Raw genomic sequence first — 144,179 nt, 5'->3', positions numbered from 1 at the left:
TCATGAAGGCATGCATGCCACCACGCAGGTGCTTACTAGGTCGATGTAGAGGCCGCTCGTCGCCACGCAGGTGCCTGCCCAGCTGGTTGAGCTGGCAGCTGCATGGGGACGGCGGTGGGGCCTTGGCAGACGCGGGCCTGGCCGTGGCCCCATAGGTGTCTTCGGCAAGGGCCTTGTCGGGGCCCCGGCAAGGGTGTTGCCGTGGCATCGTTGTCTTCCCCGGCTAGCGTCTTGCCAGGGGTCTCGTGGATTTCCTCGGCTAGGATCCCGCCGAGGATCGTCGTCTTCTAGTCCCCATCTGATCTTGTGTGTTTATGATCTTGACGAAGATCTGCATGCCACTACAGAGGCGCCTCCCGAGCCTTGGTTCCAATGTAGTTGGTTGGTGGTGTTGGAACCCGCGGGCTCAAGGGTGGCCTGCTACGCTGGCGTCGGGCAAGTTGCCCCGGCAAGGCTCTTGCCGGGGCCGCAGAGGCCGCCCCGGCAAGGGTCTTGTCGGGGGAGTCCACCTTGCCCCTTTGCTCTTTTGCGTTTCTTGGTCTTGGCGCTGCCTCTGGTCGCCTTGCGCTCCGGCCCCTCTCTTCTGCCCTGCTTAGTGTGGCCGTGGGCGCGGCTCCGACTGCCCGTGCACAAGTAAAGCGGTAAAAAAGGAGTGCCCCTACTTTTGTACATCGATAGGAGCCCCCGGGCCTGGGCCACACATAAGCGCGACACGTTGTTGGGCCAGGCCCAGAACGGTGCGCGGGCAGGCGGGGCGGATTTTTACCGCGGTAACTTCTCATCCGCTGTGCTTCCCCACGACCTGCGTTGAACGCGCGACATGGAGGGTCGTGCGTGACGTGGGGGTCATGCGTGGGGCGGTTCCCGCACGCATGCGTCACATCGAAGTTAATGGGAAAGAGGCGGCCCGCGCCTTCCCTGTAAAAAGGAATAATCGCGGGCGCGCTGCTCATTTACCCGTCGTGCTTCCTCCAATCTCGGAACCGCCGTCCCCTTCTTCCTCCCTCTCAAGCTCTTGCCTTTGCTCACCACCGCCGCGCCTTCGTCGTCCTTCCACCTTCGCTCTCGCAGCCGCCATGGCACCCAAAACCAGTAAAAGCAAGGGAGTGGCCAAGGACGCCAGGGCGGAGGAGTCGCCGGAGAGCGAGTTTGCGGTGCGGCGGACGCAGTCCGCCTACTTCCCCATGATGGTCGATGCGGTCCATCTCTGGGACTACTTCAAGCACCTGTGGGGATGCAAGACGGGGGGGAGACGATGGGGCACCCGGCCACGCGCGTCATCCCTGCTGCTTTCGCCAAAGCCGGCCAGAATCGGTACCCATTCTTCGTCGACTACTTCTCCTGCGGTCTCTGCCCTCCCTTCTCTGATTTCTTCAACGATATCATGCACACCTACGACTTTCACCTTCTGGATTTTACCCCAAATGCAGTGGCGTGCATGGCTCTTTCTGCGAGGGCTTTGCCGGAGTACTTCCCAACACGGCGCTCTCCCGCCACTACTTTTATCCTCGAATCCAAAAGGGAGGCGCCATCTCTGGTTGCGTCACCTGGATCCCAAGGTCCAAGGGGACTAGGGGTGGGCGTTCGGTTCCCCCGAACCGAACGGTTCGGTGCTTCGGTGTTTCACTTTTCTCGGTTCCTAGAAAACATCAACCGATCGGTCTCTAGCTATAAAATAAACCGAGCCTTCGGTGCACCGATTGATCGGTTCGGTATTCGGTTTTGCACCGAATACACCGAACAGCTGGGGCCTGGCTGCATGGGCACTACTGCGCTAGGCTGGTTTGGGCTGGCCAGATGGTATAGCTACTTGTACTTGTTTGTCTCTGTTGGGCTAAGAGCTTTGGTTTGTGTGGCCTACATAACAACACGTTTATGCTCAAAGAATAAAAAAAGATGTCAGGATCTGAGCGAGACCGCAGGCAGCAGCAAACACCACCTAGGTTCACTATAAAAAATGAAAGCAGACCTGCATCCACTACATGTGGGCGAGAATCAGGGACCAGCCGACCAGCCTACGTCACTATTTGCCACTCATCTCATCAAGGCGCCATCAATTCAATTGATTTTCGTTTCGCTGGCAGCACAGAGCCAGAGTGTACGAACAGAAATTAATGTCTGGAGGACGCGTGATTAGCTACCAAAACTGCTTGAATTAGTAGTGGGCCTCGGTGCTTCGGTCAATTCGGTGCAGCGAGCGCGCAGACCGAAATCACCGAAGTAAATTCGGTTTCTCAAAATCACTAACCGAGTATAGTACCGAATAAATCAGTTTCGGTTCATTTGGCTTCGAGTCAGGTTAATTCGGTTCGGTCGTTCGGTTTTCGGGTTATATGCCCACCCCTAAAGGGGACATACCCGGAGGGCGCTTAGAAGGAGAGGTGGGAGGAGTGGTGGGGCCGGTGGTGCTGGATCAAGGAGGAGGACCCGCAGGAATTCTACCAGGTTCGCCAGGCACCGCCGGTTCACAGAAACGACTGGGGCGATGTCGACGCTGACGATGCGAAGCTCACGGTCGCCACCACCAGGATTCTTCGCCTCACCGAGGCGGGGCTCACCCTTGAGAGGATCAAAGTGGATTTCATCCGCCGCCGAATCGCTCCGCTGCACAACAAGGGGAGGCCGGCCTGGCTCTTCACGAATGCGGCCGACATCATGAGGCTTTGCCTCGGCCTAGACCACAACCTCACGGTGATGGGGCACGCCCACTTCTGCCAGCGGCTCTTCCAGCTCGACGTGAACTGTGACAGCAAGGTCGTGCGGTCCGGCAAGGTCGCCAAGGGGCCCTTGTTTGGGTTGCCGGCGGGGGTGGTCCCGCAGAGCAACAACTCGCGCCAAAACGACATCATCGCCATGATGCCGGAGTTCAACGCGCACGGCCTCGTCCCAAATTGGGCCGAGCCGCCGGCGGATCAAGTGCAGGAGTTCTTTTATACCTTGGAGGAGAAGTACATTCGCGACGAGCCGCTGCTCGTCCAGGACACCACCCAGGCGGAGCTGGACTACATCGCCGCCAGGGCGGCGGAGGCGGAGCTCGCCAAGGAGGCCGACAGCACCGGCGGCATGGAGGACAAGGCCGCGACGGCCGCGGAGGAAAAGGACCTCGCCCAGTGGGCGGAGTCCGCTGGGGAGGCCAGCAGCGCCGGCACCGGGGCCCCTCTCATTGAGGATGTGGTCGACGAGCCATCACCGGAGGAGGTCGAGGCTGTCGACCCTCCAGCCACGGGGAGAGGGCGAGTCCTGCGGCGGGCCAGCTCCGGCGAGCCGGTCCGGCCCGGCAGGGCTGCGCAACCGCAGCAGACCCAGGAGGGGTCTGTGCGCCAGACAAGGGCCGTGGCGGCGAGGAAGTTGGTTAAGGCCGCGGTGGCGAAGAAGAAAGCAACTGCCTCTTCTTCGTCCAAGCGTGTTCAGACTCCACCTTCTTCCCCTCCTCCGGTAGACGTCGACGCGGAGGTCGTCTTCGACTTCGGGTCCCTCAGCCCAAGGAGGAAGAGGAAGGCAGCAGAAGAGGAGGTGGAGGATGAGTGAGCGTCTTGTTCCTTTTTTGTCATCTCCGTCTCCTCAGTCTGTGCCGCTTATCTTGACTTGTTTTCATCTTTGTAGGGACGCGGAGACGCTGGCCCAAAGGGTGAAGAGGGCCCGGGCCTCGGCGGACGGCCAGCCCCCGGCAGGCGCTTCTGGTACCCCGCTGGTGGTGTTGAGCAGTCCGGATAGTAGCCCCCGGCACAGCCCCCGGCGTAAGCTCATCACTCGCCCCTTTTCAACGTGTGTTGGGGGTACGATCCCTTGGTGCTGACCTTGCCATGATTGGAGGAGGAGGACAGCAGCAGGAGGAGCCATTGAGGGCTACCCCCAACACGCCTCCCCCATCGACCACGCCACCTCGAGGGGCGTCCCCGGCAAGGGTGCCAAGCACCGAGCCCATGCACACGAAGGAGGAGGCAAACTTGGGAGCTGGTGGCTACGCCTCGACGCCAGGCGTTGGTGGGGAGGGGGCCACTTCTTCCCAGCCCGGCACGGGTAAGTCACTTGCCTTCCGTCCCTGCTCCTTCTTTTCTTCTTTGAATCTTGGTCTTGGCTTTGCCTCATCCCCTTCTTGGTACCCAGATCCTCCATCGGCGGACCGGGAGGAAATAGACACCGTCATCGAGGATGTCGCCAAGGCCGCTATGGCGGAGGCCGAGAAGATCGCCGCCGAGGAGGTCGCCAAGGGGTCTGCTGAGGATGCCGCCAAGGGGTCTGCCGAGGAGCCTGGCAAAGCTGCTGCCGAGGAGGCCGGCCAGGGGCCTGCCGGGGAGGCCGGCAAGGCCGCTGCCAAGGAGGAGGTGGTTGACGACCAACCTTTCTCCTCCGCTGCCTCTGGCTCGGGTAGGTACCTAAGGGTAGGGGTGGGCATATAACCCGAAAACCGAACGACCGAACCGAATTAACCTGACCCGAAGCCGAATGAACCGAAACCGATTTATTCGGTACTATACTCGGTTAGTGATTTTGAGAAACCGAATTTACTTTGGTGATTTCGGTCTGCGTGCTCGCTGCACCGAATTGACCGAAGCACCGAGGCCCACTACTAACTCGAGCAGTTTTGGTAGCTAATCACGTGTCCTCCACACATTAATTTCCGTTCGTACACTCTGGCTCTGTGCTGCCAGCGAAACGAAAATCAATTGAATTGATGGCGCCTTGATGAGATGAGTGGCAAATAGTGACGTAGGCTGGCCGGCTGGTCCCTCATTCTCGCCCACGTGTAGTGGATGCAGGTCTGCTTTCATTTTTTATAGTGAACCTAGGTGGTGTTTGCTGCTGCCTGCGGTCTCGCTCAGATCCTGACATCTTTTTTTATTCTTTGAGCATAAACGTGTTGTTATGTAGGCCACACAAACCAAAGCTCTTAGCCCAACCGAGACAAACAAGTACTAGCAGCTATACCATCTGGCCAGCCCAAACCAGCCTAGCGCAGTAGTGCCCACGCGGCCAGGCCCCAGCTGTTCGGTGTATTCGGTGCAAAATCGAATACTGAACCGATCAATCGGTGCACCGAAGGCTCGGTTTTGTTTATAGCTAGAGACCGATCGGTTGGTGTTTTCTAGGAACCGAGAAAAGTGAAACACCGAAGCACCGAACTGTTCGGTTCGGGGGAACCGAACGCCCACCCCTACCTGAGGGTGAGCGATGACCTGTTTGTCCACCTCAAGGGACGACGAGCACCGGGGCGCCTGTCGAGGGGGAGGTGTTTGATGAAGAAGTGCTTGCCGCCGCCGGGCTTGAGGTTGTTGACGAGCCGAGTGCCGGTGGCGGCGGTTCTCAGGAAGAGCGGCTCCTCCAGGCCATGAGTGCCAACTTCCAGAAGCTCCAGGCGCTTCACCGTGCCCGCCTGGACAAGGGCAAGTCCGGGATGGTAGTGGTGGACAAGGCGGAGGTGGACCTTGAGAAGCGCGTCGCCGAGGCGCAGGCTTGGTTCCGCCAGGCCCACAAAGACCTAAAGGCCGCCCAGGACGCGCTGGCCGAGCGCCAGCTGGAGCTTGTCATGAAGCAGGCCGACATCAAGAAGGCTCAGGAACTGGCGAAGCAGGAGGCCGCCCAGGCCGAGGCTGCTCGGCACCAGCAGCAGGCCACGCTAAACTCCCAGGAGGAGGACCTTGCCGCGCGCGAGGAGAAGCTCACTGCGACAATCCGCGGCAAGGACGAGGAGGTCGAGAGGCTTGTCCTGCAGCGGACCTAGGAGCTGGAGCAGAAGCACGAGGAGGCGCTCAATGCCCAGACTCAGGTCCACGCCGGTAAGGTGAAGGAGTTGGAGGTGGAGCGGGATGAGCTGAAGGACCAGGTCCTGAAGCTGTCCAAGGAGAAGGACATGCTCAACGGCGCTCTGGTTGAGGCGCAGGGTGCAGTCCTCGGTAAGGCTGGGCAGCTTTCCGAGGCCAACAACTCCATCAAAGACCTCAAGCTGAAGCTGGAGGGTCTTGAGGGGACGCTGTTGGAGGCCAAAACCCAGGAGGAGGCCCTGACCAAGGATCTGGAGGCCGAGAAGCAGCTGCGGAGGAATGACGCCGCCACCCACAAGGAATACATGGAGGGCGAAAACCGCTGGCTCAGCTGCCTCGCCGTCGTTGCAGACTAGGCCACCACGCATCTGGCTACCATGGGGATGTCGGATGTGAGGTACGCCCCGGAGCCGAACTTGAGTCCCAACTGTAACCTGACCCTGTTCTTCGAGAAGGTTGTTGGTGCCCTGGAGCGGCTCCACTCCAACCGGGCGGCCTCCCTGGCCGATGAGGCCCGGAGGCTTTGTCGGGGTGCCATGACCAAGGTTCTCACCAAGGTGGCGCACTGGAATCCCGACCTCGACTTCGATGCCGCGCTGGAGAGCTTGCCGGAGGATGCGGACCTCGCGGCGCTCAAGGAGCGTATCAAGCCCATCATCAGCCGCATCGATGGAATCGAGAGGGTGGAGGGCCAGCGCCGGGATTAGGCACCCCGTTTCTCATTGCCGCTACAGGTTCATGACCAAGACAATTTCTATCTTTAGTTAGAACCGCGGCAACAACTGATGTAATATAACTCTGCAGTACTTTTGATATGATGCATGTTATCTTCATGTTTGATCTTCCCTTATGTGTTCACCCTACGTTAATCGGGTAGGCTTGCCGGCGCGTAAACCCAGGCCGCGGCGCCTTGAGGACGGATCCCCAATGGCCTGCCGGGTGTGCTTGCTGCCAGGCGAGCCACCTTACCGCCCTCAACGCGGCCGCTCGAACTGTCGAGCTTGACTCGAGTCAGAATCAAGAGTGTTGCCAATCGCGGAAGGCTACCCTGCCGTTCTCGATGCGGCCGCTTGAGCTGTTGAGCGGACTTGAAACAGAGCAAGGGCGTTGCCAATAGCGAAAGGGCCCCTTTGCATGCAGGTTTTCCATACATAGGGAAGGACCTTCGAGGACAATAGCCTTATATATAAAGAGAAATTGCTTAAAGTTTCACGTGACTTAGCTTTTCTGTCGTTGCACGGGCGTCCACCGCATCTGCAGATGGTGCCATTAGGCTTGGTCGTCTTCTTCCTTGGAACGACGGCCACCGATCGGACCAGATTTTCACAACTGCGCCCCCTACCTGGCGCGCCAAAGATGTCGGGGGAAATCGACACCTATGGAACCACTGGGATCCCTTCTACCGTTGGCGGGCGCGGGGTTGTGCAAAGAGCAGGTCTGACACGAAGCACACGGATCGTTTACCCAGGTTCGGGCCGCGGAGATGGGTAATACCCTAGTCCTGCTTTGGTGGATGTATTTGAGTGTTCTTGTGTTCTTGAGCTAGCTACGGGGTGTGACTTGCCCAAAAGATCCGAATCCTCCTCCTGGTCGCCTCGGGCCACCTTTTATAGACCAAAGGGGTTGCCACAGTGGCACACAGGAGGTGGAAAGGTGTACAGTGGATGAGTCTATCATATGGCACTGTCGGACAAACGCATTTAATGCGCTAACGACGTGCCCCTGTCGCTTTATCGGGGACGGCAAGGAAGCACGTCCCAGCTGTCGCCGCCTCGCCTGGCTTCGACACACGTCCGAGCTGACGAGGCGTCATGGGGCCACGTCGGCTGGCTGCTGGGCTGGCGCGGTGGTGGAGCCTTCATGAAGGCATGCATGCCACCACGCAGGTGCTTGCTGGGTCGGTGTAGAGGCCTCTCGTCGCCACGCAGGTGCCTGCCCAGCTGGTTGAGCTGGCAGCTACATGGGGACGGCGGTGGAGCCTTGGCAGACGCGGGCCTGGCCATGGCCCCATAGCTGTCTTCGGCAAGGGCCTTGCCGGGGCCCCAGCAAGGGTCTTGCCGGGGCATCGTTGTCTTCCCCGGCAAGCGTCTTGCCGGGGGTCTCGTGGATTTCCTCGGCTAGGATCCCGCCGAGGATCGTCGTCTTCTGGTCCCCATCTGATCTTGTGTGTTTATGATCTTGACGAAGATCTGCATGCCACCACAGAGGTGCCTCCCGAGCCTTGGTTCCAATGTAGTTGGTTGGTGGTGTTGGAACCCGTGGGCTCAAGGGTGGCCTGCTTTGCTGGCGTCGAGCAAGTTGCCCCGGCAAGGCTCTTGCCGGGGCCGCGGAGGTCGCCCCGGCAAGGGTCTTGTCGGGGGAGTCCACCTTGCCCCTTTGCTCTTTTGCGTTTCTTGGTCTTGGCGCTGCCTCTGGTCGCCTTGCGCTCCGGCCCCTCTCTTCTGCCCTGCTTAGTGTGGCCGTGGGCGCGGCTCCGACTGCCCGTGCACAAGTAAAGGGGTAAAAAAGGAGTGCCCCTACTTTTGTACACCGACAGGAATCAACAATATAAGGTCTAAATTTATCACAAGCAAACACCACTGCTAAGAATTCTTTTTCAGTAGTAGCATAATTTCTTTGAGCACTGTCTAGAGTTTTACTAGCATAATGAATAACATTCAATTTCTTATCAACTCTTTGTCCTAGAACAGCAGCAACAGCATAATCACTAGCATCACACATAATTTCAAAAGGCAAGTTCCAATCAGGTGGTTGAACAATAGGTGCAGATATTAAGGCTTTCTTGAGTGTTTCAAAGGCTTCAAGACGATCATCATCAAAAACAAAAGGAATATCCTTTTGCAAAATATTAGTAAGAGGCCTAGAAATTTTAGAAAAGTCTTTGATAAATATCCTATAGAAACCAACATGACCTAGGAAACTACGAATACCTTTGATGTCCTTAGGACATGGCATTTTCTCAATTGCATCAACCTTAGCTTGGTCCACTTCAATACCTCTTTCAGAAATTTTATGACCCAAGACAATGCCTTCATTGACCATAAAGTGGCACTTCTCCCAATTCAAGACAAGATTTGTTTGTTCACATCTCTGCAAAACTCGCTCAAGATTGCTTAAACAATCATCAAAAGACTTCCCATAAATAGAAAAATCATCCATGAAAATCTCAACAATCTTTTCACAAAAGTCAGAGAAGATAGCAGTCATACATCTTTGAAAGGTAGCAGGTGCATTACATAAACCAAAAGGCATATGTCTATAAGCATAAGTTCCAAAGGGACAAGTAAAAGTAGTCTTTTCTTGATCAGGTTGAGAAACACGTATTTGTGAAAATCCAGAGTATCCATCTAGGAAGCAAAAGTGTGTGTGCTTAGATAATCTTTCAAGCATTTGATCAATAAAAGGCAAAGGGTAACGATATTTTCTAGTTGCTTTGTTTAATTTTCTGTAATCAATTACCATTTTATAGCCTGTAACAATTCTTTGTGGAATAAGTTCATTCTTATCATTAGGAACAACAGTAATACCTCCTTTCTCAGAGACACAATGAACAAGACTTACCCATCTACTGTCAGCTATAGGATAGATTATACCTTCTTCCAGAAGTTTTAAGATCTCCGTCCTTACCACTTCCTTTGGATTCAACCAACGTTGGTGATCAACAACGGGTTTAGCATCAGGTTCCATAGTAATTTTGTGCTGAGATAAAGTGGGACTAATGCCCTTTAGATCATCAAGAGTATATCCAATTGCAGCCCAGTGCTTCCTTAGAACTTTCAATAATCTTTCTTCTTCATGTTCTGAAAGGTTAGCACTAATAATAACAGGATATATTTTCTTTTCATCAAGATAAGCATATTTCAAAGTTTCTGGCAATTGTTTTAATTCAAACACTGGATCACCTTTAGGTGGAGGAGGACCTCCTAGAGTCTCAATAGGCAAATTGTGTTTAAGCAGAGGACGTTGTTCAAAGAAAACCTTATCTATTTCATTTCTTCCATGCATATGTAAATCATTTTCATGGTCTAGCAAATATTGTTCTAAGGGATCAGTAGGTGGAATAGCAATAGAAGCAAGACCAATTAATTCATCCTTACTAGGCAATTCTTTTTCATGATGATTTCTACTAAACTTGGAAAAATTAAACTCATGAGACTCGTCACCAAAGCTAACACCAATAGTTTGTTTCTTACAATCTATCTTAGCATTAACTGTATTCAAGAAAGGTCTACCAAAGATAATGGGACAAAAGTCATCTTGTGGGGAACCAAGAACAAGAAAATCAGTAGGGTATTTAATTTTCCCACACAAGACTTCAACATCTCTAATAATTCCAACTAGTGATATGGTGTCTCTATTAGCAAGTTTAATATTAACATCTATTTCTTCTATCTCAGCAGGTACTATGTCTTTCATAATTTCTTCATATAAAGTGTAAGGAATAGCACTCACACTAGCACCCATGTCACGTAAACCATGATAATAGTGATCTCCTATTTTAACTGAAATAACAGGCATGCCAACAACAGGTCTATGTTTATCTCTTTTATCGGGTTTAGCAATTCTAGCAGCTTCTTCACAGAAGTAAATAACATGCCCATCCATATCTTCTTCCAAGAGATCTTTAACCATAGCAATACTAGGTTCTACTTTAATTTTTTCATCAGGTTTAGGTGTTCTAATATAGCTTTTGTTAACCACAGTTGAAACTTTAGCATGTTCCTTAATCCTAATAGGAAAAGGTGGTTTCTCAATATAAGCAGAAGGAAACTGGATCAACATTATAAAGTATAGTTTCTTCTTTAACCGGTACTGGTTCTTTAATTTCTTCTTTAATAGGTGGGTGATATTTACACCACTTCTCCTTAGGGAGTTCAACATGAGTAGCAAATGATTCACAAAAGGAGGCTACTATCTCAGAGTCAAGTCCATATTTAGTGCTAAACTTTTGAAAAGCATCAGTATCCATAAAAGATTTAACACAATCATACTTAAGTTTAATACCTGACTCTTTACCTTCGTCGAGTTCCCAATCTTCAGAGTTGCGTTTAATTCTTTCCAAAAGATCCCACCGGAATTCAATAGTCTTCTTCATAAATGAACCAGCACAACTTGTTTAGTCGTCTTTTTCAAACTATGTTTCATTCATATGATAGAATTTTAATATGGGTTTAAATAAATTGGATCTTGGTGGAGGCTTCCCGGATAAATACTTACTTTCTTTTATCCATATTGCTCCATAGATAGCAAGTATCAAGCATGGTTTGATCATTACGAGAAAGCCGAGCATAAAAATTCTGGATAGTAATTTCTCTTGAGAGCTCATGATTGGGGCATGAACATAACATTGACTTAAGCCTCCCCCAAGCTAGAGCGATACTTTCTCCTTCACGAGGCCAAAAATTATATATATAATTCCGATCACGATGAACTAGATGCATAGGATAATTTTTTTGGTGGAACTCCAATTTCAAACGATTCCAATTCCATGATCCAATACCATCACATAACCTATACCATGCCAATGCTTTTCCCTTGAAAGATAAAGGGAAAACCTTTTTCATCACTTCATCCCTAGGTAAACCTGCAAGCTTAAACAATTCACAAATTTGTTCCACATATATCAAGTGCATATCACGATGTTCGGTTCCATCTCCTGCATAAGGATTAGCTAGCAGTTGTTCTATCATACCCGAAGGAATTTCATATTCAATATTTTCAGTAGGTGCAGTAGGTTGAGGCGTAGCTAATTGTGGTTCCGGGCGAGGTGAAGATACCCCGAACAAACCCCTCAAAGGATTGTTTTCCATAGTAACAAGTGACAATAAATTTCAGCACACTATATAAATGTTTCCTTACCAAATTCCACTTACCAAAGGCGCTTCACTCCCGGAAACGGCGCCAGAAAATAGCCTTGATGACCCACAAGTATAGGGGATCAATTTTAGCTCTTTTCGATAAGTAAGAGTGTCGAACCCAACAAGGAGCAGAAGGAAATGACAAGTAGTTTTCAGTAAGGTAATGTCTGCAAGTGCTGAAATTGTAAGTAGCGGAGTAGTTTGATAGCAAGATAATTTGTAACGAGCAAGTAATGATAATAGTAACAAAAGTGCAGCAAGGTAGCCCAATCCTTTTGAGGCAAAGGATAGGCCAAAACGGTCTCTTATGATAAGCAAAGCATTCTTGAGGGTACACGGGAATTTCATCTAGTCACTTTCATCATGTTGGTTTGATTTGTGTTCGCTACTTTGATAATTTGATATGTTGGTGGATCGGTGCTTAGGTGCTGTTCTTACTTGAACAAACCTCCTACTTATGATTAACCCTCCCGAAAGCATCCGCAACTATGAGAAAAGTATTAAGAATAAATTATAACCATAGCATTAAACTTTTGGATCCAATCGGTCCCTTACGAAATAGCGCATAAACTGGGGTTTAAGCTTCTATCACTCTCGCAACCCACCATCTAATTGCTACTCCACAATGCATTCCCTTAGGCCCAAACATGGTGAGTGTCATGTAGTCGACGTTCACATGACACCACTAAGGGAATAACAACATACATACTATCAAAATATCGAACACATATCAAGTTCACATGATTACTTGCAACATGATTTCTCCTGTGACCTCAAGAACAAAAGTAACTACTCACAAATGATAAACATTCTCATGATCAGAGGAGTATTAAATAGCATAATGGATCTGAACATATAATCTTCCCCCAAATAAACCATATAGTGATCAACTACAAGATGTAATCAACACTACTAGTCACCCACAAGCACCACTCTATAGTTCCGTTAACAAGATTGAACACAAGAGATGAACTAGGGTTTGAGAGGAGATGGTGTTGTTGAAGATGTTGACGGAGATTTCCCTCCCCAAGATGGGAGAGTTGTTGGTGATGATGATGACGATGATTTCCCCCTCGGGGAGGGAAGTTCCCCCCGGCGGAATCGCTCCACCGGAGGGCAAAAGTGCTCCTGCCCAAGTTCCGCCTCGAGATGGCGGCGCTCCGTCCCGAAAGTCCCCTCCTTATTTTTTTCTAGGTCAAAATGACTTATATACCAGAAGATGGGCACCGGAGGTGGGCCGAGGAGGCCACAACCCACCAGGGCGCGCCTGGGGGGCCTGGCGCGCCCAGGTGGGTTGTGCCCACCTGGTGGCACCCCTCTGGTGTTTATTGGCTCCAATATTTCTTAAATAATCCATAAAAATCTCCGTGAAGTTTCAATTCATTTGGAGTTGTGCAGAATAGGTGGCCTGGCGTAGCTTTTCCAGGTCCAGATATCCAGCTGCCAGAATTCTCCCTCTTGGTGTTCCTTGTAAATTATGAGAGAAAAGGCATTAGAATTACTCCAAAAAGAATTATTATGGATAAAACATTATAAATAACAGTAAGGAAACATGATGCAAAATGGGCGTATCACTGGACAACGGTCAAGAACATCCTGAAATACCTGAAAAGGACTACGGATATGTTTCTCGTTTACGGGGGTGACAAAGAGCTCGTCGTAAATGGTTACGTCGATTCTAGCTTTGACACTGATCTGGATGACTCTAAGTCGCAAACCGGGTACGTATTTATATTGAATGGTGGAGCTGTCAGTTGGTGCAGTTCCAAGCAGAGCGTCGTGGCGGGATCTACATGTGAAGCGGAGTACATAGCTTCTTCGGAAGCAGCAAATGAAGGAGTCTGGGTGAAGGCGTATTTATATTGAAAGTGGGACCAATAAGCTAGAGTAGCTCCATGCAGAGCATTGTAAACATAGAAATTTGCAAAATACATACGGATCTGAATGTGGCAGACCCGCTGACTAAAACTTCTCTCACAAGCAAAACATGATCACACCTAGTACTCTTTGGGTGTTAATCACATAGAGATGTGAACTAGATTATTGACTCTAGTAAATCCTTCGGGTGTTGGTCACATGGCGATGTGAACTATGGGTATTAATCACATAAAGATGTGAACTGTTGGTGTTAAATCACATGGCGATGTGAACTAGATTATTGACTCTAGTGCAAGTAGGAGACTGAAGGAAATTTGGCCTAGAGGCAATAATAAAAGTTGTTATTTTATATTTCCTTATATCATGATAAATGTTCATTATTCATGCTAGAATAGTATTAACCGGAAACTTGATACATGTGTGGATACATAGACAAAAACACCATGTCCCTAGTAAGCCTCTACTAGACTAGCTCATTAATCATAGATGGTTAAGTTTCCTAACCATAGGCATGTGTTGTCATTTGATAAACAGGATCACATCATTAGGAGAATGATGTGATGGAAAAGACCCATGCGTTAGCTTAGCATAATGATCGAGTTTGTTGCTATTGCTTTCTTCATGTCAAATACATATTCCTTCGACTATGAGATTATGCAACTCCCGGATACCGGAGGAATACCTCGTGTGCTATCAAACGTCACAACGTAACTGGGTGATCATAAAGATGCTCTACAGGTATCTTCGAGGGTGTTTGTTGAGTTGGCATAGATCAAGATTAGGATTTGTCACTCTGAGTATCGGAGAGGTATCTCTGGGCCCTCTCGGTAATACACATCATAAGCTTGCAAGCAAATGACTAAGGAGTTAGTCGCGAGGTTGATGTATTATTGAACGAGTAAAGAGACTTGCCGGTAATGAGATTGCACTTGGTATGAAGATACCGACGGTCGAATCTCGGGCAAGTAACATACCGATAGACAAAGGGAATTACGTATGTTGTCATAACAGTTTGACCGATAAAGATCTTCGTAGCATATGTAGGAGCCAATATGGGCATCCAGGTTCCGCTATTGGTTATTGACCGGAGAGGTGTCTAGGTCATGTCTATATAGTTCTTGAACCCGTAGAGTCCGCACGCTTAACGTTTGTTGACGATTTTGTATTATGAGTTATGTGATTTGGTGACCGAATGTTGTTCGGAGTCCCAGATGAGATCACAGACATGATGAGGAGTCTCTAAATGGTCGAGAGGTAAAGATTCATATATAGGACGATGATATTCGGGCACCGAAGTGTTATGGGGGTACCGGGTACATATCGGGTCACCGGAATGGGTTCCGGACACCCCCCGGCAACTATATGGGCCTAATGGGCCAAGAGGGGAAACCCAGCAGCCAGCAGGGGTTGCTGCGCCCCCCATATGCCGCTCCTTAGGAGGAAGGAAAGGGGGAAGAGAGAAGGAAGGGGAGGGCAATGCTAGAACACACACCAACAATTGTTAGCCGTGTGCGGCGCCCCCCTCCACAGTTTACGCCTCCGGTCATATTCACGTAGTGCTTAGGCGAAGCCCTATGCGGATCACTTCACCATCACCGTCACCACGTCGTCGTGCTGACGGAACTCTCCCTTGACACTTTGCTGGATCAAGAGTTCAAGGGACGTCATCAAGCTGAACGTGTGCAGAACTCGCAGGTGCCGTAAGTTTGGTGCTTGATCGGTCGGAACGAGAAGAAGTTCGACTACAACAACCGCGTTGTCAAACGCTTCTGCTTTCGGTCAACGAGGGTACTGAAGGAAATATGCCCTAGAGGCAATAACAAAGTTGTTATTTAGATTTCCTTATATAATGATAAATGTTTATTATTCATGCTAGAATTGTATTAACCAGAAACTTGATGCATGTGTGAATACATAGACAAGACAGAGTGTCCCTAGTATGCCTCTACTTGACTAGCTCGTTAATCAAAGATGGTTAAGTTTCCTAACCATAGACATGTGTTGTCATTTGATGAACGGGATCACATCATTAGGAGAATGGTGTGATGGACAAGACCCATCCGTTAGCTTAGCATAATGATCGTTAAGTTTAATTGCTATTGCTTTCTTCATGACTTATACATATTCCTTTGACTATGAGATTATGCAACTCCCGAATACCGGAGGAACACCTTGTGTGCTATCAAACGTCAAAACATAACTGGGTGATTATAAAGATGCTCTATAGGTGTCTCCGAAGGTGTTTGTTGGGTTGGCATAGATCGAGATTAGGATTTGTCACTCCGAGTATCGGAGAGGTATCTCTAGGCCCTCTCGGTAATGCACATTACTATAAGCCTTGCAAGCAATGTGACTAATGAGTTAGTTGCGGGATGACGCATTACGGAACGAGTAAAGAGACTTGCTGGTAATGAGATTGAACTAGGTATGATGATGCCGACGATCGAATCTCGGGCAAGTAACATACCGATGACAAAGGGAATGACGTATGTTGTTTTTGCGGTTTGACAGATAAATATCTTCGTAGAATATGTAGGAACCAATATGAGCATCCAGGTTCCGTTGTTGGTTATTGATCGGAGATGTGTCTCGGTCATGTCTACATAGTTCTCGAACCCGTAGGGTCCGCACGCTTAACGTTCAATGACGATTTGTATTATGAGTTATGTGTTTTGGTGACCGAAGATTGTTCGGAGTCCCGGATGAGATCACGGACATGACGAGGAGTCTCGAAATAGTCGAGAGGTAAAGGTTGATATATTGGACAATAGTATTTGGACACCGGAATGGTTTTGGGACGTTTCGGATATTTATCAGAGTACCGAGGGGTTACCGGAACCCCCGGGGGAAAGTAATGGGCCTACATGGGCCATAGGGGAGAGGGGAGGCAACCCACAAGGGGTGGCCGCGCCCCCCTTCCATAGGGAGTCCGAATTGGACTAGGGGAGAGGGCGCGCCCCCTTTCCTTCTCCTCTTCCCTCTCCTTCCCCCTTTTCCCCCTCCATGAGAAGGAATAAGACGGGGGGGCGAATCCTACTAGGACTGGGAGTCCTAGTAGGACTCCCCCCTCTTGGCGCGCCTCCTGGGGCCGGCCTCCTTCCTCTCCCTCCTTTATATACGTGGGCAAGGCACCCCTTGGAGACACATCAATTGTTCCAAGCCGTGTGCGGTGTCTCCCTCCACGGTTTACTCCTCCCTCGACCCTCTACTGGATCAAGAGTTCGAGGGACGTCATCGAGCTGAACGTGTGCTGAACTCGGAGGTGTCGTACGTTCGGTACTTGATCTGTTGGATGACGAAGACGTTCGACTACATCAACCTCGTTAACCTAACGCTTCCGCTTGGGTACGTGGACACACTCTCCCCCTCTCGTTGCTATGCATCTCCTAGATAGATCTTGCGTGATCGTAGGAATTTTTTTCAAATTGCATGCTACGTTCCCCAACAGGTACGTGGACACACTCTCCCCCTCTCGTCGCTATGCATCTCCTAGATAGATCTTGCGTGAGCGTAGGATCTTTTTTGAAATTGCATGCTACGTTCCCCAACAGGGATGGGAACCTCCGACACCCTTTAGAAGGAATTGCGGCACCAGCAGGCGGCATTGCGTCGGAGCCAGATGAACCGACATGGATTTCTCTCCCACACCCAAAATGCCACTACCTGCCCGATCCGAAGCCTTCCAACCATCCTGCCACCCACTAACATGCTCCACCATGGTCTTGACGTCACCCACGTCGTCTCATTGAGATCACCATTGCGAGGCCTTGAGAATGGAGAGAGGGAGTGCCAGGAAGCGGGGACGGCAGCATCGGAGCCGCGCGGGAGGGAACCACCTCCACCACCATCGCGTGGGAGGCCAGTGCCTCCAGCAACGTCGCGGTAGCCAGCCAGACGCGGCAGCAGAGGCATACCAGGCCTCCTGGGCCCGACCAGTCCCAGATCAGGCCCGCAGAGCCTCCGCCGCCACGCTGCAGCACACGGCCGCCAGCGCCGCCACCACCCACCAGCCCTACGCATCGCCTCCACCTCCAGGAAGCCACACCACCGATATGTCCCGCCGCCGGTCTGCCCAGACCTAGATGGGTCCCAGATCTGGGCTGAGCGGGCGCAGCCGCGCTGCAGATCCCCCGCGTCCGCGGCTAGTCACCCTGCCGTCGCGTGGGAGCGCCCCTCGAATCTGTGTCGCCCCGCGCTGGAGCATCTTCGAGAGGGGAAACGGCCGGGGGCCACCAGCGCCGCCCGGGCCTGACCCAGCAATGGCGGCGGGAGAGGGGGATTGGGGGAGGAGGGGCCGCGACCGCGGTTGGTCGCCCGCGGCACGAGAGGAGAAGAGGGGAAGGGTACTCACCTAGCTCAATGCTCGCGAAAGGGATTTATCTCCACTCGGTCCTCTAGTTGAAGAAGTAAAGAAGTTGCTGATTTTCGTCCAGGAATCTAAAGTGTGGTGGACAAAGTGTTTGGCTAATAGTGTTGGCCATGGATTAGCTAATAAGGTTATGGTGATGAGTTTTGGGAAACACGGCTCCATTTACATTCGGATTACATTTGGGATGCAATGAACTCGGATCTCACCAAGGAACTTGAATAAAAAAGCAACAATTACAATTAATATTTTTTTTCATGAGATGACCTTTTTCAGGCTGAACAGTAAACATGCTCCACTTTATTAACAATGTCAATGTTCATCGGGATTGTGTCGCCTGTGATTGACTGGGCGAAGCCTTATTGTGTCGTGCCCTAGCGAGCGCGAGCGCCAACGCCGATTTCTGGGGCCTGATGCGTTGAAGAGGAGCTCTCCGTGCTCTACATACAACGCGAGCTGGCCAGCCCATTAGGGTAGGTATTTACTCGTTGTACGTTCGCTCGGCCCCGGTTTTCTCTCTGGTTTTTTCCTTTTCGTGCTTCTTTTGTTTTTTGCTCTGTTCGTTTTTTTCCATCAGTTTTCTTCGGGTTTTTTGCTTTTCTCAGTTTTCACTCATTTTTTCTTTTAGTTTTTTCCTAGTTTTCTTTGGGTTTTCTCAGTTTTCACTAGTTTTTGCATTTTCTTTGTTTTCTTTAGTTTTTTCTTATTTTTTTATTTCCATTGATTTTCTTCATTTCTCTTTATTTTTTACTCATTTTCTTTTGGTTCTTTCTTTTTATAAGTTTTTATGTATAGTTTTTTATCGTTTTTAGATTGACTGACATTGTTTTCTTTTCTATGTGTTTTTCTATCATTTTTCCTTAGTTTCCTTTATACATTTTTCATGCACATGTGAAAAAATTATTTTAATACACGTTAATCATTTTAAGGCACAGAATTAACATGTTTCAAAACAAAGGTGTTTGATCTCTACATTTTTTTGTATACATGAAGAACATTTTTAATACATGATTAGCTCTTTTACATATAATGACTAACATTTCATTCGAATAATTGTTTGATGTCCACTTTTTTATAAACATTTTATTTTTTTCAAATACATTTGAAACATTTATTTGATATATGCTTAACACTTCCCAAATAATGATTCATTGTTGTAATATCACATGCATTTTTTTAAACGCGTGAACATTTTTTATAATGTTTTGTATGGCATCAACATTTTTCGTATACATTTGAAATATTTATTATATATAGGTTTAACCTTTTGAAAAATATATGATTTTTTTATAATGTCACATACACTTTTCGAAACACGCGAACATTTGTAATTTATATGCGATGCAATATTTTTTTGAATTAAGCTAACAATTGTTTTAACATTTTTTAAAGTTCAAGGTTATTTTAGGTTTTTAAATATATGTATTTACAGTATTTTCGAAAATAGGAATAAGAAAACGAACAAAGGAAAGACTGACGCCCAGAACTCGAAGTTACATGGACCGGACCATTAGCGACGACCTGACGCGAGCGGTTGCTCCAACTGGATGATGTGGTGTTTGAGGACGAAGATGCACCGGCAGATGAGAACCTCCGATGGATGATTCTGGTCAGAGTCCACATGGATAAGACGTTCAGCAACTATTGTTTTTTCCGCGCCATGCGTGCGGCATGGGATTTGGCTAGACCCATGAAGATCAAAACCTTGGAGGATAATCTCTTCATCATGCAATTTGATTGCCTGGGTGACTGGGAAAGAGTGACGCAGGGAGGCCCGTGGCACTTCAAGGGCAACCTGGTGATCATAGCCACTTATGATGGATTCACCAAGCCATCCACAATTGAGCTCTTCAAGTTCGAGATCTGGGCTTGGATTATTGATCTCCCAGTGGCCTACCATGGCAAGGTTAAAGCTCTCGCATCTAAGGTCGGGGAGTTTGTGGATGTTGAACCTTCTTCCTTCGATTTTGAGGGAAATTTTTACAGGGTTAGGATCCGTTTGGATGTTCGCAATCCTCTGAAAAAGGCTACCTCTCTCATCCGTGGTGGTGAGCGAGAGATCTTTGCAGTCCACTATGAGAGGCTCCCGGATTGGTGTTAGGTGTGCGGTATGATGGGCCATCAGTTTAAGGAGCATAGCGATGGGGTGCATCCTCCGTCTGCACTGACATACAAAAATTTACGTGCACCGGCGGCTACCAGCTGGGCTACTAGGCGCAGGAACAACAAGCAGCAGCAACAACCAAAGTCAGGGGACACATCTGAAGCTGGAAGGGGCCATCCAAAGGAGAATGTTACTGATGAGACTATGCTTGATGAATCTGACGGGAGCTGCAAAGGCCATCAGCTGCGGTGGTCATGGAAACCCCAAAGGAAGCATCGGGTTTGGAGATGGTGCCGGTGGAGAAAGGTGCTACAGGCGGGGCTTTGGTCCCTCTCAGCCCCCCGCCAAAGCAGGACCCAAAAAGATCAAGAACTACTCTGTCGCCTGACAAGAACAATCTGAATGGTGGTAAGAAAACACATGGTGGCAAAAACAGTAATGATGCGCGTTTGGCGGCCTCCTCAGGGGAGGACAGGGGAGGACCGCCGTGCGCAATGAATCTCCTAAGATGGAATTGTCGCGGGATTGGCAACGCCCAGACAATTCAAGAGCTACGCGAAATCGCGATAAAGTTTGCCCCAAAAGTACTCTGTATTGTCAAAACCCAGATTAGTGGTAGTAGAGCAGAAAATCTTAAGAGTACTTTAGGTTATGACAATTCTTTTGCTGTTGATTCTTCTGGTAGGAGTGGAGGTTTAGTAATGTTTTGGAATAATGAAATAAAGATTGAGAATTTGAGTTATTCTAAGTATCATATGGATGTGAAAATCAGTTCGCTCGGAGGCGAGCCATGGAGACTTTCTTGCTTCTATGGAGAGGCTCAAACGCACCTGCGTCATCACACATGGACCACAATGAAAAATCTGTCCAGCCTCCATGATATACCCTGGCTATGTTTGGGGGATTTTAACGAGGTTTTGCGACAAGATGAGCATGATGGCATTGGCACTCATAGTCAATCCCAGATACAGGGTTTTAGAGATGCAGTGGATGTTTGTGATCTCTTAGATCTTGGCTTCACTGGAAGGAAATGGACGTACGAGAAAAAGGTGTCAGGAGGCTCCTTTACACGGGTGCGCCTGGATAGGGCACTCGGGACAGCTGAGTGGTGTTCGTAATTCCTTAACACGATAGTTGAGCACCTCATTGCCGCAACTTCAGATCATTCACCTATACCCGTACAGCTTGCACCCAGGCAACCAGGAGCGAAGAGTGACAAAAGATTCCGATATGAAGTGATGTGGGACACTCATGCTGAGTTAAAGCCCACAAGAGCGGAACCTTCAAATATCTCAACGATCGAGTTTGGGATAAGGTCAAAGGATGGAAGAGCAAATGCCTATCTGCAGGCGGTAAGGAGGTGCTCATTAAATCGGTAGCCCAGGCGATCCCTGTGTACTCTATGTCATGCTTTAAACTCCCGAGAGGCTTATGTGATCATATAAAGGCAATTATCCGGAAGTTTTGGTGAGGATGCAAACAAGGTGAGCGTAATGTTGGGGAACGTAGTAATTTCAAAAAAATTCCTACGCACACGCAAGATCATGGTGATGCATAGCAACGAGAGGGGAGAGTGTTGTCCACGTACCCTCGTAGACCGACAGCGGAAGCGTTATCACAACGCGGTTGATGTAGTCGTACGTCTTCACGATCCGACCGATCAAGTACCGAATGCACGGAACCTCCGAGTTCTACACACGTTCAGCTCGATGACGTCCCTCGAACTCTGATCCAGCCAAGTGTTGAGGGAGAGTTTCGTCAGCACGACGGCGTGGTGACGATGATGATGTTCTACCGACGCAGGGCTTCGCCTAAGCTCCGCAATGATATTATCGAGGTGTAATTTGGTGGAGGGGGGCACCGCACACGGCTAAAAGATCTCAAGGATCAATTGTTGTGTCTCTGGGGTACCCCCCTGCCCCCGTATATAAAGGAGCAAGGGAGGAGGAGGCCGGCCCTAGGAGGGGGCGCACCAAGTGTGGAGTCCTACTAGGACTCCCTAGTCCTAGTAGGATTCCACCTCCCATATGGAATAGGAAAAGAGGAAGGGAAAAAGAGAAGGAAGGAAGGGGGCGCCCCCCTTCCCTAGTCCAATTCGGACCAGACCAAGGGGAGGGGTGCGGCCACCCTTGAGGCCCTTTTTCTTCTTTCCCGTATGGCCCAATAAGGCCCAATACGTATTCCCGTAACTCTCCGGTACTCCGAAAAATACCCGAATCACTCGGAACCGTTCCGAAGTCCGAATATAGTCGTCCAATATATCGATCTTTACGTCTCGACCATTTCGAGACTCCTAGTCATGTCCCCGATCTCATCCGGGACTCCGAACTCCTTCGGTACATCAACATACATAAACTCATAATAAAACTATCATCGTAACTTTAAGCGTGCGGACCCTACGGGTTCGAGAACTATGTAGACATGACCGAGACACGTCTCCGGTCAATAACCAATAGCGGGACCTGGATGCCCATATTGGCTCCCACATATTCTACGAAGATCTTTATCGGTCAGACCGCATAACAACATACGTTGTTCCCTTTGTCATCAGTATGTTACTTGCCCGAGATTCGATCGTCGGTATCTCGATACCTAGTTCAATCTCGTTACCGGCAAGTCTCTTTACTCGTTCCGTAACACATCATCCCGCAACTAACTTATTAGTCACAATGCTTGCAAGGCTTATAGTGATGTGCATTACCGAGTGGGCCCAGAGATACCTCTCCGACAATCGGAGTGACAAATCCTAATCTCGAAATACGCCAACCCAACAAGTACCTTTGGAGACACCTGTAGAGCACCTTTATAATCACCCATTTACGTTGTGACGTTTGGTAGCACACAAAGTGTTCCTCCGGTAAACGGGAGTTGCATAATCTCATAGTCAGAGGAACATGTATAAGTCATGAAGAAAGCAATAGCAACATACTAAACGATCGGGTGCTAAGCTAACGGAATGGGTCAAGTCAATCACGTCATTCTCCTAATGAGGTGATCTTGTTAATCAAATGACAACTTATGTCTATGGATAGGAAACATAACCATCTTTGATTAACGAGCTAGTCAAGTAGAGGCATACTAGTGACACTCTGTTTGTCTATGTATTCACACATGTATTATGTTTCCGGTTAATACAATTCTAGCATGAATAATAAACATTTATCATGATATAAGGAAATAAATAATAACTTTATTATTGCCTCTAGGGCATATTTCCTTCGGTCTCCCACTTGCACTAGAGTCAATAATCTAGTTCACATCGCCATGTGATTTAACATCAATAATTCACATCACCATGTGATTAACACCCATAGTTCACATCTCTATGTGACTAACACTCAAAGGGTTTACTAGAGTCAATAATCTAGTTCACATCGCTATGTGATTAACACCCAAAGAGTACTAAGGTGTGATCATGTTTTGATTGTGAGATAATTTTAGCCAACGGGTCTGTCACATTCAGATCCGTAAGTATTTTGCAAATCTCTATGTCTACAATGCTCTGCACGGAGCTACTCTAGCTAATTGCTCCCACTTTCAATATGTATCTAGACCGAGACTTTAGAGTCATCTAGATTAGTGTCAAAACTTGCATCGACGTAACCCTTTACGACGAACCTTTTGTCACTTCCATAGTCGAGAAACATTTCCTTATTCCACTAAGGATAATTTTGACCGCTGTCCAGTGATCTACTCCTAGATCACTATTGTACTCCCTTGCCAAAATCAGTGTAGGGTATACAATAGATTTGGTACACAGCATGGCATACTTTATAGAACCTATGGCCAAGGCATAGGGAATGACTTTCATTCTCTTTCTATCTTCTGCCGTGGTCGGGCTTTGAGTCTTACTCAATTTCATACCTTCTAACACAGGCAAGAACTCTTTCTTTGACTGTTGTATTTTGAACTACTTCAAAATCTTGTTAAGGTATGTACTCATTGAAAAAACTTATCAAGCGTCTTGATCTATCTCTATAGATCTTGATGCTCAATATGTAAGCAGCTTCACCGAGGTCTTTCTTTGAAAAACTCCTTTCAAACACTCCTTTATGCTTTGCAGAATAATTTTACATTATTTCCGATCAACAATATGTCATTCATATATACTTATCAGAAATGCTGTAGTGCTCCCACTCACTTTCTTGTAAATACAGGCTTCACCGCAAGTCTGTATAAAACTATATCCTTTGATCAACTTATCAAAGTGTATATTCCAACTCCGAGATGCTTGCACCAGTCCATAGATGGATCGCTGGAGCTTGCATATTTTGTGAGCACCTTTAGGATTGACAAAACCTTCTGGTTGCATCATATACAACTCTTCTTTAATAAATCCATTAAGGAATGCAGTTTTGTTTATCCATTTGCCAGATTTCATAAAATGCGGCAATTGCTAACATGATTCGGACAGACTTAAGCATAGATACGAGTGAGAAACTCTCATCGTAGTCAACACCTTGAACTTGTCGAAAACCTTTTTGCGACAATTCTAGCTTTGTAGACAGTAACACTACTATAACTGTTTGTCTTCCTCTTGAAGATCCATTTAATCTCAATGGCTCGCCGATCATTGGGCAAGTCAACTAAAGTCCATACTTTGTTCTTCATACATGGATCTCATCTCAGATTTCATGGCCTCAAGCCATTTCCCGGAATCTGGGCTCATCATCGCTTCCTCATAGTTCGTAGGTTCGTCATGGTCAAATAACATGACCTCCAGAACAGGATTACCGTACCACTCTGGTGTGGATCTCACTCTGGTTTACCTACGAGGTTTGGTAGTAACTTGATCTGAAGTTACATGATCATCATCATTAACTTCCTCACTAATTGGTGTAGGAGTCACAGGAACAGATTTCTGTGATGAACTACTTTCCAATAAGGGAGCAGGTACAGTTACCTCATCAAGTTCTACTTTCCTCCCACTCACTTCTTTCGAGAGAAACTCCTTCTCTAGAAAGGATCCATACTAAGCAACGACTGTCTTGCCTTCGGATCTGTGATAGAAGGTGTACCCAACTGTCTCCTTTGGGTATCCTATGAAGACACATTTCTCTGATTTGGGTTTGAGCTTATCAGGATGAAACTTTTTCACATAAGCATCACAACCCCAAACTTTAAGAAACGACAACTTTGGTTTCTTACCAAACCACAGTTCATAAGGCTTCGTCTCAACGGATTTTGATGGTGCCCTATTTAACGTGAATGTAGTTGTCTCTAATGCATAACCCCAAAACGATAGTGGTAAATTGGTAAGAGACATCATAGATTGCACTATCCAATAAAGTACGGTTATGACGTTCGGACACACCATTACACTATGGTGTTCCAGGTGGCGTGAGTAGTGAAACTATTTCACATTGTTTTAACTGAAGGCCAAACTCGTAACTCAAATATTCTCCTCCACGATCAGATCGTAGGAATTTTATTTTCTTGTTACGATGATTTTCAACTTCACTCTGAAATTCTTTGAACTTTTCAAATGTTTCAGACTTATGTTTCATTAAGTAGATATACCCATATCTGCTCAAATCATCTGTGAAGGTGAGAAAATAACGATATCCGCCACGAGCCTCAATATTCATCGGACCACACACATCTGTATGTATGATTTCCAACAAATCTGTTGCTCTCTCCATAGTTCCGGAGAACGGCGTTTTAGTCATCTTGCCCATGAGGCACGGTTCGCAAGCATCAAGTGATTCATAATCAAGTGATTCCAAAATCCCATCAGTATGGAGTTTCTTCATGCGCTTTACACCAATATGACCTAAACGGCAGTGCCACAAATAAGTTGCACTATCATTATTAACTTTGCATCTTTTGGCTTCATTATTATGAATATGTGTATCACTACGATCGAGATCCAACAAACCATTTTCGTTGGTGTGTATGACCATAGAAGGTTTTTTATTCATGTAAACAGAACAATAATTGTTCTCTAACTTAAATGAATAACCGTATTGCAATAAACATGATCAAATCATATTCATGCTCAACGCAAACACCAAATAACACTTATTTAGTTTCAACACTAATCCCGAAAGTATAGGGAGTGTGCGATGATGATCATATCAATCTTGGAACTACTTCCAACACACATCGTCACCTCGCCTTTTACTAGTCTCTGTTTATTCTGCAACTCCCATTTTCAAGTTACTACTCTTTAGCAACTGAACCAGTATCAAATACTGAGGGGTTGCTATAAACACTAGTAAGTACACATCAATAACATGTATATCCAATATACTTTTGTTCACTTTGCCATCCTTCTTATCCACCAAATACTTGGGGCAGTTTCGCCTCCAGTGACCAGTCCCTTTGCAGTAGAAGCACTTAGTCTCAGGCTTAGGTACAGACTTGGGCTTCTTCACTTGAGTAGCAACTTGCTTGCCGTTCTTTTTGAAGTTCCCCTTCTTCCCTTTGCCCTTTTCTTGAAACTAGTGGTCTCGTCAACCATCAACACTTGATGTTTTTCTTGATTTCTACCTTCGTCGATTTCAGCATCACGAAGAGCTCGGGAATTACTTTCGTCATCCCTTGCATACTATAGTTCATCACGAAGTTCTACTAACTTGGTGATGGTGACTAGAGAATTCTGTCAATCACTATTTTATCTGGAAGATTAACTCCCACTTGATTCAAGCGATTGTAGTACCCAGACAATCTGAGCACATGCTCACTAGTTGAGCGATTCTCCTCCATCTTTTAGCTATAGAACTTGTTGGAGATTTCATATCTCTCAACTCGGGTATTTGCTTGAAATATTAACTTCAACTCCTGGAACATCTCATATGGTCCATGACGTTCAAAACGTCTTTGAAGTCCCGATTCTAAGCCGTTAAGCATGGTGCACTAAACTATCAAGTAGTCATCATATTGAGCTAGCCAAACGTTCATAACGTCTGGATCTGCTCCTGCAATAGGTCTGTCACCTAGCGGTGCATCAAGGACATAATTTTTCTGTGCAGCAATGAGGATAATCCTCAGATCACGGATCCAATCCGCATCTTTGCTACTAACATCTTTCAACATAATTTTTCTCTAGGAACAAAAAATAAACACAGGGAAGCAACAACGCGAGCTATTGATCTACAACATAATTTGCAAAATACTATCAGGACTAAGTTCATGATAAATTTAAGTTCAATTAATCATATTACTTAAGAACTCCCACTTAGATAGACATCTCTCTAATCATCTAAGTGATTACGTGATCCAAAGCAACTAAACCATGTCCGATTAACACGTGAGATGGAGTAGTTTCAATGGTGAACATCACTATGTTGATCATATCTACTATATGATTCATGCTCGACCTTTCGGTCTCTGTGTTCCGAGGCCATATCTGTATATGCTAGGCTCGTCAAGTTTAACCTGAGTATTCCGCGTGTGCAACTGTTTTGCACCCGTTGTATTTGAACGTAGAGCCTATCACACCCGATTAACACGTGGTGTCTCAGCACGAAGAACTTTTGCAACGGTGCATACTCAGGGAGAACACTTTTATCTTGAAATTTTAGTGAGAGATCATCTTATAATGCTACCGTCAATCAAAGCAAGATAAGATGCATAAAGGATTAACATCACATGCAATCAATATAAGTGATATGATATGGCCATCATCATCTTGTGCTTGTGATCTCCATCTCCGAAGCACCGTGCTTGTGATCTCCATCTCCGAAGCACCGTCATGATCACCATCGTCACCGGCGCGACACCTTGATCTCCATCGTAGCATCGTTCTCGTCTCGCCAACTTATTGCTTTTACGACTATCGCTACCGCTTAGTGATAAAGTAAAACTATTACATGGCGATTGCATCTCATACAATAAAGCGACAACCATATGGCTCCTGCCAGTTGCCGATAACTCGGTTACAAAACATGATCATCTCATACAACACATTATATCACATCATGTCTTGACCATATCACATCACAACATGCCCTGCAAAAACAAGTTAGACGTCCTCTACTTTGTTGTTGCAATTTTTACGTGGCTGCTACGGGCTTAGCAAGAACCGTTCTTACCTACGCATCAAAACCACAACGATAGTTTGTCAAGTTGGTGCTGTTTTAACCTTCGCAAGGACCGGGCGTAGCCACACTCGGTTCAACTAAAGTGAGAGAGACAGACACCCGCCAGTCACCTTTAAGCAACGAGTGCTCCGAACGGTGAAACCAGTCTCGCGTAAGCATACGCGTAATGTCGGTCCGGGCCGCTTCATCTCACAATACCGCTGAACCAAAGTATGACATGCTGGTAAGCAGTATGACTTATATCGCCCACAACTCACTTGTGTTCTACTCGTGCATAGCATCAACGCATAAAACCAGGCTCGGATGCCACTGTTGGGGAACGTAGTAATTTCAAAAAAATTCCTACGCACACGCAAGATCATGGTGATGCATAGCAACGAGAGGGGAGAGTGTTGTCCACGTACCCTCGTAGACCGACAGCGGAAGCGTTATCACAACGCGGTTGATGTAGTCGTACGTCTTCACGATCCGACCGATCAAGTACCGAACGCACGGCACCTCCGAGTTCTACACACATTCAGCTCGATGACGTCCCTCGAACTCCGATCCAGCCGAGTGTTGAGGGAGAGTTTCGTCAGCACGACGGCGTGGTGACGATGATGATGTTCTACCGACGCAGGGCTTCGCCTAAGCTCCGCAATGATATTATCGAGGTGTAATTTGGTGGAGGGGGGCACCGCACACGGCTAAAAGATCTCAAGGATCAATTGTTGTGTCTCTGGGGTACCCCCTGCCCCCGTATATAAAGGAGAAAGGGAGGAGGAGGCCGGCCCTAGGAGGGGGCGCACCAAGTGTGGAGTCCTACTAGGACTCCCTAGTCCTAGTAGGATTCCACCTCCCATATGGAATAGGAAAAGAGGAAGGGAAAAAGAGAAGGAAGGAAGGGGGCGCCCCCCTTCCCTAGTCCAATTCGGACCAGACCAAGGGGAGGGGTGCGGCCACCCTTGAGGCCCTTTTTCTTCTTTCCCGTATGGCCTAATAAGGCCCCAATACGTATTCCCGTAACTCTCCGGTACTCCGAAAAATATCCGAATCACTCGGAACCTTTCCGAAGTCCGAATATAGTCGTCCAATATATCGATCTTTATGTCTCGACCATTTCGAGACTCCTCGTCATGTCCCCGATCTCATCCGGGACTCCGAACTCCTTCGGTACATCAACATACATAAACTCATAATAAAACTATCATCGTAACTTTAAGCGTGCGGACCCTACGGGTTCGAGAACTATGTAGACATGACCGAGACACGTCTCCGGTCAATAACCAATAGCGGGACCTGGATGCCCATATTGGCTCCCACATATTCTACGAAGATCTTTATCGGTCAGACCGCATAACAACATACGTTGTTCCCTTTGTCATCAGTATGTTACTTGCCCGAGATTCGATCGTCGGTATCTCGATACCTAGTTCAATCTCGTTACCGGCAAGTCTCTTTACTCGTTCCGTAACACATCATCCCGCAACTAACTTATTAGTCACAATGCTTGCAAGGCTTATAGTGATGTGCATTACCGAGTGGGCCCAGAGATACCTCTCCGACAATCGGAGTGACAAATCCTAATCTCGAAATACGCCAACCCAACAAGTACCTTTGGAGAGCACCTTTATAATCACCCATTTACGTTGTGACGTTTGGTAGCACACAAAGTGTTCCTCCGGTAAACGGGAGTTGCATAATCTCATAGTCAGAGGAACATGTATAAGTCATGAAGAAAGCAATAGCAACATACTAAACGATCGGGTGCTAAGCTAACGGAATGGGTCAAGTCAATCACGTCATTCTCCTAATGAGGTGATCTCGTTAATCAAATGACAACTTATGTCTATGGCTAGGAAACATAACCATCTTTGATTAACGAGCTAGTCAAGTAGAGGCATACTAGTGACACTCTGTTTGTCTATGTATTCACACATGTATTATGTTTCCGGTTAATACAATTCTAGCATGAATAATAAACATTTATCATGATATAAGGAAATAAGTAATAACTTTATTATTGCCTCTAGGGCACATTTCCTTCACGTAAGCCAGCTTGGGTCTCTTGGGATGTGATGGTTAGACCAAAACACTTGGGAGGGCTCGGTTTCAGAGACTTGGAGATTTTTAATCTTGCGTTATTGGCGCGCCAGGCGTGGAGAATTTTTCAGGAACCTACCTCATTGAGTGCCAGAATCCTCAAAGCGAGTTATTTCCCTGAGACAACATTACTAGAGGCTCAACTGGGGCCCCGTCCCTCCCAGATTTGGCGAGCGATAATTGAAGAAAGAGATGTGATGAAACAGGGAATTATAAGGCGGATCGGTAATGGCCAGACTACAGATATTTGGGCGGACAATTGGATCCCTAAAGAACACACGCCAAGGCCTATAATGTCTCTAGTCAGTAATCCACCAAGGAAAGTGGCGGAGCTATTACAGCCAACCACAGGTGCATGGAACGAGGACTTGGTCCGGTCATTTTGATGCGGATGCATCTTGAAAAACCGGTCTGCACAAGTAATATTGAGGATTTCTGGGCGTGGTACCCGGACAAAAAAGGAAGATTTGCTGTGAGTTCAGCATACCATTTTTTGGTGAGTACTAAGCTGCAACGAGAAGAGTCGCTGGAGGGCCGGCCGGGGGCCTCGTCGGGGCAGGAGGAAGGAAGGGCTTGGTCTGCTTTGTGGAAGCTATCAATACCTTCAAAAATCAGGATCTTTCTATGGAGATTGGCACGTCATTCGCTGCCTTCGGACGTTTTGCATCATAGAAACATGGCGACACATAACACGTGTCCTTTGTGTGACTGCCAGGACTCATGGCGTCATGCCTTGCTCTCATGTACAATGTCTAGATGTGTGTGGGCACTTTCAGGTGAGAGCTTGGTAACGAGGATGACAGAGTTGGAAGAACCGAGCGCCAAAAGGTGGATATTTGAGCTACAAAGCAGGCTGAATCAACCTGAGTTCATGAAGATGGCTGAGACGACGTGGGCTATTTGGTACGCACGTAGAAAAGTTGTGTATGAATCAATCTTCCAACCCCCGCAACATACCATAAACTTTGTGGATAATTTCCTAGCAGACTTAAACCTGCTCCCGAGCGGGTCTCCCAGGGGGGCGAGCGCTACGGCCACGGCCCAGGCCCAACGATGGATTGCTCCAGAAGATAGTGCTTTCAAGGTAAATGTGGATGGGGCCATAGCGAGGAACATGCGCGGTGGAGCAGTGCCAACGTTATGTCGAGACCAGCATGGTCACTACCTTGGTTCCTCTACGATGGTTTATGGCGGCATCGTCGATCCAACGATCTTAGAAACTTTTGCTGTCAGAGAAGGGATAGCACTTGCAGAAGATCTTCAAGCTCAGGCCGTGGTTATTGCCTCCGACTGCCAAGGCGTAGTCAAGGATATCAATCAGGGGATGTTTTGTTCGAATGCAGCTATCACACATGAAATATTAGCTCGTAGTTCTAGTTTTTCTTCTTGCAAGTTTTTATTTGAGCGTAGAAACTTCAATTTTGAGGCACACAATCTCGCAAAGTATGCATGTAATCTTCCCTTAGGTAGGCATGTTTGGTTGCGCAATCCTCATGACCCAACTATTGTACCTATGGACCTTACTTTGATTCAATAAAGGTTACAAGATTACTCAAAAAAAGGCGAGGTATAGTCGTGCCGCCGCTCGACACGACAGGTATACCTCGCTTACTGCAAGAGCAGCTCTCGTCTCGCCTCAAGCTTTTTCTTGCTTGCGTGCCGCCGCTCGACACGACAGGTATACCTCGCTTACTGCAAGAGCAGCTCTCGTCTCGCCTCAAGCTTTTTCTTGCTTGCTCAGTAGTGGACTGGCCTTTTGCCATTCTTTTTTTCCTTTTCCTTATTTTTTCTTTCTCTTCTTCTGTTTATTAATAGGTTTTCTTTATTATAAGTTTTTCTTCATTTTTCATCTATTTTCTTCATTTCTTTCATGGTTTCCACTGTGTTCTCTTTTTTCTTAAATTTCTTATTTCTTTCTCGGTTTTTTGTTTTTCTTTCTTTGTTTCTCTTCCTTTTTATTTGGTTCATCCTTGGACTTCATCGACATTCTTCATTTTTTTCTATGTTGCTTTCTGGTTTTTCTGTTTCCACTCTTCTGCGTTGGATTTTTTGGGGTTTTAATTCTTTTTTGGTTTTTATTGCTTGCTTCTTATTTTAAAAATATATGATTGTCATTTGTTGAAACATCTATATTTTTTATTTCTACCTTTTCCATATACATTGTACATATTTTTTTATATTTAATAGCTTCTAATACATATTTAACATTTTTCATATATAATATTAACACTTTTCAATACATGGCCAACATTTTCTAATACAACATGATTCTTTTTACGGGAAATAAACATTTCTTCAGATATAATGTACTTTTTTGTATATATCAAGAATACTTTTATATTCACACCTTTTTTGTATACAGAACTAGCATTTTCAAATGTATGTTTTATAACCAGGAACATTTGTACTTTTATTGAATGTATGTTATACATTTTTCGTATATATTATAAACATTTTTAATATACTTTTTAAATACATGATCAACATTTTTTGATACACCTTCTATATATTTTTCGTATATATGAGAAACATTTCCTTTATACACATTTAACATTTCCTTTATACACATTTCCGGTTTTGGGAACCTTCTAGTTGGTTTCCTGGACGGTTTCTACTGGTGTTGGGACCAAGGTTCCTGAACTGATTTTTCTACTTCTCTTAATTATCTTTATTTTTTATTTTTCTCACCTTTTTTCCTTTTCTTTTGTTTTCTTCTTTATTTTCTTTCATTTTTTCTTTTGTTTTCTTTTCTTCTTTATTTTCTTTCATTTTTCCTTTTCAAGTTGATTTCTGTTCTCAACAAATTTTCTGCAATTTAAAAATATTTGTATTTCATAAACTTTGCTCATTTTTCCAGATTTTATTTCTGTTTTCATATTTTGTTCAGAATTTTGAAAAATGTTTTACTATTCCAAAATTTGTTCACTTCATTGCCAGAAATGTTCATTAATTCAGAAAAGTCTAAAATTTCTTAAGTTTGCATTTCTTAGTTTTGTACACAAATTCAAAAAATGTTCACAGATTTCAGAAAATGTTCCTGTTTTCAAAAATTGTTCTCAGATTCAAAAAGTGTCCGCATTTCCAATAAAACGTTCCTATTTTCTAAATTTATTCACAAATTAAGAAAATCCACTTTTTCGTATTTTGTTTTCAAATTGAAAAAAAAGTTATCGGGTACTCCCTCCGTCCGGAAATACTTGTCGCATAAATGGATGAAAATGGATGTATCTAGAATTAAAATACATCTAGATACATTTATTTCAATGACAAGTATTTCCGGACGGAGGGAGTATTTCATAAAATTTCGCGTTTTGAAAAAACTATTGACAATTTAAGAAAGTGTGCATTTTTTTGCCAATTTTGTTCTTCTTTTTAAAAAATGTTCACATTTTGGAAAAGTTGTTTGTCATTTCGAAAAATGTTCTTGGTTTAAGTTTTTTCCCTTTTACAAAAATCTTTCAGATTCTCAAAAGATGTTCGAGTCTTTAAAAGTTTGTTAGCAAATTTTGAAAGTTCAGCTTTTTTTAGGGATATGTTTGGCTTTGTAAATACATTTAATTTTGTAAAAAATAAACCACGTTTGAAATTTAAAAAAACTTCACTTTCTTTTGCCGCCTATAGTTTATATTAACTGAGCTAGCATTTTTGGACAAGCAGGTAGATGAACACAGTGAATAAAAAGGGGCGCCCAGAATCAAACCCTGGTCTCTTGGACGTACGCCGACGCAGCTAACCACTCCGCCTACGTCCAGTTACCTTTTAGTAGTAGGATAGCCTACTAGAGGAAACTGGAGCCGGTCTTCTCCGTTTTTCTTTGTTTTTTCATTCTATTTTCTTTCATTTTTTCTTCTCCGACATTTTGAATCTTTTCTTGTTCTTCTTCTCCGGTTTTGTTTCTTTTTCTTCTCTGTTTCTTTCTCTTTTTCACTCTACATTCTTATATACATAATCAACTTTTTTTCAAATACTTGTTCAAAATTTTTCCAATACTTGCTCAACCTTTTCGTTTACTTGTTCAACATTTTTTATATACATGATCAACATTACTTTGTAAATAGTTGTTCAGAAAATTTCAAGTACTTGTTCAACATTTTTCATATACATGATCAACATTTTTTAGATACTTGTTCAACATATAAACATGATCAATATTTTTGTTCAAATACTTGTTCAACATTTTTCAAATACATGATCAACATTTTTCAAATACTTGTTCAACATATCTTATATACATGGTCAACATTTTTTGAATACTTGTTCAACATTTTTGAAATGCTAGTTAACATTTTCCTAATGCTTGATTAACATATTTATATACATGATCAAGAAATTTCATCATTTTTTAAATACATGGTCAACATTTTTTAATACACTTTCAACATTTTTTCAAAGCATGATTAACATTTTTCTAAATTTTATGCGACATAAATTTTTGTAATATATATGTTTAGGATATTCAGAAGTATAAATAAAATAAAAAATGGAATGGAAAAAATAAATTTAAACAGAAAGGAAAAGGAGCCAGTGTACCTACCACGAACTGGGCCGGCCCATACTGTCATGCGCTTCAGCGAGTCAGATGACTCGAGGCAAATCCTAAATGGTGCCTGTTGCGCCCGTTTCTTCGCTGCGCGCAAACGGGCGCATACCCCCACGCCGCGCTGGACCGGCCCATTCCTTCTTTTTTTTTCTGTTAAAACTGCATCAAATCAAAAAATGGTGAGTGTGATGGTTCAAACGTGGGACGTCTCGTCTGCGAGAGCAACGCACTTACCACTTGGCAACGAACCACTTTGGTGTCTATAAGCCTCTTCCCCTGCTTTTACTATTTCTCCAGGTCGTGACATTTTCTTCTCCTTCTTTTTCCTATTATTTTTTTTTCACTTTACTTTTCTTATTCCTTTTACTTTTTTTGTAAATGTGCGATTTTTTTTGCAATTTTGATGAACCTTTTCGAATTCAACAAACTTTTTATCAAAATCGATGAACTCTTTTTTCAAATTCAATGATTTTTTCTCAAAATCAACAAACACTTTTCAAAATCGATGAACTCTTTTTCAAAATTGATGGACTTTTTTTCCAAGTTGATGAACTATTTCAAGATCGATGAACTCTTTTCAAATTGATGAACTATTTCTCAAAGCCGATGAACTATTTTTTTTTCAAAATCGATGAACTTTTTTCAAAATCGACGAACCTTTTTCAAAAACCGATGAACTTTTTTCAAAACCGTGAATTTTTTTTCAAAATCGCAAACTTTTTTACAAAGTCGATGAACTTTTTTCAAAATTGTGAACTTCTTTCAAAGTCGATGAACTTTTTTGAAATCGATGAACTTTTTTCAAAATCGATGAACTGTTTCTCAAAACTGATGAACTATTTTTTCAAAAGCGATGAACTTTTTTCAAAATCGACGAACCTTTTTCCAAAACCAATGAACTTTTTTCAAAACCATGAACTTTTTTTTCAAAACCGTGAACTACTTTTTTTCAAAATCGTGAACTTTTTTTCAAAGTCGATGAACGTTTTCCAAAATCGTGAACTTTTTTCAAAGTCGATGAACTTTTTTCGAAATCGATGAACATTTTTCAAAAATTGATGAACTTTTTTTAAAACCGTGAACTTTTTTTCAAAATTGATGAAATTTTACGTAACACGGTCTTTTTTAAAAACCAATGAACTTTTCTGTAATTCATGACATTTTTTCCCAACTGTTTTCAAATAATTTAAAAATCAAAGCGCTACAATAAATGTTTACATGTGTACTAATAAATTGCCCGGCGACAGATGTACTTTAAATATTCACCCTGCCTTGTGGTCAGTTGTGCGCCAACTTGTAACGCCCACGATGCGGCTATATCTCCCACGTGTCAAGGCACGACTTAGAGGCATAACCGCATTGTGGTTTTGTCGCAAGAAGGGTCATCTTCACACAATCCCATGTAATGAACAAGAATGGGATAAAGAGTTGCCTTACATTCGCCACTTCACACAGTACATAAATAAATCATACATCAATCAGAGTACACACATAGGTCCGACTACGGAACCAAAAGAAAAGAAGACAACCCCAAAATCTAGATCCCCGATCGTCCCAACTGGGCTCCACTATTGCTCAACAGGAAACGAAACATAGTAACGACCAAGGTCCTCGTCGAACTCCCACTTGAGCTCGGTTGCATCACCTGCACTGGTATCGTTGGCACCTGCAACTGTTTGGAAGTATCTGGTGAGTCACGAGGACTCAGCAATCTCACACCCGCGAGATCAAGACTATTTAAGCTTATGGGTAGGAGAAGGTAGTGAGGTGGAGCTGCAGCAAGCACAAAGCATAAATGGTGGCTAACATACGCAAATAAGAGCGAGAAGAGGAGCAACGCAACGGTCGTCAACTAGTAATGATCAAGAAGTGATCCTGAACTCCTACTTACGTCAAACATAACCCAAAAACCGTGTTCACTTCCCGGACTCCGCGGAAAAGAGACCATCACGGCTACACACGCGGTTGATGCGTTTTAATTAAGTCAAGTGTCAAGTTCTCTATAACCGGACATTAACAAATTCCCATCTGCCACATAACCGCGGGCACGGCTTTCGAAAGATAATACCGTGCAGGGGTGTCCCAACTTAGCCCATTATAAGCTCTCACGGTCAACGAAGGATATTCCTTCTCCCGGGAAGACCCGATCAGTCTCGGAATCCCGGTTTACAAGACATTTCGACAATGGTAAAACAAGACCAGCAAAGCCGCCCGAATGTGCCGACAAATCCTGATAGGAGCTGCACATATCTCGTTTTCAGGGCACACCGGCTTGTCCAAACTTCTGGTAGGCCAGCCCAGAGTTGCCCCTGGTGGCCACCGGTGGCTGACGGGTTGGACCAACACTCGAAGGAGCACTGCCCCGGGGGGTAAAATAAAGATGACCCTTGAGTCTGCAGAACCCAAGGGAAAAAGGCTTAGGTGGCAAATGTTAAAACCAAGGTTGGCCCTTGCTGGAGGAGTTTTATTCAAAGCGAACTGTCAAGGGGGTCCCATAAATCACCCAACCGCGTAAGGAAAGCAAAATCAAGGAACATAACACCGGTATGACGGAAAATAGGGCAGCAAGAGTGGAACAAAACACCAGGCATAAGGCCGAGCCTTCCACCCTTTACCAAGTATATAGATGCATTAATTAAATAAGAGATATTGTGATATCCCAACATATCCATGTTCCAACATGGAACAATCTTCATCTTCACCTGCAACTAGCAACGCTATAAGAGGGGCTGAGCAAAAGCGGTAACATAGCAAAACAACGGTTTGCTAGGAAAGGTGGGTTAGAGGCTTGACATGGCAATAGGGGAGGCATGATATAGCAAGTGGTAGGTAGCGCGGTATAGCAATAGAGCGAACAACTAGCAAGCAAAGATAGAAGTGATTTCGAGGGTATGGTCATCTTGCCTGAAATCCCGCAAGGAAGAAGAACGAGTCCATGAAGAAGACAAACGGACGTAGTCGAACGAATCCTCACAACTCCGGAATGAAACTGAAGCTAATGAGAGAAGCAAACCGGAAAGAAGCAAACAACATAGTAAACAACCATCACATAAACATGGCATGATGCACAAACAAGTATGATGCATGTCCGTTTTAATGAGCATGGCATGGCAAAGTGCAACAAACAATACTACAAATTAAGTGGAGCTCAATTTGCAACGAGTTGCATATTGACGAAACACCACATTCGAGTTATTTAGTTCGCTCTCGTTTAAGCTACCCAACAATATTAAATGTTATTAAACATGGCAAAAGGGTGAAGCATAAGTAAACTAACTATTTAGGCAAGTTTAAATGAGGCCGGAACAACAAACAACAATTCCGGAAAATCCTCATGTCCATATTTTAGATTTGGTACTGCTCTGCCTAAAACCATATTTTATTGTTGTTAAATAGGAAAATAAAGTGCACCAAGTTAATCTATGCATTTTTCTACCCCATTTACATATAAAGTTTATTTAAAATGGAGCTACGGTTATTTAGTTATGAAATAAATCATTTTAGCATGGCATTTAGCAAATTAAACCAAACATCAATTTAAACATTTTAAACATGGATGAAAGTGGCATAATGTGAAACTAGATAAAATTCTAAGCATTTTACATATATAAATCATCTTAATCCGACGCACGGTTGTTGAGTTATTATATGCATGAACATGAGGGGTTTCTCTGGTGCAAGAGTGCTATATGATGTTTACTGCTGTTAATTATCAGAACTTGGTGATTTGTTATTTTTGTTGCAATTGATGTGTGCATCGTATGGGCATGAGCTCTACAGATGTTTTGATCTATGTCACGCCATCTTTACAGAGGTGTATGCCATGTATTTTTATGATCTATGTGGTGACTATCACAAGCATGCAAACTAGGCTTCGTGATGTTTCTGTTTTCAGAGACAGGATTTTGCCGTCTTTTATCTGCTGTTATTTTGTTGCTACGTATCCATGTGGCTACAGTGAGATGCATGCTTATTTCGAGTATGTTCAGTAAGGATGTTTTGTAGATATAGTTGTGCTCTATCCATCCATACCACTGTTTGCAATTATGGAGTGCCCTAGCATGTCTTAATATTGCTCTACTTTTGCTATAAAATATTCCTGGCAGAATGTTAGCATGATATTCAATTTTGCCAAGGTTGTTGTAGTTGATCCATACATGCTATGAACCTGCTCTTGCTATGGTTAGCTTAATAAACATGCCATATTGCTGTAGGTATGCTTGTTTTGTCATGCATTGCTTTGTGATGAGTGAATCAAGCTCACCAACATGCCTTCATAATGTTGTTAATGCCATGTTCCGTTTTCTGTTAAGTCTGAAACCTGTTAACGAAACTTGCTATGTTTACATGGGTACCATCATATCTTCTGCCCCTTTTTGGCTCATGGTCAGTAAGGGACTTTTGTTCTATGCATTTAGTAGATTCATACCATGCCTTGTTTTCCTATGTTAAGTTCCTGTATCATGTGTTTTGCTTGCTCTGAACATTGCTACCTGATGCTGTTTATGCATGTCCAGTAATTTCACCAAGTCTGTGAAGCTGATATCTTTTGCACTTTTGCCATGCTTGTTTGGACCTATTATGGTGTGATCTAGCCATAGCTAAGTGTTCATCTTTTGTCAAGCATCTCCTTATATTACTGTCATATGCTTTGTTGCTATGTTGGGGTGCTGTACCATAGTTACTTGATGTATTCTAAGTGCTATCATGCTGTTAATCGCAGAATCGTGTCATTCTTGTTTTGCTTGCCATTTACAAACCGTGCATCCGTTTCCGGTGATCTTTATATCGATTTCGACCGAAATCATCTCATCTTTCCAGTGGCATACTTGGTTTGCCAAGTTACTGCCTTGTTCATCCTTTTTCTTCCGGAGCACGCATATGCATCGCATATCATGCATGTATTGCATCATGTTGCTTGTGCTTTTTCCGTGATTGATTGTGGTTCCATTGCTTGTGTTCTCGTTGTGGGTAGATCTGGGAGACGAGTTCGTGAACGAGGAACCTGTTGAGTACGCTTACGAGGATCAAGCTTTCGACAACTCTGAGAACCTTGCAGGCAAGATGACCATACCCTCGAAATCACTTCTATCTTTGCTTTGCTAGTTGTTCGTTCTATTTCTATGCTGCGCTACCTACCACTTGCTATATCATGCCTCCCATATTGCCATGTCAAGCCTCTAACCATCCTTTTCTAGCAAACCGTTGTTTGGCTAAGTTACCGCTTTTGCTCAGCCCTTCTTATAGCGTTGCTAGTTGCAGGTGAAGTCGAAGTTGGTTCCATGTTGGAACATGGATATTTTTTTGAATATCATAATATCTCTTATTTAATTAATGCATATATATATTTGGTAAAGGGTGGAAGGCTCGGCCTTATGCCTGGTGTTTTGTTCCACTCTTGCCGACCTAGTTTCCGTCATACCGGTATTATGTTCCTTGAGTTTGCGTTCCTTACGCGGTTGGGTGATTTATGGGAACCCCTTGACAGTTCGACTTGAATAAAACTCCTCCAGCAAGGCCCAACCTTGGTCTTACCATTTGCCACCTAAGCCTTTTTCCCCCGGGTTTTCGCGAGCCCGAGGGTCATCTTTATTTAAACCCCCGGGCCAGTGTTCCTCTGAGTGCTGGTCCAAACTAGAGCCACTTGCAGCGCCACCTTGGGGAAACTCGAGGATTGATTTTAGTTGTACGTAGTGTTCATCTGGTGTGCCCTGAGAACGAGATATGTGCAGCTCCTATCGGGATTTGTCGGCACATCGGGCGGCTTTGCTGGACTTGTTTTACCATTGTCGAAATGTCTTGTAAACCGGGATTCCGAGACTGATCGGGTCTTCCCGGGAGAAGGTTTATCCTTCGTTGACCGTGAGAGCTTATAATGGGCTAAGTTGGGACACCCCTGCAGGGTATTATCTTTCGAAAGCTGTGCCCGCGGTTATGAGGCATATGGGAATTTGTTAATGTCCGGTTGTAGAGAACTTGACACTTGACTTAATTAAAATACATCAACCGTGTGTGTAGCCGTGATGGTCTCGTCTCGGCAGAGTCCGGGAAGTGAACACGGTTTGAGTTATACATGAACGTAAGTAGTTTATGGATCACTTCTTAATAATTTCTAGCTTCACGACCGTTGTGTTGCTTCTCTTCTCGCTCTTCTTTGCGTATATTAGCCATCATACATACTTAGTGCTTGCTGCAGCTCCACCTCATTACACCATCCTTTCCTATAAGCTTAAATGGTCTTGATCTCGTGGGTGTGAGATTGTTGAGTCCTCGTGACTCACAGATTCTACCAAAACAGTTGCAGGTGCCGACGATGCCAGTGCAGGTGACGCAACCGAGCTCAAGTGGGAGTTCGACGAGGAACGTGGTTGTTACTATGTTTCTTTTCCTGATGATCAGTAGTGGAGCCCAGTTGGGACGATCGGGGATCTAGCATTTAGGGTTATCTTATTTTCATTTGGATTTGACCGTAGTCGGTCTATGTGTGGATTTTGGATGATGTATGATTTAATTTATGTATTGTGTGAAGTGGCGATTGTAAGCCAACTCTCGTTATCCCATTCTTGTTCATTACATGGGATTGTATGAAGATGACCCTTCTTGCGACAATACCTACAATGCGGTTATGCCTCTAAGTCGTGCATCGACACGTGGGAGATATAGCCGCATCTTGGTTTTTCAAAATCGATGAACTTTTTTCAAAATCGACGAACCTTTTTCCAAAACCGATGAACTTTTTTCAAAACCGTGAACTTTTTTTTCAAAACCGTGAACTTTTTTTCAAAATCGTGAACTTTTTTTAAAAGTCGATGAACTTTTTTCAAAATCACGAACTTTTTTCAAAGTCGATGAACTTTTTTTGAAATCGATGAACATTTTTCAAAAATTGATGAACTTTTTTCAAAATTGATGAAATTTTACGTAACATGATCTTTTTTAAAAACCAATGAACTTTTCTGTAATTCATGAAATTTTTTCCCAACTGTTTTCAAATAATTTAAAAATCAAAGCGTTACAATAAATGTTTACATCTAATAAATTGCCCGGCGACAGATGTACTTTAAATATTCGCCCTACCTTGTGGTTAGTTGTGCGGTGTAGTTTAGTTGGTTAGCCCTTGTCGTTCGCTACTGGACGGTGCGAGTTCGATCCTCTGTTGAAACCATTTTTTGGCTGTTTTTGCTCGCAAACGAGCTCTATCCACTGCCTTTTTGCTGGGCCGGCCCAGTTCACAGCCGCGTGGGCGCCCGAACTGCCAACTGGCACTAAAGGCGCGAGCTCCCGATGTCGCTTAACGCGAAGTATAGGGCGCCCCGATGGGTCAACGAGGGGGAGATTGGGTCCCGATCTCGCGGTATTCGCGTCCAAAACATTATGGGCTAAGCCCAGTTTGCAACGCGAGCAGATATAACAGACTGACTCTGGCAGGGAAGGGTACTGCCCCATTTTTGCTAGGTTTCCCTCTCCGCCGCCACAGCCGCTTCTCCCCATCTCCCTCCTCGCCGCCGCCCCCCGCTCGCCGCCATGGGACGCATGCACAGCAACGGGAAGGGCATGTCGTCCTCGGTGATCCCCTACAAGCGGGAGGCCCCGGCCTGGGTCAAGACGTCCGCGCCGGACGTGGAGGAGATCATCGTCCGCGCCGCCAAGAAGGGTCAGCTGCCGTCGCAGATCGGCGCCCTGCTCCGCGACGGCTACGGCATCCCGCTGTCCAAGGCCGTCACCGGCGCCAAGATCGTGCGCCTCCTCAAGGCCCGCGGGCTGGCGCCGGAGATGCCCGAGGACCTCTACTTCCTCATCAAGAAGGCCGTCGCGATCAGGAAGCACCTGGAGAGGAACAGGTCGGACGTGGACGCCAAGTTCCGCCTCATCCTCGTCGAGAGCCGGGTCCACCGCCTCACCCGCTACTACCGCCTCACCAAGAAGATGCCCGCCGCCTGGAAGTACGAGTCCACCACCGCGAGCACTCTCGTCGCCTGATTCGGTTAAGCTTCGGTTCCTTGACGTAATTCTCTGCAGCTTTGGACTTCGGTTTTGTGTTAAGTAGTAAGCAATGCTTTTTGGGGTTGTAAGCTGTTAAACATATCAGCTACCGCTCGTGTGTGCCTGGACAGAAGTATTTCGAGAGTTTAGTGGGACTGGATCAGGTTTTGATCCTTGGAAGTTGAGACTATTTACAATGTGTTGGTTTCCTAACTTCGAGTAGGCTGGTAATGCTCTTCGTAGGTGTATTGCTGTCACAAATCCTGCAGTGGAGTAAGAAACTTGCTAATGCACTCTTCATGTTTTATCCTGTTTTATTGTTGTTGCGAGCTCACTGTTGATGCAGGCTAGATTTACTTTCTATATAGCTGGCTATCAACAAATTAAGGGGGAGAGGTCTTTTTTGGAATGTTTTCATTCTTGTTTAGGCTTTCTAATGAGCTACTATCCATGTGCTTGTGTAATGTGCATCATTTGTAACTTAAACATTAAGCATATAACCCTATATGAGTATACAAACATGAAACATGCACCGTTAACAACTTGAGTGATGAAATCTTCATCCGGTAATGATCAACCTGCTATGAAGATCATAATCAAATTAATTAATTTGCCAAAATCACACCGCTTTTGCAAAACCAGTTCCTCCTTTTGAACTGAAGAGGGGTGGAGGGTAACCTTAGGTCAATAATTTGCACCTTTACTAGTATTGGTCTGAGATTTTACTTATGTTTCTTTGCTTCTTGGACTATTGGTCTGGAGGTTTTACTTGCGTTTCTTTGTTCCTTGGACTATTGGACTGGAATCGATGTCCTGTTCTGTTACGCTTCCTACGTTTGATCAGTAGTAAATCAGTTGTTCATACCATGTAGGATGCATACCAGGTAGTTCTTGGTTCCGATGCTTCCTGTGTAGGCAGTAATTATGTAACCTGCAATAAATACCTTGATCAAATGAACTAATTTGCCAAAATCACATCATTAGTTCATTAATTTGCACCTCTACCAGTATTTGGTCGGAGATTTTACTTGTGTATCTTTGTTCGTTGGAACTATTATTTGGCCTGGAATCAGTACCCTGGCCTATTGCATTTCCTATGGCAGATCAGCCCCCCTCTGCCCGTAATGATACAATAAAATTTCTAATGAAAGTTTAAATTATCAGATAGCTTCCAAATGGTGGTTCTTTACTTTGAGAATGAGATTTGCAGCTGTAGCTTTTCTTTTCTCTATGCTGATAATCATAGGCCTTGGGGGTTGGAGCTCTATAATCTAATTTAGCAGTGAACTCGAATGATGTTACTTAGTACATTTCAGATGCCTATGTGCAACAGACATTCACATTTAGATTGTCGCACTAACATTATTGCATCGGAATATTTTGTTTGACATTATTGTTTAGATGATATATCAAGTGCTCAAACCATTTGTTGTTATTGATTGTGTTGTTTATGTTTACTTTACTTGGTGAGGATCTTGAGAATATGTTGTGCTATTGTATCATGGTTGGTTATTAGCTTTCCAAATGTTTCTTTGGATAATCCAAACTTGTTTCAGGCCTTGTTCAGTTACACCCCTTCTCAAAGGGATTGGAGGGGATTTTGACTTGTTGATGATTTAATCTCCTCAATCCCTGCCAATCCCCTCCAATTTCCTGTCAACCGAACAAGGCCTCAGTGGGAAATATTTTCCTTTTAAATCCCTTGGCCCTGACTCCTGTGCATGAACTAAAGCTCGGAGTACAGTAATATCTGCTTGAAAAAAATCTACCTCCCAGCCCATAATGATCCAGGACCTAATTGTTTAGTGTGACCGTATCATAATTTCTTTGATGGAAGTTCAGATAATATGAGATAGCTTCCAAATGTAAGTTCCAAATAGTGGTTCTGTCTATGCTTCAGCTGCAGCTGTCTATGATGAGCTTTGCAGCTGCAGCTGCTTTGCTGTCTGTGCTGTTAATCTCAGGCCTTTTGTTGCCTATATGCTGTTAATCTTAGGTCTTGGAGTTCGAGTTCTATAATCTAGGTTAGCTGCGGACTTGAATGATGTTATTTTCCTTTCAGATGCCTATGTGCAGCAGGCACTCACATTTCGGTTGTAGCACTAACATGATTGCAAACAAGGGTCTTTTTAATTGTAGCACTAACAGGCGTTGAAGATTTTGTTTGACATTTGTTTGTCTAGATGACCTATCCTAGCACCCAAGGGTCTTTTCACGTACTATGTTTCCGTGTTCAAACTTTTCGGTTGGTGATATACCAATTGCTCAGACCATTTTCTTGTTCCTGATTGTGTTGTTTACCTTACTTGGTGATGATCTCGTGAATATGTGGTGCAGCCCTATCATTGTTTTGCTTTGAGGGGTTCAGAATATTTCTTTGGACAATCAAACTTGTTTCAGGTGGAAATATTTTTCCTTTGAACTTCTTTGGCCCGTAATGACTTAACTGAAATCAAGCATCAAGCACTTCTCAGCTGTGGCCATACGCCAAAGATGTGTGTGATCTGCCAATCTGCTATCCTGTCCATTTAGTCCAGCACTCAGATGGCGTGCCGCACAAGAAGCAATCAGGCATGTTTTGTAACACGAACGCTAAACCCTTTGCAATGATTGACCAAACCAAGCAGAAGCAGGTACCAGCGCCGCTGGCTGGCCCGAATAATGGTGCGTGCATGATCTCAACCAAGTTGGATGCTTGATCTGAATAGATTGGAGATATCGTACGCACTTGCCCTTTAGATTTGTTTGTTGGCTGAATCTCAAACTAATCGGCAGCATATGCTGCCCCTCAACTTGCATACATTTCCAAGTGCCGTGGTTAGGGGGCTTGACCGCTGATCAGTGGTTGCGGCAGCATGGGTTGATGCCAACCAAGATGCATGTCAGGGCTGGTGGTTTACTCAAGTCGGGAGGTTTGGCTCGACTGTCGTACTGTGCTGCTGATATCGTGCTCGGTGTGCGCTTTTGTTTATGGGAGATGCCGTTGCCTGTTGATGTTTGTGATATTCTAGGTTTTGGACCACTCTCACCGGCTGGCTTTGCTGGTATAGTTATGCCACCATGCTTATTCTATAAGCTTGTACACTTGACAACTTTGGCATCAACATCTAGGCAACTTTGCAACACACACTCCGGATGTTTTACTTGCTACTCCGTCCATCCCAAAATGTCAAAAAACGTGTTACATTTTGGGACGGAGGGAGTACATTTTCCTTTGATGCAGTTGCTAGTTTCTGCTTCTTAGAAAGCTTGAGTTTTTCCCTCACTACGTGCTCTCCTTAATTTGTACACATAGGCCAGTTCATCCGGTGCAGTTGGGCGTTTACTTCACAGCTACTGGTGATCACCACTGTCATTTTACTTTACGAACGTAGTACTCTTAAAACATTCATCAGAAACACATGGGGTCACGTTGCGAGCAGTCAAAGCCCGGCAGGAATTCCCTGATGGCGCCAAATGCAGGATAAAAACAAGGACGTTCGGGTACACTTGCTATCCCGCACCTTGCCATTTCTTTATGGGCCGCGGCCAATAAACAAGGCACCTAATCTCGGGCCATGCTGCCATGGCGCCGTTCGAGATCGGACAGTTCATCGCCGCGCCCGGGCAGCCATTATATATCCGTCTCTGGATCTAGCAGATCACAGCCCCGCATTGATCGCGTCCCGTCTCCATACTTCGCTACTCACCTGTTCCTGTACTGTGATCGCTAGCTAGCTTCGTGCATTCCCATGGCCAGCCTGGTGCACCAGACGGCGGCGCCGATGCCGGCCGCGGCGGCGATGGACGACGACTTCATGCCGCAGAGCTTCGGGTGCTTCGGGCGGTCGCTGTCTCGGGCGTCGTCGGCCCGGCGGCTGGAGTACAGGGCGCTGAGCGGGGAGGGCGGGGAGGAGATCAGGCGCATCGCGCAGGAGGAGCGGTCGGCCAGGGCGAAGCTGCGGTGGAAGGCGGTGGCGCAGGAGATCATGGCGAGGAGGAGGGGCGGCGGCGGCGGGGCGCGGAGGAGGAAGGCCTGCTTCAGCTACGACTCCAAGAGCTACGCGCTCAACTTCGACCAAGGCGCCGCCGCCGAGTAGAGATTAGCGAGCGATCAGATCGCTGGCGATCGAGATGCAGCTAGCGCCTAGCGTGCGTGGCTGGCACTGCGGCCAGCTGGCCGGCGACCGATGCCGGCGGGGGAATGGGGCGGCCGTGGCATGGTTATTGTTGGTTGAGAATTGAGAATGTGGAGGTCTAGTTTTGGTGCCGGATCTTGTGTTCTTTGGTTGGTTATTCATTCTTGGTTCAGAATTGAGATGGTGTGTGCATGCACTGACGGGTGGCTGATGCGTGCTGACATATTCATGTGGTGTAATAAGACGAGCTGCTACATGTTTCGAAGTGTAAATACACTGCGTTTTGTCTGCTTTATAATGGTCGGTTGTTTCGCCAGTAAATTGCCCTCGTCCATTGTGTCGTAGAGCCGTGAAAACAAGAATGCTTGTGAAAAATGAGACCAATTCAAAGGCTAACCCTTGTTGGTATTTTTTTATAGGAGAAACTCCTTGAACGTTGTGCGTCTGAGTCGGGACTCAAACTTGAGTGGGCTGGCAGCAACCCTAGCTGCCCAGCCAACGGGTCGATGCCCTTGTGATCATTGAATGCATAGCACAATAGCTGGTGGCTACTGCCACCTCAAATTTTCCGTGTGACATGTAAATTATGGTCGGCCGCCGCATGGTACGCTCATGAATTGTTTGTGCGGGAAACACATGCAACCGCGAGAGGAATTGATGTGGTGTTTCAGAGTCGGAAACCTTTGTTGACCGGTCAAACACGATGGATCCGTTGCATCCAAAACATTAACGTGCGCATCAAAGGCGTCTCCTCGCGCGTTCGCATGTACGACAAAAAAATGCATCCATCAGGCTCCCATCGGCATCGCTCGTCCCCGTCTTTACTGTGGCGAAGTATAAAAAAAACTAGCGATGGATCCCTTCCTTCCTTTGGAAGGTAACCTCTACTTTTCTTTCACCCCACATCGTCACATCAGCTCTGGCACGCAACCTCCAAAGCCTCCGCCTCCGCCGCCGCCGCCATTTCTCTCGTCTTCTCCTCCCCTTTCCCGTGCCCTAGCCTATTTCTAGCCCTCCACCTCTCCCTTTCTTCCTCGAGTACGGCAGCGGAAGGGGGGCCGCGACGGGAGAGAGGTTCTCCACCCCTAACAGACGACGTCACCGCCCCCGACCTTGGCCTCGTCTGCAGCAACAGCACGGACCTCTGCCCGTGTGTCTCTGTCTCGCTGCTCATCCTCCGGGAGGGGACTCGGAAGGAGGGTCGTGCTCCCGGTTGGGATCTCCGTGCTCCCTCTCCCGCGCCTCCATCTGCGTTCGATCTCATCGCTGGTGAGTAGTGCTCGGCTCAGCGTGGGGATGACCTATGAGATTCTTAGTTTGAATTCTGATGTGAATGAGTAGTGTTGTGCTCAGCGTGGGGATGACCTATGAGATTCTTAGTTTGAATTCTGATGTGAATGTCCTAAAAACCGATGCAAATCTGTCTTGAGAACATAACCTTCGAATCACGGAACCTTGAGATTTTCTGAAGCTTTAGTCCCAAGCCTGAAAATGACTAGCTGGCTAGGTTAATCATCGCTCTGAGGAAATCAAAATCTTCTGTGGGAATGGCCACTCTGAATGTTCTGAACCATCCCTTGATGCCGTCTCTAGGTCCGTCCAGGCCCTGCCGTCCACTTGCCGACTTCTTCTTGGCGTAATGGGTTGAGTACGTTGGTCTGTGTTGGTCTCGAGTTTTGGTCTTGTTGTAGAGGTCTTCGGCAGAGGTTGTGACACGGCTCGGTTGATCTGTGGCTTGCCCCATGGCCATGGGCATGAGGTTGGCCTAGGTGAAGCAAGTATTGTAGTACGCGTGGTGGGTGTGTTTGGTGGATGTGGATGCTAATTCCTGTGATGGCCGGAAGGCATTCTATCCGGCTTCTTTGCCGCTTCTTCTTTAATATATGATACGCATGCTCATGCGTATTCCAGAAAAATGTTCTGAACCATCCCTACCCATATAAAGAAATTGTGGGAGCGGGACGGCGGGATCTGCTCCGGGCGGTGCGGGACGTGCTACTGTCGCTCATGCAGCAGAACGGCGTCAACCTGATCTTGTGGAGAGCGAGTGAATTATTTCTGTTCTTTATCTTTTCCCTATTCTTAACATTGGCAAACAATCTCAGGATTTCGCACATGTGCAATCTTCACACTAAATAATTTCTTGATATAGAGTCGAACCAGAACATGTATCAAGGGACCATGACATATCTAGCATCGGTATCTGAAGATGGCAAGATCTGGTCATGGCATCTGACTTTTGACAAGTCAGTATCTTCCAAGAAAATTAATCCTGCTCGGCCTCTTCGCGTGGTTCGTTGAGTGCTGGGTCGTGCCATTGTCTAACTGGGTGCCCCTCGCGGCCGCCGTCTGGGCGATCATTCAGGTAGCTGTTGTTTCTTTCCCCTGTGTTGGTCAGATCATAAATGGATTCATAGTTCGTTTGATGCCATCTTACTTTTAGTATAGCATGTATAATGTCTCATCTTGGGCATTCACATGATACTTTGTAATTTCTGAAAGAGAAACAGAGTGTGAACTATAGCTTTTTATTTGTTAGGAAATTCTGATATGTTATGTTTTGTTAAGTGCTAATAATGATTTTGAAAGTGAGATTAGCAGCAAACAACATTTTATCTAGGCCCCTAATGGTTCCGTTTGTCTTCTTAGTTCTCACCCTTTTGTATCCGTGATGCAGTATGGGGCTGTAGAAGATTTGAACAAAAGATGGAAGCGAGTCAATTGCAAGAAACCATCACATTTGTGGCTAGGTTTGCAGGAAACTACCAAGTCGTTAATCTGTTGCAAAAAACACCGTAAAATCTCTTAACCCGTTGCAAAAAGCACTGAACAGCCGTTTAGCCTCGTTTGATCTCTTTTCCGACAGGTGGGCCCCGAAAACGCTGACGTGGCGTGACGGACAGGCAAACGGCGCCGTTAGGAACAAAATGCTCAAGACGCCGCGCCGGTCGGTCCTGTCGGTGCTCGCCAGACAGATCCCCCGCGCCCTCTCTCTCTCTCTCTCGCCCCTCTCTGGCTCCTCTCTCTGGCTCTGGTCGCCGTCGGTGAGAAGCCAGCTCGCCGCCGTCCGCCATGGTTTCGTGGAGCGACAACAGCGAGGAATCGGGCTACGAGTACTCTTCAGGCGGCTCCCCTATCAAGGTCAGTGATGTGTACCCGTAGGTAGGGTTCTTGTTTGGGGATTTTGTTTTTCCTGCTCGATTTGAACCCGTGAGATGGATTTTGCGCGTTTCTTTTGTTGATGTAGATCCCGACTACAATCGAGGACCCGAACTACTCCGGTGTTGACGATGAGGTGATGGTGATGTGTGAGCATGGCCAGCCGGCGAAGAGGCATGTTTGCTTCGAAGGGATTAGCACTGGGAGGAGATTCATTGCCCGTGGACTTGATGTGAGTGCTAGCAAAAATCTGTAGTTTGCTCATTTTGTGAAGAAACTATAAATTGTTCATATGCACTGTTCATTGTTCATGTTCACTACTCATTGTTCATGTTCACTGTTCACCTAGTAGTTTAGTTAAAGGTACTGTCATGTACCATACCATAGTGACTGAGTGAAGTAAATGAATTGTTCATACATATAAATGAAGAACACCACAGTGATATAAATGAAGTAAATGAATTAAATTGTGCTATAAAAATTAAGTACATAGATATAAAATTAAGGTATCCATAGTGACTGAGTGAAGTAAATTGTGCTGTTAAAAAGTATCATAGTGCATTGTTCATAGATATAAATGAAGTAAATGAATTGAACTGAATTGTATTGTGCTGTTAAAAATTAAGGTATAAATGAAGCAAATTCAGTGTAGTATGCTGTTAAAAATTCAGATATAAATTCAGAATTGAGCTGAATTGTGCATGTGCAGTATACTATAGTTGTTTTGAATTGGACTGAATAGAAGTGAAGTGAAAAAGGAAGTAAATGCATTTGTACTTGTTGTTTTGCAGGAAGCAAGCAGTTGTGGTGTTGTTCAGTGGGTAGATGAGGAGTGGCCAGAGCATCTGCAGAATGCTCTTCACAAACTATGGCTTTTGTATGAGGATTGCCAGCGTGCTAATAGGATGGCATGTCTGAAACATTCATCACTTGTCCACAATCTCACATCACAGAAGAACAAGCTACAGGAGACTTATGAGAAGCTTGTTGAGGATGTGAACACCCTACTTGATACCCAGGACAATATTCACAAGGAAAATGAAGTCCAACAAGGTGAACATGAGGAGATCACTCCTCCTTTGGACAACAATATTTCAGCTTTGAAGGAACAGCTGGGTGCAATGGATGCTAAGAACAAAGAACTGAAGCAAAAGGTTGACCAGTTGAAGAGCATTCAGGTTGCCCAAGGTAATGTGATTAGGAATCTGAAGTTTGCTCATTTGAAGGAGAAGGAAAAGTTGAGCACTGAGAGGAGGAATTTGGAGTTTCACATTGCTGATCTTGTCAAAGCTAGTGACAAGAACAAGAGAAAGCTGAAGGACATCAAGGATATTTGTGATGAAGAGCGATTTGTAATCTGACCATGTGGGTCATTATCTTAAGTTTCAAGCATTGAACTATGGTTTGTAATGTGTGAACTAGTGGCAGTTTGCAGTATTTGAAGTAGGGTGTAGCCTTAAACTATGTCTTGTAAGCTTTGAACTATGGTGTCATGATGTTAACTATGTTGTTAAGTATGATGTTAACTATGGTGTCACAACTAGATGATCAAATTAGGTAATCTTGGATCACAGTAGTAGCCACATTCATCACACTTATTAGCAAACAATAAGAAAATTAGGAGCCACAACTAACCAGAAAGTACTCAACCAAAATAAAGATGTTTTGAACATGAACAGCTAACCAGAAGCAACACCAAGTTTTCATCACAGACCAACAAGTCCACTAGGTACCTTACATGAAAGTACTCATGACAACCAGAATAAAGATGTTTAGAACATCAACAGCTAACCAGAAGCAACACAAGTTTTCATCATAGCCCAACAAGTCCACTGGGTACCTTACATGAAAGGTGTCATCACAACCAAAATGCAGATGTTTTGAACATCATCAGCTCACCACAAATTAACACAACTTCACCCGCTCCCTTGAGAACAGTTGAACCACTCAGACATCTTAAAGGATGGCTTCCTCACTCTTCCACTACCTGCAACTCTTGGGGGGGTGAACTTGTTTCTTCCTCTTGGCCCAGCAGCAGTAGAGGAACTTGGACCAGCACCAGTAGTAGAAGAACTTGGACCAGCACCAGCAGTAGAAGTTGCAGTCCTTGTAGTTTTAGCTTTCTTTGTTGCCCTTGTAGCAGGAGGAGCAACAGCTGCAGCAGGAGCAGAAGGAGCTCTCCTTGGTGCACTTGGAGCTGAAGCAGGAGCAGAAGGAGCTCTCCTTGATACCCTTGGAGCCCTTGGAGCTGGTGGAGCTGGAGCTGCAGTTTGAGCAGCAGCAAGAGCAGAAGGAGCACTTCTCCTTGGTGGCATGGGAGCAGGAGCAGATACAGTTCTGGGTGTATCATTTCTCCTGTTTTCCTGAAATTACAGCATACAAATGTTAGAAACTGGTATGTGAAATTTTACAAAGACCTACAACAATAGTTACCTGGTGCTGGTTCATTCTCATAGCTAGGGCTGGTTTAAGAGCCTGCTTGCAACTAGTGTATCTATGCCCAGTCCTATTGCAATTGCTACAAGTGATAGTTGCCATCCTAGATGTATCCTTTGGAGCTGGCTTTTCAAACTTGCTCTTTCTCCTCTTTGTCTCTTTGTTTCCTGGCTTTTCTTTGAACACTGGTGGTTCAATGTCAGGGGTTCTAGTCTTTGGCCACAAATCAGGCCCAGGCACAGGGAAAACTATTGGACTATAAGCTGCCTTATACATTGGTTTCTTGAAGAAATCATGAACAAAATCTTCTGGCTGTAGTTTTGCCTTGTTGATTGCAGAAACACCATGATTGCAAGGTACTCCACACATGTCCCACTTCCTACAACCACATGTATGTAGCAACAAGTTAACTGCATATGTGCTTTCTCCACTTGTCACCTGGAAGAGATCTGGTCCAGCTTTGATAGACTGACAAAACCTAGAATGATGTTTTGCTTCCTCTAGCTTCTCAGCATATGTTGGGCATATCTGCCACTTAGCAGTCTCAGTCTTTGTCCTATTTGCATTGAACTTCACTAACAGCTTTGTCCTGATCCCATCTACCATAGTTCTAATGGTTTGGCTCTGACATCAAGTATCATCTTGTTAAAAACTTCACTTATATTATTCACTACCAAGTCAGTTTTGCAATTGTTGTCCATGGCATGCCTAGCCCATGTATGTTTTGGTATCCTAGATAGCCATTTCCAAGCTGGCTCACACTCCTTTTTCATGCCTTCCATTGCTGTTACATAACCATGCTCAGTATAGGAATAACTTGCCTGATACATGTATTTCTTCAACTCTTCCCCTCTAAAACCAGCAGTTTGAAAGTTCTGATAAATATGTCTAAGGCAGAATCTTTGTTTGCAATTGGGGAATACATTGTTTATGGCTGTAAGAAGGACCTGTTTGAATGAACTACAGTTTGAGAATACTACAACAATGCCATGTATGAAATTAATAAACAAAGACAATTAATAAGCAATGCAAGCAATGATTAGAGTAGAGATAGTAGTACCTTTTGCCTGTCAGATATAATAGTGTAGTAGCCAAACTTGCCTGACTCACCACCAATGGCATATTTTAATTGAGTAAGAAACCAAGACCAGCTTGTTGTGTTTTCCTTGTCCACTATTGCAAAAGCAATGGGAAATATGTTATTGTTTCCATCTCTTCCAGTGGCAGCCAAGATTTGCTGCCCTGTTGTCAACTTTATGAAGCAACCATCAACACCTATCATACAAGATCACAAGTAGATTACCAACAAATTAGTGGGTGTGCACATATAAATGTAGAGTCACTAGTTAATTAGTAGGTGTGCACATACCTATGAATGGTCTGCAACCATGAAGGAAACCCTCTTTGCAAGCATTGAGGCAGATGAACAAGCCATGGAATCTTGGGTTTTTGCTTGGATGTAGTTTCAGATGCTTTGTTGTGACAATGCATATACTTCCTGGATTGGTTTCTAGCACAGCTTCTAGGTAATCCCTTATCCTATGATATTATGCCTTCTGATCTCCTAGGACTACATTTTTAGCTAGCTTTCTTGCCCTATAGGCCATATGTATAGATACCTCTATTCCATGCTTTTGCTTCAAGTTTGAAATTATAGTTTGGACAGGTGTGTTGGGGTCTGTCCTCAACTGTTGCTCACATTCATGTGCCAACCACTTAGCAGTAACTTTTGTGCTCTCTCCTACTACTGGGCAGCTGTGGTGCAAGTTCAGTTTCTTTATACAGAATGTCTTCTCATGTGCTATCTGAGAAGCTGCAATGAAAAATGGACAATTCTCAAATTTGCAGACAGCTATAATCCTGTCTGGACAGTTCCTGTGGAAGGCATGGTTCCTATTTTGTGAGATGTGAAAATTAAGAAGTGCCCTCCTGAACTGGGTCACATCTAGGAAACAAAGCTTCTTCATAAATTGCTCTTCTGGGTTCTCCCTTTGCTCATCATACCAAACTCTAGGCTTCCTCTTTTTAGCCCTGCTCTTCCTATCAGTTGGAAGCTTCACACATGGTATCTGAGCCCCATCATTGTCCTCCTAACTTAGGTCACCAGGGTTGCTCTCCTCATCAGATGAAGGAAACCAATCTTCCTCAATAATCTCATCCAAACTAGCATGAGATCTTATAGTTGGCCCCTTTCTTTTACTTCCTCTGCTACTTCCTCCTATGCTGCTCCCTTCCTCCTCCTCCTCCTCTGGTGCCTTCTCCTCCTCCTCCTCCTCCTCCTCATCTGCTTCATATGGCTCATCCACATCAGTGTCCCCTTCAATATGATGAAGTGGATCATCTCTATGCTTCTTCATTGCCTCAAGCCTAGCAATTATATCCTCATCTGCTAGTAAATTTGTGTCACTGTCACTATCAGTGAAATCTTCAGCCATTAGCTCTGGAAGTTTTCTTTTAGCTGCCTTGTATTTCTCTTTTTCTTTCCCCTTTTTCCTGAACTTCTCAATCTCTTCATTCCTCTTCTGCTCCATCAGTTGCTCAATTTGCTCTTGATCTTGGTCTTGCTCCATGAAATACGCATGCCTCTCCATTGCAAATTCTGGTACTGGTGCACACTTCTGCTTCAAAAATGAACTCTCCTGTGTGTTAATGACCTGCACTGGCACTGGTTGTGGCTTTGTTGGGCTAGGAAACAGTACTCCTGCTGTATCTATCTCATACACCACTGGCACACCTATTTCAGATAATGGAACCTGCTCCTCACAAACTGGTCCAATGTTCAAATCACTAGGTCTTGGAGCATCACTTCTGATGACTGTTATGTTCACCACCTTCTGACCTTTGATAACTAGGTCATCCAACATTTCCTCCACCTTATCATCATCTGTCAGTTCTTCCATACCTGAAACCCCAACACCTGGATCTCTGACATAATACATAAAGTCTGTCATCCCATATCCTTCAAGCTCTATTAGTGCAATCAGATTGTAAAATGTGATATCATCCACATTTAGGCTTCTTTCAAGATTATCTCTGTCATGGAAATGGAATCTGACTTCCCACACTTCATCATTCAATCTACAGTTCAAGTAAAGCAATTCAGTTCAAGTAAACAATTCAGTTAAAAGTTAAAGATTCAGTTAAAAATACAGTTTTAGTTAAAAATTCAGTTAAAAGTTAAATATTCAGTTAGTAGAAACAGTTCAGTTAATGTTGCACTTAAAGACTTAACTAAAGTTTCAGTTAAAAATAGTGTTTAAGTTAAAATTACACTTTCATTTCAAAATTCAGTTAAAAGTTAAATATTCAGTTAGTACAAACAATTCAGTTAATGTTTCACTTAAATATTTAACTAAAGTTTCAGTTAAAAATACAGTTTAAGTTAAAAATACAGTTAGAGTAAACTATTCAGTTAAAGTTTCGGTTAAAGTTTCAGTTAAAGTTTCAGTCCAAAATACAGTTAAAGTAATTTGTTCACTTAACAATTCAGTAGAGGATTCAGTTATAAATTCAGTAACATTTTCATTTAAATATTCAGTTGTAAATTCAGTAATTGAGTAGGTTGAAATTGAGTTTAACATTCAGTAATTTCATGTAATTGAGTAGGTTCAAATTGAGTTTAACATTCAGTAATTTTAGTTAATGTTTAGGTGCCTACTACATACACTTAGAACCCTAGAACTACATAAACACTTCACTTACATGCCTGACCACATAAACAACCTACAACAATAATCCTATAACACTAGAATCACAAACACTTAGAACCCTAACCCTAGAAACCAAATCGGGGTACGGAAATACAAAACTTACGAGACACCACCGAAGGAGGATGCGTAGTGATGGCTCCCCTCTGGATCTTCCTTCACGGCCTTGGCGAATGCCCTCGCCGCCGCGTACTCAACACAGTAAGACGGCGACGGCGGCTGTGGAAGAGGCGGAGCCTGAGATGGGTTTGAACTGCCGCAAACCTCTGTTGGATCTGCAGGAGCACCACTGCCACTAGATGCATCGCCAGCACCACCGCCACCGCCATCATCACCGCCACGCGAGGTGGCCATCACCGGCGGCGAGCAGGGACGAGAGAGGAGAGGGGAGCGGGGCGAGAGAGGGGACAGGGGCGCGGGGGGGGGGACTGTCTGACAAGGACCGACCGGCGCGGCGTCTTGAGCGTTTTGTTCCTAACGACGCCGTTTGCCTGTTCGTCATGCCACGTCAGCGTTTTCGGGGCCCACCTGTCGGAAAAGAGATCAAACGAGGCTAAACGGCTGTTCAGTGCTTTTTGCAACGGGTTAAGAGATTTGACGGTGTTTTTTGCAACAGATTAACGACTTGGTAGTTTCCTGCAAACCTAGCCACAAATGTGGTGGTTTCTTGCAATTGACTCGATGGAAGCACCATATACTGAACACAACAGTACAGTATGTGCTGTTCCCTTGCTCTATTTACGTTATTGTTTGTTTATGGAGATAGTCATGCACATTTTACCTCTATAGTACCTTACAACTCCAATAGAGACTTGGGAGGGGTTGAACAAACTTTTGATTGAAGTTCGGCCCAACTACATGGAACCGAAACTATCAAGGAAGTTCCAATCTACTGTCGAGGTGAGCTTCTGCCTGAAATTATATTTCATGCTTGGATGCAACTTAGTAGTTGGTAGTTCAAAAGGTTTCACAAATAACATTAGATTATACTATATGCATTTGATCCATGGAAGTTGATTATGTAGAATCAAATCATTTCAAAGTTCCTTTCGATATTGTTGATTTGAGGTAGACAGTACACCTGCTGCAGTGGACTTCGTCGTCTCATCGGCATGCTCGCCCGCGACAGTACACCTGTTGCAGCTCCGGTGAGACGATGGAGCTCATGGCGGCGTTCACGGCGGTGTGCCTCATACTGTACCTCAACTAGCATATATATTGATCTTCTACTTCTTTTCTGATCAAACTGGGAATCATACTATTCTCTTTCTGTCCAGTAAGCCCCACTAATCACTAGGTCTCATTACTCTTTCTATCCGACGTGGCATGCGAGAGCGGAGGATAGAAGTTGCCACGAAATACCCAACCAATGCACTTGTCGATCGTCTTTCTCTTATTAGGTAGTCGTTTCAATGAAAGTATATCTGCCGCCTGTTCATTTTTCAATTCACTTTCAATAGACAATTTGTATTATCTGTTTTTTTTCTGGGAGTTGAAGCAAAGAATTTGTTATGTTTCCTTATGCTGTGAATCTGAAGTGTTTCTTGCTAACTAAGAACCCTGCACAGCTAGATGCTGCACTGTCGGCCCTGAATCCTTGGATATTGGGAAGTTTGAAGAAGCATGTGGTGTAGGTATGTTTTTGCAATCAATATATATAAATCATGTATTCGCATGTGGTGTAGGTATGATTTGATAATGTGGTTGTTTGGATGCAAAAAGAATAATAAATCGATGCACATTTTTTATGATCAGACGTGGAACGACCAATGTTTTGTAATGGAGTAGCATCATTAATGCCCAATTGGACCTTTTTGTGTGTGTGTGTATTGGGGGGGGGGTCAAACTTTGTATTTAACAACTATTAGTGAATTGTCCTGCCTGTGAATCCAATGGATCGTACAGTGGACCTATGGCATTGTACTATAATTGTTCTCGGAATGTTCTAAATGTTTGGTGCTTGATAAATATCAAACTTCTAGGCCCTTTCCGAATAAATTTCAGTAGTCAACAGTGTAAGTGTTCTAAAAAAAGTCAGAGGACCAAGCGATGGCCTAAAGTTACATATAATCAATATTTCATGTTCTCTATTACAATAACAGTGTTTAAAGAAATAGTAATACTAGAGTTGGAAAGCATAATGCGCCTTGGATCATGTCTCATGTCTTTTTTTCTCATTGCCCAAACACTGTTCGTTCTGCTATATGTCCCTTCTTTCAGTCATAAGGTTTATACATGTATTGATTTAACAAGATTAGATTCACAGTTAGTTCTAATGGTGTGACACGGATTGTGTTTGTGGTCTTCTAGTTTTCCTGTTTCTTCCATGCATGTGAAGGACTCATATCTTACAACCTGAAAACTGAATGTACGTCGTACAAAGGCAGCTTGGCAGTTGTGGCGCTCTTATATAGTAGAAAAAATGTTATTTGGTGAAAAGAAACATAGCTTGTGCAGTAATAAAAATAAATACACTGATCCACTTCATTTCTAAGATAAATGATTAGTGTTCAGATATAAGAGGAGATCATTTGAATTCGCCTATTGCAGCTACAAATCAATGCAATTTCAAAAATGGAGCTGCACTATTGTTTAGTATTAGCCTTCACAACCTTTTCTTAGACAACGTTTGATTCTGCAACACAACTCCACGCTGTGACAAGCATTTCACCAATAACACGTTTTACAAAAAATATCACCGGCCAAGCTTTATTGATTAGGGTTTAGCATAACCGGAACACAAAGAACTTTAAAATTGTGAAATCCAACGTATTCTGCAGCGGGCGTTCTGGACGGCAAGGTGATTGTTGAGGCCTCATATGGAGGCATGACCTTGCTGTTTGTTAAGGCATATCTCTCTAGATGTAGTTTTGGTGATTGATGACAACATGTTTGCGGACTAATCGTGTGCTTTGAGCATTTCAGAGATTCATCATTTGGCACGAGACGATTTCTTTCCCCTCGGAGTGTCATTCAAGACGGTGTAGCTCTTTCGCTTCTTTTGGTGGATTAGTTTCGTAGGAGTCACCGTACTATCAAGAGGGGGTCCGCTTTGCTAAGGCTAAGGTGGAATCAACATGTACACATCCTCTTTACACCCTCTGAGCCTTTCCGCTTCATTGGAGTTTTCTTTCCTCTCTCTTTGGGCTGAGTCTGGTCCCAGCGGTAGTACCGCTTAGGGGCCACAAGCGGCAGTACCGCTCCGCAGCGGTAGTACCGCTGGTGGGTCCTCAGCAGTAGTACCGCTACGGTACCAGGCCCCTACCGCGTCGACTCGAGGGGTCTTTTTTCGTGTCGGATTGTGCGGTACTTCGCAGCGGCAGTAGAGTGGCAGTACCGCTCTTAAGCGGTAGTACCGTCCTACCACCGCGGCAGTACCGCCCATGTCCACATCTCCCCTGCCCTCCATTCTCCACGGTAGTACCGCCGTGGGTGCGGTAGTACCGCTGGTCTCAGCGGTAGTACCGCTGCCTTATGCGGTAGTACCGCCCTCTGCGGGGCTGTTGTGGGGGTAACGGTTGGATTGTTCCCCCCACTATATAAAGAGGTCTTCTTCCCCATAGTTGAGCTACCTCTTCCCCCAAAAAAGCTCCATTGTTGCTCCAAGCTCCATTTTCGCCCGATCTCTCTCCCTAGCCAATCAAACTTGTTGATTTGCTCGGGATTGGTTGAGAAGGCCCCGATCTACACTTCCACCAAGAGAAATTTGATTCCCCCCACTTATCCCTAGCAGATCTTGTTACTCTTGGGTGTTTGAGCACCCTAGACGGTTGAGGTCACCGCGGAGCCATAGTCCATTGTGGTGAAGCTTTGTGGTGTCGTTGGGAGCCTCCAATTAAGTTGTGGAGATTGCCCCAACCTTGTTTGTAAAGGTCTGGTCGCCGCCTTCAAGGGCACCAATAGTGGAATCACGGCATCTCGCATTGTGTGAGGGCGTGAGGAGAATACGGTGGCCCTAGTGGCTTCTTGGGGAGCATTGTGCCTCCATACCACTCCAACGGAGACGTACTTCCCCTCAAAGGAAGGAATTTCGGTAACACATCCTCATCTTCACCGGCTCCACTCTTGGTTATCTCATCCCTTTACTTTCGCAAGTTTACTTGTGTTATATCTCTTGCTTGCTTGCGTGCTTGTTGTCATTGCATCATATAGGTTGCTCACTTAGTTGCATATCTAGACAACCTACTTTGATGCAAAGTTTAATTTGGTAAAGAAAAGCTAAAAAATTGTTAGTTGCCTATTCACCCCCCCCCCTCTAATCAACTATATCGATCCTTTCAATTGGTATCAGAGCCTCGTCTCTTTTTAAGGACTTTACCGTCCGAAGAGTATGGTTGACGTCGTAGACGGTGTGGAGGAGCACTCCGGTGTGAATCCGGTCTCGTCTACGGGAGATGGGGGAACCGCGGTCTCTCATGAGGAATTAAATGTGGCGTTGGACACATTGAAAACCTCCATGACTACCGAGGTCGAAAGCATGTTTAATAAATACTTAGAAGGGCTTAAGCTTTCCACCGCACCGTTGAAAGTGGGTGATCCCGCCAACAAGGTGACGGATGCTACCTCCGACAAAGGGGAAGCTACTAGCGACAAAGTTCCTTCTTCTAGTGGTAAAAATGGCACCGGCATCTTTGCCCATGTGGAACCTCCACTTGTCTATGGTGGACCGCTCCCTTCCACTCATTTAAATCATGCCGGCCCGGCTCCTAAGATTGAGAAGAATGTAGATTTTGATTCTTGGGTCTATCGTTTTAAGCGTCATTTAAATCATGTGAACACTAACCTTTGGAGAATCATTGAAGAAGGTTTTTATCCGCATGACCGAAGTAACTTCACTCCTAGAGAAGTTGTGGATCATCAATTCAATGAGAATGCTCTCTTCATCATCCAAGAAGCAATCCCACCCGAAGATCTTCCTCATCTCCGGCCCTACACCGTGGCCAAAGATGCTTGGCTCCAAGTTGTTTCCCTCTATCGGGGAAGCGCAAGCATTCAACGCTCCAACTATGAAGTGGTGCAAGATGAAGCCGACGAGTTTGCAATGAAAGAAGATGAAGAACCTCGTGAGCTTTTTCGGAGAGTAACCAAACTCGCGGTCTCTCTCCAAGATCATGGAAGTAAGGACACGGATAACAATTGGATCAAGCGCAAATTCCTCAAGGCAATGATGCCTACCACAAAGCCATGTCCTCCGTAATTCGTCAAAGGCCGGACTTCCACACCTTGTCCTCAAGTGAAGTGTTGGATGAGTTCGTTGCTATGAGCATCTTGGACAAGACCGCCGACAATGCGGTTTTTCGCTCTCAAAGAGTAAAGAAGCCCAACCTTGCTCTAAAGGCCAAGGTTAGTATGGAGGAAGAGGATGAAGAGGAAGAAGAGGAGGGCAACCTCGAAGATACGAAGTATGCCTATCATGAACACATGGCTCTTGCTTCAAGGCAATTTTGGAGCAAGAAGAACACAAGGCCAAACTTCAACAAGAACAATTCAAGTGGCGCAAAGGGCAAGCAACGAGTGAGGACTTGCTTCAATTGTGGCAATGTGAGCCACTTTGTTGCGGAGTGCCCTTATGAGAAGAGGGAAGACAATGGTGGCAAGCTCATTAGAAAGGACAAGGCCAAATCGTTCCCCAACAAGAGCAACTTCACCAAGAAGACTCCTCCCAAGGCATTGGTGGTACAAGAAGAGTACAATGAGGATGATGACAATGATGAAGATGGTGAGTCGGTTGCCATGGCCTCCGTTGCCATTGCGATGACTCCACGGATGTCTCTCTTCGACTCACCCAATGAGAACATCACCGCCAAGTGCCTCATGGCTAAAGCCACCAACAAGGTAACCCCCAACATCAAAACTACCATCATTAATCATCCTTCTTCAACGGATAGCATTGATGAACACGAGGGGATAAATGTGGAGGAAAATAAGTTTGAGACCTTTATGGGTAAACTCAAGGGTAAATCCAAGAAGCACTTCGTTGCTCTCTTGGAACAACTTGGTGAAGCCAAAGACATGATCGAGGCTCACGAAGATACCATCTCTAAGATGGAGGGGCATAGTCGTGACTATGCCGATGAGATTTCGGATCTTTCCAATGCTCTTGACAAAGAGCGTGGTCTTTGTTTGGCTCTTGAGGAGTCATACAACGATGATCATGCTAAGTTAAAGAAAGATCTTGATCATGCTCTTGTTGTGTCTCGTGTGCTAAACTCCAAGAAGGCAAAACTTGGGGTTGATCTTGCTAGACTTAAAGAGGAGTTTGACATTCTCGACAAGGCTCACAAAGTCTTGAAGGGTGTTCATGCTAGCCTCAAGGAGTCTCATGATCAACTCCAAGTAAAGCTAACTAAGGAGAAAGCCACCTTTCCTCATATGGTGTTAATTGATAATGCAAATGCTTCTAACCCTTGTTGTGAGCATGTGCATCTTGTTGAGGAGAATGCTAAGTTGAAGGAGCAACTTGAGAAAGGCCTTGTGTCATGCATACAAGGTGAGAAGAACCTCAACAACCTTTTGAGAAACCAAAAGGAAGTTGTGGCCAAGGAGGGGATTGGGTTCGCACCCAAGCCCAAGAACAAGAAGAAGAATGACAAGACCAAACGACCTCCTCCTCTCAAGCAAACTTTTGTGAAGGAGGGAGAGGGTGCTTCCAAGGAGAAGAAGAACAATGCGAAGGGTGGCGGTGTCAAGAAGGGCAATACCACCCCATCCAACAAAGCTAGCGACTTTAATCCTTCTTATGTGTTATGTCGTGCTAGTGATGGGCATGTTTATGCCAAATTTGTTGGTTCTCCTCATGAGTACATTGAATGGTCTATTTGGGTTCCTAAGACCCTTGTTACTAACATCAAAGGACCCATTACAAAATGGGTACCTAAAACCAAGCATTGATCTCTTGTAGGTGTTTGCTTCCGGTGGGGGATCATGGTTGCTCGATAGTGGAGCTACAAATCATATGACCGGAAGCAAGGACTTGGTGGTGGACGTGCACAAGATTCCATCTATGCCCACCAATGTCGAGTGGGGTGATGCCTCGTCCTCTAAGGTATTGGGGCTCGGCAAAGTAGTCATTTCTCATGATCTCACGATCGAGAAAGTCATGCTTGTTGAGTCCCTTGCATACAATTTACTTTCCGTTCGTCAACTTGCTATCATGGGCTTTGCCACCTTCTTTGATATTGATACCGTGGCCCTCTTGTGGAGCAAGACTCTTAAAGTAGCCTTTGTTGGGCATGTCGAGAACGGTCTCTATGTGATTAACTTTTCGGAGCGACCCCCTAAGACCGCGACATGCCTAATGGCTAAAGTTGACGTGGGATGGCTTTGGCATCACTGTTTAGCCCATGTCAATATGAGATCTTTGCAAAGTCTTCTCAAGGGGGGCCATGTCCGGGGACTAGCGAACGTTAGTTTTGCTAAAGATCGTGCTTGCAGTGCTTGTATCGAAGGAAAGCTTATGAGAAGGCTCACCCTCCCACGACTCTCATTTACTCGAAGAGGCCTTTGGAGCTCCTTCATTTGAATCTCTTTGGGCCTCCATCCTTTGATAATCTTGGGGGTAGAAAGTATTGCTTGGTAATTGTGGATGACTATTCAAGATACACTTGGGTGTATTTCTTCAAGAGGAAGAGTGAGACCCAACAAACCGTCATTGACTTTGCAAATGAAGCCCAATGTCAACACAATGCAAAGATCTTGACAATAAGAAGTGACAACGGCACCGAGTTCAAGAACTACACCTTGGATGAGTTTCTTAGTGATGAGGGGATCAAGCATCAATATGCCGCACCATACACCCCTCAACAAAACGGTGTTGCGGAGAGGAAGAACCGGACGTTGATGGATGCCGCAAGGACCATGATGGCGGAGTTCAAGTCTCCATACAACTTTTGGGCCGAAGCCATCAACACCGCATGTCATGCATCCAATCGACTCTACCTCCGCAAGGGCTTGAACAAGACTCCATATGAGATACTCACCGGTAACAAGCCCAACCTCAAGTACTTTCGGGTGTTCGGGTGTAAGTGTTTCATTCTCAAGAAAGGTGTTCAGTTGTCTAAATTTGAGGCTAGAGCATATGAGGGCATATTTGTTGGTTATGCTACAAACTCTCATGCTTACCGTGTCCTCAATAAATCCACGGGACTTATTCAGGAGACGTGTAACGTGGAGTTTGATGAGAATAACGGCTCCCAAGTGGAGCAAAGTGGCACTTGTGATGTAGGTGATGAAATTCCTCCTCAAGCCATAAGAAGAATGGGTGTTGGTTTTATCCTACCCATTGAGGAACCCCTTGTAGCCGAAGGAGAAGGACAATGCTCCACTCAAGTGGAGCCATCACCAACCCAAGGCCCACACGCTTCCGAAGAACAAAGTGAAGGCCCTCAACCTCATGAACAAGACCAAGGGCAAGATCATGCTCAAGACGGTGGAGACACACCAAGTGATGCCCAAGGTCAAGTTCTCTCCCCCGAGCAAGTTCAAGATCAAGAACAAGCTCTAGACGGCGCTCAAGATGATCAAGTGACCGCTCCTCAACTCACCTCCGAGGAGGAATTGGAGCTTCGTGCCGCCAAGATTGCTTCCAAGCTCTCCACCAAGGGTCATCTCATGAAGAATGTGCTTGGAAGCATTCAAAAGGGGGTAAGCACTCGTAGACAATTGGCAAACTATTGTGAACATCACGCGTTTGTCTCTTGTGTGGAACCCCAAAAGGTATATGAAGCTCTCGAAGATCCGGATTGGCTCAATGCCATGCATGAAGAACTCAACAACTTCGAGTACAACAAGGTGTGGAGATTAGTGCCAAGGCCAACGGGGAACCACAATGTCATTGGAACGAAGTGGATATTCAAGAACAAGCAAGATGCTCATGGGACCATCATCCGCAACAAGGCACGATTGGTGGCACAAGGCTACTCCCAAGTCGAGGGTATCGACTACGGTGAAACCTTTGCTCCCGTTGCTCGCCTTGAATCTATTCGTTTGTTGATTGCTTATGCTTCTCATCACAACTTTAAGTTGCAACAAATGGATGTGAAGAGTGCTTTTCTTAATGGACCTATTAATGAGTTGGTGTATGTCAAGCAACCCCCCGGGTTCGAGGATCCCTACTTTCCCGATCATGTGTATCAACTCGATAAGGCACTCTATGGCCTTAAACAAGCCCCACGTGCGTGGTATGACCACCTTACCGAGTTGTTACAAGATCGTGGGTTTGAAGTTGGGCTAATCGACCCCACTCTTTTTACTAAGAAGGTCAAAAGGGAGTTGTTTGTGTGCCAACTATATGTTGATGACATTATCTTTGGTTCCCCTAACAAAGCTTTCAATGAGGAATTTGCCGCACTCATGACCTCAAAGTTCAAGATGTCTTTCATGGGAGAGTTGAAGTTCTTTCTCGGTTTCGAAGTAAAGCAAAGAAGAGAAGGAACCTTCATCAACCAAGCCAAATACACTCAAGACATGCTCAAGAGATTCAAGCTAAGTGATGTCAAGCCGGCGTCCACTCCAATGCCCACCAAGTGCCAACTTGACATCGATCCCAATGGTAAAGCGGTGGATCAAAAGGTATATCGCTCCATGATTGGTTCATTACTTTACCTTTGTGCATCTAGACCGGATATCATGTTGAGTGTGGGAATTTGTGCATGTTTTCAAGCCGCACCTAAGGAAAGCCACTTTGTGGCGGTCAAGCGAATCTTTCGATATTTGGCTCATACCCCAAACTTTGGCTTATGGTACCCAAGAGGAGCAAACTTCAAGCTTGTAGGGTATTCAGACTCCAATTGGGCGGGAGACAAAGTGGATAGGAAGTCCACTTCCGGAGGGTGCCAATTCCTTGGTTGCTCTTCTAAAAAGCAAAGTTGTGTGTCTCTCTCGTCCACCGAAGCGGAGTATGTGGCGGCCGGGAGTTGTTGTGCACAACTCTTATGGATGAGGCAAACTTTAAAGGACTACGGTGTCATTTGTGACAAAGTGCCTCTTTGGTGTGACAATGAAAGTGCCATCAAGATTTCTCTCAACCCGGTACAACACTTCAAGACGAAGCATATTGAGATTCGGTATCACTTCATCCGGGATCATATTAGGCGAGGGGAGATCGAGCTCAACTATGTCAACACTCGTGATAACCTTGCAGATATTTTCACGAAGCCGTTGGATGAAGCAAGATTTCGCGAGTTAAGGCATGAGCTAAATATCATTGATTCGAGCAATGTTGCTTGAACACTTGCACTCCCCACCATACTCGACTTGTTATCTTGTTTAGGTGTAGGCATGGACGTAGGGGGAGTGTTGTTCTCTTAATGAACTCTTTCTCCCCTTATTATGCATAAATTGATCAACTCTTTCACATTATCCATTTTTTATGGTACTTGTGCTTCAAAGACGAGTTTTGGTCATGGGACCAAGGATAATTCTTCGCGGTGCCATACCAATTGACTCAAACATAGGTGGCCTCGGCCACCGCCCTCTCTTGTAGAGGTGTGTGGTTCTTGTCCTCGTGCTGATGCTTTTGTTGCTTTGTGTTTGCTCTCCTTTCTTGCCGTTTGTTTCTCTTTTCTTTTGAGCTAAGCTTTTGTGTCTAGTCTTTGGAGTATTGGCTGGGCGGTACTACCGCTGGTGGTGCGCGGTACTACCGCTTATGTTGACAAGCGGTACTACCACCCACCCAAGCAGTACTACCGCTGGGGGGCGGGATCAGGGGGTTATGTCGGGGCAGGGGGAGGTTTCTCCTCCCCCATACCCATTCGCACCACCCCTTCGTCCATCTCCCTCTCTCTAGCGACTCCTCGCCACGGGAGGGCTCCGGCGGGCCGCCGTCTCCAGGCCATCCCTCCCCATTCCCTTCGGTGGAGTCGATCCCCACCTTGTCCTCTTGCCATGGATGCCGGTATTGCCCTCGTTCCTTCTCTCTTTTTGTCTACCTCTCAGATCTAGCGTTTTTGGGGCAATAGTGGTTGCATCTCTAGATTTTTGGCTAAATCTCGGCTTGAGTAGTTTGGAGAAGGCATCTAGACTATGTGGATTAAGTTTTGGTAGGATTATTTTTGAATTTGGCAGTCCGGTAGTGCCGGATCTGACCACGGCAGTAGGAACCGCCGGTTCCCCGTCTTGCGCGGTACTACCGCTCCCGCTGGGGCGGTACTACCGCTTGGGCGGTAATGCCGCCTATGGCCAGCGGTACTACCGCTGCCTGCCAGATTCCATCATGCCCCTACCTCTGTTTGATCCATGTTGTTTTGTTTGGAGGCTTACACTTTTTCTTTCGTGTTGGTTTTTTTTTCTGTTCTTGTGTTTGGTTCCAGGTGGTGAACGTCCTGAGGAGCAAGTCCGCCGTGTCAACCCCGGTCGTGCAACCTCAAAGCGCTACCGCACCTCTGAGTCAGTAGGTGCTTCCTCAAGTGCGGCTCCTGCGCCTCAACATCAGAAGAAACTTGCCAACAGGCCGAAGCCAAAGGGCAAGACTGTGACTAAGTTGTCTGCTAAGGAGTTCTGGGAAAGGCGCCGCCGCAACCCCTATGCGGAAGACCAAGAACCCAATTTTGTCAACCGCCCGTTCTGGAACCGCTTTTAGTTTGCCATCTACTTTGATGTGATCAAGGCCAAGAAGAATCTCTTTGTTAGTGTTCGCTCCATCGACACGGATGCCATGGAGAAGGATCCTGAGTACTTTGGTGAAGCTCTTCAAATGTGTACTCAGCTCAACATTCTCAGAATCATGCAGTTCAACAAGGACTTTGATGCAGATTTGGTGGCTCAGTTCTATGCTACTGTCCATCTTGGAACTGATGAAGAAAGGACTCTGACCTGGATGACAAATGGCAAGTTACTGTCTGTCAAGTGGAAGGCCTTCATGGAGTTACTTCATGTGGAAGATCGCGGGCTTGACACCCATGTCGGCTTTCGCCCTCACCGCAACGTCAACTCCACTCACAAGCAAGCTCTCTGGCCCTACTGCACTGTGAAGGTTCACCCTGTGACTAAGAAGGAAACCTATGAGTTGTCTACCTACCTGGACATCCTTCATCATGTCTTTCGAGAGACCCTCTTTCCTCGCATCAGGAATCTGGATATGGTCCACTCCTATCTCGTGGATATGCTTCTCTTCTGCCAGCATGAGAAGGAAGCAAACACTGGCGAGTCCCTGGACATTTCTCATGTTATGTGGTCTGAACTTCTCACTGCCATTTCTGAGCGCAAGTGCCCGATCTATGGTCCATTTATCATGCTGCTCATTGAGAAGGCCTGGGCACGTGTCCATCCCCAGGTGATGCTGGAAACTGGAGAATTGGTCTCTCATGAGATCAAGCGTCTGAGGAAGAAGGACAGTTGGGGCGTCCCAGCCCCTAAATCCGGGGGCCATCTACTGCTGCTGACATGGAGACAGAGGATGGGACTGAGGCCGATGATGACGATGAGGATTATGAGCCTTCTAGGACAAAGCCTCCTTGGACAGAGCCCTCTTGGGCAAAGAAGATCAAGCGCAAGATGAAGAAGCTCTTCTGCATGGAGTCTCGTTGTGACGCCCGGGAAATCAAGCTACAGTAACCCTCTGGTAATGATGCCATGTCACCTCGATTACTGTTGATAATCTCGCGTTAGTTTAGAACCGATCCAAATTCAAGTTTGAATCAAAGTCAAAACAATTAAAGTTTTCAAAAGTCAAAACTAAATTGTTCCTAATGTGTCAAATAATCCATAATAAATGTTGGTGAAGAAATCATCTTTTAATAAAATACTTAAATGCACTAAATAAACTAAAACAACGATAAAACAATTATCTAAAGTGCTTTTAAACTAATAAGCAAATGCAAAATACTTTATTTAAAGTGCCAAAGTATTTGGGGCTGTGACCTATTTAATAACACCAAATTAGTTGTCACTTTTAAATTTTATAAAACAAAAATAAAAGAAAACAGAAAAGAAATAGAATAATAAAAAAAGCAGAACAAACAAAAAGAAGGAAAAGAACCCCCCTCCCCGCTGGGCCTCGGCCCAGCTGGCCACTGGGCAAGCCAGGCCGGCCCAGCCGGCGCCCCCATTACCCCCGCCACTCCCCCATGACCTAGATCGGTCCACCCACTCCCCCACGCCTCCCTCCAACTCTCCCTCCCCCGTCTGGATCGAGATCGGGGCAACCGTGACCCCGACCCCGTGATGCCGCCGCCCAGAACCCCCTCGCCGGACCACCCCGCCGTCCTCCGTCATCGTCGCCGCCTCCCCGTCTCCATCGCTCGTTCCCCTCTCCTCCCGTGATCCAGATTGGGATCGACCCGATCCCGCCGCCCGGCGCCGCCCCGCCGTCGTCGGAGCTGCCTCACGGAGCTGCCCTGCCGTCCTTCGCCTCGACTCCTCCTCGCCGGACCTCCTCCTCTATGTCGCCGTCGTCCTCGTCCTCCTCCCCAAAGGCTCCATCGAGCCTCGCCGACCCTCGTCTCTGCAACGCTGGTGAGGCCACGGCCTCCCTCTCCTTGCACTCCCCCTCCCCGTTTCGACGTCGCCGTGCCCGCCGCTCCGCATCGGCGCCTCCCCTGCTCTCCCTCGCGCGGGATCCCACGCCGCGCCTAACCGCGCGCCCGCGCCTGGGCCGGCACCCCGTGCCGCGCCTCGCGTCGGCGAGCCCGCCCCGGCTCCCCTGCAGTTGCTCGCTCCAGCCATTGCCTTCGTCCCGCACGCGCCGCTCCACCCCTGGCCTCGCCGCCGAGCGCCTCCCCTGCCACCACCACCTCCAGCCGCGCCCCCCTGCGCCCGCTCCGCCCAGCCGGTTCGCGACCACCCCTCTGCCGTCTCCCCTGGTCCTGGCCGCCGGCGAGCGCCGTGCGTGCCCAGGCGCCCCTCGGGCATGCGCCCGTTCAGGCTATGCCCGTTAGCCACGCGCCCACGCCCGCTCGCCCGACCCGCAAGGCCCCTGTGCCACAGACAGGTGGGCCTAGCCCCTAGAACGTTTTATTAAAAAAAGGAATTAAAAATAAATAAATAAATAATAATTAAAAGAATTAAAATATTAATTAATTAATTAATTGATTAACTTAATTAATCTTTATTAGATTAACCTAATTACTAGTTAACTTAATTAACCCCTGATTAGCCTAATCAGTCAATGACATGTGGACCCCACACGTCAGTTTGACCCAGTCAACGTTCTGTTGACAGCATGACGTCAGCAAACACTATTATGGATAATGTTGATTTAAAATAATTAAATAAATCCAAAAAATGATTTAAATCTTTTAAAATTAATATAAAATAAACCGTAGCTCGGTTGGAAAAACTTTGTACATGAAAGTTGCTCAGAACGACGAGACGAATCCGGATACGCAGCCCGTTCGTCCACCTCGCGTCCCTATCATAGCAAACCTTCAACCTTCCCCCTCCGATTCATTTGTCCGAAAACACGAAACACCGGGGATACCTTCCCGGATGTTTTCCCCCTTCGCCGGTATTACCTATCCCTGCGTTAGATCACCTCTAGCACCGTGTATTGCCATGTTATGCTTTGTGATGCTTTGATTGCTCTGTTATTTATGGTGTTCCCCTCCGTTACTTCTTTCCGGTAGACCCCGAGACCGCTACCGGTACCCCTGTGATCGACTACATCGACGATGAACCCTTCTTGCTAGAGCAACCAGGCAAGCCCCCCCCTTGATCACCAGATATTGCCTATTCTTCTCTATACTGCTTGCATTAGAAGAGTGTAGCATGTCACTTCTTTCGGTTAATCCTATTCTGCCGCATAGCCTGTCATTGTTGCTACAGTTGTTACCCTCACCTGCTATCCTACTGCTTAGTATAGGATGCTAGTGTTCCATCAGTGGCCCTACACTCTTGTCCGTCTGCCATGCTATACTACTGGGCCGTGATCACTTCGGGAGGTGATCACGGGCATACTCTACATACTTTATACTGTTACATTACTTATGATACTGTTCGAAGATGGGGGCTGAAGGGGCAGGTGGCTCCATCCCGGTAGAGGTGGGCGTGGGTTCCCGACGGCCCCCGACTGTTATTTTGTGGCGGAGCGACAGGGCAGGTTGAGACCACCTAGGAGAGAGGTGGGCCTGGCCCTGGTCGACGTTCGCGGATACTTAACACGCTTAACGAGATCTTGGTATTTGATCTGAGTCTGGCCATTTGGTCTATACGCACTAACCAACTACGCGGGAACAGTTATGGGCACTCGGCGTCGTGGTATCAGCCGAAGCTCTTTTTGACGTCAGCAACGGAGCGGCGCGCGCCGGATTGGACTGGAACGCCTGCTAGGCTAGGTCTGCTTCCGGCCGCCCTCGCAACGTGCAGGTGTGCAATGGGCGATGGGCCCAGACCCCTGTGCGCATAGGATTTAGACCGGCGTGCTGACCTCTCTGTTGAGCCTAGGTGGGGCTGCGACGTGTTGATCTTCCGAGGCCGGGCATGACCCAGGAAAGTGTGTCCGGCCAAATGGGATCAAGCGTGTTGGGTTATGTGGTGCACCCCTGCAGGGAAGTTTATCTATTCGAATAGCCATGTCCCTCGGTAAAAGGACGACCCGGAGTTGTACCTTGACCTTATGACAACTAGAACCGGATACTTAATAAAACACACCCTTCCAAGTGCCAGATATAACCCGGTGATCGCTCTCTAACAGGGCGACGAGGAGGGGATCGCCGGGTAGGTTTATTCTATGCGATGCTACTTGGTGAACTTACCATCTACTCTCTTCTACATGCTGCAAGATGGAGGTGGCCTGAAGCGTAGTCTTCGACAGGATTAGCTATCCCCCTCTTAGTCTGGCATTCTGCAGTTCAGTCCACCGATATGGCCCTTTACACATATACCCATGCATATGTAGTGTAGCTCCTTGCTTGCGAGTACTTTGGATGAGTACTCACGGTTGCTTTTCTCCCTCTTTTCCCCTTTCTATACCTGGTTGTCGCAACCAGATGCTGGAGTCCAGGAGCTAGAGATCCCGAGGATGATTCTACGTGGAGTTCGGCTTCGAGGAGTCGTTAGGAGGTCCCAGGCAGGAGGCCCTGCCTTTTCGATCGTTGCTAGTTTTGTGCTAGCCTTCTTAAGGCAATCTTGTTTAACTTATGTCTATACTCAGATATTATTGCTTCCGCTGACTCTTGTGTTTTCGAGCTTATGTATTCGAGCCTTCGAGGCCCCTGGCTTGTAATATAAAGCTTGTTTTATTTTAATTTGTGTCTAGAGTTGTGTTGTGATATCTTCCCATGAGTCCTCGATCTTGATCGTACACATTTGCGTGTATGATTAGTGTACGATTGAATCGGGGGCGTCACAAGTTGGTATCAGAGCCGACTGCCTGTAGGAATCCCCCTTCCACACTCCTTGGCCGAAGTCGAGTCTAGACTTTACAAACTTTTACTAACATGGCTGTGTGGCCCATGGGCCCACGTCACCATTGGGTGGTACTAGGATCTTTTATTCCTCGACCTATACTCTGGGACTCTGATCTCTCTTCTATTCAGGTTAAATGAATTTTGATAAATCTAACATTAGGATCTCGTGATCATTTTCACCCGGAGAGCCCCTTCACTCCAGATGATGGCTTGATTCATTAGAAGACCCTAAAGATACTCTCTGATGTTATCTCGAGAACTCGTGTTCATCGCGTTTGCAATCCCCCTTCCACCGTCAACCCTTACGGATAACTACATGCACATGCCATTCTTACACTCATCCCCAGTTGGTCTTGTTATTACAAGATACCCTGTAATACTCGTCATTGTTCCAAGAATCCCTTGTGACACTGCCTTGCGGTTCCTTGCCGCAAAATATCCCTACGATTTGTTTCTTTACACTTATCGAAGAACCGTTCATTACTAGTTGTTCATAGGATTCACTAGATACATTGAAATACTACCCGATCTTCCGATAGTCCTTCTGCAAATACTTGTCTGCTTGCAGTCTGGACAATTCCATTGGACTAGCAATAACCATTAAAATCCTTGTGATTGACATTCTGATCGTGTTGATTCAACATGTGTGTGAATGCACACAATCATTAGTTATTCCCTGGAAATTTCCTTCCGGCTCAGGCGTCATTTTAAACGTGAACTGGTTCTCAAGCAATCCAATTGCCGTCGATTGTACCCTAAGTCTATTCAACTTATCCATTTTTAATCAAACCGTTGGCTTCTGATCCCTTGACATGGAATTCATAATTCCTGTGCAATTGAGCTTTGGATTAGTCAGTTGTTTCTATAATCTGATCTCCTTGCATTCCTTCTTCCTCTGTTTGAGTACCGATGCTCACATCAGATCCCTTGAGGACCATTGGATTCTTTTGTTGGATTTTATCCGGCGACGTCCATCATATTCAATCACTTTGGAAGTTCTTTCCCTAATACAAAATGCCATTGGTAAATCCTATTCTCGGATTTGGCCAAACCATGCTCTGCTTTCGAGCTAGTGATAATTACTCTCGAAGCTTGTGGTATAGGTTTCTAAGATGCCCCGATGGGTTGAACCTGTGTATTCCTTAATCTGTGTGAACTCGAAAGTTTACCAAGGTTCTTACTCCTCTGGTAATTCACTAGGTAGATCTTCGCACTCAAATCATTTTTGTAGAGCAGTAAATGTAAGGTTATGCATTGGAGAAGTGGGAGTCGACCTTGAACTTTGTGTTCATGCCCATGGACACGATGTAGATCTTACCATTAAAACTTCTCTTAAATTAAATTATTCCCTTGATATAAGTTCATCTTATATCTAGGATCTGGCCTTTTGTAATCGTGGTTCCGACCATGTTCTCCTTTAAATACCATTTCTCGTGCAAGTTTAAGCACTTGTCTTCTACAGAGCAATACCCTAGTCCAACCTCTACTTTGGTCTGTCGTCGAGTATTACCCCCTAGTATAACGAGATTATCACGGAACTGCATAAATTCTTATGAGTTCTCCATCAAGTACTACATTATCATTGATTCCAAAAAAAAATCACGGGCTCTGAGTTATTAAACACTCAAGGACACCGATAATCGAATCGAGTCCCCGTCGTGATTAAACAACTCTTAGTAATCTTCTTTACTTGCGAGTTTGTACTCGATCACGTCATTCCTAGCCTGATTGGCTATATCATTATCGTGCTAAATTTTAACTGTGCTACTGGGTCCTTCTTCCCGAAGCACAAATTTCGACGGTGAGCTAATCTTACAATCGATCTTCCTCGTCTTATCATTTCGCCTTGAACATAAAGCTTGATTCCGAGTGTGTGTCGTATCCGTGGTCCAATGACCCTACGCTTCACCATTGCTTTTTCTTGATGTCATCGCTGTTCGATTGCTTCTTCGTGAAATCTCTCGACAATTGTGTCGTGATCATCATCAACATTTTGAGCTCTTCCAGGATATCAATTGAATGCATGAAGAGAAATACCATCTTTGCCCTCGATGATTTGTATTATCATCGACCACCTTATTGCCTTCCGTTCAATACAAACTTGTTCGTGTTTCGTGTTATACCTTGAGATCCATGCTATCCAGCAATTGTTCTTCTTTACCTTGGAATATTACCATCTTTTATGCCAATAATGTCGTGAGAATTTCACCACCTCTTATGCATTCTTGGTACAAGTGATACTTCCTGCCATCTCCGATCATTCCTTGGTCCCCGTGTTGTTTCTAACCGGAAAACCGACAATTGAACTATGCTGTGCGACTTCAAAATTCTAGCAACCCTATTGCTTTGAAGTTAATGGTCGACATTTCATTCTTAGACCATTGGCTATTGAATCACCATTCTGACATTGGTCGTCCAACCCAGCCCATATTTCGGGTGCACCTTTCAACCAATGGTTAACTATGTATGTTTCCCTCGAGCATACATCGTTATATCATTTGATCTAACTAATGTTATCTCCTTGTTCACATAATTGTGGAAACTCATCTTTTGGAAGTCTCGATGAATTGTCGCTGAGTTCATTAGCTACCTCCTTATCCCTTCATTAGTTTAATGATGAGCTCTTGTTTCGGAACTCGCTTCCGTAGTACATTTCCCGAGAATATTACAATGTTGTCTCGTCAATTTTTTTTCACCTTTTCTTCTCAGGCATCCTGAGTCTGAGGTATCCTAACACCGATCAGATCTGAATCTCGGTCAGATATGATGGTTGGAACATATTTCCAAGAGTTACAACAATGGTCTTTATGTGGCCCGGTAAGGTGATGCCGTGCCTAGCACACCTGGCGGAGGCCCTATTGTTATAGATTCCCTTTCAGCAAGGTTATCCATTCTTCCATGAGGAAATTGTAAGACTTATTCTATAAGATGTTTCCAATGGATCCTTTGTATCCAAAGTCCTACCTTGCTCGAAGACCTTGTCAATGCTATCTCCAAGCATGTCTATGGTACTCCGATCATCAATAATAACATTTGAAGCATAATGCAAAATTTTCTTTATTAATTACCCCAAACACCGTTGTATGGGTAATGACATGGTATTTCTCTCCCCTTTCCTAAAGGGTTTTCTACGTTATATCCTGTCATAGGTATCATGTTCTGCTTGCCCATGGGAAGGATATACCCCGAAAAATGCGTGTATACACATTTTCCTTTCCATTGTTCTGTTTAAACCTGATAATCACTTTTCCTTTCCATTGGTTTGTTTAAACCTTCTTGTGATCTATATAATGTAAGCAGTAATATTTCCCTGCTTATGTAAACACCTGGTTGTACCACTCTATCAGTAAGACCCTGTTACTATTGTTGATGACATCCCGGTAGCCACCGATGGACGAGAACTTTGCCTATTGGTCCGCCTCGTTTCAACGAGCAGGAAAATGGTTCTCTTCGTCCCTCGCCCTTGGTACCGACGTTGTTGCCGACATAATCGATAGGCTACCCTCTGACCTGCCTTGCTATCATGACCATGCAAGATGTCACCGCTCTTTCTACTTTTAACCCACATGGTGGGCCCATAACCCACAGTTCCACATGATCGAAACCTGACTCTCCTGTACACACCCTGTTTCCAAAGATATTCCTCATGCTTGGCTTCGTATGTAATTCACGAGCCACCTTCCCTGTGATCATCAATTCTGGTATTAGACACAATACTTATTCCCGTTGCCTTGAACCCCTTTCACACTCTGTTTCAGGCAACGAACGATTGTCTATCCGCTCGAAACTTCTCATGATACCTCCTCACTTTACTCTCGATAATGTCTAAGGTTTCAATTCGAGAGTTACTTTCCGCCACCTTCCCTGATGTTATCTGCTAGATAAGCAAACATTGTAGAGGTCCGTTCTCCCGGAATACCCATCCTTTATTCTTTCGTAAGTACGATGGAGATCCCGAAGGAATGATGACGACTTCATCATGATGACCTGAAGCGGAGAAATGAAGACCTCAACGTAATGGATCGACCTCTTCGAGAAGAGCAACCAAGACCGAGAAGATCCGTTAGAATTTCGTAATCAATTCCTTCCCCTTACTCCACCTCTTAAATCTCGGGACGAGATTTCTTGTAGTGGAGGAGAATTGTGACGCCCGGGTAATCAAGCTACAGTAACCCTCTGGTAATGATGCCATGTTACCTCGATTACTGTTGATAATCTCGCGTTAGTTTAGAACCGATCCAAATTCAAGTTTGGATCAAAGTCAAAACAATTAAAGTTTTCAAAAGTCAAAACTAAATTGTTCCTAATGTGTCAAATAATCCATAATAAATGTTGGTGAAGAAATCATCTTTTAATAAAATACTTAAATGCACTAAATAAACTAAAACAACGATAAAACAATTATCTAAAGTGCTTTTAAACTAATAAGCAAATGCAAAATACTTTATTTAAAGTGCCAAAGTATTTGGGGCTGTGACCTATTTAATAACACCAAATTAGTTGTCGCTTTTAAATTTTATAAAACAAAAATAAAAGAAAACAGAAAGAAATAGAATAATAAAAAAAGCAGAACAAACAAAAAGAAGGAAAAGAACCCCCCTCCCCGCTGGGCCTCGGCCCAACTGGCCACTGGGCAAGCCAGGCCGGCCCAGCCGGCGCCCCCATTACCCCCGCCACTCCCACATGACCTAGATCGGTCCACCTACTCCCCCCACGCCTCGCTCCTCCTCTCCCTCCCCCGTCTGGATCGAGATCGGGGCAACCGTGACCCCGACCCCATGATGCCGCCGCCCAGAACCCCCTCGCTGGACCACCCCGCCGTCCTCCGTCATCGTCGCCGCCTCCCCGTCTCCATCGCTCGTACCCCTCTCCTCCCGTGATCCAGATCGGGATCGACCCGATCCCGCCGCCCGGCGCCGCCCCGCCGTCGTCGGAGCTGCCTCACGGAGCTGCCCTGTCGTCCTTCGCCTCGACTCCTCCTCGCCGGACCTCCTCCTCTACGTCGCCGTCGTCCCCGTCCTCCTCCCCAAAGGCTCCATCGAGCCTCGCCAACCCTCGTCTCTGCAACGCCGGTGAGGCCACGGCCTCCCTCTCCTCGCACCCCCCTCCCCGTTTCGACGTCGCCGTGCCCGCCGCCCCGCATCGGCGCCTCCCCTGCTCTCCCTCGCGCGGGATCCCACGCCGCGCCTAACCGCGCGCCTGGGCCGGCACCCCGCTGGCGCCCCGTGCCGCACCTCGCGTCAGCGAGCCCGCCCCGGCTCCCCTGCAGTTGCTCGCTCTGGCCATCGCCTTCGTCCCGCACGTGCCGCTCCGCCCCTGGCCTCGCCGCCGAGCGCCTCCCCCTGCCACCACCACCTCCAGCCGCAACCCCTGCGCCCGCTCCGCCCAGCCGGTTCGCGACCACCCCTCCGCCGTCTCCCCTGGTCCTGGCCGCCGGCGAGCGCCGTGCGTGCCCAGCGCCCCTCGGGCATGCGCCCGTTCGTGCTATGCCCGTTAGCCACGCGCCCACGCCCGCTCGCCCGACCCGCAAGGCCCCTGTGCCACAGACAGGTGGGCCTAGCCCCTAGAACGTTTTATTAAAAAAGGAATTAAAAATAAATAAATAAATAATAATTAAAAGAATTAAAATATTAATTAATTGATTGATTAAAGAATTGATTAACTAAATTAATCTTGATTAGATTAACCTAATTACTAGTTAACTTAATTAACCCCTGATTAGCCTAATCAGTCAATGACATGTGGACTCCACACGTCAGTTTGACCCAGTCAACGTTCTGTTGACTGCTGACGTCAGCAAACACTATTATGGATAATGTTGATTTAAAATAATTAAATAAATCCAAAAAATGATTTAAATCTTTTAAAATTAATATAAAATAAACCGTAGCTCGGTTGGAAAAACTTTGTACACGAAAGTTGCTCAGAACGACGAGACGAATCCGGATATGCAGCCCGTTCGTCCGCCTCGCGTCCCTAGCATAGCAAACCTGCAACCTCCCCCCTCCGATTCATCTGTCCGAAAACACGAAACACCGGGGATACCTTCCCGGATGTTTGCCCCCTTCGCCGGTATTACCTATCCCTGCGTTAGATCACCTCTAGCACCGTGTATTGCCATGTTATGCTTTGTGATGCTTTGATTGCTCTGTTATTTATGGTGTCCCCCTCCGTTACTTCTTTCCGGTAGACCCCGAGACCGCTACCGGTACCCCTGTGATCGACTACATCAACGATGAACCCTTCTTGCCAGAGCAACCAGGCAAGCCCCCCCTTTGATCACCAGATATCGCCTATTCTTCTCTATACTGCTTGCATTAGAAGAGTGTAGCATGTTACTGCTTTCGGTTAATCCTATTCTGCTGCATAGCCTGTCATTGTTGCTACAGTTGTTACCCTTACCTGCTATCCTACTGCTTAGTATAGGATGCTAGTGTTCCATTCGTGGCCCTACACTCTTGTCCGTCTGCCATGCTATACTACTGGGCCGTGATCACTTCGGGAGGTGATCACGGGCATACGCTACATACTTTATACTGTTACATTACTTTTGATACTGTTCGGATATGGGGGCTGAAGGGGCAGGTGGCTCCATCCCGGTAGAGGTGGGCCTGGGTTCCCGACGGCCCCCGACTGTTACTTTGTGGCGGAGCGACAGGGCAGGTTGCGACCACCTAGGAGAGAGGTGGGCCTGGCCCTGGTCGACGTTCGCGGATACTTAACACGCTTAACGAGATCTTGGTATTTGATCTGAGTCTGGCCATTTGGTCTATACGCACTAACCAACTACGCGGGAACAGTTATGGGCACTCGGCGTCGTGGTATCAGCCGAAGCTCTTTTTGACGTCAGCGACGGAGCGGCGCGCGCCGGATTGGACTGGAACGCCTGCTAGGCTAGGTCTGCTTCCGGCCGCCCTCGCAACATGCAGGTGTGCAATGGGCGATGGGCCCAGACCCCTGCGCGCATAGGATTTAGACCGGCGTGCTGACCTCTCTGTTGAGCCTAGGTGGGGCTGCGACGTGTTGATCTTCCGAGGCCGGGCATGACCCAGGAAAGTGTGTCCGGCCAAATGGGATCAAGGGTGTTGGGTTATGTGGTGCACCCCTGCAGGGAAGTTTATCTATTCGAATAGCCGTGTCCCTCGGTAAAAGGACGACCCGGAGTTGTACCTTGACATTATGACAACTAGAACCAAATACTTAATAAAACACACCCTTCCAAGTGCCAGATATAACCCGGTGATCGCTCTCTAACAGGGCGAGGAGGAGGGGATCGTCGGGTAGGTTTATGCTATGCGATGCTACTTGGTGAACTTACCATCTACTCTCTTCTACATGCTGCAAGATGGAGGTGGCCTGAAGCGTAGTCTTCGACCGGATTAGCTATCCCCCTCTTAGTCTGGCATTCTGCAGTTCAGTCCACCGATATGGCCCTTTACACATATACCCATGCATATGTAGTGTAGCTCCTTGCTTGCGAGTACTTTGGATGAGTACTCACGGTTGCTTTTCTCCCTCTTTTCCCCTTTCTATACCTGGTTGTCGCAACCAGATGCTGGAGTCCAGGAGCTAGAGATCCCGAGGATGATTCTACGTGGAGTTCGGCTTCGAGGAGTCGTTAGGAGGTCCCAGGCAGGAGGCCCTGCCTTTTCGATCGTTGCTACTTTTGTGCTAGCCTTCTTAAGGCAATCTTGTTTAACTTATGTCTATACTCATATATTATTGCTTCCGCCGACTCTTGCGTTTTCGAGCTTATGTATTCGAGCCTTCGAGGCCCCTGGCTTGTAATATAAAGCTTGTTTTATTTTAATTTGTGTCTAGAGTTGTGTTGTGATATCTTCCCGTGAGTCCTCGATCTTGATCGTACACATTTGCGTGTATGATTAGTGTACGATTGAATCGGGGGCGTCACACTCGTGGTCAGTACATGACTAATGCGGCTGAGAAGAAGGCCAGGGGGCGTCACAAGGAGCTAATGCGTCAGCTAGGTGCGACCGTTGTTAGTGGGTCTGAGGGCCAGATCACTGAGGAAGAGGAGTGGATTCAGCAGCACTGTCCGTGGACTGATTCCGACACCGAGCAGTTTCCGACTGAGGATGGTGGTGCAGATGACCCTGCTGGGATGTGATGAGAGAGCTCCTCAGTTTGCCTTCACCTGGAGCCGTAGCGTCGCTCTTTTCCCTTTTGGTGTCTCGATGCCAAAGGGGGAGAGAGCTTAGGGATTTGCTTTATGGTGTGCTTTATGGTGTCGTCGTTTTCTTTGTTGTGTCGTTGTGTTTTCTCGCGATTTGCCTTGTTTGGTTGTGTGCCAGTGAGACCTAAGTTCCAGATATATGGTGTAAGACATATGCTACCTTATCTTTATCTATGTCTTTCTAGTACTTTGGTATCTTATGAGTTGCTTGTCTATCATGTTATATTACCTGCTCTCATGTATCCTATGCTTAGGTTGTTGGACTATAAAATATAGGGGGAGTGTTGATCCTAATGTGTGTGTCCTACATTCCAAAGGCACTACCAACTAGGTGCACACATTCAGGGGGAGCCCGTCTATATTTTGTAGTTCTAAGTTTCTTTACTTTCATGTTATATCCTTGTGCAAATCCCTGGTTGTCATCAATCCACCAAAAAGGGGGAGATTGTTAAGGCATACTCCCTCCGTTCGGAATTACTTGTCTCGGAAATGGATGTATCTAGAACTAAAATACGTCTAGATACATCCATTTCTGCGACAAGTAAATCCGAACGGAGGGAGTATCTCTCTAGATGTAGTTTTGGTGATTGATGACAACATGTTTGCGGACTAATTGTGTGCTTTGAGCATTTCAGAGATTCATCATTTGGCACGAGACGATTTCTTTCCCCTCGGAGTGTCATTCAAGACGGTGTAGCTCTTTCGCTTCTTTTGGTGGATTAGTTTCATAGGAGTCACCGTACTATCAAGAGGGGGGTCCGCTTTGGTAAGGCTAGGGTGGAATCAACACGTACACATCCTCTTTACACCCTCTGAGCCTTTCCGCTTCATTGGAGTTTTCTTTCCTCTCTCTTTGGGCTGAGTCTGGTCCCAGCGGTAGTACCGCTTAGGGGTCACAAGCGGCAGTACCGCTCTGCAGCGGTAGTACCGCTGGTGGGTCCTCAGCAGTAGTACCGCTACGGTACCAGGCCCCTACCGCGTCGACTCGAGGGGTCTTTTTTCGTGTCGGATTGTGCGGTACTTCGTAGCGGCAGTACCGCTCTTAAGCGGTAGTACCGTCCTACCACCGCGGCAGTACCGCCCATGTCCACATCTCCCCTGCCCTCCATTCTCCACGGTAGTACCGCCGTGGGTGCGGTAGTACCGCTGGTCTCAGCGGTAGTACCGCTGCCTTATGCGGTAGTACCGCCCTCTGCGGGGCTGTTGTGGGGGTAACGGTTGGATTGTTCCCCCCACTATATAAAGAGGTCTTCTTCCCCATAGTTGACCTACCTCTTCCCCCAAAAAGCTCCATTGTTGCTCCAAGCTCCATTTTCGCCCGATCTCTCTCCCTAGCCAATCAAACTTGTTGATTTGCTCGGAATTGGTTGAGAAGGCCCCGATCTACACTTCCACCAAGAGAAATTTGATTCCCCCCACTTATCCCTAGCGGATCTTGTTACTCTTGGGTGTTTGAGCACCCTAGACGGTTGAGGTCACCGCGGAGCCATAGTCCATTGTGGTGAAGCTTTGTGGTGTCGTTGGGAGCCTCCAATTTAAGTTGTGGAGATTGCCCCAACCTTGTTTGTAAAGGTCCGATCGCCGCCTTCAAGGGCACCAATAGTGGAATCACGGCATCTCGCATTGTGTGAGGGCGTGAGGAGAATACGGTGGCCCTAGTGGGTTCTTGGGGAGCATTGTGCCTCCACACCGCTCCAACGGAGACGTACTTCCCCTCAAAAGGAAGGAACTTCGGTAACACATCCTCGTCTTCACCGGCTCCACTCTTGGTTATCTCGTCCCTTTACTTTCGCAAGTTTACTTGTGTTATATCTCTTGCTTGCTTGCGTGCTTGTTGTCATTGCATCATATAGGTTGCTCACTTAGTTGCATATCTAGACAACCTACTTTGATGCAAAGTTTAATTTGGTGAAGAAAAGCTAAAAAAATGTTAGTTGCCTATTCACTCCCCCTCTAGTCAACTATATCGATCCTTTCACTGCTCAATTTGCAGATGGTGCCCATCGACGCTGCTACCTCCGGAAGGTCGCAGAGGAGGCCACCTGAGCTGGACGACGGGGCGTCTTTGGATGTGGAGGAGGTCCGACCAGAGGAGCGGCATGTACTTCCCTTGGTACCGTTTGACGTATCTAAATATGTCTTTGTTAACAATTTTATTTGGTAACTATTATTTATGTTTGTTACTTCCATTCTGATGCTTCCAGACCAAAATTAACGAGCTTTACATACTGGTTTGCTCACTTTTCTTTGTAGAGCAGTCCAACTCATTACCATCTTATGTACCATCTCTTATGTTTGTGCCTTGTATCCTTAGTAGAGCTCAATCATTGATCTGCTTATATCTCCCATCTCCCAGTCTTTGATCCTTATGTTTTAATGGTTCAAATTCACATCGGGGATCATTACCTTGACCAATCTTAGTGACACACTCGAGGAAGATAAAATTATGATGGACCGTATAGCGTTAGGCGTAATATACCACTGTTTTTCTGTGATTCCAAAGATGTTAGCTATTACTCCTTCCGACTAAAGTTGTACTAAACTAACGACAAGTCTCAAAATCTTAGTTCAAGTTTCAGAACTCAAGAGGTATCCTATACTCTTGAAACTTTTATTAGGAGGTGCTCCCCTTAAATACATGCTTTTGCTCTACCCCCTTTTACTAGCAATTCGATGGTGCTGCTTGAATATTTTGTTCCTAATGCATGCAACACAAAAACATCCCTTATCTGCATAGATCTGCTTGTTCTTGAATCGGTTCAAATAAATATGATGCTGATTTGGTTCCTTCTACTTCTACAGGTTTGAATACTATGGTCAGATTTTTTTTCCAAGAATCCACAAGTTTTGCTGGTCTTGAAGAATGTATTAAGTTCATTGCAAACTTAAAGTTCAGAGAAGATATGCAAGGAAGGGCGCCGCCTCTCCCTCACCGTCCATCGTCTCAAGACACGACGTTGTCAGCAGCAACTGCTATCTATATATATAAACTATCTATCATCTTTAGCTAATCTCTAGACACATCGTCATCAGCAGCACCTGCTATCTATATATATGAACTCTACTTTTCTTTTGAAGATCGTTTTTCTTTTGGAGCATGTTAGCCTTTGATTTCAATTCAATGTTGTGCTCTATCATCCACCTTGTAAAATTGTGACCTACTGTATCTTATAATATGCACCTATTACCTTGCTATGTCTCTTGAATAAACACTTTTCTCTAAATTTTTGTGAACTGTACCCTGGCCTGCATATGCAGGTGCACAGCTGCACAGCCAAGGCAAGTGCGCACAAGAACGCACAGGAGGCGCGCCCAGGGCGCGCCCCACCTACTAGTGATGCACCAAGACGCACTCACATACCAGGTTCACTCGCTAATGTACGCTTTGCAGCGGTACCAGTTCCTCCGAATTCGCCGCCAAAATTAGCAAGTAATCCGATTCCTGGCCCAAAGCATTTCCAGAAAACAAAAAGGCGCGGCGTAACCATCACTCCTCCTTCCCCGATGGAGGCGGCAGCAGCAGCAGCCTCGCCACGCCCGCGCGCCACTGGCTGCCTCACCGCCTCCACCGCAGGCCCGCAGCGCGCGAGCCGCTGGTGCCCTCGCCAACCGCGCGCCGCCTCTTCCTCATCCTCCTCCTCTTCAAGCGGCGGAAGCCCAGCGGATCTAGGGTTGCTCCGCCCGCGCCTCCGCCTCTCGCCCTCCTCCCCGGGGAGGATAGCAGGCGGGGCGCCGCCGGTCCGAGCCCGGGACCCCCGCGCCGAATGCGCGGGCGGCCGGTCCAGTGCGGAGCACATCGGGGTCAGCCTAGGCACGTACCTAACCTTCCTCTCCTTTTCCTTCCTCTCGTTTCTGCTCCTTGGGCAATTTGATTATCTGATCCAATGCGGTTGATGCCTGGTGATCGGGGAGCGTGGCCGCGTGAAATCTCAGTCGCATTTTGGCCGGGGCTTCGCGGGAATTCTAGATCAGCGGGGGCGTCGCAGCAGCCGCCGGAAATGTTTATTTTCCATGCTTACAATTCCGGTTCGGCCCTTGGATCGGGGTGGGTTGCCGGCATATACTACTACAGCAGTAGTACCTAGTGGAATTGTTTCCTATTGAAATCTTGACCTGGGCTTAGAATGCACAACCCCCTCCCTTGTTACATCGCTGACTGGTAGCTGACTTCACATCATGGAGCTCAAGGAAGAATTGCTTCTACTTGATGAATTTTTTTTTTGCGAGGGTTCTACTTGATGACATTGGCAATGAATATTTCTGTTTAGCCTTCTTCTGTACTCCCTCTGTAAGCAAATATAAGAGCGTTTAGATCACTAAAATAGTAACCTAAACACTCTTAAATTAGTTTACGGAGGGGGTACCTAAGATCATTTATATCTTTATTATTGTGCCTTTTCTTATTGTCATCATGTCATGTTAACGATTTAACTGTGTAGAAGGCGAGAACAGAGTTTTGGAGATGTCGTCAACTGTGCCCAAGTCATCAAATATCTTCTGGCATGATTGCCCAGTGGGCAAGACTGACCGGCAAAATCTACTGAAGCAGAAAGGGTGTGTTGTTTGGATTACAGGCCTTAGTGGTTCAGGTAATTAAAGATCACCTGGATTTATTGTGATGTCTGCTTCATAAAATGTGGGTGCATTTTTTGAGTTGTTCAAGTATGAGTCATTCAACTACATTTTTTGCCTACAGACCGGTATATCTTTACTTTACATAAATCATTTCAGTTCAACACAATTGATTAAGGCCAAAAGGTGTCAATTCTATGACTCTTCATAATTTAGCTGTCAATTTTTCATATTGTTATTGTTCACTCCATCTTCATAGATTACATCATGTTGAGGTATTAAATTCATCACAAAATAACTTCCAAGTTGTGAAAGGTCAACTCTGCTAAATTGTCAAGAGTACTATAAGAGAATATTAATATATTATGCTATCTATGTGGCTGATGTTCATCGTGCTTGCTAGAGTTTCGTTTGTTCTTCACCAATGTCTAACATTGCAGTAAATCAGAACTCTGCTATTTGAAGAGACAATTTGCCAACTAAAACATTCTACTAATATTTAGCATTTATTCTCGATGTAAACCTCCTTTTATTTTACTGATGATGCTTTATTAGTGCCTTTATCTAATTCTATATTGTTTTTACTTCGCATTGTCAAGGTAAAAGTACCTTGGCATGCACATTAGGTCGAGAGCTCCATACAAGAGGGAAGCTTGCGTATGTTCTTGATGGCGATAACTTAAGACATGGTCTTAACAAGGATCTTGGCTTCGCAGCTGAAGATCGTGCTGAAAATATACGCAGAGTTGGTAAGTATCTCCTGAACACAGAATTGTATTTGTAGATCTAACAAAGTTCTAATGAAGATAAAAAATTGTAAACAGAAAAAACATGCTTGTGCTGATGTCTTTTACTGTCCACCCATTTGCACTTACGTTTTGTTTCAACTATTTTTGAGCAGGTGAAGTTGCAAAGCTATTTGCAGATGCAGGTCTAGTGTGCATTGCTAGTTTTATATCTCCGTATAGGAGAGACCGAGAGTCTTGTCGTGCACTGTTGTCAGACGGTAGTTTTATTGAAGTAAGGGATTCTTCTTATTTTACCTTCATCTCTATTGAAATTAGCTTCCTACTGGGTTTTTGTCATGACTGCTGAACAAACTCTCGTCAACTTTTTTGCAGGTTTTCTTGAACATGTCCTTGGAATTGTGTGAAGCAAGGGATCCGAAGGGCCTTTATAAGCTTGCTCGTGCAGGAAAAATAAAGGGTGAGATTATCATATAATCTTTGATGTCCAAGCTGAAAATAATCGATTAGTGCTTCACTCTTCAGTTTAGCTAAAAAAAATCCTGTTTTTTATAATCAAATTTGTAATTACACTAACCAAACTATGCATATTTCGGGAAAGCAAAACCGGATAGGAAAAATATCACACTCAGTCATTCTCCAAGTCTTGAAATCGTCAATTCTGTGAGGATTGTGATTGGTAATTGCAAGCTCGCAGCCATGCTTAGATGTATTGATGCACATACTACGTAGATTAGTATTTTCATTGTGTAATGGTGTTACGTATGATCATCGTGGGATCACCGTTTGTAGGCAAGGTTCTGTCTCTAACTGCACAACTAGACATCACCATCGGAACTTCCAAGTTGCCTCAAACTATCTGATTTTCTCGTATTTTAATTGATATGTGTTGTGAGTTTCTAGGAGCTCCATCGCATTCAAGTTGTTTTTGTCTCTAATGCTCAAGACAAGAACAGTTGAACTGGTCTTTGTGACAACTATTAAACATCTTTTTCGGTTTGCGTGTGCATTTTTATGTTGGGTTAGGCTGTTATCCAGTTGGAAATGGAAAATGCAAGGAAAATAATAAATCTGAAACCCTCCTTTTGCCTCCCATACTTTTGTGTAAGTTTTTGCAGTGAAATAAGTTCCCATGTGGGTACTTATTTTCACTTTGTCGCCTCTGTTTGACCATTCTTCGCAAATAATCTTGCAATAAATTTTTTGGCCTGTCTTGTTAAACCTTGTGTGGTGCACTCATCCTTCAAGTCTTCAAGCTCTAATTTTGTCTTTCTGCAGGGTTTACTGGTATTGATGACCCATATGAAGCGCCATTAAATTGCGAGGTACATCATCATGTCATACATGCTAAGTGCTATCATTTTCGCATGGTTAAGTGTGCATTATTTAAGGTGTTAATGTGATTGCTTCTGCCGTCATGTATTTAGTAGTTGGCTCACTGATATTCTAACCTAAAATGATTGAATTGGGAAAATAGAGCACGCTTCATCATCTTTGAAACATAATCAAGAACGCATGCTTAACATGCTAAAGAGAATCGTCAACATGCTCTATACTTGAGGACAGCACTAGAGGGTACATGTTTGATATGGTTAATTACCAAGTACACTGTTTAAATGCGTAGGTTGATCTTTACTGTGAATACGCCATCATAAACGTTGAATTTACAGCCGCAGGAGGCACTTAAATTCATATAATTCCTAGTGGTTGTTTTTTTTTCGAAACGGAGGCAAAAGATTTGCCTCATCCATTAAATAAGAGGAGAATAGAGTTTAGAGTTTTTACAAGCGCCCTTGCAAAACGGCATGGCAATTACTCTCGTACAACAATACGCCCTAGTTTCTTAGCACCTGCCGTAACCCATAGTTTTGCCTCGAGTACGATATTTTGGAGCAGGATAGGCGGCGGCGCACTCTTGTTGCGAAACACCCGCGCGTTTCTCTCGTTCCAAATAGTCCAAGAGACGAGCATGGTGAGGGAGGCCATCGCTCGTCTATTGGGGTTTCGCATGTCGGTCCTTCTATCCCACCATTGCATGAGGGAATCCTCAAGGTGCCAATTGGAGGTGTCCATGTGCACAAGACCAAACTTGTCGATGACCGATCGCCAAAGCCTAATGGAGAAGCGGCACTTGACGAAGAGGTGGATGCCCGATTCTTGCTCACGTTTGCAAAGCGGGCAAAGCCCACAATTATCCCAACCACGCCGCTCCAACCGGTCGGCGGTCCAGTTCCGGTCTTGCAAGGTCAACCATGCGAAGAATTTAACCTTGGGGGGGGGGGGGGGGGCAAGCTCTCCAAACCATGTGGTGAATGGGCGAGTGCGTCAGGCCATAATACTTAATACAGCTAAGCCGCTTGTAAGAAGTTGTCATGATCTCTTCGGGTGCTCTTTCCTGCCGTTGACAAGCAGTTGCCAGTTTTGTCCTTCACCTTGAAGCATGAAGAGTTTGCTTTGATTGCAGATTGAGATAAAGGAAGTGGATGGCGTGTGCCCTTCGCCATCCGACATGGCGGCACAAGTGATTACTTATCTCGAGGACAAAGGCTTTCTGCACGAGTAGACCGTGACGGAAGCCATGAGCCTGTTGTCATGCTAGAGGGTATTTCCACCAGATTAGCGGCGCGGCAGGATAAGTCAAGCGCTGGCTGTTTTTATTTTATTTTCTGTGCTTGTTCAGATTGGTTGTGTGCGTTGATCTGTCTACTCGTAGTTTCTGTGTTTGTTAACTTCTGTTAGCTGCGGCAGGAAAATGTAGTGTGTAAATTGCAATGGCATCCAGAGCAGGGTGGTAGGAGTTTGTTACTAATTTATTCGCCCCACAACTTGTGCTGTTTCCTGGTTGTTGCGATGAGGTACAAGAGCAGTTAGAGCATCTCCAACAGGCGCGCTAAACAAGCGCCGCGCCGCAAATTTAGCCAGTTTAGCACGCGCGCAACCCGGCGGGTGGCTCCAGCGGGCGCGCAATAACCGCGCGCGCGGTATAAGGAGTTGGGCGCGCGGTCGGATTCGCTATCTCGTGCGGTGTATTTGGGTCGCCCGCTTCCGCGCGCGGCACACTCGAGCGCTCGCGCTGTACTCTCTCTTCTCCGCCTCCTACGCCCTGCGCGCGCCGGTGCCGGCGAACTGCACCCCATGGACGCACGCGCCGGCACCCCGCTCACCCCATCCTATAGCCGTGACCCCTCCGCCGCCGCCGCCGCCGCCGCAAACCCTAGCCCGGGTGGCGTTGGCCTCGCCTCCGCCGGAGCTCCTCCGACCATCGGCCTCGCGCGCGGCCTCTTCATGCCGCCGCGGATGACCTCGGCGGCATTGCTGGCTTTGGAGCACCCCCCGACGCTATGGCCACCATGGGAGGCATGAGTTTTGCTTCTCTCATGGGAGGCATGGGTGCACCTCCGGCCGCCATGGGCGGAATGTCTTTCGATGTGCCTCCTCGCACACATTTCCATGAAGATGCCGTTGAAGATCTTGCCAACACCGTCGGAGCTTCACGTGATGCGGTGCGCGATGAGGAGAGGGAGGAAGATTCATCTTTGGAGGCGGAAGAATCGTCTTTCGAAGATGAGGACGAGGACGAGGACGAGGAATGATGTGTCTTTCATTTGTGTATTGAACTTGATTTGCATTTTGAACTTGGTTGGATGAACTTGTGGGCATGATTTTGAACTTGTGGGCATGAATTTTTCTTCATCAACTTGTTTGTGTGAAATTTTATATGTCATGTTCATTGCATTTTGAATGTTTCAACTTTATTTTGTGTTCAAAATGCCATATATGCCTCGGTGAGTCACACACGCTGCATTTTTTGTGCGCGCGCTGCATTTTAGCGCGGTTGCTGGAGCCAGCGCGGCGCGCCGCGCCAAACCAGGTGATGGGCGCACGGCAAAGCAGTTTTAGGCGCCTGTTGGAGATGCTCTTATGCTGACCATTTGAATTTCCAATTATTGAGAGTCGTCTGCCTTGTTGCTTGCAGCACATACCAAAACAATTCTAGTATCCTTCCCTTCAAATAAAATGAAAAACAATTGTAGTACGTTCTTGCATTGTCCGAAGCGAAAGAATGCTAACTCGAAATAATACATAAGTGATAGGAAGCGCATGTCCTGAAATGTTTATCTGGTCAATGAAGACCGGTCCTACATCTTGTCATGCCAGGACAATAAAGGCCATACAATTCACCTTTCCCGCATCACAAGAAAAAGAAAGAAAGATGATACAATTCAGCAGGCCACGGAATACGATGGGTGGTCGCATGGATCCGCACACGGGTTGCACAGACCCTGGAATGGTAAACTGATCTGCAGCTAACTCTAACTCGTGACATTGGAGCGGGCCACGACGTGTGGTTTCCTACCGGGTCAATCCTTCCCCGTCTCCGTTGAACCATCCAAGACGGCTACGGCACTTGGTCACCGCATTCTCCATCGTACGAAGAGACGACCGACCGGAGACACCGGACCATACACCGTCTCCGGACCCGGCGCACGCGTTCTGTACACCTTTGCTTGCACCCGTGCGGGTGCGACACAAACCACAACCATTCAAAACACAGCCCCGGAACGCGGAAAAACCAACGAAACCTCCTCGGAGCAGGCCGCGCGCCCGCCGGCGGAAGCGACGAGTCGACGACGACCGCGCCGGCACGTACTCACAACAAACCCACCCCGCCGGCCACCCGCGCCTTCCCCGCCGCTGACGCCCTCCTGTCCTAACGCAGTGACCTGCCGAGACATATATAAACCCCCCCCCCCCGCGGGCTCCCTTCCACGCCACCACTTCGCGCGCCCGACTTCCCTCTTCTCCTCTCCCCCCCCCCCCCCCCCCCCCCGCACTCCACGCAAGCCAGAGCACGCGCACGCAACCGGCCGACGGCGCCAAACAAAACGGCACGGGACGGTCAGCGAGGGACGCGAGGAAGCAGCAGTAGCAGCAGAGGGGACGGATGGTGTTCAGCGGCGCGTGGCTGGCGGCGGCGGCGCGGGTGCCGGCGGAGCTGTGCCAGGGGCCGCCGCGGCCGGGGCAGCGGCGGCGGCTGCGGGCCGACGAGGTGCTGCGCGCGCTGCTCACGCCGCCCGCGCGGGAGCTGGAGCGCCTGGCCGAGTGCCTCTACGTCTTCTTCTGCCTGCCGCTGCCGGAGCCGGACCAGTACTACGTGCCGGCGTCCGGGCGCGGCGGCTGGATGGCGCGCCGGCCGCCCGGCGCCGTGCTGTACAGCTACCGGAGGTCCCTCTCGCTCTCCTCCGACGGCGGCTCGTCGTCGTCCACGTGGATGGGCGGCTCCGACGAGGAGGGGCTGTACTACTCGGACGACTAGGAAAGCAGCCGCGATGTGCATGTGTACTGGCGATCGTCGTGTCGGGCTTGTGTTAGCTAGGCGGTGGTGCCGCTTTGTCCGTTCCATTCTTTGTAGTAACTGTATAAACGCTGTACATATTAGCTTGGTTGGTTGGCTTCAGCGAGAAATCAAGACGGTTTTTCACATTTGGTTTATTTTTCGATTATTTGGTTTGAAAAGTTGAAACACTGTGTAACAGATGGAAATTATGCCCGTTAGTGCAGAAAGGAAACAAAGTTGTAAACGGAGAACGTTTCTTCTCCTGTCCTTGTCATGGTATACCAAATCGTGCTACTAATCGGGAGATAACTTTTTTTAGACAAAATCGGGAGATAACTTGATGTGATTACCATGCGGGCGAGTTTTTCTGGTGAAAATGGCCAAATGAGCCAATTGTTTATGGTGACGGCAACGGGGACTATTGTTCATCATGCCTTTTTTTTTTTTTACTGTGAAAGGGTCCAAGAGCACCCACAGTGTATGGTTTTTCTGCCTCTAAGCCTTCTCTCTCCTCTCAGAGACAATCTCCATCCATTACAAACCTCAACCTTTAGCCCAAAATTATTAGTATCGCCTCTTAGCATGGAGGCTGCCTCTAAGAAATATAGAAATTGAGTGCCCCCATATGTCAGTTCTTGGGAATGGCTATGGTAGAATAAAATACATTGAGAAACTCGTTTTCTAAACCTGCAATCTAAGAGGTGACCACAACCTTATACATTACGTAACTTCCCCTAAAACTTAGAGGCAACGCGTGGGACCCAACAGAGAGGCGGTGCTCCCTCTACACATTGTGGATGCCCTAAGGTCATATATTAAGCACTGCATGTCCTTACAAACACACTCATACAGAAAAATAAAGCTACATTCAAATCTTTGGGGTGTCGAAGTCTTCTTCCTCCTACATCCACATCCATTGGCGGCGCATTGTGAGGATAGCTTCACCTCGGCGGAGCAAACTTTTTTTGAACCCATGAACTTGTAGAAGCAGCACTCGAGAAGTCATCGATGCAGACCAATACAATGAAGCAAATCGCTGCCCCGAAGAAGGCAACGTCGATTAATTTTTGTGAAACTCCGAATACAACGAAAACCGTCCGAATTCAGATGGATCCATTTGAAACCAGTGGGTCATCGGAAACCTAAACCCAAACTCGAAGACTCCCTAAAGAAATCATGGGAAAAAAAAAATCACACATGTCATTGCACGACAGGTCAGGGTCTAATGTCGAGCTTGTTGTCGTCCAGGACCATGCACAATTCCCTCTTCTCCAGTAACCTAGCCAGGTTGGGCCGCCGTTGACGATTGCTCCGCTGGATCACCAATGTCGTCATCGAGCACTGCCTGATGAAGACTGTCACTTGAACACACATCTCCTTCGTCATTCGACAGCAGCCCTCCAACTCCTCCACAAACATGTCGCCCCCGATCTGGACCTCCCGCCGACTCTGGCGTCGGCACTGCATGGGATTTGCCTGGCAACGTCTCCTGGCGGCGGCAAGAGGGGGAGTAGATGGGACGACAAGTAGGGTTTTGGTCATCTCGATGTCCCCTCTCCATGAAACGATACGTGTAGGTGCAAGGCGCATCTAGACTTCTTTTCCCGACAGCAAGGCACACCTAGACATTTTTTCGATTGCAAGGCGGGTCTAGACTAACACACAAAAAAATGTGATTATTTCGATCTATTGATAAGATGTACACAGATACACAGAAGTAAAAGAAGTAATCAGATCCTTGTACCACCTAACAAAGATGTAAGGATGATGCCATCATCGCCCTCCCTCATCGAAGCTGGGCAAATCTTACTGTAGTTGACAGTCAAAAATTGACATGCTAAGACCTGATGAGCCAAAGAACCAGAGCAGCACCGTCGACGATGAAGAAAATGCAGACGAAATTCAAAAAGACTGTACCTTCAAACACACTAACAACCACAAGTATCAACCAAATCCAAGCAGATTTACTGCAGATCAACGTCTGCCAGATCCAATGGATCTGTTGGACACCAAATCCAGGTGGAACTATCAAAGATGAATGCCGAATGGATCCAAACAGATTCAAGACTAAAGGTGATAGGACCCAAGCAAAATTCGTTGTAGACATATCTCCACGTACCCTCCACCTCCACTGAAATGGAGGTAGACAAAGAACACATTATTCTGGCTCTCACCCCGCAAAAGAAAAAAACTTATGCAACACTCTCTCAAGCGACATACCTTACAAAGAAAAGAAAAAAAAAACTGCAAGGCCAAAACTTCGTTGTTATTCGTCGTCTTGTGACCACGACTTTCAAAACTCATTCCTGAGACCTTGTCGGTGGTAAGGAATGCCATCGCCCGGCTCTACCACATCATCTCTTCCCCAAAAAACAATGGTGTGCCTGGACTACATGTGTTGTTGCCGCCTCACAATCGGTCATTGTCTATTTTTTCTTGTTTTACTTTTCTTTTCCCTTTTTGCTTTCTACTCCCTCTGTTTCATAATGTAGTGTGTATAGTTTTTTTAATAAGTCAAACTTTGACCAAGTTTTTAGAAAAAAACATATACATATAGAATACAAAATACATATTATTAGATACATCATAAGCCGTGTTTTCACATTATATATATTTCATATTGTATATATAAATAGTTTTATCTATGAGCTTGAAATGGAGGGAGTAGTTTTTTTTTTCATTTTTTTCCAGAAGAAATACATAAATATAGTTGCATGTAGTTAGCGGATGTGCAACCGTAGAGGTAGTGATAATAAATACAATATTAGGCGCATTAGTGTCTGGTAGTGGATGTGTAACTATAGTTACGTGGTTGGCGCACAACTGTAGTTGAGAATTAGAGAAAACTCATTTTTAAAACAATTGATGCTCCTTATATTTAGCAAAATTAAAGTGAACTAGAACAATGCCCGTGCGTTGCAAGGAGATATATGTTGGGGAATGTAGTAATTTAAAAAAAATATTCCTACGCACACGTAAGATCATGGTGAAGCATAGCAACGAGAGGGGAGAGTGTTGTCCATGTACCCTCGTAGATCGAAAGCGGAAGCGTTAACACAACGCGGTTGATGTAGTCGTACGTCTTCACGATCCGGCCGATCAAGTACCGAACGCACGACACCTCCGAGTTCAGCACACGTTCAGCTCGATGACGTCCCTCGAACTCCGATCCAGCCGAGTGTTGAGGGAGAGTTTCGTCAGCACGGCGATGTGGTGACGATGATGATGTTCTACCGACGCAGGGCTTTGCCTAAGCACCGCTACGATATTATCGATGTGTAATATGGTGGAGGGGGGCACCGCACACGGCTAAGAGATCAATAGATCAATTGTTGTGTCTTTGGGGTGCCCCCTGCCCCCGTATATAAAGGAGCAAAGGGGGAGAGGTGCGGCCAGCCTTGGGGCGCGCCAGGAGGAGTCCTACTCCCACCGGGAGTAGGACTCCCCCCTTTTCCTAGTTGGATTAGGACTTGAGAGGGGGGAAAGAGGAGAGGGAGAAGAAGGAAGGGGGGCGCCGCCCCCTTCTCCTTGTCCTATTCGGACTAGGGGGAGGGGCGCGCGGCCCAGTCCTAGCCGCCTCTCCTCTCTTCCACCTAGGCCCACTAAGGCCCATTATGTTACCGGGGGGTTCCGGTAACCTCCCGGTACTCCGGTAAAATCCCGATTTCACCCGGAACACTTCCGATATCCAAACATAGGCTTCCAATATATCAATCTTTATGTCTCGACCATTTCGAGACTCCTCGTCATGTCCGTGATCACATCCGGGACCCCAAAAAACCTTCGGTACATCAAAACATATAAACTCATAATATAACTGTCATCGAAACGTTAAGCGTGCGGACCCTACGGGTTCGAGAACTATGTAGACATGACCGAGACATGTCTCCGGTCAATAACCAATAGCGGAACCTGGATGCTCATATTGGTTCCCACATATTCTACGAAGATCTTTATCGGTGAGACCGCATAACAACATACGTTGTTCCCTTTGCCATCGGTATGTTACTTGCCCGAGATTCGATCGTCGGTATCTTAATACCTAGTTCAATCTCGTTACCGGCAAGTCTCTTTACTCGTTCCGTAATACATCATCTCGCAACAAACTCATTAGTTGCAAGGCTTAAGTGATGTGCATTACCGAGAGGGCCCAGAGATACCTCTCCGACAATCGGAGTGACAAATCCTAATCTCGAAATACGCCAACCCAACAAGTACCATCGGAGACACCTGTAGAGCACCTTTATAATCACCCAGTTACGTTGTGACGTTTGGTAGCACACAAAGTGTTCCTCCGGTAAACGGGAGTTGCATAATCTCATAGTCATAGGAACATGTATAAGTCATAAAGAAAGCAATAGCAACATACTAAACGATCGATTGCTAAGCTAACGGAATGGGTCAAGCCAATCACATCATTCTCCTAATGATGTGATCCCGTTAATCAAATGACAACTCATGTCAATGGCTAGGAAACATAACCATCTTTGATCAACGAGCTAGTCAAGTAGAGGCATACTAGTGACACTTTGTTTGTCTATGTATTCACACAAGTATTATGTTTCCGGTTAATACAATTCTAGCATGAATAATAAACATTTATCATGATATAAGGAAATAAATAATAACTTTATTATTGCCTCTAGGGCATATTTCCTTCAGTCTCCCACTTGCACTAGAGTCAATAATCTAGTTCACATCGCCATGTGATTTAACATCAATAGTTCACATCACCATGTGATTAACACCCATAGTTCACATCGTCATGTGACCAACACCCAAAGGGTTTACTAGAGTCAGTAATCTAGTTCACATCGCTATGTGATTAACACCCAAAGAGTACTAAGGTGTGATCATGTTTTGCTTGTGAGATAATTTTAGTCAACGGGCCTGTCACATTCAGATCCGTAAGTATTTTGCAAATTTCTATGTCTACAATGCTCTGCACGGAGCTACTCTAGCTAATTGCTCCCACTTTCAATATGTATCTAGACCGAGACTTAGAGTCATGTAGATTAGTGTCAAAACTTGCATCGACGTAACCCATTACGACGAACCTTTTTTCACTTCCATAATCGAGAAACATATCCTTATTCCACCAAGGATAATTTTGACCGCTGTCAAGTGATCTACTCTTAGATCACTATTGTACTCCCTTGCCAAAATCAGTGTAGGGTATACAATAGATCTGGTACACAGCATGACATACTTTATAGAACCTATGGCTGAGACATAGGGAATGACTTTCATTCTTTTTCTATCTTCTGCCGTGGTCGGGCTTTGAGTCTTACTCAATTTCACACCTTGTAACACAGGCAAGAAACTCTTTCTTTGACTGTTCCATTTTGAACCACTTCAAAATCTTGTTAAGGTATGTACTCATTGAAAAAACTTATCAAGCGTCTTGATCTATCTCTATAGATCTTGATGCTCAATATGTAAGCAGCTTCACCGAGGTCTTTCTTTGAAAAACTCCTTTCAAACACTCCTTTATGCTTTGCAGAATAATTCTACATTATTTCCGATCAACAATATGTCATTCACATTTACTTATCAGAAATGTTGTAGTGCTCCCACTCACTTTCTTGTAAATACAGGCTTCACCGCAAGTCTGTATAAAACTATATCCTTTGATCAACTTATCAAAGCGTATATTCCAACTCCGAGATGCTTGCACCAGTCCATAGATGGATCGCTGGAGCTTGCATATTTTGTTAGCACCTTTAGGATTGACAAAACCTTCTGGTTGCATCATATACAACTCTTCTTTAATAAATCCATTAAGGAATGATGTTTTGTTTATCCATTTGCCAGATTTCATAAAATGCGGCAATTGCTAACATGATTCGGACAGACTTAAGCATAGATACGAGTGAGAAGGTCTCATCGTAGTCAATCCCTTGAATTTGTCGAAAACCTTTCGCAACAAGTCGAGCTTTATAGACAGTAACATTACCGTCAATGTCAGTCTTCTTCTTGAAGATCCATTTATTTTCAATGGCTTGCCGATCATCGGGCAAGTCAACCAAAGTCCATACTTTGTTCTCATACATGGATCACATCTCGGATTTCATGGCCTCAAGCCATTTTGCGGAATCTGGGCTCACCATCGCTTCTTCATAGTTCGTAGGTTCGTCATGGTCTAGTAACATAACCTTCAGAACAGGATTACCGTACCACCCTGGTGCGGATCTTACTCTAGTTGACCTACGAGGTTCAGTAATAACTTGATCTGAAGTTTCATGATCATCATCATTAACTTCCTCACTAATTGGTGTAGGTGTCGCAGAAACCGGTTTCTGTGATGAACTACTTTCCAATAAGGGAGCAGGTACAGTTACCTCATCAAGTTCTACTTTCCTCCCACTCACTTCTTTCAAAAGAAACTCCTTCTCCAAAAAAATTCCGAATTTAGCAACAAAAGTTTTGCCTTCGGATCTGTGATAGAAGGTGTACCCAACAGTCTCCTTTGGGTATCCTATGAAGACACATTTCTCCGATTTGGGTTCGAGCTTATCAGGTTGAAGTTTTTTTCACATAAGCATCGCAACCCCAAACTTTAAGAAACGATAACTTTGGTTTCTTGCCAAACCACAGTTCATAAGGCGTCGTCTCAACGGATTTTGATGGTGCCCTATTTAACGTGAATGCAGCCGTCTCTAAAGCATAACCCCAAAACGATAGCGGTAAATCAGTAAGAGACATCATAGATCGCACCATATCTAGTAAAGTACGATTACGACGTTCGGACACACCATTACACTGTGGTGTTCCGGGTGGCGTGAGTTGCGAAACTATTCCGCATTGTTTCAAATGAAGACCAAACTCATAACTCAAATATTCTCCTCCACGATGAGATCGTAGAAATTTTATTTTCTTGTTACGATGATTTTCAACTTCACTCTGAAATTATTTGAACTTTTCAAATGTTTCAGACTTATGTTTCATTAAGTAGATATACCCATATCTGCTCAAATCACCTGTGAAGGTGAGAAAATAACGATATCCGCCACGAGCCTCAATATTCATCGGACCACATACATCTGTATGTATGATTTCCAATAAATCTGTTGCTCTCTCCATAGTTCCGGAGAACGGTGTTTTAGTCATCTTGCCCATGAGGCACGGTTCGCAAGTACCAAGTGATTCATAATCAAGTGGTTCCAAAAGTCCATCAGTATGGAGTTTCTTCATGCGCTTTATACCGATATGACCTAAACGGCAGTGCCACAAATAAGTTGCACTATCATTATCAACTCTGCATCTTTTGGCTTCAATATTATGAATATGTGTATCACTACTATCGAGATTCAACAAACCATTTTCATTGGGTGTGTAACCATATAAGGTTTTATTCATGTAAACAGAACAACAATTATTCTCTAACTTAAATGAATAACCGTATTGCAATAAACATGATCAAATCATATTCATGCTCAACGCAAACACCAAATAACACTTATTTAGGTTCAACACTAATCCCGAAAGTATAGGGAGTGTGCGATGATGATCATATCAATCTTGGAACCACTTCCAATACACATCGCCACTTCATCCTTAACTAGTTTCTGTTCATTATGCAACTCCCGTTTCGAGTTACTACTCTTTAGCAACTGAACCAGTATCAAATACCGAAGGGTTGCTATGAACACTAGTAAAATACACACCAATAATCTGTATATCAAATATACCTTTGTTCACTTTGCCATACTTCTTATCCACCAAATACTTGGGGCAGTTCCGCTTCCAGTGACCAGTCCCTTTGCAGTAGAAGCACTTAGTCTCAGGCTTAGGTCCAGACTTGGGCTTCTTCACTTGAGCAGCAACTTGCTTGCCGTTCTTCTTGAAGTTCCCCTTCTATCCCTTTGCCCTTTTCTTGAAACTAGTGGTCTTGTTAACCATCAACACTTGATGCTCTTTCTTGATTTCTACCTTCGTCGATTTAAGCATCACGAAGAGGTCGGGAATTACTTTCGTCATCCCTTGCATACTATAGTTCATCACGAAGTTCTACTAACTTGGTGATGGTGACTAGAGAATTCTGTCAATCACTATTTTATCTGGAAGATTAACTCCCACTTGATTCAAGCGATTGTAGTACCCAGACAATCTGAGCACATGCTCACTGCTTGAGCTATTCTCCTCCATCTTTTAGCTATAGAACTTGTTGGAGATTTCATATCTCTCAACTCGGGTATTTGCTTGAAATATTAACTTCAACTCCTGGAACATCTCATATGGTCCATGACGTTCAAAACTTCTTTGAAGTCCTGATTCTAAGCTGTTAAGCATGGTGCACTAAACTATCAAGTAGTCATCATATTGAGCTAGCCAAACATTCATAACGTCTGCATCTGCTCCTGCAATAGGTCTGTCACCTAGCGGTGCATCAAGGACATAATTCTTCTGTGCAGCAATGAGGATAATCCTCAGATCACGGATCCAATCCGCATCTTTGCTACTAACATCTTTCAACATAATTTTTCTCTAGGAACATATCAAAAATAAACATAGGGAAGCAACAATGCGAGCTATTGATCTACAACATAATTTGCAAATACTACCATGACTAAGTTCATGATAAATTTAAGTTCAATTAATCATATTACTTAAAGAACTCCCACTTAGATAGACATCACTCTAATCTTCTAAGTGATCACGTGATCCATATCAACTAAACCATGTCCGATCATCACGTGAGATGGAGTAGTTGTTGGGGAACGTAGCAATAATTCAAAATTTTCCTACGTGTCACCAAGATCAATCTAGGAGATGCTAGCAACGAGAGAGAGGGAGTGCATCTTCATACCCTTGAAGTTCGCTAAGCGGAAGCGTTACAAGAACGCGGTTGATGGAGTCGTACTCGCAGCGATTCAAATCGCGGAAGATCCGATCTAGCGCCGAACGGACGGCGCCTCCGTGTTCAACACACGTACAGCCTGGGGATATCTCCTCCTTCTTGATCCAGCAAGGGGAGAGGAGAAGTTGAGGGAGAACTCCAGCAACACGACAGCATGGTGGCAATGGAGCTCGTGGTTCTCCGGCAGAGCTTCGCTAAGCACTACGGAGGAGGAGGAGGTGTATGAGGAGGGAGGGCTGCGCCAGGGAAGAGGTGCGGCTGCCCTCCCACCCCTCCACTATATATAGGGGCAAGGGGAGAGGGGGAGGCACCCTAGGGTTTCCCCTAGGGGGCGGCGGCCAAGCAGATTGGATCTCCCTAGGGAAAATCCTAGGGAGACTTGCCCCCCAAGCCAAGCAGGTGGAGGCTTGCCTCCCAAGCCAGGTGGAGGCGCCCCACCTAACGTGGGAAAGGGTGTGGGGGGCGCACCACCCCTTAGTGGGCTGGTTTGCCCCTTCCCCTTTGGCCCATGAGGCCCTCCAACACTTGCCGGGGCTCCCGAAACACCTTTCGGTCATGCTGGCCATAGCCTGGTACCCCCGGAACACTTCCGGACTCCAATACCCTTCGTCCAATATACCGATCTTCACCGCCGGACCATTCCGGAACTCCTCGTCACGTCCGGGATCTCATCCGGGACTCCGAACAACCTTCGGTAACCACATACTATTTCCCATAGCAACTCTAGCGTCACCGAACCTTAAGTGTGTAGACCCTACGGGTTCGGGAACCATGCAGACATGACCGAGACACCTCTCCGGCCAATAACCAATAGCGGGATCTGGATACCCATATTGGCTCCCACATGTTCCACGATGATCTCATCGGATGAACCACGATGTCGGGGATTCAATCAATCCCGTATACAATTCCCTTTGTCTATCGGTATGTTACTTGCCCGAGATTCGATCGTCGGTATCCCAATACCTCGTTCAATCTCGTTACCGGCAAGTCTCTTTACTTGTTCCGTAACGCATGATCCCGTGACTAACTCCTTAGTCACATTGAGCTCATTATGATGATGCATTACCGAGTGGGCCCAGAGATACCTCTCCGTCATACGGAGTGACAAATCCCAGTCTCGATTCGTGCCAACCCAACAGACACTTTCGGAGATACCTGTAGTGCACCTTTATAGCCACCCAGTTACGTTGTGACGTTTGGTACACCCAAAGCATTCCTACGGTATCCGGGAGTTGCACAATCTCATGGTCTAAGGAAACGATACTTGACATTAGAAAAGCTCTTAGCAAACGAACTACACGATCTTGTGCTATGCTTAGGATTGGGTCTTGTCCATCACATCATTCTCCTAATGATGTGATCCCGTTATCAATGACATCCAATGTCCATGGTTAGGAAACCATAACCATCCATTGATCAACGAGCTAGTCAACTAGAGGCTTACTAGGGACATGTTGTGGTCTATGTATTCACACATGTATTACGGTTTCCACTTAATACAATTATAGCATGAACAATAGACAATTATCATGAACAAGGAAATACAATAATAACCATTTTATTATTGCCTCTAGGGCATATTTCCAACAGTCTCCCACTTGCACTAGAGTCAGTAATCTAGTTCACATTACTATGTGATTGTAATGAATCCAACACCCATGGGGTTTGTTCATATCTCGCTTGTGAGAGAGGTTACTAGTCAACGGGTCTGAACCTTTCAGATCCGTGTGTGCTTTACAAATCTCTATGTCATCTTGTAGATGCAGCTACCACGTGCTACTTGGAGCTATTCCAAATAACTGCTCTACTATACGAATCCGGTTTACTACTCAGAGTCATCCGGATTAGTGTCAAAGTTTGCATCGACGTAACCCTTTACGACGAACTCTTTTACCACCTCCATAATCGAGAAAATTCCTTAGTCCACTAGTTACTAAGGATAAGTTCGACCGCTATCATGTGATCCATTCCTGGATCACTATTGTACCCCTTGACTAACTCATGGCAAGGCACACTTCAGGTGCGGTACACAGCATAGCATACTGTAGAGCCTACGTCTAAAGCATAGGGGACGACCTTCATCCTTTCTCTCTCTTCTGCCATGGTCAGGTCTTGAGTCTTACTCAATACTCACACCTTGTAACACAGCCAAGAACTCCTTCTTTGCTGATCTATTTTGAACTCCTTCAAAATCTTGTCACGGTATGTATTCATTTGAAAGTACTATTAAGTGTTTTTTGATCTATCCTTATAGATCTTGATGCTCAATGTTCAAGTAGCTTAATCCAGGTTTTTCATTGAAAAACACTTTTCAAATAACCCTGCATGCTTTCCAGAAATTCTACATCATTTCTGATCAACAATATGTCAACAACATGTACTCATCAGAAATTCTATAGTGCTCCCACTCACTTCTTTGGAAATACAAGTTTCTCATAAACTTTGTAAAAACCCAAAATCTTTGATCATCTCATCAAAGCGTACATTCCAACTCCGAGATGCTTACTCCAATCCTTAGAAGGATTGCTGGAGCTTTACATACTTGTTAGCATCTTTCAGGATTGACAAAACCTTCTGGTTGTATCACATACAACCTTTCCTCAAGAAAATCGTCGAGGAAACAATGTTTTGACATCCTATCTGCAAGATTTCATAAATAATGCAGTAACTGCTAATATAATTCCAACAGACTCTTAGCATCGCTACGAGTGAGAAAGTATCATCGCAGTCAACTCCTTGAACTTGCCGGAAAACATCTTAACGACAAGTCGAGCTTTCTTAATGGTGACACTTACCATCATTGTCTGTCTTCCTTTTAAAATCCATCTGCACCCAACAGCCTTACGACCATCAAGTAATTCTTCCAAAGTCTACACTTTGTTTTTATACATGGATCCTCTCTCGGATTTTATGGCCTCGAGCCATTCGTCAGAATCCGGGCCCACCATCGCTTCTCCATAGCTCGTAGGTTCATTGTTGTCTAGCAACATGACTTCCAAGACAGGATTACGTACCACTCTGAAGTAGCATGCATCCTTGTCGTCCTACGAGGTTTGGTAGTGACTTGATCCGAAGTTTCATGATCACTATCATAAGCTTCCACTTCAATTGGTGTAGGTGCCACAGGAACAACTTCCTGTGCCCTGCTACACACTAGTGAAGTCATGGTTCAATAACCTCATCAAGTCTCCACCATCCTCCCACTCAATTCTTTCGAGAGAAAGTTTTCCTCGAGAAAGGACCCGTTTCTAGAAACAATCGCTTTTGCTTCCAGATCTGAAATAGGAGGTATACCCAACTGTTTTGGGTATTCTATGAAGATGCATTTATCCGCTTTGGGTTCGAGCTTATCAGCCTGAAACTTTTTCACATAAGCGTCGCAGCCCCAAACTTTTAAGAAACGACAGCTTAGGTTTCTCTAAACTATAGTTCATACGGTGTCGTCTCAACGGAATTGCGTGGTGCCCTATTTAAAGTGAATGCGGTTGTCTCTAATGCCTAACCCATAAACGATAGTGGTAATTCGATAAGAGACATCATGGTATGCACCATATCCAATAGGGTGAGGTTATGATGTCCGGACACACCATCACACTATGGTGTTCTAGGCGGTATTAGTTGTGAAACAATTTCCACAATGTCTTAATTGTGTGCCAAACGCGTAACTCAGATATTCATCTCTATGATCATATCATAGACATTTTATCCTCTTGTCACGACGATCTTCAACTTCACTCTGAAATTACTTGAACCTTTCAATAATTCGGACTTGTGTTTCATCAAGTAAATATACTCAGCATCTACTCAAACCATCTATGAAGTAAGAACATAACGATATCCACTGCGTGCCTCAGCACTCATTGGATTGCACACATCAAATGTATTACTTCCAACAAGTTGCTCTCTTGTTTCATCTCACCGAAAACGAGGCCTTTCAGTCATCTTGCCCATGTGGTATGATTTGCATGTCTCAAGTGATTCAAAATCAAGTGAGTCCAAATGATCCATCTGTATGGAGTTTCTTCATGCATATATACCAATAGACATGGTTCGCATGTCTCAATCTTTTAAAAAAACGAGTGAGTCCAAAGATCCATCAACATGGAGCTTCTTCATGCATTTATACCAATATGACTCAAATGGCAGTGCCACAAGTATGTGGTACTATCATTACTATCTTATATCTTTTGGCATGAACATGTGTATCACTACGATCGAGATTCAATGAACCATTCATTTTAGGTGCAAGACCATTGAAGGTATTATTCAAATAAACAGAGTAACCATTATTCTCCTTAGATGAATTACTGTATTGCGACAAACATAATCCAATCATGTCTATGCTCAACGCAAACACCAAATAACAATTATTTAGGTTTAACACCAATCTCGATGGTAGAGGGAGCATGCGACGCTTGATCACATCAACCTTGTAAACACTTCCAACACATATCGTTGTCTCACCTTTAGCTAGTCTCCGTTTATTCCGCAGCTTTTATTTCAAGTTACTAACATTTAGCAACCGAACCGGTATCTAATACCCTGGTGCTACTATGAGTACTAGTAAAGTACACATTAATATAATATATATCCAATATACTTCTGTCGACCTTGCCTGCCTTCTCATCTTACCAAGTATCTAGGGTAATTCTGCTTCAGTGACCGTTCCCCTCATTACAGAAGCACTTAGTCTCGGGTTTGGTTCAACCTTGGGTTTCTTCGCTGGAGCAGCAACTGATTTGCCGTTTCATGAAGTATCCCTTCTTGCCCTTGCCCTTCTTGAAACTAGTGGTTTTACTAACCATCAACAATTGATGCTCCTACTTGATTTCTACTTTCGCGGTGTCAAACATCACGAGTTGCTCAAGGATCATCATGTCTATCCCTGATATGTTATAGTTCATCACGAAGCTCTAATAGCTTGGTGGCAGTGACTATGGAGAACCATCACTATCTCATCTGGAAGATTAACTCCCACTCGATTCAAGCGATTGTAGTACTCAGACAATCTGAGCACATGCTCAACGATTGAGCTTTTCTCCGTTAGTTTGCAGGCTTAAGAAACTTGTCAGAGGTCTCATACCTCTTGACGTGGGCACTAGTCTGAAATCCCAATTTCAGTCTTTGGAACATCTCATATGTTCTGCGACGTTTCAAAACGTCTTTGGTGCCACAATTTTAAACTGTTAGCATTATGCACTGAACTATCATGTAGTCATCAAAACGTGTATGTCAGATGTTTCGCAACATCTACAGACGATGCTCGAGGTTCAGCACACCGAGCGGTGCATTAAGGACATAATCCTTCTGTGCAGCAATGAGGACAATCCCCAGTTTACGGACCCAGTCCGCATAATTGCTACTATCAACTTTCAACTAAATTTTCTCTAGGAACATATCTTAGTAGAACTAAAGCGTAAGCTACGACATAATTTGCAAAGACCTTTTGACTATGTTCATGATAATTAAGTTCATCTGATTATTTAATAAACTCCCACTCAGATAGACATCCCTCTAGTCATCTAAGTGATACATGATCCGAGTCGACTAGGCCGTGTCCGATCATCACGTGAGACGGACTAGTCATCATCGATGAACATCTCCATGTTGATCGTATCTACTATACGACTCATGTTCGACCTTTCGGTCTCTTGTGTTCCGAGGCCATGTCTGTACATGCTAGGCTCGTCAAGTCAACCTAAGTGTTTCGCATGTGTAAATCTGGCTTACACCCGTTGTATGCGAACGTTAGAATCTATCACACCCGATCATCACGTGGTGCTTCGAACAACGAACCTTCGCAACGGTGCACAGTTAGGGGGAACACATCTCTTGAAATTTTAGTGAGGGATCATCTTATTTATGCTACCGTCGTTCTAAGCAAATAAGATGTAAACATGACAAACATCACATGCAAATCATAAAGTGACATGATATGGCCAATATCATCTTGCGCCTTTTGATCTCCATCTTCGAGGTGTGGCATGATCACCTTCGTCACCGGCATGACACCATGATCTCCATCATCCTGTCTTCGTGAAGTTGTCTCGCCAACTATTACTTCTACTACTATGGCTAACGGTTAGCAATAAAGTAAAGTAATTACATGGCGTTTTTCATTGACACGCAGGTCATACAATAAATTAAGACAACTCCTATGGCTCCTGCCGGTTGTCATACTCATCGACATGCAAGTCGTGATTCCTATTACAAGAACATGATCAATCTCATACATCACATATATATAATTCATCACATCCTTTTGGCCATATCACATCACATAGTATACCCTGCAAAAACAAGTTAGACGTCCTCTAATTGTTGTTGCATGTTTTACGTGGCTGCTATGGGTTTCTAGCAAGAACGTTTCTTACCTACGCAAAAGCCACAACGGTGATATGTCAATTGCTATTTACCCTTCATAAGGACCCTCTTAATTGAATCCGATCCGACTAAAGTGGGAGAGACAGACACCCGCTAGCCACCTTATGCATCAAGTGCATGTCAGTCGGTGGAACCTGTCTCACGTAAGAGTACGTGTAAGGTCGGTCCGGGGCCGCTTCATCCCACAATGCCGCCGAATCAAGATAAGACTAGTAACGGCAAGCACATTGAACAAATCATCACCCACAACTACTTTGTGTTCTACTCATGCATAGAATCTACGCATAGACCTAGCTCATGATGCCACTGTTGGGTAACGTAGCAATAATTCAAAATTTTCCTACGTGTCACCAAGACCAATCTAGGAGATGCTAGCAACGAGAGAGAGGGAGTGCATCTTCATACCCTTGAAGATCGCTAAGCGGAAGCGTTACAAGAACATGGTTGATGGAGTCGTACTCGCGGCGATTCAAATCGCGGAAGATCCGATCTAGCGCCGAACGGACGGCGCCTCCGTGTTCAACACACGTACAGCCCGGGGACGTCTCCTCCTTCTTGATCCAGCAAGGGGAGAGGAGAAGTTGAGGGAGAACTCCAGCAGCACGACGGCGTGGTGGCAATGGAGCTCGTGGTTCTCCGGCAGAGCTTCGCTAAGCACTACGGAGGAGGAGGAGGAGGTGTATGAAGAGGGAGGGCTGCGCCAGGGAAGAGGTGCGGCTGCCCTCCCACCCCTCCACTATATATAGGGGCAAGGGGAGAGGGGGAGGCGCCCTAGGGTTTCCCCTAGGGGGCGGCGGCCAAGCAGATTGGATCTCCCTAGGGAAAATCCTAGGGAGACTTGCCCCCCAAGCCAAGCAGGTGGAGGCTTGCCTCCCAAGCCAGGTGGAGGCGCCCCACCTAACGTGGGAAAGGGTGTGGGGGGCGCACCACCCCTTAGTGGGCTGGTTTGCCCCTTCCCCTTTGGCCCATGAGGCCCTCCGACACTTGTCGGGGCTCCCGAAACACCTTTCGGTCATGCTGGCCATAGCCTGGTACCCCCGGAACACTTCCGGACTCCAATACCCTTCGTCCAATATACCGATCTTCACCGCCGGACCATTCCGGAACTCCTCGTCATGTCCGGGATCTCATCCGGGACTCCGAACAACCTTCGGTAACCACATACTATTTCCCATAGCAACTCTAGCGTCACCGAACCTTAAGTGTGTAGACCCTACGGGTTCGGGAACCATGCAGACATGACCGAGACACCTCTCCGGCCAATAACCAATAGCGGGATCTGGATACCCATATTGGCTCCCACATGTTCCACGATGATCTCATCGGATGAACCACGATGTCGGGGATTCAATCAATCCCGTATACAATTCCCTTTGTCAATCGGTATGTTACTTGCCCGAGATTCGATCGTCGGTATCCCAATACCTCGTTCAATCTCGTTACCGGCAAGTCACTTTACTTGTTCCGTAATGCATGATCCCGTGAGTAACTACTTAGTCACATTGAGCTCATTATGATAATGCATTACCGAGTGGGCCCAGAGATACCTCTCCGTCATACGGAGTGACAAATCCCAGTCTCGATTCGTGCCAACCCAACAGACACTTTCGGAGATACCTGTAATGCACCTTTATAGCCACCCAGTTACGTTGTGACGTTTGGTACACCCAAAGCATTCCTACGGTATCCGGGAGTTGCACAATCTCATGGTCTAAGGAAATGATACTTGACATTAGAAAAGCTCTTAGCAAACGAACTACACGATCTTGTGCTATGCTTAGGATTGGGTCTTGTCCATCACATCATTCTCCTAATGATGTGATCCCGTTATCAATGACATCCAATGTCCATGGTCAGGAAACCATAACCATCTATTGATCAACGAGCTAGTCAACTAGAGGCTTACTAGGGACATGTTGTGGTCTATGTATTCACACATGTATTACGGTTTCCAGTTAATACAATTATAGCATGAACAATAGACAATTATCATGAACAAGGAAATACAATAATAACCATTTTATTATTGCCTCTAGGGCATATTTCCAACAGAGCCTATCACACCCGATCATCACGTGGTGTCTCAGCACGAAGAACTTTCGCAACGGTGCATACTCAGGGAGAACACTTATACTTTGATAACTTAGTGAGGGATCATCTTATAATGCTACCGTCAATCAAAGCAAGATAAGATGCATAAAAAGATAAACATCACATGCAATCAATATAAGTGATATGATATGGCCATCATCATCTTGTGCTTGTGATCTCCATCTCCGAAGCACCGTCATGATCCCCATCGTCACCGGCGCGACACCTTGATCTCCATCGTAGCATCGTTGTCGTCTCGCCAACTATTGCTTCTACGACTATCGCTACCGCTTAGTGATAAAGTAAAGCATTACAGGGCGATTGCATTACATACAATAAAGCGACAACCATATGGCTCCTGCCAGTTGCCGATAACTCGGTTACAAAACATGATCATCTCATACAATAAAATTTAGCATCATGTCTTGACCATATCACATCACAACATGCCCTGCAAAAACAAGTTAGACGTCCTCTACTTTGTTGTTGCAAGTTTTACGTGGCTGCTACGGGCTTAGCAAGAACCGTTCTTACCTACGCATCAAAACCACAACGATAGTTTATCAAGTTGGTGTTGTTTTAACCTTCGCAAGGACCGGGCGTAGCCACACTCGGTTCAACTAAAGTTGGAGAAACTGACACCCGCCAGCCACCTCTGTGCAAAGCACGTCGGAAGAACCAGTCTCGCGTAAGCGTACGCGTAATGTCGGTCTGGGCCGCTTCATCCAACAATACCGCCGAACCAAAGTATGACATGCTGGTAAGCAGTATGACTTATATCGCCCACAACTCAGTTGTGTTCTACTCGTGCATATGACATCTACGCATAAAACCAGGCTCGGATGCCACTGTTGGGGAACGTAGTAATTTCAAAAAAAAATCATACGCACACGCAAGATCATGGTGATGCATAGCAACGAGAGGGGAGAGTGTTGTCCACGTACCCTCGTAGACCGAAAGCGGAAGCGTTAACACAACGCGGTTTATGTAGTCGTACGTCTTCACGATCCGACCGATCAAGTACCGAACGCACGGCACCTCCGAGTTCAGCACACGTTCAGCTCGATGACGTCCCTCGAACTCCGATCCAGCCGACTGTTGAGGGAGAGTTTCGTCAGCACGACGGCGTGATGACGATGATGATGTTCTACCGACGCAGGGCTTTGCCTAAGCACCGCTACGATATTATCGAGGTGTAATATGGTGGAGGGGGGGCACCGCACACGGCTAAGAGATCAATAGATCAATTGTTGTGTCTTTGGGGTGCCCCCTGCCCCCGTATATAAAGGAGCAAAGGGGGAGAGGTGCGGCCAGCCTTGGGGCGCGCCAGGAGGAGTCCTACTCCCACCGGGAGTAGGACTCCCCCCTTTTCCTAGTTGGATTAGGACTTGAGAGGGGGGAAAGAGGAGAGGGAGAAGAAGGAAGGGGGGCGCCGCCCCCTTCTCCTTGTCCTATTCGGACTAGGGGGAGGGGCGCGCGACCCAGTCCTAGCCGCCTCTCCTCTCTTCCACCTAGGCCCACTAAGGCCCATTATGTTACCGGGGGGTTCCGGTAACCTCCCGGTACTCCGGTAAAATCCCGATTTCACCCGGAACACTTCCGATATCCAAACATAGGCTTCCAATATATCAATCTTTATGTCTCGACCATTTCGAGACTCCTCGTCATGTCCGTGATCACATCCGGGACTCCGAACAACCTTCGGTACATCAAAACATATAAACTCATAATATAACTGTCATCGAAACGTTAAGCGTGCGGATCCTACGGGTTCGAGAACTATGTAGACATGACCGAGACATGTCTCCGGTCAATAACCAATAGCGGAACCTGGATGCTCATATTGGTTCCCACATATTCTACGAAGATCTTTATCGGTGAGACCGCATAACAACATACGTTGTTCCCTTTGCCATCGGTATGTTACTTGCCCGAGATTCGATCGTCGGTATCTTAATACCTAGTTCAATCTCGTTACCGGCAAGTCTCTTTACTCGTTCCGTAATACATCATCTCGCAACAAACTCATTAGTTGCAAGGCTTAAGTGATGTGCATTACCGAGAGGGCCCAGAGATACCTCTCCGACAATCGGAGTGACAAATCCTAATCTCGAAATACGCCAACCCAACAAGTACCATCGGAGACACCTGTAGAGCACCTTTATAATCACCCAGTTACGTTGTGACGTTTGGTAGCACACAAAGTGTTCCTCCGGTAAACGGGAGTTGCATAATCTCATAGTCATAGGAACATGTATAAGTCATAAAGAAAGCAATAGCAACATACTAAACGATCGATTGCTAAGCTAACGGAATGGGTCAAGCCAATCACATCATTCTCCTAATGATGTGATCCCGTTAATCAAATGACAACTCATGTCAATGGCTAGGAAACATAACCATCTTTGATCAACGAGCTAGTCAAGTAGAGGCATACTAGTGACACTTTGTTTGTTTATGTATTCACACAAGTATTATGTTTCCGGTTAGTACAATTTTAGCATGAATAATAAACATTTACCATGATATAAGAAAATAAATAATAACTTTATTATTGCCTCTAGGGCATATTTCCTTCAATATAAATATTCTAATACGTTAGTTTATGATTTGTCTGCCCATAATATGCGATTATGTAAATAAATATTCATCAAATTCCGCCTGTGATTTATCTTATTTGATTAGAAGTGATTTACCTGCCCATAGCATGCGATTCTATGAATAAATTTTCATTAAATTCTGCCTGTGATTTACCTTATATTTTGATTAGAAGTTTGGTGAGTAAATTAAAGTGAAATTGGTTCAGAAGTTAAGTAATTAAGGTGACTGATTATTATACAGGAAAAGCTGGACAAAGGGGTGGTGGGAAGAAAAATAAAACTGGAGCCTTACATTCCCTTTTAAGTAGTGAATTCAAGAAAGATTTGTTAGGGAACATAAGAAAAACTGCCCCACTACTTTTCCTTTTGGGCAAAACCACCCTCACTAATTAAATCATTCATTTGCAGTTTAAAAAGCATTAATTTTCAAAGCCAATCCGTATCACGTGGGCCTTTACGCTGACGGACACGCACGGCCCAATTCGATCCACACACCAGTAACCCGCCGTGTCGGACGCGTAGTCAGAGCGGCAGACAAAACAACTCCCGCGAAAGGCGAACCCAACACCACCACAGAAACCATCGTGACCGTCCACTTCCACCCGCCGACGAGATCCAACGGCCCCCGCGCGCGGACACGCTCCAGAACCAACGCGTCAACCTCCGAAACGAACCCCCACCTTCTTTACCCTTTCTTCCCCTGCAAACAAACGCAATCGCGAAGCATCGAATCGGATCAGAGTTTTGGGAAAAAAAGACAGACAGAGAGGAAATCGCCGTCGCCTTCCACCTCGCCGGCGATGCAGCACGGGAGCGGCGACTACGCCTCCCCCGCCCCCGCGGGCCACTACTACCCTCACCAGTACGCGCCGCCGGGGCCGACCTCCCACCCCGCCGCCGCCGACCCCCCGATCCCGGGGGCCTACGCCTCCGCGCCGCCCTACTCCGTCGGCGGCTACCCCGAGCAGCTGCCATCCGCCCCGTCCTACACGCAGCCGCCCCAGTACGCCGGGTACCCGCCCTACAACCCCACGCCCTACCCCCCTGAACCCTCGCCGGCGCCGTACTACAGCTACTCGCAGCCCACCCAGCCGGCTCCCGCGGCGGAACCCAGCCCAGCGCCGCTTCCCTATGATGCCCCGTACTACGGTGGAGGCTACCAGCAGCCCGCCGCTGGGTATGGCGACGATGATTACCTGAACGAGGGCGCGTATGCCTATACAGGCAACGCGGGCCCCGAGCCGTACGGCGCGCGGGGCACAGCGCCGACGCGATCAGGAGCCGCGATGTTTGATGACTACGGCCGGTCGATTGGACTCTCGTCCGGAGGGGCGGAGCAGCCACACGGCGGCGGGGGCGGCAGCGTGGGTGGGAGCTTTGGGAAGATTGCCAGGGCTGTTCCAAAAGCAGAAACCCATGAGGATGCTAGTGGTGGTGCGCAGAAGTTTCGGGTTAAGCTGCTGCCAGAGGGTGCCGGAAGCCCTACCGATGTGCTTTGCCAGGTACAACTTCAGTAACGATAAGATATCAGTTTACGCATGTTTGGTGTATTGTTTCACTCCGAAATTATGATATCGTTCTATGGTTTGCAACATATATGTACTTGTTCCAACTTCCATATTGGAGGACTGTTATGATACATGAAATCTGTACTTATTAATTATTATATGCTGTTGCAGGTTGGTCTGGATGGAATCCGCATGCTTGATCCCAGCACAAACAGGACCCTAAGGATTTATCCCCTTGATACACTGACGAAATGGGAGGTGTGTTGGACAGCATTTTTGCAGAAGATTATGGTTATACTTTCTCATGATACGCAGTAGTGAGGGCATTCTAATGGTTGACACTGCTTATTTAGGTTTTGGATTCAACTGTATTTGCGATTTGGGCAAAGACTTCAGTGGATTTTGAAGCAAAGAGAATAAGGCTGAAGTCAAACAGCTATACTTCCAATACTTTGCTTGATACTGTAACAGCAGCAACAGTCCAGGTATTACAACACCACCATTCTCTTTTCACCATCCGTGAGTAGCCTCCTAACTATATTGAAAACAGTGAAAACCCTTCTTCCAATGCTTTACGGGGCGTGTTGCTGCTTCACATTTCAACTATATCTGTAATAACTATCAGTACAAATGGTTTACTCTAGTTATCTATCCATGCTCTGGTGTTGGGTTGGTACTTCTGGTTCAGTTTACATGTTATTCTAACTCCATACTTGTGGAAATAAGGAGCTAATGTCTTACTTTTTTGCATGGTTTACCCATGTATGCTGATCAGTCAATATTACTATCGATAAACCATCAATAGGGTTATTTGGTGAGAACTGTTTAGTACTGAAATGACATACATTTTGGACCGAAGATAGGTAGTAAAAAATGAAATATGTATTTTTTTCATGAATATTTCGCCTTCTAGAGTATGACTGGACAAGTAAAATCTCATGCCAATTTTTTGTTGTGTGCTAACATGTTTTTATCTGTTCTGTTACACTTGTTGTGTTTGAATTGCTCCTATCTTGCTGATTCTATTTTAGCCATATTTTTGTTTACATGGATTTTTATGTTAATATTCGATATTTGTGTTGCCCAGATTGGTTACTAGCTTGGAACTACATACTTGACACTGTTTGATTCTACATGTTGCATTAAGAGTTTCTTCCTTAGATTAAGCCTTGTTTACTTTTGTGATTCTATAACATAGTTTAAGGAGATCGGTGAAGATGCAAGAGCCAAAGGAACAGTAGACGCTGGCAAATCCTCAATACAATCAAATGAGAAGAAAAAAGGTTTTGATTGGATGTTTGCGAAACCTGTTGATGAAGTGAAAGATCATTGGGTAAGATGAAGCTGCTCAATGCCCCCATTTACTTGCATGGTAGTCACATGATTGTTTGAAACACATCACTTTGTTACTTATTTCTTTAGAACTGTTTAGGAGCATTTCTTGTCATCCATGATCCCTTAAACTCTTAACCCTTTGAAGTAATTAATTCAGGCGGGACCTCCATCTCTTAATAATCTTATGAATATTTTTCTTCTCGCATTATTGCATCAAATGTTGCGATATACTTAATGTGTACTGTTACTGTGTCTCCACTTTCAGGTTCCAGATGAGGCTGCTAAGAAATGCCAGTCTTGTGCTGGTGATTTCAGTCATTTCAACCGCAGGGTAATTTATATAGTAGCTTTGTTCAGCTATTCATGTTATCATCAGAACAATGAAGTTATAATGTATTGATATGAGTTTGTTGTTCTTTGTTCCAGCATCATTGTAGGAACTGTGGCGAGATCTTCTGTGATAAATGCAGCCAAGGAAGAATTGCTCTGACAGCTGAAGATAATGCTCCACTTGTCCGAGTTTGCGATAGATGCATGGTATGTTCTGCTACTGTGTGGACTTAGTTCAAAGTTTGCTGTATTCACTTTGTAGTTCTCTGTGTCCTTCCAAATATTGTTGACAATGATTACCTTATTAAAAGAAAGGTGTCCAATTCGTTCTTTTTTTCCCGCTAGCCAACTGGAAAAAGAATTACGTCGCCAAGTTTGTTACAACTCTTCAGCCTTTGTTGGGTTGCTTAGCATGTCTCCCTAGGCATGCCTTTGACTTCGCTATAGTTGTTTTTGTCATCATTCATTTTGTTAAAGCTATTTATTGTGTTTCTTATTGGTGGTGTTTTTCCTACTCAGTGGCTCAGATCCTTTGCATTTATTTGTCTTTCATTATTATTACCAGTGTAGCGGCTGTATTATGGGTAGCATTTCGCTGCACTACTATTCCAGCTTTTGATAGTTGTGTGTGAAAATATGCTTGACGTGTAAAGAGATGCTGCCAAGTTCTCATAATAATTCTTGTCTTCCACAGGCAGAGGTTTCTCAGAGGCTTAGTATGGCACAGGAAGCTGCAAACAGATCTACCACAGTGCAAAGTCATGGAGATCTTGCAAGAAAACTGAAGGTAATATACTAGATGACCCTTTCTCTATGCGATACACCCATATAAGTGGCAAAAAATGAACGCTAATGGAAAAGGAATATTGCCATAGTTTTGGCCACAAACCAGATACACAAGCCAATTCCGCCGAATAAAGATCAAATTTGAAAGCCTACTTTTGTGCTAAAAGGAGTCCCCTAGCCGTACTTTGATTTCTTTCCTTTTTTGTTTCGATCTAAAAAGTGCGAAGTGTAAGGAAGATAGCTGAGCCTAGTAGGATCCGCTTAGGTAGCTGGAACGTAGGGTATACATCAGTCAGGAGAGGTGTTGATTCCTATGTGTCCAAGAAACAAAATGGAAGGCACATAAGGCGAAGGAGTTGGAGGATTCCGGCTTCAAGTTGTGGTACACTGGGACAACTACAAACAGAAATGGCGTAGGCATCTTGATCAACAAGAGCCTCGAGTATGGAGTGGTAGACGTCAAGAGGCAAGGAGACCGGATTCAAGCTGGTTGTTGAGGACTTAGTTCTCAATGTTATCAGTGCATATGCCCCACAAGTAGGCCACAATGAGAGCACCGAGAGGGAGTTCTGCGAACGCTTGGAGGACATGTTAGGAGTGTACCTATTGGCGAGAAGCTCTTCATAGGATCTCTTAAGCTTCGCTTTAGCCTACAACATGATCGTAGCTAACATCCTCTTCAGAAAGAGAGAATCCCATCTTGTGACTTTCAGTAGTGGTCAACACTCTAGCCAAATTGATTTGGTCCTCTCGAGAAGAGAAGACAAGCGTGCTTGCCTAGATTGTATTGTGATACATGGATAGAGTGTTGTCCCTCAACATAAGCTTGTGGTGGCCGACTTCCGCTTTCGAATTTATGTCCAGCCAGACTAGATCGTCGTCGGCTTCGCCATCGCCACCGCCTTGCCGTTTTGTCTGTTGTCTAGTTGTGTGCTTGTGCTGGGCTTGTTGTGCTGTGCCCACAGCGGAACTTGGGTCTCTGTGTCTGTGTGTTGGTGTTTGTGTTGGACCGTGCCAGCGGTGGCTTTGGGTGCGTGTGTGTGGTGTGTTCGTGTGACTTTGTTAACTTTGTGATTGGTGGTTGCTTTATTTATAAAGTGGGGCGAAAGCCTTTTTCGGTGAAGCTCAGGGGGGGGGGGGGGGGCATATTAGGCTTTCAAGGAGAGGGTTATTGAGGAGGGCTCTTGGAGGAAGGAGGTGATGCAAACAATATGTGGATGAAGGTGGCAACTTGCGTTTGGAAGTTGGCTTCAGAGGAGTTCGGGGTGACCAAGCAAAGTAGAAGTGAAGCTAAAGATACTTGGTAGTGGAGCAATGATGTCCAGAAGGCTAAGGCCTCCTTTGGTTTATAGGAATTTTGAAGGAATTCTGAAGGATAGGAATTTCGTAGGAAAAATTCCTTTGAAGCCCTTAGGAATTGATTCCTATTTTTATGAAAGATAAGAACCGATCTTTCACATTTCAAAGGAGAAAAAATTAGCCTAGACCCAATGGAAAAATTCTTGTCCTGTGAGTCAAATGACATCCCTTTCCCTATAGAAAATGAGATACATGTCATCTCTCTTCCTATGGTTTTCTTATTCCATGGTATTCCTATCCTATCCTATGAATCAAAGGAGGCCTAAGGAGAAGAGAGACTGTTTCAGACGCCTACACCTGAATAGGAGTGTTGACAACATAGTAGTGGCAAAGAAGACCGCAAAGCGAGCTGTGAGTGAAGCAAGGGGCCGGGTGTACCAGGACCTCTACTAGCGTTTAAACATGAAGGCGAACATCTATAAGATGGCCAAGATCTAGGAGCTGAAGACCAGGGATGTCAACCAAGTCAAATGCATCAAGGACGAAGCAGATCAGCTTTTGGTTAAGGACGAGAAGATCAGGCATAGATGACAAGAGTACTTCGACATGCTGTTCAATGGCGAGAATGAGAGCTCTACCATTGAGCTGGATGACTCCTTTGACGATATCAACAGTCAACAGACGTTTTAAATTACCGTGGAATTAAGCTGATATCCATTCAATGAAGCTATGGGAGAGAGTCATTGAGCACCACTCAAGAAGAATAACAAGCGTGACCAAAAAACAGTTTTGTTTCATGCGCGGGAAGTCAAGTCGACCATGGAAGCCATTTCTTGGTACGAGAGCTTATCGAGCAAAAGAAGGACCTGCATATGGTGTTCATTGACTTGGAGAAGGCCTACGATAAGATATCATAGAATGTCATGTGGTAGGCCTTGGAGAAACACGAAGTTCCAACAAAATACGTTACCCTCATCTAGGACATATATGATAATGTTGTGACAAGTGATAACGATACTGATGACTTCCCAATTAAAATATGACTGCACCAAGGGTCAACTTTGAACCCTTCTCTTTTTGCTTTGATGATGGATGAGGTCACAAGGGATATACAAGGAGATATCCCATGGTGTATGATGTGGTGCTTGTCGACGATAGTCGGACGGGGGTTAATAAAAGAAGTTAGAGGTGTGGAGACAGACTTAGGAACCGAAAGGTTTTAGGCTTAGTAGAATTAAAACTGAGTTTGTGAGGTGTGGTTTCAGTACTACTAGCCACAAGGAGGAGGTTAGCCTTGATGGGCAGGTGATACCTCAGAAGGACAATTTTCGATATTAGGGGTCAATGCTGCAGGATGATGGTGATATCGATGAAGATGTGAGCCATCGAATCAAAGCTGGATGGAAGAAATGCCGCCAAGCTTCCTCTGTGACAATAGTACCACAAAAGCTAACATTGCAGGTTCTATAGGACAGCGATTCGACCTGCGATGTTGTATGAAGCAGAATGTTGCCAAATAAAAGGCAACATGTCCAACAGTTAGGTGTAGCAGAGATGCGCATGTTGACATGAATGTGGCCACACAAGAAAGGATCGGTCAGAAATGATGATATACGTGATAGCTGGGTAACACCAATTGTCTGACATCATCTGAGATGGTTTGGGCATATACTACGCCAGGCTTCCAGAAGCGCCAGTGCATAGCGGATGGATAAATCGTGCTGAATTGCTGATAATGCCAAGATGGGTCGGGGTAGACCAAACTTGTCATGGGTTGAGTCTATAAAGAGGGATCTGAAGAACTGGAATATCACCAAAGAACTAGCCATGGACAGGGGTGCATGGAAGTTAGCTATCTATGTGCCAGAATTATGGGTTTCAAACATATATAGCCTACCCCAACTTGTTTGGGACTGAAAGGCTTTGTTGTTGTTTGATCTAAAAAAACATAACCAAATGTGGAAGCACAGAGGAGCAGCATTACTATTTGAAGTGCCCTCGGGACATTAGATCTTCCTGTTTTTGAACTTCTTGCAAATGAAGTATGGTTATTTTGGCAGCTTCGCATTTTTTTGTGAAGTGTCTATTGCTGTAGTGACTACATTTTTAATCTAGTGTTTGGAAACCGTATTCTAGATCCGATTATTCATTAGATTTTGGAAAATTGTGTTACCATTATAGTTATTATTATGACTGCGAAGGAAGACTGAAGCTAATGTGATCTGTTCTGTGAAATCAATGATTTAACAAAACCTTCCTTTGATCAACAGGAGGAACTGGAGAGGAATCGCAAGTCTTCAGGTATTTTCATGTTCCCATGAAGTGCATATTTTAACATTAGTAATGCAACAAAATTTTAAAATATCTTCTGTCAAAGGGACGGCGTCTGGAGGTGCATCTGGAACAAGAATGCGGGAAGTTGCGTGTCCTACCTGCACAGTCCATCTTCAGGTCCGTCACAAACTATAGGGAGTGTATAGCTGAAATATAAAATGGTCTCGTAATAATTGTTGGTTGATCACTAACATAACATATTAAATGAATGTTGAACTGCAGGTTGAAGTCCCAATCTCTGGCTCTGAAACAGTCGAGTGTGGAGTGTGCCAGCATGCTTTTCTCGTCAGCGCCAATTGATACACAGGGAGACATAGCGTGACCTGTCAAATTATTCTGTTGATAACTCTATTTGTTTCCCCAGTTCTATACCAGAAATAAGCGTGCGTGTTCAACTTGTAGATGTTTGTGTGGCTGTGTTGGTAATCGAGGTAGGATGTATTTATTTTTCTTGTACATGAGTGTGTTCTAAACATGGGAAGTTGTTGCCAAAAATGCTGGTTGTTCGTGAAGAAATTCCTACAGAATACTCGTTGGTCAAAACAGCGTGTACTTCTAATCTGACAGTTTTTCTTAGTCACGTACTGCCCGAAGTTCTATCGTGCTCCCTTTTGGGTATAGCTTCTCTGCTCTTGCAGAAACCGAATATGGGATGGCTTTTGAAGCAATTTATACAACTAAGATGAAGAACTGCATGCTCGTGACTACACATGAATATGGCGTGTGGACTTGGTCTTGTTTGGCTTCCTGTCTCAGAAAATATATCGATTAGTCAGCGTGATGCACTTGATATGAACATATATCGAGTTGAGGGACGAAATGCTTACGAGCCAAAATGCATGATGTTTGATGAATAGATTGAAAGTTTTCTCAAAAAAATAAAATGCATGTGACCGAAATTATCTGCTGACAAAGAAGCTGAACCAAAAGTAAAATCAGACCACCAAACCGCGTCTACTGACGAGGGCGGACCCAGGTGGCTAGCGACAGTCAAGTCAACCGATCATAGAAATCTCTCTCCTTTGCTTCTTTGCTTTTGCTTTACACATAGTAGTGGGCAGTGGCATCAGGAGCAAGCAGTCTATTCATCTCAGATCTGAAGTTCATCCCCTCTCCCTGTGCTCTCTTCCCAGCTTGGATCCCTCATCGAGGAGCGTTCCTCTCCAAGGTCAGTGCACTTGAAGAACTGCTCAATTGTTTCGAGATACAACTTCCTTGCGTACTTAATCAGTGATGTTGGTCAGGAACTTCCTTGCTTTCCTAAATTGCACGCTGTAATCGATCGCATCGGCAGCTTCTTACATCATCAGCAATTAATGGCCACCGGAGGTATGACCCTGGAGAGCCTACCGAACGAGCTACCATTAGACTTCTTGAACAAAATCACAAAGAACTTCTCCGATGAGCTACTACTTGGTCAGGGCGCGTTCGGGTCAGTTTATAAGGTAGTACTGTATGATTTTGCCACAACTTTCTCTGTCAATTCAGATGTTGATACGGGAAGGTGCTAAGTTAGATTAGTTTTATGTGACATTGAACAGGGGATCCTGGACGATGGAGTGGTTGCCGTGAAGAAACTCGCGGAAAATTCGCCTGTACCACGTGACACAATATTCGCGAATGAGGTTCAGAATATTATGGTGCTCGAGCATGAGAATATCGTCAAGTTAGTTGCGTACTGCCGAGAAGCACAAAACAAATTGGTGCAGAGCAACGGACGATATATTATTGCAGAGATCACTGACACTGTACTCTGCTATGAATACTTGCCTAAGGGGAGCCTTCACAAGAATCTTTTTGGTATGTCATATATCATTTGCTATCCGAGCTACTATTTTTCATGCACCTTGTTTGGAGTTCTAGCATGACTTTGCATAAGGTCCTCTTTTTCCGCACCAGTAATATACTGAGCAAAAAAGGATATCATCACATGTTATGGATAGAAGAATCGTCCTGTTTTTTTGGTGGAGATTTTTCACTTCACAAGATCTTTGCTGTTGTTATTATTCTGAGATATTATTATCATTTTTATCCACCATCTTAGATAAATTATAAAATTCCATGACATGTTACTTCAGGTGAATCCAGTAGCATTGATTGGGATATGCGCTTTAAAATAATAAAGGGAGTATGTGAAGGTCTACATTTTCTACATACCTTGCCTAGTCCCGTTCTCCATTTGGGTCTGAAGCCTCAAAATATACTACTGGGTGACAACATGACACCGAAAATTGCGGATTTTGGTTTCTCCAGAATATTCGGCCAAGATCAAACCCGAAAGAACACACGAAGTGTCGTGGGATCGGTGTAAGTTACTGCATGTTTATTATGATGATATATCAGCTATCTTGTTCCTATACTGTAATGCAAAACTCATTGTCACATCTCCAATTAATAATGCTGATTAATATCTTGATGTCAATGCTGTTAGTGGGTACATGGCCCCAGAGTTTCTGTACAATGGCGAAATCTCGGCTCGGTCAGACATATATAGTTTAGGCCTAATCATAATGGAGATATCCACGAGAGAGATGAATAGTTCTAGCACTGACCAGAAGCATGCAAGGAAATATATTGATGGAGTAAGAATTAATATACTTTATCATTTGAAGACTAAAATTGAGAATATTCTCTTAGTTGATTTCCTTACATTATGATAGTTTCACATTTTTATGTAGGTAAAAGAAAATTGGACACTGGAGAAAATAATGTCTGAGTACACTGAGTTAGAAGAACATGGTTTCGATCAAGTAGAAGCATGTATCAATATTGGTCTACAGTGTGTAGAGATTGATCAGAAGAAGAGACCTTCCATAGAGAACATTGTCAATATGCTCAATAAGCTTCCAGTGAGCGAGGAGGTATGAAATTCCCTTTGGACACATTGGCTCCCTGTTGAGAATAGTTAATTTCTCTAAATTGCGTAGGAATAATCCTTAGTAGTTTTCGTAGGCTGAGCATTTAAGATAAAAATTTACATAATGAATAGATTAATAGTGGTGCCTAGGTACAACTAGATCGATAGGAAATGCCCCACTTGCATTCATGTTTGTATTTAATATTTCAAGAATGAATCACGTTTTAAGATATTATACATTCACCTTTTATTATTTAAATTCCCAGATAGTTTAGTAAAATTGTTACTTCTCATTTTCATATTTGACATTTTAGTAAATCTGCTACTTCTCATTTTTCATATTTCACACTTTCTTATGTACACTATATTAACGTAGAATCTTTATATTCCGACCGATGCTAACATGTGTCACCAAATTTCAGGTTTCCCATTCCATGTGAGCACAAAACTTCCCACTTTTCAGTGGGAGATGTCAAACATCAAGTAAAACAAGATCAATGGTACAAAAGTGGATGATGAAACCAATATTTGCATTCAATAAAGGCAAGCCATGATGGCCTTTTGTAAAAAAAAAGTATTAACGAAAAGTGTATTGTGGGAACATGACCCATTGATATCACACAATTGCAAATATATTTAGTTTTACTTCCTCCGGAGATCCCGCGCAGTTATGCCTTTTCATGTCAGTTCAGTAGGGTTAGTTGACCCTAATGGAATATCAAACACTTCATTGTATAATCTTTACTATTGTTTGATTATTAAACAATGACACAAGGAACTAAAGTTGACCCTAATGATTTTCTCTTCTACCTTCATCCCTACTCCCACGCCGCCCTCCTCCTCTCCTCCCGTGCCGCTCACGTCATGGGTTTTGGTACACCTATATCTGATATTAAATCCATTAAATCAATGTATGCAACACAAGTTACCATGCAATGCTGTGTACATTAAAAAAATGCTATGCAAATGCTACATAGATGGAAATTGTCATGCGCAGACAAAATGCCACACATGATACATAAAAGGCACTAAAAAGTTGGCCGACAAGTTTGAATGAAGTTGATAGGCACACAAGGAGTGCCGCCGATCAGCTCGCGACCACTCCTTCTTCAAGGACAAGCTGTGCCGTAGTGCGCGCCTTGCTGGCAAGGAGGCCAAGTACTCCCCCATGCTTGCCAAGGCCGTCAAAGCCAAGGCCGCTCGCCTCTCTGCATCTGACTTCAGCACGGCCATTGGCATTGCCATCCAGGATGCTCGCCTAGACGCTGCCGATGGCCCTCCTGCCTCTGCTGAAGACCTTGCCACCATTGCGCTTCTCTGTGGCGCGGTTGATGGCCACATTGATGCCATCCTTGGCTCTGAGGCCTCTGCCTCTGGTGACGAGGATGCGCCATGATCACCGCCCCAGCCATGCCTGGCCCCTCGGCGTCGGGCCCCCATCTCAAGTTGACGACCGCCTTAGCTAGTTCTTACGCGTTATATGTATCGTTGTCCTTTTGGTTCCCGTTTCTGTTGTCGTTTGCCTCAAAACTTTCATTATGCCTCTATGTAACAGCTGCTATCGTAGAACTCATGTACTTCTCCCACTTATGTGCTGTCTGAATGTGGTGTCTGAAAAACTTTTATGAATAACGCTGCAATCTCCATTTGCTCTTAGAATGTACGTGCTTTGGGTGATGATGACAAGCGTTCCGCTGTCCTATCCGAATTACTCGCGACCAAACCCCACATTGCCCTCTTGCAAGAATCAAAACTTGAATCTTACTCCGACGCCAAACTAAGATCGTTCTTACCACACCATCTCGACCAAGTTTTTTCATTGCCCGCCGTTGGCACGGCTGGCGGCACAATCTCGGCCGTCAACACATCTTCTCTCCAAGTTATCTCTTACTCTCACCTAAACTTCTCCACCTTAATTCTAAGATCAATTGCTTGTGCTAACAACATCGCCATCACCAATATCTACACCCCCTCCACCCGAGCCCTCAAACAACCCTTCCTCGATGAGATCCTATCGATCGCATAGCCAGATGGTGCCTCGTGGTTAATTGTTGGCGACTTCAATCTCCTGCGCTTCCCCTCCGATGAAAACAACAATACCTTTCACCGGTCCGAAGCTAACGCTTTCAACCAAGCTATCGACAACCTAGCTCTTATCGTACTGCCACTCCTCGATTGGCAATTTACGTGGTCTAACAATCGATCAACGCCCACCTTAGAATGGCTTGACCATGCTTTTTTTAACCTAGCCTGGGCAGATGCCTTTCCCAACACCTCCTTATCCCCGCTCACACGTTTCACATCTGATCACGTCCTTCTCCTCATACACGTCACCACAATGATTCCGTGATCTAACTTTTTCAAATTCGAGCCTGACTGGTCCAATTTTCGTCCATGCAACGACATCGTCACAAAATGCTGCACTCCAACCCTGACCACTTCAACCAACTCAGCTGCCCTCCTCGCTGCAGCTCTCAAAAAAATCTAGGGCCAGCCTCAAAACTTGGGCACGTTCTCGCATTCCCACCCATCTCTGCGAATCTTGTTGCAAGTCAGCCATTTCGGCCTTTGATCATGCTGAAGAACTCAGAGCTCTATCACGATCCGAAATCCTCACTCGCAAGATCATCAGCTCACTTCTCAAATGCACGATCCATGAGAAAATGACGTACTGGCGTTGGCGTGCCAAGGTTTCCCGGGCCATTAATGGGGGAGAAAACACGAAATTCTTCCACATGTCTGCCTCGCAACGCCTTAGGAAGAACACAATTTTTACTCTCACTCGGGACGGTCATGACTTCACATCTCACCACCAAAAAGCCAAGATCCTCCGTGATTTCTTCGTATCTCTCATTGGTACACCAGCCGATACATCCTGGTCCTTTGACCTGAATGAGATCTACCCTAACCCGGTGGATGGCCTCCATATCTTAGACGAAACCTTCTCGGAAGCAGAAATCAAAAATGCGTTCTTCCAAATGAATCCCCAGGCCAGCCCTGGCCCAGATGGGTTTGGGCCCTCTTTCTACAGAACATATTGGCCCAAAGTAAAAAGTCTCGTCCTCTCTTTTACCAATTTCATCAAGGCATGGCAGACATGGAACGCATTAACCATGCACACATCGTCCTCCTTTTAAAAAAGGATATGCCCACCTCTCCCCACGCCTTCCGACCCATCTCGCTCCAGAACTGCCCGATAAAAGTTGTCGCCAAAGTCTTAACCTCTCGTCTCAAGCCTCTCATACCTCTGTTAGTTCATGGTAATCAGTCTGGTTTTATCACCGGTAGGAATATTGCTGAAAATTATGTCTTTGCAGCCGATCTCATAAGCTCCTGCCACACTAGGAAAAGGCCTACAATGGTCTTCAAACTGGACTTTCGAAAAGCGTTTGACTCCGTCGCATGGCCTGCCCTCAGTAAGATTCTCCTCGTTCGTGGCTTCTCCCAAACTTTTCATAACTGGATCCACAACATCCTTCACACAGGCAAAACTGCCATACTACTGAATGGTGTTCCAGGCAATTGGATTGAATGCAAAAACGGCCTACGGCAAGGTGATCCGATCTCTCCCTACCTCTTTCTCATTGTCGCAGACCTGCTCTAAAAGTAATCTTAAACAGCTTTGCTAATGCTACCCGGCTGACCATCAACTTCTCCAAAACCACTCTAGCCACACTACACACAGATGACACCATAGCTAACGCCATCGCCCTTGCCATGGGCTGCTCACGCGCCCCCTTCCCCCAAACTTACCTCGGCCTTCCTCTCTCCCCTACAAAGCCACCACCCAATGCCTTCGATCCTCTACTAGAACGCTTTCGCAAGCTGCTGACAGGGTGGTGAGCCAAACTGCTAGACAAAGGTGATCGTCTCGTTCTCATCTCCACGGTCCTCGACTCCATCCTCACCTACTTCATGTCGGTCTTCCGCATTCCGAAAAAGGTCATAAAAACCCTAGACTCCCTTCGTAGGGCTTTCTTCTGGGCAGGAGAGGATCCATGTTCAGGAGCTCAATGCCTTATTGCATGGAAAAACGTGTGTATTCCGAAGAAATTTGATGGTCTAGGGCTAAAAAACCTGCATATTCAGAACAACTGCCTACTCATGAAATTTGCAGCCAAAGCTTTGACCTCGGCCTCGACCCCTTGGCTGGAATGGCTAGATCTTCAACACCCAAATGCACTAGTTTCCCCTTCACCACAAACCTCTTTCCTCTGCCGCACCATTGCTCAGCAAATCCCCACCTTGCAGACAGTCTCTTTCGTCCTAACAAACAGCGGGTCGCATACTTACTTCTGGCTTGATACCTGGTTGACCGCAACGCCTCTAGCCTCCTCCTTCCCCAACCTCTTCTCACACTCCACTATTTAGCTGGTTAAGGTGGCTAATATACTGCGCTATGGTTTAGAAGCTAACCTCTGTAACCATCTCCCCCTTCTGGCAGAGCAAGAGCTGTTTGCGTTGATGGCTATTTTGTAGGACTTCGTTCCTTCGGCAGAGGAAGACCAAAGGTTTCTACATCAAGGACTTGACTTCTCCACCAAGCATGCGTAAGGCGCCCCCATTGCAAAGCCTGAAGACGATCCCCTTGCTCCCCTCATCTGGCGATCCAAGGCTCCACGCAAGATCAAATTTTTGCTTGGCTCCTCTTTAAGGACCGTCTCAACACCAGGCCAACCTTGCTCATAAGCAGATCATCTCCACTGACATATGCCCTCGCTGTGCTATGTCACCTGAAGACTCCATGTACCTCTTCATCACCTGCCCGCTTGCCAGCCGGGTCTGGCAGCGCGGGGGTATCCTCCCCAGACGGACAACATCGCCGACCTTTGGGATGCTCCTATACCCCATCACCTCCCGCACAAGCCATGGCCACTGGTCCTCTTGTCTCTCCTATGGAAGATCTGGGCAGCGCGCAATGATATGCTGTTTAGGAATATTGATCAACGTTCTGTAATAGCCCTCGGGGCTCTATTTCTGACTTAGACCTATGGTCACATCGTCTCATGGCAACATGTGACAAGGAGGACGTCTCCTCATGGCGTTCCTACCTCTCTGCACGCTGCGTCGTGCCTATGTAATTCTGTGCTTGCTGCTTCGGTGGCTTTTGAGTAATATATTCAGGCGCAAAAAAAATACAATGTGATTTTCTTTCTCAAGCACGCAGGAGATATGTGTATCATCAAACTAAGAAGAAAATGGAACAAGAATCCATACGACATCCACTCACACATGTTACACATGCCACACTATTGTTCTCAGATTACATCTGTGCATGTTTATCATTAAAAAGAGGGCCAGAAAGGACTACGACCAAACAACTAAGCTCCAAGGGCCGGGACAGTCAAGAAAGAGAGGCCCCGTGCGCATGCAATCTCCCAAGGACGCCGCTCATTGCCGGCAGTGTTCAGCGCTCTTGCCATGCTTGGAGTCGCTTCGTCAAACACACATGCATTGCGGTGAGCCCAAAGAATCCAAGCACCTAGCACAACCATGGAACTGAATCCCTTCTTTAGCTAGTCAGGATTTTTTGCCACGCTTTGTCCCACAAATCATCAAATGACGTTTCAACTAGTTGGGGAGCAAACTGTTGCAACCCAACTTGATATAGGACAGAAGTACCAAAATTGCCTTGAAAAGGGGCAGGACACTAGTAGATGGGTGATCATTTCTTGATCCTAATCACACAACACACAAAGTTCTGGATGGGGAAGTCCACAACGCACAAGCCCGTCAATAGTCTAGCACCTGTCATGTGCCAACCATGGGAAATATTTGTATTTTTTAGGGGCTCAAATCTTCCAAATATGTTCCTGTGGTCTGGACTGAATTGCTCCCTGAGATAGATGTTCATATGCAGATTTCGTTGAATACTGTCTGGTGGCGGGTAGATGCCATATGTGCGCGTCTTCCACTTTAGGATGCAAGGAGAAATTCATGAGAAGATCCCGGAGAACAAGGTACTCAAATAGTTCCCCGATCGATGAAGCTCCTTGTGCGCCCGAAATCCAAAGGCATTCGTTAATAGCTTCGGTGACCATACGCTTTTTGACAAGTTCTTTTAGAAATGACATCATATAGGCGGGTGGCGATAATGCGTTGCCCATCGACCCATCTATCCTCTCAAAATAGTGTGTGAGTTCCATCCCCAACTTCAATGACTACAACCATTACAAAGAACGCTTCAACTTATTCTTGTACATGAATTGGAAACATGATCCATGACCGGTGTGGTTCTGTTTTTTAGACTAGAAACCCGACTCCCTGCCCCGCGTCGCCTGACCTAGGCGACACGGGGGGCGATCTGCCACCGCCGGCCCAAAGGCCTCCTCCCTCGTCCTCTCTCCCCTGCCGCCGCCGGAGGCCACGCCCGTAGCCTGGTCAGTGATGGCGGCGGCGGGGCTCTCCCCCTCGCGTGGTGGTTGCGTCTTCCCTTGGCGGCGGCGGCACACGGAACTGCGGGGCACCGGCGGCGTGGAGCGGCGGGTTCCCGGCGGCGAGTGTGATAGCGGTGTCAGCGCAGGTGCGATACCGCGACAGAGGAGCCCCTGTGGCGGCCGCCCAGATCGCGGATCTCGTTGTACCCAGATGGGCTTCGACGGGCCGGCGGATCTGGTGAGCGTATAAAGGCGGGCATGGTGGGCCTAGCGACGCCGGCCTAGGCACCATGGTGGTGCCATGGTCGGTCAGGTGGCGGCGGCCTGGATTCTCCATCCAGTCCCCGGCAGCGATGGCGGCGGTTCGTGTACAAGTTGCTTGATGGAGGTCCTCTGTTCAGGTCCGGGTGAAAACCTGGCCAAGGCCGGCGGTGACGGCGCTGTGATGCGGTGTTTCCTTCTTGAAGGCATCATCAAGGAGAAGTTCAAGACAGCTATCTGCTACCTCCGGGGGAAACCCTAGAACAATAGATCGGATGACGGCGGTGCTCTTGTGTCGTTTCCCCCTTGAGGGTGTCGTTCTTGGAGGTGTGCACGGGCTCGAGGGACCAGTGGACCGCATCTTTGGTGGAGCGGTGCTTCATCCTACACATTGACGGCGACGGATCTCGACAGCGTGGCGAAGTGCAGATTCGGCATCCGATGTGCGAGGATGGAATCGCGCAAGAGGACGACGCTGTTTGGCGTCGTGGTGATGTCGATGGCAGAGAGACCTGGCACGGTAGATGCAACAGTACATCTCTGAAGATGGTTTGATGGCAAGTGGCTGCGGCGGCCTCATACCCGGCAGGCGTCCTGGTTGAGGAATGCGCCGGACTGGTAGGTGACCCATACCCGGCAGGCATTCTGGTTGGGACCTCAGGTCTTAGATGTTTAGGTTTGGCTGCGAGGTCTGTTTGGTATTAGGCCCAGACTATCAGCATCCCTTCATCAATTAGATAGGAGTAGCGACAGGTATTGCCCAGACGGTGGCTTTAGTCTTACTGTTGTATGACTTTGTAAGGTCTTGTGTGAATAATTAATAAAATGGCTGCATGCATCGTCCAGATGCAGAGGCCGGGAGTCCTCCTCCATTTCCAAAAAAAAGACATCGCATCTCAAGCACCCATCCTAGGCTCTCTATATATGAAATTCCCAGGCCTCCAAGCTCAAGGTCGCACAACCTTTCCCCAAGCGACAAGGCAATGACTCTTGTTCGCATATTTTCTTCCTCGCCAAAGGAACCCTCTTGTGACATTGTTTGCTTTTAAGGCACATCATGGCTAGTCGAGTGCCATCACCAAGTAGATTAGCATGACAAATTGAACTTGATCATCCCTTGATCCATCCTACTCACAAGATCAGTTTTCCACCCTGAAAGTTGGTCAGCTACCCGGTCGATGATGGGCTGAACTTGAGCCTTTGTGAGCCTCTTCAAGGATAGTGGCAACCCTAGATATCTTTATACTCCTATAAAAATCTTAGATGGTGGTGATGGTGCGTCTGCCATTTTGCATTTCAGGCCATCGGATCATCATCTAACAGATACGAAAGCAGATTGTTGCATTTTTTGCAAGATGACGTCAGCCGCTACTCTCATATTTACAGATAACTCAGCCACTCCCGTCTAACCCAACCCTCCCCCCATGGCACCCACCTCCTCCAGGCCACTGCCATCATCCCCATCGACCACGTCGAGCCACTTACAACCTCCCCCGCCACCCCTTTCCTCCAGCCACCTGATTTCCCCTCCTTCTGACCGACGGCTGCATCTAAGTGCCGCCTACAATGCCCACTAGCTCGACACCGTCCAAATGTATCGTCGTTGTCCCGATCTCGCCCACAGGAAGCCGCCTCCGCTCCGCACGAGGTGCTCGATGCCCTCCCCTCTATGTATGAGGATGGCAAGATCGCAGATTTGGTGGAGGTCACACTGATCCCGAGGTCAACTCATCCCGCCGCTGCCCCGAGCTCGTCCATAGGCCGCCACCGCCACTACACGTGAGGTGCTCGAAACCCTGACTGTCGTTGCACAACTCATGGTCTGGTGGAGGTCGCTGAAATCTCAGTGTTGACTCGTCCTGCCACTGCCCCGAGCTCACCTACAGGCTACCACTCTAATTAGTTTTTTTACATGGAACTAATTAGGAGTTACTCCTAATTATTAGGGCTAGTTTGGTACCAGCGATCCCGGGGGGATCCCCGTCAAAATCCAGGGCTCATGGCCCACTAGGCAAACCGGCCCGTGGAAAATCAGCGCGTCGTTTGGTCGCTCGTAGCTGGGGGACTTGCTGGCCTGATCCCTTGCGTTTCCCCGGGAGAACGATCCACGACCCGCGAGGTCAGGTAGAAAATCCACGCTTCTTCTTCTCTCATGCGATCGACTTGGAGCCTAGTGACCTGGAGCGTTTCCCCCCATCCTCCAGCCACCAAATGATATACTACACACCAGGGAAATATCCACTATGGTGTAAGGGGATCTCGTCAGCCCCATAAAATCCCCCGACTGGGGTTTGCTACCCTGGTTTTTGTTACCTTGCTACCAAACTAGCCCTTAGAGTGGCCAACACAACAACGGTATGTAATTAGAGTGGCCAACACAACAACGGTATGTAACTAGATCACTTCACCATCACCGTCACCACGTCGTCGTGCTGCCGAAACTCATCCACTACTTCGCCCGTCTTGCTGGATCAAGAAGGCGAGGACGTCACCGAGCTGAACGTGTGCAGAACTCGGAGGTGTTGTACGTTCGGTACTTGATCGGTTGAAGCGCGAAGAAGTTCAACTACATCAATTGCGTTACTAAACGCTTTTGCTTATGGTCTACGAGGGTACGTAGACACACTCTCCCCTCGTTGGTATGCATCTCCATCAATAGATCATTTCGTGTGCGTATAATTTTTTTGTTTTCCTTGGAACGTTCCCCAACAGTGGCATCATGAGCCAGGTCTATGCGTAGATGATATGCACGAGTAGAACACAAATAATTTGTGGGCGGCGATGTTCATACTGCTTACCACCAACGTCTTATTTTGATTCGGCGGCATTGTGGGATGAAGTGGCCCGGACCAACCTTACATGTCCACGTACATGAGACCGGTTCCACCGACTGACACAACTAGTTTTGCGTAAAGGTGGCTGACGAGTGTCTGTTTCTCCTACTTTAGTTGAATCAAATTTGACTGCGGCTCGTCCTTGAAGAAGGTTAAAACAGCAAACTTGATAATTCACCATTGTGGTTTTCACCATAGGTAAGAACGGTTCTTGGTAGAAACCCGTAGCAGCCACGTACAACTTGCAACAACAAAGTAGAGGACGTCTAACTTATTTTTGCAAGGTATGTGATATGATATACGTTATTGTATGAGATGATCATGTTTTGTAAGTTATCGGCAACCGGCAGGAGCCTTATGGTTGTCTCTTTATTGTATGAAATGGAAACGCCATGTAATTGCTTCACTTTATCTCTACGCGTTACCAATAGTTAGCAAGACGACCACGACGCAACAATGGAGATCAAGGTGTCGAGCCGGTGACGATGAAGATCATGACGATGCTTTGGAGATGGAGATCAAAAGCATGAGATGATGATGGCCATATCATGTCACATATTTTTTTATTGCATGCGATGTTTATCTTTTATGCATCTTATTTTGCTTAGAACAACGGTAACATTATAAGATGATCCCTTCACTAAATTTCAAGATATAAGTGTTCTCCCCGAGTATGCACCGTTGCGGAAGTTCATCGTTTCGAGACATCACGTGATGATCGGGTGTGATAGACTCTACGTTCACATACAGGGTGTAAGACAGTTTTGCACATGAAGAATACTTGGGTTAAACTTGACGAGCCTAGCATGTACAGACATGGTCTCGGAACACTGGAGACCGAAAGGTCGAACGTGAGTCATATAGTAGATATGACCAACATAGAGATGTTCACCATTGATGACTACCCCATCTCACGTGATGATCGGACATGGGTTAGTTGATATGGATCATGTATCACTTAGACAACCTGAGGGATGTTGATTTAAGTGGGAGTTCATTAGTAATTTGATTAATTGAACTTAATTTATCATGAACTTAGTCCTGATAGTATTTGCAAATCTATGTTGTAGATCAATAGCTCACGATGTAGTTCCCCTATTTTTGACATGTTCCTAGAGAAAACTAAGTTGAAAGATGATGGTAGCAATGGTGCGTATTGGATCCGCGATCTGAGGGTTATCCTCATTGCTGCACAGAAGAATTATGTTCTTGATGCACCGCTAGGTGACAGACCTGTTGCATGAGCTGATGTAGACGTTATGAATGTTTGGCAAGCTCGGTATGATAATTACTTAATAGTTTAGTGCACCATGCTTTACGGCTTAGAACCGGGACTTCAAAAATGTTTTGAACGCCACAGAGCATATGAGATGTTCCAAGAGCTGAAATTGGTATTTCAGACTCATGCCCGTGTCGAGAGGTATGAGACCTCTGACAAGTACTTTGCCTACAAGATGGAGGAGAATAGCTCAGCCAGTGATCATGTGCTCAGAATGTCTGGGTACTACAATCGCTTGAATCAAGTGGGAGTTAATCTTCCAGATAAGATAGTGATTGACAGAGTTCTCTAGCCAGTATCACCAAGCTACTCGAACTTTGTGATAAACTATAATATGCAAGGGATGACGAAAACGATTCCCGAGTTCTTCGCGATGCTGAAATCGGCGAAGGTAGAAATCAAGAAAGAGCACCAAGTGTTGATGGTTAACAAGACCACTAGTTTCAAGAAAAGGGCAAAGGGAAAGAAAGGGAACTTCAAGAAGAATGGCAAGCAAGTTGCCACTCCCGTGAAGAAGCCCAAAGCTGGACCTAAGCCTAAAACTGAGTGCTTTCTACTGCAAAGGGAAAGGTCACTAGAAGCGGAACTGCCCCAAACATTTGGCGGATAAGAAGGATGGCAAAGTGAACAAAGGTATATTTGATATACAGGTTATTGATGTGTACCTTACTAGTGTTTTTAGTAACCCCTGGTTATTTGATACCGGTTCAGTTTCTAAGATTAGTAACTCGAAACAGGAGTCACCGAATAAATAGAGACTAGTTAAGGGCGAGGTGACGATGGTGTTGGAATTTATTCCAAGGTTGATACGATCACCATCGCACACCCACTCTACCTTCGGGATTAGTGTTGAACCTAAATAAATGTTATTTGGTGTTTGCGTCGAGCATGAATATGATTGGATCATGTTTATTGCAATACGATTATTCATTTAAAGTTAGAGAATAATTGTTATTCTGTTTACATGAATAAAACCTTATATGGTCATACATCCAATGTGAATGGTCTATTGAATCTCGATCATAGTGATGCACATATTCATAATATTGATGTCAAAAGATGCAAAGTTGATAATGATAGTGCAACATACTTGTGGCACTGCCGTTTAGGTCATATTGGTGTAAAGCGCATGAAGAAACTCCATGCAGATAGACTTTTGGAATCAGTTGATTCTTGCGAACCATGCCTCATGGGCAAGATGACTAAAACTCCGTTCTCCAGAACAAAGGAGCGAGCTAATGACTTACTGAAAATAATACATACTGATGTATGCAGGCCGATGAGTGTTGAAGCACGCGACGAGTATCATTATTTTCTCACCTTCATAGATGATTTGAGTAGATATGGGTATATCTACTTGATAAAACACAAGTCTGAAACATTTGAAAAGTTAAAAGAATTTCAGAGTGAAGTGGAGAATCATCGTAACAAGAAAATAAAGTTTCTACAATATGACCGCGAAGGCGAATATTTGAGTTACGAGTTTGGCCTTCATTTAAAACAACGTGGAATTGTTTCACAACTCACGCCACCTGGAACACCACAGCATAATGGTGTGTCCGAACATCGTAACCGCACTTTATTATATATGGTGCGTTCTATGATGTCTCTTACTGATTTACCACTATCGTTTTGGGGTTATGCATTAGAGATAGCCGCATCCACGTTAGATAGGGCACCGTCTAAATCCGTTGAGAAGACACCGTATGAAGTATGGTTTGGCAAGAAACATAAGCTGTCGTTTCTTAAAGTTTGGGGATGTGATGCTTATGTAAAAAGGCTACAGCCTGATAAGCTCGAACCTAAATCGAAGAAGTGTGTCTTCATAGGATACCCTAAAGAAACAATTGGGTACACCTTCTACCACAGATCCGAAGGCAAGATTTTTGTTGCCAAGAACGGGTCCTTTCTTGAGGAGTTTCTCTCGAAAGAAGTGAGTGGGAGGAAAGTAGAACTTGATGAGGTAATTGTACCTTCTCTCAAATTGGAAAGTAGCACATCACAGAAAACTGTTCCCGTGATGCCTACACCAACTAGAGAGGAAGCAAATGATAAAGATCATGAAACTTCAGATCAAGTTACTACTGAACCTCGTAGGTCGACCAGAGCACGATCCACACTAGAGAGGTACGATAATCCTGTCCTGGAAGTCATGTTATTAGACCGTGGCGAACCTACAAACTATGAAGAAGCTATGATGAGCCCAGATTCCGACAGATTGCTTGAGGCCATGAAATCTGAGATAGGATCCATGTATGAGAACAAAGTATGGACTTTGGTGGATTTGCCCGATGATTGGCAAGCCATAGAGAATAAATGGATCTTCAAGAAGAAGACTGACGTTGATTGTAATGTTACTGTCTACAAAGCTCGACTTGTCGCAAAAGGTTTTCGACAAGTTCAAGGGGTTGACTATGATGAGAATTTCTCACCCGTAGCGATGCTTAAGTCCGTCCGAAACAAAGTGTGCAAGCTCCAGCGATCCATCTATGGACTGGTGCAAGCATCTCAGAGTTGGAATATATGCTTCGATGAGGTGATCAAAGCATATGGTTTTATACAGACTTTTCGTGAAGGCTGTATTTACAAGAAAGTGAGTGGGAGCTCTATAGCATTTCTGATATTATATGTAGATGACATATTGTTGATTGGAAATGATATAGAATTTCTAGATATCATAATAGGATACTTGAATAAGAATTTTTCAATGAAAGACCTCAGTGAAGCTGCTTATATATTGGGCATTAAGATCTATAGAGATAGATCAAAACGCTTAATAACACTTTCACAAAGCACATACCTTGACAATTTTTTTGAATAAGTTCAAAATAGATCAGTCAAAGAAAGGGTTCTTGCCTGTATTGCAAGGTGTGAAGTTGAGTAAGACTCAAAGCCCGACCACAACAGAAGATAGAGAGAGAATGAAAGTCATTCCATATGCCTCAGCCATAGGTTCTATAAAGTATACCATGTTGTGTACCAGACCTATTGTGTACCTTGCCATGAGTTTGGCAGGGGGGTACAATAGTGATCTAGGAGTAGATCACTGGATAACGGTCAAAATGATCCTTAGCTACCTAAGAGGACTAAGGAAATATTTCTCGGTTATGGAGATGATAAAGAGTTCGCCGTAAAGGGTTACGGCTATGCAAGCTTTAACACCAATTTAGATGACTCTGAGTCTCAATCTGGATACATATTGAAAGTGCGAGCAATTAGCAAGAGTAGCTCCATGCAGAGCATTGTGGATATAGAAATACAAAATACTGATAACCCACTAGTATAGGGGATCAATTGTAGCCTCTTTCGATAAGTAAGAGTGTCGAACCCAACGAGGAGCTAAAGGTAGAACAAATATTCCCTCAAGTTCTATCGACCACCGATACAACTCTACGCACGCTTAGCGTTCGCTTTACCTAGAACAAGTATGAAACTAGAAGTACTTTGTAGGTGTTGTTGGATAGGTTTGCAAGAATATAAAGAGCACGTAAATAAAAACTAGGGGCTGTTTAGATAAAGACACAATAAAGTAAATATAGCGAGTGTGGAAAAGTGGTGGTAGGAGTTGCGAAATTGTCTCTAAGCAATTGACTACTTTACTAGACCGATAGCAAGTATTATGTGGGAGAGGCCACTGCTAGCATGTCATCCCTGACTTGGAATTCTATACACTTATGATTGGAAGTATTAGCAAGCGTCCGCAACTACTAACGTTCATTAAGGTAAAACCCAACCATAGCATTAAGATATATTGGCCCCCCTTCAATCCCGTATGCATCAATTTCTATGCTAGGCTGAAGCTTCTGTCACTCTTGCCCTCCAATACATAGTCCTATCAACATACAACTAACCCTATGGTGTGATCCATATGCGCACTCATATGATGGGCACCAAAGGACAGCAACATAATCACAAGCAAATTAAATCAATCATAGCAATTCATCAACCACCGATAGGACAACGAAAATCTACTCAAACATCATAGGATGGCAACACATCATTGGATAATAATATGAAGCATAAAGCACCATGTTCAAGTAGAGGGTACAGCGGGTTGCGAGAGAGTGGACCGCTGTAGATAGATGGGGGAAAGTGATGGAGATGTTGGTGAAGATGGCGGAGGTGTTGGTGAAGATCGTGGTGATGATGGTGGTGGCCACGGCAGCGTTCCGGCGCCCCCGGAAGAGAAGGGGAGAGGGTCCCCCTTCTTCTTCTTCTTCTTCCTTGACCTCCTCCCTAGATGGGAGAAGGGTTTCTCCTCTGGTCCTTGGCCTCCATGGCATGGGAGGGGCGAGAGCCCCTCCGAGATTGGATTTGTCTCTCTGTCTCTCTCTGTTTCTGCGTTCTCCCCTGCTGCCTTTTCACCGTTTCGTGTATATATGGAGATCCATAACTCCTATTGGATTGAAACCTTCGCCCAGATTTTCTCCGAAAATTAGTTTTCTTGCGTCCAAAGTAGAGCAGCAACCGCCTAACGGGGGTCCCACGAGGGTCAGGGGCGCGCCCAGGGGGGTGGGGCGCGCCCCCTGCCTCGTGCCCCCCTCGGGCACCGCCTCGTGTTGATTCTTCTTCCGGAATTCTCCAAATATTCCAAAAATATTTTCCGTCCGTTTTTATCCCGTTTGGATTCCGTTTGATATGGGGTTTATGCGAAACATAAAACATGCAACAAACAGGAACTGGCACTGGGCACTGGATCAATATGTTAGTCCCAAAAATAATATAAAAAGTTGCCAAAAGTATATGAAAGTTGAATAATATTGGCATGGAACAATCAAAAATTATAGATACGACAGAGACGTATCAAATACATTCAGATCTGAATATGGCAAACACGTTGACTAAACTTCTCTCACAAACAAAACATGATCACACCTTAGTACTCTTTGGGTGTTAATCACATGGTGATGTGAACTAGATTATTGACTCTAGTAAACTCTTTGGGTGTTGGTCACATGGCGATGTGAACTATGAGTGTTAATCACATGGTGATGTGTTCTAGATTATTGACTTTAGTGCAAGTGGGAGACTGAAGGAAATATGCCCTAGAGGCAATAATAAATTTGTTATTTTATATTTCCTTATTCATGATAAAGGTTTATTATTCATGCTAGAATTGTATTGGTCGGAAACTTAAATACATGTGTGAATACATAAACAAATACCGTGTCCCTAGTATGCCTCTACTGATCAAAGATGGTTAAGGTTTCCCAACCATAGACATGTGTTGTCATTTGATAACGGGATCACATCATTAGGAGAATGATGCGATGGACAAGACCCACCTGTTAGCTTAGCATAATGATCGTTCAGTTTATTGCTATTGCTTTCTTCATGTCAAATACATATTCCTTCGACTATGAGATTATGCAACTCCCGGATACCGGAGGAATACCTTGTGTGCTATCAAACGTCACAACGTAACTGGGTGATCATAAATATGCTCTACAGGTATCTCCGAAGGTGTTTGTTGAGTTGGCATAGATCAAGATTAGGATTTGTCACTCCGAGTTTCAGAGAGGTATCTCTGGGCCCTCTCGGTAATACACATCATAAGCTTGCAAGCAAATGACTAATAAGGAGTTAGTCATGAGGTTATGTATTACAGAACGAGTAAAGAGACTTGCCGGTAACGAGATTGAACTAGGTATAGAGATACCGATGATCGAATCTCAGGCAAGTAACATGCCGATGGACAAAGGGAATTACGTATGTTGTCATAACGGTTCGACCGATAAAGATCTTCGTAGAATATTTAGGAGCCAATATGGGCATCCATGTTCCGCTATTGGTTATTGACCGGAGAGGTGTCTCGGTCATGTCTACATAGTTCTCGAACCCGTAGGGTCCGCACGCTTAACGTTCATTGACGATATAGTGTTATATGAGTTATATGTTTTGGTGACTGAATGTTGTTCGGAGTCCCGGATGAGATCACGGACATGACGAGGAGTCTCTAAATGACCGAGAGGTAAAGATTGATATATAGGACGATGTTATTTGGACACCGAAAGTGTTTCAGGACGTACCGGGAAGAAATCGGGTCACCGAAAGGGGTTCCAAGCACCCCCGGCATGTATATGAGCTTAATGGGCCAAAGGAGGGGACAGACCAGTGATACGTCTCCGCCGTATCTACTTTTCCAAACACTTTTGCCCTTGTTTTGGACTCTAACTTGCATGATTTGAATGGAACTAACCCAGACTGACGCTGTTTTCAGCAGAATTGCCATGGTGTTATTTTTGTGCAGAAATAAAAGTTCTCGAAATGACCTGAAAATCACGGAGATTATTTTTGGAATTAATAAAAAATACTGGCGAAAGAATCAAGGCCAGGGGCCCACACCCTGTCCACGAGGGTGGGGGCGCGCCTACCCCCTGGGCGCGCCCCTGCCTCGTGGGCCCCCTGGAGCTCCACCGACCTCAACTCCAACTCTATATATTCGTGTTCGGGGAGAAAAAATCAGAGAGAAGGATTCATCGCGTTTTACGATATGGAGCCGCCGCCAAGCCCTAATCTCTCTCGGGAGGGCTGATCTGGAGTCCGTTCGGGGCTCCGGAGAGGGGAATCCGTCGCCATCGTCATCATCAACCATCCTCCATCACTAATTTCATGATGCTCACCGCCGTGCATGAGTAATTCCATCGTAGGCTTGCTGGACGGTGATGGGTTGGATGAGATTTATCATGTAATCGAGTTAGTTTTGTTAGGGTTTGATCCCTAGTATCCACTATGTTCTGAGATTGATGTTGCTATGACTTTGCTATGCTTAATGCTTGTCACTAGGGCCCGAGTGCCATGATTTCAGATCTGAACCTATTATGTTTTCATGAATATATGTGAGTTCTTGATCCTATCTTGCAAGTCATTAGTCACCTACTATGTGTTATGATCCGGCAACCCCGAAGTGACAATAATCGGGACCACTCACGGTGATGACCGTAGTTTGAGGAGTTCATGTATTCACTATGTGTTAATGCTTTGGTCCGGTACTCTATTAAAAGGAGGCCTTAATATCCCTTAGTTTCCATTAGGATCCCGCTGCCACGGGAGGGTAGGACAAAAGATGGCATGCAAGTTCTTTTCCATAAGCACGTATGACTATATTCGGAATACATGCCTACATTACATTGATGAATTGGAGCTAGTTCTGTGTCACCCTATGTTATAACTGTTGCATGAATAATCGCATCCGGCATAATTCTCCATCACTGATCCAATGCCTACAAGCTTTTCACATATTGTTCTTCGCTTATTTACTTTTCCATTGCTACTGTTACAATCACTACAAAACTATCACCATTACTTTTGCCACAGTTACTGTTACTTCTATACTACTTTGCTACTAAATACTTTGCTGCAGATACTAAGTTATCCAGGTGTGGTTGAATTGACAACTCAACTGCTAATACTTGAGAATATTCTTTGGCTCCCCTTGTGTCGAATCAATAATTTTGGGTTGAATATTCTACCCTCGAAAACTGTTGCGATCCCCTATACTTGTGGGTTATCAATCAGCCCAAAAGGGGCTGGTGTGCCTCCTCCCTTGTTTGGCCAGCCCTAGGAAAGGAAAAGGGGGAGGGCTAGCCCCTCCTGCCTTTCCCTTTCATGGGAGAAAGGAAAGGGGGGGAGGCGCCACCCTCTCCTGCCTTTCCCCCACTCCTATACATGGCAGGGGGCGCCACCTTGGGAGAGACCTCAAGTAGGATTCCTCCTACTTAGGCCCCCCTTGGTTGCTCCTCCCTCCCTCCCATCTATATATATGTGGGAGGGGGCGCCTAGCGCATAAGAGACAATGTCTTAGCCGTGTGCGGCGCCCCCCTCCATCGTTTACACCTCCGGTCATATTTTTGTAGTGCTTAGGCGAAGTCCTGCGGAGATCACTTCACCATCACCCTCACCACGCCGTCGTGTTGCCAGAACTCATCCACTACTTCGCCCGTATTGCTGGATCAAGAAGGTGAGGACGTCATCGAGCTGAACGTGTGCAGAACTCGAAGGTGTCGTACGTTCGGTACTTGATCGGTTGAAGCATGAAGAAGTTTGACTACATCAACCGCGTCACTAAACGCTTCCGCTTACGGTCTACGAGGGTACGTAGACAAACTCTCCCTTCGTTGCTATGCATCTCCATGGATAGATCATTGCGTGTGCGTAGAATTTTTTTGTTTTCCTTGCAACGTTCCCAACAGACGAGCTCCTTAAACGGGCCTCAAACGCCCGGGCTGACCGGCACCTCTCATATCCAGCCCAAATATGGGGTGGATATGAGGGCGCCAGGGCACGACCGCCACGTCGGACCCAACAGCCAGACCCCACCGCAAATTGCACCAAATCCACCAAACCCTTCCTCCTCCATCCGCCGCCCGTCCAACCTTTCCCGTGCCTGAACCCTCGTCGTCCTCCACCCTTGCTCTCAATCCTCACCACCAGTCCCGGTCCATCGCTACAGATGTCGTCCAGCCCGTCCCAGACCGCCGCGATGGAGACGCAGTCCGCCTCGTCCGTCGGCGTCCCTTTGTCGGCTCCGACTTGCAAGGCGGGGAACGTCGCCCGGAAGTTGCGGCTACGCCGGCAGCGAGAGAGGGAGGCAGCGGCGGTGGCGCAGGGAGGTTCGAACATGGTGGAGCAGTTCTCTCCTCCGCTGCGCCCAGAACCCCGCACCTCTTCCATCCGAGCGCCGACGCGGATTACGCCGTCCGACCCCGTTGGGACAAAGGAGGATTCAACGGCCGGCTGGGCCATTCCGGAGAGCTTTCCACCCACGCAGATGTCGGCGGTCGACGTATGTGACTCACCGCAGCTTTCCGGGCACAGATGAGCACGGACACCGGCAGCGCCCGGGCTGCCCTCGACATGTTCGACGGAATGACCGAACAAGAGTCGACACGTTTTCTTTGCTCCTATCCGATCAGATTTTTGCATAGACCACTAATTCATTTTCGCACATGATGAATGTTTGCAAACCATAATCATGTAGTAGGCGTTCTTCTCGAACATGATCAATGACAATGAAGATCCAACCGAAGTGGAGTATGAATTGGAGGCCACCCCCGCATTTGAAGTTGGCACAATATCCGATCTCAAGCCATCCATCACGCTCGGACATTGAATTCATTTTGGCATGTCCGGTTTGTTAAATTATAATTTGCTTTGCTTTGTTGCGAATTATTGAATTAAGATAATTTGTATTGTATAATTGGCGCGCACTGATTACATGAATTTGAGGATCACAATTTTGAGATATGTGGATGAGTAGTGTAATATATGAGGGGCCGGCGGGGATGTCCACGGACGCGCGTATAGGGGCGGATTTGCCAGCTGTAGATGATCTAATTGAAAGCAGCGCGAGGAGTGAAGTAGTATGTGGTCTTGAACATAGACTGTAAGCTTGGTAGGTAGGCGGCGGAGCCATGGCGGACCTTGTGGTGGGCATGGCCAAGTCGGTGGTGGATGGGGCGCTGACCAAGGCCCAGGCGGCGATCGAGGAGGAGTCCAAGCTGCGGCAGAGCGCGCAGCGCAATCTGGTGTTCATCACCGGCGAGTTCCAGATGATGCAGGCCTTCCTCAACAACGCCGACAGCGACCGCCTGGAGAATCCGGTGGTGCGGACCTGGGTGCGGCAGATCCGCGACCTGGCCTACGACGTGGAGGACTGCATCGAGTTCGTCGTCCACCTCGACAAGAACAACAGCTGGTGGCTCCGCCTTCTCAACCCCGTGAGCTGGCTCCTCGCGCCCTGCCTGGATCTCGCGCCGCTGCCGCTCGACGAGGCGGTCGACGAGCTGGACCGGCTCAAGGCCAGGGTGGAGGACGTGAGCAGCAGGAACACGCGCTACAGCCTCATCAACGACTCCGGCTCCAAGCCCGCCGCCGCCGCCGACGAGCACGACCCGGTTTCCTCCTGCGATGCTGTCGGTGGCGCGATGGCGTTCAACAGGCTCTTCGAGGCGGCATTTAGAATCACCCAAAAAGGGGAACTCACCCAGCTGCTCCCCAAGAAAGACCATGACCTCGGAGTCATCTCCATCTGGGGCACCGGCACCGGAGGCGGGGAAGATCTTGGGATGGCATCCATCGCCTGGAACGCCTACGTTGATAAAGGGACCTGCCAAAACTTCGTCTGTCGTGCCTGGGTGAAGCTGATGCATCCCTTTGATCCCCACCAGTTCGTCAGGTCTTTGACGGCTCAGTTCTATGCAGCTTCCTCCTCTCCTGGCGAGGAGCACGCGACCTCCGTAGGTGGTGTACGAGTCCTGATGAAGATGGAGGCCGCGGGAGGAGGAGAACCCCTCAAGGATTTCGAGCAGCTTGTCATGAACAATAGGTACCTCGTTGTGCTGGAGGACGTGTCCTCCATGGCAGACTGGGATGCTATCAGGAGGTTCTTTCCAAACATGAAGAATGGCAGCTGCATCATCTTGCCTACCCACCAATTCGAGGTAGCAAGCTTGTCCGTTGGACATCCATACCAAGTGCTGCATCTCAACCAGCTATCAGCAGAGCACTCTGTTTACGCCTTCTTTACAAAGGTAATTAAGCCTAGCCAGAACCTCATCAGTTTTTGTTTCTACTGGTGAATAGACTAATTACACATTTAGTGAAGTACAGTACTCAATTTCTTATTAACTAACATATGTTACTACTTATGTTTAGGGGTCTCGATATGATGTGGATCAAGGCAGGGAAATCAATAATGCACCTGCCAGCAAGAATGTATCAGTCGGCAACTGTAAGGAGGAAGCAGCCAAGAAGTGGATGAACAGGCATCCTCTTGTTGGACGCGAGTCGGAAATGAAGGATCTTGCTCTAAAGGTAATTAATGCACGGTACAAGAGCTACCAAGTTATGTCCGTGTGGGGAATAGCTGGCGTTGGAAAATCAGCTCTCGTCAAGAACATGTTCTGCGACAGAATTTGTATAGGCACCCTATTCCAGAAGTATGGTTGGGTGGATGTATCACATCCTTTCAATTTATGGAACTTCTCTCGAATCTTACTTTCCAGTCTTGGTTCTGAATATCTTCAAGCCGGTGAGACTGAGGACTTGTGTACGATGGGAAGCCGAAATCCCATTGTCGAGTGTCGTGAGATTCTGAAAAAGCATAGATGCCTGGTTGTTATTGATGGACTGCAGTCCACAGAAGAATGGGATCTCATAAAAGCTAACTTGGTATCAGGGTCTAATCGTCAGAATGTTATCATTGCCGTTACAATTGAACAAGAAATGGCCTCTCATTGCCGTGGAGTTAAGGGAGAGCTCGTGTTTAATGTCAAAGGTTTGGAAGCTGACACAGCCTTTGAACTCTTCAAGAAGGTGCATTTTTCATAAAATAAACTTAATTCTATTCATTTTACTTACTTCTGTCCAGTTCCTTGTATGTATGTTTGTATGAAGTTACTCGACTCCTCTCCTCGTATTTTATTACGCAGTGCTATTATTTTGTTGAGTACACTACTTGTGCTACATTGTTTTCATTTTTCATAGTTGTTGATTTGTGTCATAGTATTTGTATTGTACTAATGTGGAATGCACTCCTTTTAAAAGTACAAAATGGTAAACTATAAATCTACTTTGAATACTAAATTTCTGTCATGTTAGGTATCTGACATATTAGAAACCTTAAAGCTCTCTTGTGATTTTAATGAATCCCTGAATTCACTGGAATGTGCTATCCACGTGGTGTGGATGTTGTTGCGGTCCCAAGCTAAGGGGGCATAGCACAATCGAAAAAATGTATTTTTTTTTAAGAACAATGGATCATGTTGACGTTCCAGATACATATAACATGCCATATAATTCATATGTAA

At 45.7% G+C, this 144,179-nt stretch overlaps 8 protein-coding genes across 10 annotated transcripts in view; all 8 read left to right on the top strand.

Annotated features, from left to right (window-relative positions):
• Window positions 1-19,524: 19,524 nt before the first annotated feature.
• On the top strand, window positions 19,525-19,965 carry LOC141040849 (uncharacterized). Its single transcript, XM_073506964.1, has one exon. The coding sequence runs from the start codon at window positions 19,525-19,527 to the stop codon at window positions 19,963-19,965; it is 441 nt and encodes a 146-aa protein (XP_073363065.1).
• A 22,074-nt stretch (window positions 19,966-42,039) lies between these two features.
• LOC109778866 (small ribosomal subunit protein uS15z) lies at window positions 42,040-42,923 on the top strand. The gene has a single exon (XM_020337453.4). The coding sequence runs from the start codon at window positions 42,160-42,162 to the stop codon at window positions 42,613-42,615; it is 456 nt and encodes a 151-aa protein (XP_020193042.1). The 5' UTR covers window positions 42,040-42,159; the 3' UTR covers window positions 42,616-42,923.
• A 3,203-nt stretch (window positions 42,924-46,126) lies between these two features.
• LOC109778864 (uncharacterized) lies at window positions 46,127-47,008 on the top strand. Its single transcript, XM_020337451.4, has one exon. The coding sequence runs from the start codon at window positions 46,350-46,352 to the stop codon at window positions 46,695-46,697; it is 348 nt and encodes a 115-aa protein (XP_020193040.1). The 5' UTR covers window positions 46,127-46,349; the 3' UTR covers window positions 46,698-47,008.
• A 36,853-nt stretch (window positions 47,009-83,861) lies between these two features.
• On the top strand, window positions 83,862-88,702 carry LOC109778867 (adenylyl-sulfate kinase 3). 2 transcript variants are annotated; one of them, XM_020337454.4, is made up of 7 exons: window positions 83,862-84,386; window positions 85,015-85,164; window positions 85,747-85,896; window positions 86,049-86,167; window positions 86,269-86,353; window positions 87,172-87,218; window positions 88,358-88,702. In XM_020337454.4, exons 1-7 carry the CDS (start codon window positions 84,080-84,082, stop codon window positions 88,454-88,456), a joined length of 957 nt encoding a protein of 318 aa, XP_020193043.1. In that variant the 5' UTR covers window positions 83,862-84,079; the 3' UTR covers window positions 88,457-88,702. The 2 variants fall into 2 exon arrangements, with proteins under 2 accessions (XP_020193043.1, XP_040254483.1); XM_040398549.3 differs by having other exon boundaries at window positions 83,902-84,386; window positions 85,018-85,164.
• A 1,985-nt stretch (window positions 88,703-90,687) lies between these two features.
• Window positions 90,688-91,498, top strand: LOC109778865 (uncharacterized). Its single transcript, XM_020337452.4, has one exon. The coding sequence runs from the start codon at window positions 90,839-90,841 to the stop codon at window positions 91,208-91,210; it is 372 nt and encodes a 123-aa protein (XP_020193041.1). The 5' UTR covers window positions 90,688-90,838; the 3' UTR covers window positions 91,211-91,498.
• A 20,354-nt stretch (window positions 91,499-111,852) lies between these two features.
• On the top strand, window positions 111,853-119,304 carry LOC109731599 (protein FREE1). The gene is made up of 10 exons (XM_073508259.1): window positions 111,853-112,671; window positions 112,849-112,935; window positions 113,031-113,162; window positions 113,876-114,010; window positions 114,278-114,343; window positions 114,439-114,549; window positions 115,037-115,129; window positions 118,698-118,728; window positions 118,805-118,878; window positions 118,984-119,304. The coding sequence occupies exons 1-10, from the start codon at window positions 111,970-111,972 to the stop codon at window positions 119,059-119,061; spliced, it is 1,509 nt and encodes a 502-aa protein (XP_073364360.1). The 5' UTR covers window positions 111,853-111,969; the 3' UTR covers window positions 119,062-119,304.
• Window positions 119,305-119,684: 380 nt separating this feature from the next.
• On the top strand, window positions 119,685-122,268 carry LOC141041592 (cysteine-rich receptor-like protein kinase 25). Of its 2 annotated transcripts, none has more exons than XM_073508261.1 (7): window positions 119,685-119,929; window positions 120,056-120,206; window positions 120,303-120,561; window positions 120,840-121,068; window positions 121,193-121,343; window positions 121,440-121,622; window positions 122,041-122,268. In XM_073508261.1, the coding sequence occupies exons 2-7, from the start codon at window positions 120,078-120,080 to the stop codon at window positions 122,056-122,058; spliced, it is 969 nt and encodes a 322-aa protein (XP_073364362.1). In that variant the 5' UTR covers window positions 119,685-119,929; window positions 120,056-120,077; the 3' UTR covers window positions 122,059-122,268. The 2 variants fall into 2 exon arrangements, with proteins under 2 accessions (XP_073364362.1, XP_073364361.1); XM_073508260.1 differs by having other exon boundaries at window positions 119,762-119,929; window positions 120,006-120,206.
• A 19,346-nt stretch (window positions 122,269-141,614) lies between these two features.
• Window positions 141,615-144,179, top strand: part of LOC109731598 (disease resistance protein Pik-2) — a 5,708-nt gene continuing 3,143 nt past the window's right edge. Inside the window, exons 1-2 of the mRNA XM_020290773.4 lie at window positions 141,615-142,901; window positions 143,026-143,685. Of these exons, the coding sequence (XP_020146362.1) occupies window positions 141,783-142,901; window positions 143,026-143,685 (1,779 nt within the window). The 5' untranslated portion in view covers window positions 141,615-141,782. The remainder of the gene's footprint in view (window positions 142,902-143,025; window positions 143,686-144,179) is intronic.

This window comes from Aegilops tauschii, chromosome 2 (assembly GCF_002575655.3).
Source record: "Aegilops tauschii subsp. strangulata cultivar AL8/78 chromosome 2, Aet v6.0, whole genome shotgun sequence".
Lineage (NCBI taxonomy): Eukaryota > Viridiplantae > Streptophyta > Magnoliopsida > Poales > Poaceae > Aegilops > Aegilops tauschii.
This window is presented reverse-complemented; position numbering and strand designations above follow the sequence as displayed.

Excerpts from the sequence above, each read along its gene's own strand:
- LOC141040849 (XM_073506964.1), top strand. The coding sequence starts at position 19,525 with ATGCGTGCGGCATGGGATTTGGCTAGACCCATGAAGATCAAAACCTTG.
- LOC109778866 (XM_020337453.4), top strand. The coding sequence starts at position 42,160 with ATGGGACGCATGCACAGCAACGGGAAGGGCATGTCGTCCTCGGTGATC.
- LOC109778864 (XM_020337451.4), top strand. The coding sequence starts at position 46,350 with ATGGCCAGCCTGGTGCACCAGACGGCGGCGCCGATGCCGGCCGCGGCG.
- LOC109778867 (XM_020337454.4), top strand. The coding sequence starts at position 84,080 with ATGGAGGCGGCAGCAGCAGCAGCCTCGCCACGCCCGCGCGCCACTGGC. Across the intron at positions 85,897-86,048 it reads TGAAAATATACGCAGAGTTG|GTGAAGTTGCAAAGCTATTT; the intron begins GTAAGTATCTCC and ends ATTTTTGAGCAG. Across the intron at positions 86,354-87,171 it reads TCGTGCAGGAAAAATAAAGG|GGTTTACTGGTATTGATGAC; the intron begins GTGAGATTATCA and ends GTCTTTCTGCAG.
- LOC109778865 (XM_020337452.4), top strand. The coding sequence starts at position 90,839 with ATGGTGTTCAGCGGCGCGTGGCTGGCGGCGGCGGCGCGGGTGCCGGCG.
- LOC109731599 (XM_073508259.1), top strand. The coding sequence starts at position 111,970 with ATGCAGCACGGGAGCGGCGACTACGCCTCCCCCGCCCCCGCGGGCCAC. Across the intron at positions 112,936-113,030 it reads ATACACTGACGAAATGGGAG|GTTTTGGATTCAACTGTATT; the intron begins GTGTGTTGGACA and ends CTGCTTATTTAG. Across the intron at positions 115,130-118,697 it reads ATCTTGCAAGAAAACTGAAG|GAGGAACTGGAGAGGAATCG; the intron begins GTAATATACTAG and ends TTTGATCAACAG.
- LOC141041592 (XM_073508261.1), top strand. The coding sequence starts at position 120,078 with ATGGCCACCGGAGGTATGACCCTGGAGAGCCTACCGAACGAGCTACCA. Across the intron at positions 120,207-120,302 it reads CGTTCGGGTCAGTTTATAAG|GGGATCCTGGACGATGGAGT; the intron begins GTAGTACTGTAT and ends GACATTGAACAG. Across the intron at positions 121,344-121,439 it reads CAAGGAAATATATTGATGGA|GTAAAAGAAAATTGGACACT; the intron begins GTAAGAATTAAT and ends ATTTTTATGTAG.